We start from the raw sequence: 121,896 nt of genomic DNA on the forward strand, positions 1-121,896 counted from the left end.
GCTGCCATACTGTGTTGTCATGTGTTGCTGCCATGCTATGTTGTTGTCTTAGGTCTCTCTTTATGTACTGTTGTGTTGTATCTCTTGTCGTGATATGTGTTTTGTCCTATATTTTTTATATAATTTATTTTTATTTTTAATCCCAGCCCCCGTCCATGCAGGAGGCCTTTTGCCTTTTTGGTAGGCCGTCATTGTAAATAAGAATTTGTTCTTAACTGACTTGCCTAGTCAAATTCTGGAAGGCTGTGAGAGGAAAAAGATCATGGTGAAAGTAATAGGGTGTTAGCTAAACATAATCGGATAGGAGGTATAATGCAGCAACAGAGAAGTCATTGATGGTATAAAGTACAAAAAAGTAGTGTTTTTTCTTTACATTGTCATCACCAGCTACTCGAACACTGACTTTACTATACCCAACTGTAATCTCATCCCCTGACAGGAAAAGTGGAAGTTACACTATTACACACCAAGAACTTGTTTGGCGGAATCTGTTGCGATATGTAATGGTTGGGGTGAAAATCTACCAGAGAATATATCTCTAGGATGGTTGGTGACCACTGTCTCTACACACACTACTAATGTGTCTTCAAATAGTCATACAGTCAAACACAGATAGATGTAGGCCCTACCTATTGACAATTCCTACTAATTGGTTATAGGGCACGGTTTAACCACTACACTCTGAAAAAAAGTAATAGGACAGGGGTGATGTGCTGCCAGGACTTGGTGTGGGTGAGAAGTTGGGTTGCAGAGTTTTGGAACCATTTGGAGTTTCAATTATGCTATTTAGGCCTACATTGCATTTGCAAATTCATCAACAGCTATTATTTCAATTCAATCCTGGATTCAACAAAAAATAGACAGGACATATAGGCTTGGTTTCAAGCTCTGGTTGATTTGAAATGTAATGATATTTAATGAATCATTAGTTAATAATTTAGTTAATAATTGATATGTTGGTGTCACGTCTCATCTCAACCAAACATCAAAGTTAAAGAATATGACTAAATAAAATCTAACTTTTTTTCAAGTGCATTTGTTTTGGTTTGATTTAGTCCTATTCTTTAACTTTGATTTTTGATTGAGATGGAGAGGTGAATCGAACACATATATTGTTAATTTGTAGACAAACTGGAATTAAAGCCAGACTAAGTCAGTGGCACAGATGGAGCTATCCATGCAGAAAATTTTGATATTTAGTTGTGTTGACAACCAAAAACAATTCAATATCACTTTTAAAATACATTAAATAGCCCATTAAGTGGTCGACAAGTTAACAAATAATTTTCCTTTTTTTTTTTTAACCTTTATTTAACTAGGCAAGTCAGTTAAGAACAAATTCTTATTTACAATGACGGCCTAGGAACAGTGGGTTAACTGCCTTGTTCAGGGGCAGATTCATGTCTCCAAATCACCCAAAATGTAAAGAATGACCAAAGAAACTTTCTTACATTTCAGGCTTATGTTATGCAAAATGTAATATTGGTATGCAAACTCAAAACATTAGGTGTGGGGGTGGGGTGGGGTGGGGTGGGGGCATTGCAAATAATCTGGGTAGACATTTGATTAGTCGCATGGCTTGGGGGTAGAAGCTGTTTAGAAGACTTGGCGCTCCGGTACCGCTTGCCGTGCGATGGCAGAGAGAACAGTCTATGACTCAGGTGGCTGGAGTCTTTGACAATCTTTAGGGTCTTCCTCTAACACCTGGCTGACTGACCCCACCTGAGTGTCTCAAATCTCCAAGGAGACAGAGGACACCAACACTAACAAAGTAGAGCAGATCAACACAAATACCTGTGGGCAACAGAGCTGTCTTGGTCTCCAGAGTGGCGCAGTGGTCTAAGGCACTGCATCGCATGCAGTGCTAGAGGCGTTACTACAGACGTGGGTTCATTTCCCGGCCTGTGCCACAACTCTGGGTCTTCCTTTCCTGTTTGCAGTCCTCATGAGAGCCAGTTTCATCAATAACGCATGATGGTTTTTGCGACTGCACTTGAAGAAACTTTTAAAGTTCTTGAAATGTCCCAGATTGACTGACCTTCATGTCTTAAAGTACTGATGGACTGTCATTTCTCTTTGCTTATTTGAGCTGTTCTTGCCATAATATGTACTTGGTCTTTTACCAAATAGGGCTATCTTCTGTATACCACTACTACCTTGTCACAACACAACTGATTGGCTAAAGCACATTAAAAAGGAAAGAAATTCCACAAATTAACTTTTAACAAGGCACACCTGTTAAATGCATTCCAGGTGACTACCTCATGAATCTGGTTGAGAGTGTGCAAAGCTGTCATCAAGGCAAAGGGTGGCTACTTTGAAGAATCTAAAATATATTTAGATTTGTATAAAACGTTTGTTTTTGGTTACTACATGATTCCATATGTGTTATTTCATAGTTTTGATGTCTTCACTATTATCCTACAATGTAGAAAATAGTAAAAATAAAGAAAATCCCTGGAATGAGTAGGTGTGTACAAACTTTTGACTGGTACTGTACATGATATACATGGAGTACACAGTACAATGAAATGTTTACTTGCAGGTTCACCTCTCAACAATGCAACAATTATTATTTTTTTTAAGTATGTCGCTAAGTGAATAAAAATAATAATACAAATAAAAGCTTCATCAAATAATTTCAAATTTTTAGTAATGGGCAGTTTTTGTTCAAATAGTTACACAGCCTAGATGAAAATAACAGACATGAGCCAATTATGTTTACCTGTGGAATGGAATATATTATAAAACCTCTATGATTCATTTCATTTAGCCAGTTCTACCACCTCAACATTGCCCATTTTAAACAGGGTTAAATATCTAGTTGTAGTAAAGTTCAGGTTCAGTCCACAGGGGGACACTGTGTCACTGTTAGAAGATATGTGCTTCAGACAGAAAAACATTCCCTCATCTCTTCGGTCTCAGCTAGCTAGCCAACCAGTAGCTACCGAAGTGGCTGGCCAGCCGAGCAAGCTAAAGATACAAAACTCATCAGATACACTCGCTGGAATTAAACACTTTTAAAAACGTTTAAAATGTAAAATAAAATAAAAATGTATTAATAGCCCTTTCTTGCAGTGAAATTACCTAGTGGCCCCATGGTTGGAATGTTATTAATATTTTTCATAATTTTATAATGAATAAAAAAACTGCAGAAAATCCAGTGTTTCTATGTCAATATTGTTATATTTCAGTCTTCTGTGATATATAAAGTGTAATATTGAGAGACTACCAAGAAACACTCTGTGTGACCCTGATTTAGTCAACTGGAGTAAAAGGTTCAATAGCAATGACTGACACCCAATAGTTTAAGGATACTGAGCGCTAACACTAGCTCAGTAGCATTCTCCAACCCCTATCTTATTTATTTTACTAGGCAAGTCAGTTAAGAACAAATTCTTATTTGGAACAGTGGATTAACTGCATTGTTCAGGGGCAGAACAACAGATTTGTACCTTGTCAGCTCGGGGATTTGATTTTGCAACCTTGCGGTTACTAGTCCAACACTCTAACCACTAGGCTACGCGGCCACCCTAATGGTGAGGGACACTAGCTAGTTAGCTACTAGATAGCTACCACTAACCACGCACAAACCTGCAGCTCACTCTGCTGCTGCATTTTGACTTTTTGGCTGTTCAGCCCTCTCCAACTCATTCACGGCTGCCTGCTTGTGCTCAACCTGATAGCTTTTTTGACTGACTGAGTGACAGGTGTTTTGCTGAGTGATGAATTTTACATGTAACTGGTTCTGTAGGGGTGGCAGAGGAGTCAAGGGATGTAGGCGGTCCACTGCTTTGAAATCTTGATCAATCACAGCAGGCACTGCTTCACTCCAGGGGCTTCATGCAGTGCCTGATCCTGCCTATTGCAGTGTTCATTTCTGTCATTAAGTTTGAGTCAAACATTGCTTTTTTAAACACTGCATAGCGCAAGTGATGTCTGGTTTATGGAAACTATATATTTTTATTGGACCATCAAAAGGTTCAGGCCTGGACCAAAAACAGGCCTAATGACACCACTGTATGAAGATACTGTAGGCATAAAGTTGTTTGGTGTAAATAAAAACATGTCAGTTTGTCACTTTCACAAAGTTGGAGTAATAACATGTTCAACAAGATGGTAATTGTACATTAAGTACAATTGGTGGGACTTGCTTTGACTCTTTAAAAGTATTTGTATGATAGTTGAAGCAGTTATTTAGTCAAATAATTGGTCTGATTACTTTGATAGACCACACTATCAACCTTGTTACTTTGGATTGTGGGGCAGTGTAACGATCGTCTGTTGAATTAGGTGTGGACCAAAGTGCAGCGTGGTAAGTGTTCATGTTTTTTTTTTTTTTTTTAAACAGAACACTAAACAAAATAACAAAGAGAATGAACGAAAACGAAACAGTCCTGTCAGGTGCAGAAACACAAAACAGAAAACAACTACCCACAAAACACAGGTGGGAAAAGGCTACGTAAGTATGGTTCTCAATCAGAGACAACGATAGACAGCTGCCTCTGATTGAGAACCACACCCGGCCAAACACATAGAACACAAAACATAGAATGCCCACCCCAACTCACGCCCTGACCAAACCAAAATAGAGACATAAAAAGGATCTCTAAGGTCAGGGCGTGACAGGCAGTTAGATCACATATTTCACTACTAGAATACCTCAGTATATGCAAACTGTAATAATAGAGTACAGAAGACAAGGATGCATTACTGAAGTTTTAAATCAATTTAAAAAACGTTATTTTATCACAACATATTTGGAAGTCAGGAGGAAGTTCATGAAGTCCTCTCTGGGCAGGAGGTGGATCAGTGGGAAGAGAGACACACTGTCTGGAAAGGGGGAACCCCTTCCTTCGGAGCACCTCTGCCCCCAGGGGTGGGGGCATCAATCAACAGAGCATAGCATACATCTCAGTTTCATTATTTGAAATGCAATTGTTGTTTACTTTTTGTCTAAATAGTTGGGAAAGTGGTCAAAATGGCAGTTGTTTATAAAAGTTGATACAACAGAGCTGTACAAGATATTTATGTTTCAATTTCAGATTTGAATAGCAGAGAAGTAGACCAATATATCTTACACTAAGTTTTTGTCTAACTTGTTGAGAAAGTGGTCAAAGCAGCTAATTTGTTTCAAAAGCTACATTGTTTACAATGAATGTTGGAAGTCATGATGTCACAATGGGGAGCTTCAGAATGTAGACAAAAGTCCCATTAAAGTAAATGAAGATGGACAACTAGAAAGACAAAACAATTCATAGTTTAAAAAGTATAAAAGATATCAAAAAGTTAAATGTAAGCACACTATTCCAGACCGTTCTACACGTTTTAAAGTGTTTTTTTTTTTTACTTCGCAAGTCCCACTTAATAATAAGGAGTATAGCAAAGATTTAAAGTCAAATTTTTGCTTCCCAAGTCCCACCTAATAAGAAGAAGTATGAGGAAGATTTAAAGTCAGACTTTTACTTCAGAAGTCCCATCTAATAAAAAGTCAGAAAAGTATTACTAAAATTGAAAGTTGGGATGTTTACTTTGCAAGTCCCACCTAACAACTAAATAAGACATTGCTTCAAATCTAGGTTGTGCCTTCAGATTTCTAGAAAATTAAGAACTAACAAAGATTTGTTCCGTTTTCTCATTGACTTCTAAAACCCCAAACCCTGGTCTGCTTGGTCTACTTTGTAAGCGCTCCCGGAAGTCTCGCAATGCTGCACCTCTGGGTTTAGAAACTCTGGGACTACAAGCTGGTGCGCTCTAGAGACGGGTTAGTTGTTTAGCAACTAACCCGTCTATGCTAGCTATCTGGCCATCCAGAATCACCACAACACACAGCCTTCTGTCCCATTGACGCGCACGCATCGTTTTCGTGACGTTCTCAGCTAACCCATCTATTGAAAAACATTTATTTTCATTGTCAGTAAGGTGGAAACAGTGGTTATGTGATACAATGACCTCAGTGGAAAACTATCCAATACAGCTGTTCTACACTTAAGACCTTTCAAATATGTTTAAAAAAAATCCCTTTAAATATTGTGTTAATGAAACCTCTGATTGTCAATTCACACCAAGCCAGATTGAGTCCTTTTTTAAAGATCTAAGAACCCCTTTTTCTCTCAACTGAGGAAGCCAGCTTGCTGGGAGCCCAATTCTCTCTCAATGAACTCAAAAGGGCATTGGAATACATGAATAAAGGCAAATCACCTGGTTGGGACAGTATTATTCCAGAGATGTATTAAAAAAGGATTTAAATACAGCACTAATTTTGCTTCATAAAAAAAAAGGTAAGGACACCACCCAGTTTTCTCACTATCATCCCCTATCGTTGATATACACAGATATGAAATGAGACGTGATATACACGTCTCAAAATGTACTTACCCAAATTGGTACATGCAGACCAAAGTGTGTTTGTTAAAAAACAATTATCCTTAGACAACCTCCGTCATCTATTACATATCTTCCATTCTTCATCAAAAACCAAAGGTCATTGGGCAGTTCTATCTCTCGACGCAGAAAAAGCTTTTGATAGACTAAAATGGTCGTATCTGTGGTCGGTTTTGGAACATATGGGACTTACCTCCAATTTCATTCATATGATTAAAATACTATATGCCAATCCCTCAGCCATAGTAATAACAGGGAATACCAGCTCTGTTCCATTCAGAATAACTAGAAGTAGCAGGCAAGGTAATCTTATCTCACCTCTGCTATTTTTATTGTCTATGGAGCCCCTGGCCCAGGCAAATCGAAAATTGAAACAAATTACACCAATATCTCTCAATTCTACGTATCACATAATCTCATTTTACGCCGACTATATCTTACTTTATCTTGACAATGTATCTCAATCCCTCCCAAACACTTTGAAGATCATAGACAAATTCCACTCCATCTCAGGTTATAAAATAATTCTAACAAAAATCTGCCTCTTAAAACCCAGATGGTGGACTCCATCTCTACTTATGGAATCCCAATCGTTTCCCATTTCAAATATGGGAATATATATTTTCTGTCAAGGGATGACGCTGTAGAGGAGAAGCAAGTATGGGGAGTCAAACATTTAATAGGGAACGGACATTGAACGAGACAGGAACAGCGTCAGCACACGGGTAACACAGACAAATACAATCAATGCAGCAGCGGGGAACAGAGCTGGGAAACTGACAAATATAGGGGAGGAAATAAACAGGTGATTGAGTGAGTCCAGGTGAGTCCAATATCACTGATGAGCGTGACGAGGGAAGGCAGGTGTGCATAATGCAGGGCAGCCTGGCGCCCTCGAGCACCAGGGGGGAGGAGCGGGAACAGGCGTGACATTTTAAAACCATTGCCAGAAACTTTAACGAACGCTCAAATGAATTTAATCTGACCTCATTAGATAGACTAACATCCCAGTTGCTTTAACCGGCAGAATGTCTATTGTCAAAAGTAATATATTGCCCTGCTGAATTTCTGTACTTCAATGTTTCCCTTGTCTTCCCCTTCTGGCTATTGGAATAAAATCCATAGTGTGGTTTTGAAATGTATATGGCACTAGCATTTTGTCCCTTCCTAAATTGGTTTAGACATCATTCTTCTGCCCCCTGGCTGAGTATAGAGATACAAATGGTGTCTCATATTGCCCTGGAAGAGGTGGATGTCGTACAGTGCCTTCGGAAAGTATTTAGACCCCTTGACTTTTTCCACATTTTGTTACGTTACAGCCTTATTCTAAAAAAAATGTTTGAATTCCTCATCAATCTACAGAATACCCCATAATGACAAAGTGAAAACAGGTTTTTATAAATTTTGCAAATTTATTACAAATAAAATACAGAAATACCTTATTTACATAAGTGTTCAGACACTTTGCTATGAGACTTGAAATTGAGCTCAGGTGCATCCTGTTTCCATTAATCATCGTTGAGATATTTCTGCAACTTGATTGGACTCCACCTGTGGTAAATGCAAATTGATTGGACATGATTTGGAAAGGCACACCCCTGTCTATATAAGGTCCCACCGTTGACAGGGCATGTCAGAGCAAAAACCAAGCCATGAGGTCAAAGGAATTGTCCATAGAGCTCCGAGACAGGATTATGTCGATGCAGAGATCTGGGGAAGGGTACCAAAAAATTTCTGCAGCATTGGAGGTCCTCAAGAACACATTGGCCTCCAACATTCTTAAATGGAAGAAGTTTGGAACCACCAAGACTCTTCCAAGAGCTGGCTGCCCGGCCAAACTCAACAATCTGGGGAGAATTGCCTTGGTCAGGGAGGTGACCAAGAACCCGATGGTCACTCTGACAGAGCTCCAGAGTTCCTCTGTGGAGATGGGAGAACCTTCCAGAAGGACAACCATCTCTGCAGCACTCCAGCAATTAGGCCTTTTTGGTAGAGTGGCCACTCCTCAGTATAAGGCACATGACAGTCTGCCTGGAGTTTGCCAAAATACACATAAAGACTCTCAGACCATGAGAAACAAAATTCTCTGGTCTGATGAAACCAAGATTGAACTCTTTGGCCTGAATGCCAAGCGTCACGTCTGGAGGAAACCTGGCACCATCGCTGAAGAATGGTGGTGGCAGCATCATGTTTTTCAGCGGCAGAAACTAGGAGACTAGTAAGGATCGAGGGAAAGATGAACGGCGCAAAGTACAGAGAGATCCTTGATGAAAACCTGCTCCAGAGCACTCAGGACCTCAGACTGGGGCGAAGGTTCACCTTCCAACAGGACAATGACCCTAAGCACACAGCCAAGACAATAGAGGAGTGGCTTCAGGACAAGTCCCTGAATGTCCTTGAGTGGCCCAGCCAGAGACCGGACTTTAACCCGATCTAACATTTCTGGAGAGACCTGAAAATAGCTGTGCACCAATGCTCCCCATCCAACATAACATAGCTTGAGGGGATCTGCAGAGAAGAATGGGAGAAATCACAAAGCTCTTTACATTGAGAGCAATCATTAAAATAAAAAAGCTTTAATAAAGGCCTAAAAACAAATTAAAAGATAGCTAGCGGTCTAGTACTATACAATATACACAAAATAATAAGGGAGGTGACAAGGACAAAACAATAAAACTTGAAAATAATGTATAAGACCAACAACAGATACCACAACGTAGATCACATTTAGCGAAAGCCAGTTTGAAGAAGTGTTTATTGAGCTCAGACTTAAAGGCAGTGGTGGTCTGGGGCGCGCAGGGGTGGGGAGACAGCAGAATGCTCGGTCACCCATTGTTTTTAGGCGTGTCTTTAAGTGAACGTGAAGACTGTTTGGGGCTGAGGAGTTCACTGGGGTATTGGGGACCAGAAGCATTCAGGGTTTTGAAGACTAACAGGAGGATTTTGAAGTTGATTCTGAATTGGATGGGTAGTCAGTGGAGAGAGGCTAGAATGCGGGTGATATGGGCAGATCTCCAGGTTCCTGTGAGGACACTGGCAGCTCTATTCTGCACAAGCTGCAGCCTGTGGATGCTTTTTTAAGGGGAGACCACCATGGAAGTCATTGCAGTAATCGAGTCGGGAGAGTTTGTATGAACTCTAGCTAGCCAGTAACATTTGTAACATCTACAGCAAGTGATATCTGTATCAATTCTACTCTTGGGAACTTTTGAAGAAAATAGCTACCATTATGAATTTGCAGAAAAATTGCATTCACACTGTCAAATTTGAATATGAGTAAAATCCAAATACAGATTAAAGAAGGAAGTAACTCCAGAAATAGTTTGGTCTTCCTGCCAACAGGAATGAAATATCAATATGACCGGGCAGGGCCAGCAGTAGTGTAGGAGGATATATACAAATAACATAGTAACAGCAATTGTTCTATTATAATCAGATTGCCTTGTAACGTAATGTGATGGGCCAAACCCTCCATCCCACCTAAACAGGCTGAAATTACAGGCATTTTTCTTCTTCAAATATGTGTGTTATTTCAACCTCATAGTGTGGAAATATCATTTAACAATATATATGTTTTTAACTGCATTGCCCCTGTAATGATTTTTGGAAAGTGTTTGCGTTCAGTATAAACAATAAATAAAATTAACAACTTATTTCTTATGGCACCCTATTATGTAAAAAGTGCACTACTTTTGACTGGAGCCCTAGTCAAAAGAAAGGCACTAAATATGAGAATAGGGTGCCATTTGGGAAATGGCCATACAGTATGATCTTCATGAAAATGATCTTAAACCAGTTGGACCATTTACCAGATTCCCCCTCATGGAAAATGTGTCCTATCTTCACGAGGCACTTAGCACAGCATGCGACAATCAAAAGCAGTAAACATCTGGACTCATGTCATGATGCCATCCCGTTTAATAAATCTTTGGGAGATAAATCTGTTTCTCATTTTACCCCTCTCTCTCCATAGCTCCAGGCAGCATACACAACTTGATGACATCAAACGTATAATTATTAATCGGGAAATTGCTGAACCCATTGTCTGCACTAGCTTTCATCAAACATTTGATCAATATGTTGCGTTCTGACTATATATTCGTAGACCACATTGACGTGCCTGTTGAGATGCTGAAGTGTTACGAAGGCACGCAGACAGCGCTAGATCCGAATCGTCTGAATGAACGGTGGTGAATTGCTGGGAATGCTGATCAAAAGAGCTTTCTACTAACCTCCAATTCAAATTTAGGAAGTCAATCCAGCCACTTTTAAAGTATTGTTTTGGGCTAATGACTGCAGGAGAGCCCAGATGTTTCACCCAACAACAGAACTGGTTAAAGGGGTTTCTGAAGTTTAAACTGAGCTGTAATAACTGTATTCAGACTGTTAGCATATGACTGGGATGGGAACTATGACAATTTACCCACTTGATCACTGGACCAATGATTAGTCTCCCCCAATTATGTGAATTTGCAGAGAAAACAATTTCACGTTTATATGTTTTCAGAGAGTACGGATGTCGTGACACTACATTTTTACATGTTATTGGGCTTGAATCGACAATCACCGTCTGTCCTTTTGGGGCCTTCAGGACCAGGGGTAGAAACTTGGAACATGTCAAAGGAAGCATCTTAGGCACCACAGTTACACAAAAGGTCTTTATTACTGTGCCATACAAAATAGAGAGACGATGTTTAGAGGATTCTCTTCACGCTCGACCTCACAGCGACTGCACAGAAGTCAGTCAAAAAAACTCCTGTGAGATTCCACAGCCGATACAAAAAACTAAGTAAAAATCAAGGGGTCCAACCCATCTCTAACCCAGAGTCCAATGTGTGTTCCCTGTCCAGTGACGTCATTCGTGGAAACTACTTCTTGGCATAAGTGATCTTCATGGCGCATTGGGCCGTAATCCGGAAGCCCTGCAGTGCATCTTTGGCCACTCCCGCCTGGCCCTCGCTCTCAAACTCTACAAAGGAGATGTCGTGTTTGCCAGGGACGAGTCGCACCTCTTTGAAACCAGGGAATCTATGAGGAAAAAGAGAAATCATGGGTGTATTGAGAGAGGTGAACTGTTCAGAAATCAGAAATGGAATGAATAGAGCTGACATGATCTCCCTCTTCTACATGGTAGATAAGCAGGTTTGTTCTACACAATGCATTTCTATCTGAACGTTCTGTAGCTTTGCACCCTCTTGAACAGAGCCCCAGTTGCCATTCTGCAAAATATCATATATCAAAGACTTCAACACCTGGCAATGGTGAAGTCTGAATGATATAAAGCAGAGGTTCTTAAAACTTTTTCATCTCTAAGACCCAAATGAGAAATTGACCGTCCTCCTGCGACCCAAATCGTCCTCCAACAACCCAAATTAAGAAGAAAGTGTGTGATTATACGTCTATTCTCATAACTCACAACCCACCTCTATCACACGCCCAGGGCTCCTACCCACATTTTAAGAAACCCTGATATAAAGCTACTGCTGTATATTTCACAAGTTCATGAGCCAGACTCAATAACAATTGCTGCCGAAGAATGAACGCAAATCAGGCATCTAGACGAGTTCCCTCATTTGACAACGAGATCATCCAATACTCACTGATTGAACAGCATGGAGAGCATCATTTCATTCGTTTCCTCTGGCAGGTTATTAAGGAATAAAATGTAGTTGGGTGGATTGTCCGGAACCTAAAAAGACAAAGAAATCAGTCTGTAATTGTCACATAAAACCCTCCCATGGAACATTTTTGCAGCTTGGTCAATAAGCAGACCAGACTATCTGTAGCACTCCAACAGTTAATCCAAACAGGGCATATCAAAACAGTAAAAGACTCCTTAAGCAGTGGGAGCAGAGATTTTTTTGCAAGAATACAAGTCATTTCAACATTGCGCTTATTACGAGAGTCCATCATCACTAGTGATTTAGTCAGTCACTCAACTCACAAGGGACATTTGCCGAGTAAACGCAACCCCATACACATCTCAATGGAGTTGAGTTGCGTGTCGGCGGTGTACCCCCTATTACAGTCGGTGTCAGTCGATACTTGAAAAAAATTGCATTCTTTACTGTGTAGCTTGTGCCTATGTTTCTCCTGTGTAACTACGTTATTTTATTTGGGTGGCGCAAACCGGATAAAAAAAAAAAATGTAATCAGCGTTTTACGCGACCGCCGCCCAGGGAGCCGTTGTCTGTTAACGGAGAAGGCGTAGCCACGTCACTGCACGGCAGATTCTTTTTTGGGGGGGGCGGGGGATGCATAGAATGTGATTACTTATCAAAAACTAAGGATTCCAACTCTATAACAATCAGGACAAGCATTAGCATTACATCATTTATAGAAGTATCACGTGGTAGCACATGTTCGAAGTCACTAGCTTCACATTCTATTGGAAAACAGTGGATTACACAGAGCAACTTGACAGACGTCACATCAAATTGTATCTTTTATCAAACACTACAGATGGCAGCAACCAAAGAAAATAACAGATACACAGGACAAACGGTTTACTCAGCAAACAGAAAATGAACAAGTTCACTTAACATTCTAGGTTATAACTCTTGATAGGGCTAGAAAGGCTTACCTGCATGGTTGTTGGAGCATTGCTTGTGTTGGCTGATCCCTGTTAATAGAAAAGATAAACAAGTTATGAAAATAGCGTTGTAGTACAATTACGGACTACATTCAAAGGTGTACAGGATGACTAGGGTAGGCAACTAGATTCAGCCTCCGGACAAATTTTGTCAAGAGCGGATGGCCGGGGGCCAGAGCATAATTATAATAATCTAAGTTGTGCCTTCTATTTCATTTTGCACCGTCTCTACGCAGACTCACAGGACTCTACACACTCCTTTTTATTTTACCTTTATTTAACTAGGCAAGTCAGTTAAGAACAAATTCTTATTTACAACGGACGGCCTAGGAACAGGGGCAGAATGACAGATTTTTACTTTGTCCGCTCGGGGATTCGATCTAGCAACCTTTCGGTTACTGGCCCAACGCTCTAACCACTAAGCTACCTGCCGCCACTCATGCACCATGACACTCGAACACACACACTTCATTTGTTCACACATATAACATGTACACGCATCTATACTGACACACGTACTCGCATAATCATCATATACACTGCTGCTACTCTATTTATCATATATCCTGACGCCTAGTCACCTTACCCCTAAACACATCTACTACCCATCGCTCCAGTATCCCTGCACATTGTAAATATGGTATTGGAACTGACCCTGTAAATAGCTTACTTACTTTCTTGTGTTCTTCTTATTTCTGTTTTTGTTCTACCGTATGTTATTTTTAGTACTACATTGATATTGATTACTGCATTGTTGGGTTTAGAGCTGGCAAGAAAGGCATTTCACTGTACTTGTGCACGTGACATTAAAACATGAAAAATGTCATGCATTGAGACACGATCACATACAGTCGAAGTCAGAAGTTTACATACACCTTAGCCAAATGCATTTAAACTCAGTTACACAATTCCTGACATTTTATCCGAGTAAAAATCCCCTGTCTTAGGTCAGTTAGGATCGCCACTTTATTTTAAGAATGTGAAATATTTCTTTCAGCTTTTATTTCTTTCATCACATTCCCAGTAGGTCAAAAGTTTACATACAGCATTGCCTTTAAATGGTTTAACTTGGGTCAAACGTGTCGGGTAGCCTTCCACAAGCTTCCGACAATAAGTTGGGTGAATTTTGGCCCATTCCTCCTGACAGAGCTGGTGTAACTGAGTCAGGTTTGAAGGCCTCCTTGCTCGCACACGCTTTTTCAGTTCTGCCCACAATTTTTGTATAGGATTGAGGTCAGGGCTTTGTGATGGCCACTCCAATACCTTGAATTTGTTGTCCTTAAGCCATTTTGCCACAACTTTGGAAGTATGCTTGGGGTCTTTGTCCATGTGGAAGACCCATTTGCGACCAAGCTTTAACTTCCTGACTGATGTGTTGAGATGTTGCTTCAATATATCCACATATTTTTCCTCCTCATGATGCCATATATTTTGTGAACTGCACCAGTCCCTCCTGCAGCAAAGCACCCCCACAACATGCTGCTGCCACCCCGTGCTTCACGGTTGGGATGGTGTTCTTCAGCTTGCAAGCCTCCCCTTTTTCCTCCAAACATAACAATGGTCATTATGGCCAAACAGTTCTATTTTTGTTCCATCAGACCAGAGGACATTTCTCCAAAAAGTACAATCTTTGTCCCCATATGCAGTTGCAAACTGCAGTCTGGCTTTTTTTTTTAATGGTGGTTTTGGAGCAGTGGCTTCATCCTTGCCGAGCGGCCTTTCAGGTTGTGTCGTTATAGGACTCGTTTTACTGTGGATATAGATACTTTTGTACCTGTTCCCTCCAGCATCTTCACAAGGTCCTTTGCTGTTGTTCTGGGATTGATTTGCACTTTTCGCACCAAAGTACATTCATCTCTAGGAGACAGAACGCGTCTCCTTCCTGAGCAGAATGACAGCTGCGTGGTCCCATGATGTTAATACTTGCGTACTATTGTTTGTACAGATGAACGTGGTACCTTTAGGCGTTTGGAAATTGCTCCCTAAGGATGAACCAGACTTGTGGAGGTCTACAATTTAGTTTCTGAGGCTAATTTCTTTTGATTTTCCCATGATGTCAAGCAGAGGCACTGAGTTTGAAGGTAGGCCTTGAAATACATCCACAGGTACACCTCAAAATATGCCAATTAGCCTATCAGAAGCTTCTAAATCCCTGACAATTTTCTGGAATTTTCCAAGCTGTTTAAAGGCACAGTCAACTTAGTGCATTTAAACTTCTGACCCACTGGAATTGTGATACAGTGAATTATAAGTAGAGTAATCTGTCTGTAAACAATTGTTGGAAAAGTTACTTGTGTCATGCACAAAGTAGATATCCTAACCGACTTGCCAAAACTATTGTTCGTTAACAAGAAATTTGTGGAGCGGTTGAAAAACGAGTTTTAAATGACTCCAACCTAAGTGTATGTAAACTTCCGACTTCAACTGTAGGTCTCTTGGGAACATATTTCCTAAATGAAACAAATTTTTGCTGAATTCCTGGTGATTTTACAGTCTTTTTTTACCCAAACAAATGGGGCCAAAAAAAGCCTGCAGTTGAGCGGGTTGCCGACCTCTCCCCTATAGGCTCTGGTCAAAAAGATTCACTATAATATATGGTATAGGGAATAGGATGCCATTTGGGATGCAGTCATATAGCCTATGTGCCGATGCTGGCACTAAGACAGCGCTCAATGAGCTGTATACGGCCATAAGCAAACAGGAAAACGCTCATCCAGAGGCGGTGCTCCTAGTGGTTGGGGACTTTAATGCAGGGAAACTTAAATCCATTTTACCTCATTTCTACCAGCATGTTAAATGGGCAACCAGAAGAAAAAAAACACAGAAAAAAATAAAAATTTACATTTAGCAGACGCTCTTATCCAGAGCGACTTACAAATTGGTGCATTCACCTTATGATATCCAGTGGAACAACCACTTTACAATAGTGCATCTAACTCTTTTAAGGGGGGGGGGGGGGGGGGGTTAGAAGGATTACTTTATCCTATCCTAGGTATTCCTTAAAGAGGTGGGGTTTCAGGTGTCTCCGGAAGGTGGTGATTGACTCCGCTGACCTGGCGTCGTGAGGGAGTTTGTTCCACCATTGGGGTGCCAGAGCAGCGAACAGTTTTGACTGGGCTGAGCGGGAACTGTACTTCCTCAGAGGTAGGGAGGCGAGCAGGCCAGAGGTGGATGAACGCAGTGCCCTTGTTTGGGTGTAGGGCCTGATCAGAGCCTGAAGGTACGGAGGTGCCGTTCCCCTCACAGCTCCGTAGGCAAGCACCATGGTCTTGTAGCGGATGCGAGCTTCAACTGGAAGCCAGTGGAGAGAGCGGAGGAGCGGGGTGACGTGAGAGAACTTGGGAAGGTTGAACACCAGACGGGCTGCGGCGTTCTGGATGAGTTGTAGGGGTTTAATGGCACAGGCAGGGAGCCCAGCCAACAGCGAGTTGCAGTAATCCAGACGGGAGATGACAAGTGCCTGGATTAGGACCTGCGCCGCTTCCTGTGTGAGGCAGGGTCGTACTCTGCGAATGTTGTAGAGCATGAACCTACAGGAACGGGTCACCGCCTTAAACTCGAGACCACTTTTACTGCACACACAGAGGTGCATACAAAGCTCTCCCCTGCCCTCCATTTGGCAAATCTGACCATAATTCTATCCTCCTGATTCCTGCTTACAAGCGAAAACTAAAGCAGGAAGCACCAGTGACTCGGTCAATAAAAAAATGGTCAGATGAAGCAGATGCAAAGTTTTTGCTTGTGGACTACAGGAAAAGGAGGACCGAGCACGCCCCCATTCTCATCGACGGGGCTGTAGTGGAGCAGGTTGAGAGTTTCAAGATCCTTGGTGTCCACATCACCAACAAACTATCATGGTCCAAACACACCAAGACAGTTGTGAAGAGGGCACGACAAAACCGATTCCCCCTCAGGAGACTGAAAAGATTTGGCATGGGTCCTCAGATCTTCAAAAGGTTCTACAGCTGCACCATCGAGAGCATCCTGACTGGTGGCATCACTGCCTGGTATGGCAACTGCTCAGCCTCCGGCCGCAAAGCACTACAGAGGGTAGTGCGTACAGTCCAGTACATCACTGGGGCCAAGCTTTCTGCCATCCAGGACCTCTATACCAGGCAGTGTCAGAAGAAGGCCCTAAAAATTGTCTAAGACTCCAGCCACCCTAGTCAGACTGTTCTCTCTGCTACAGCACGGCAAGCTGTAGCGGAGCGCCAAGTCTAGGTCCTAAAGGCTTCTTAACAGCTTCTACCCCCAAGCCATAAGACTCCTGAACAGTTAATTAAATGGTTACACAGACTATTTGCATTGCCCCCCTCTTTTATGCTGCTGCTACTCTCTGTTCATTATCTATGCATAGTCACTTTAAAAACTCGACCTACATATTACCTCAATTACCTCGACTAACTGGTGCCCTCGCACATTACCCTGTACCGGTACCCCCTGTATATAGCCTCGCTACTGTTATTTTACTACTGCTCTTTAATTATTTGTAACTTTTATTTTTCACTTATCTATTTTTTTACTTAACATTTATTCGTCTTAAAACAGCATTGTTGGTTAAGTGCTTGAAAGTAAGCATTTCACTGTAAGGTCTACACCTATTCTATTCGGAGCATTGGACTAATAACATTTGAAAATGTGATTTGATATACTATACTAGTCTCACCAGTGCTGGTTTCTTGGCCACGTTGGCCACTTGATCTTGAGCCTTCTTCTTCCTGTCCTTCTTCTTGTCCTTGTCGCCAAATGTGCCTCTGATTTTGGAGATCACCTCAGAGTCTGTCTTAGCATACTGAATGCGCTGAAAATAAGAGGCAAGTACAATAAGATTTTTGCTTAGCACAGACCTGGGTCGTATTCACTAGAAACCAAATGGTAGAAAACAGACCGAAAAGCTGAGGAACTGCCTTAACTTGTCCACTAAGAAACTCCTCATTTTCACAGCAAAATGTTTAGCTGCTACGGTGCAAAAAGTTTTGCTCGTATATGGTAATGAATACCACCCTGTACTACTCCCATTTGTGAAACTAAGTAGTAACTTACCATGGGCTTATTGTAGAAAGGAAAACCTTGAAGTTGACGCAGTGCGTTCGTACTTGAGGCTAGCTCTTTGAACACCACAAACGCCTGCCCTCTCATCTTCATGGTTTTCATGGCAACAATGTCCATGACTTGCCCAAACTGAGAGAACAGGGCATAGAGTGACCGCTTCAGTTCTAGAAGGCAACAACAACAAATGTTACTTAACTGTTGTTACTTATAGACAATTGACACAGACAAAGAAATATATGTAAACTTACTACAGCTCCAGTACAAGAGGATAAATAGTTATCTAGCCCTGAAGGAACGCTGTAGCTAGATACATGATCTTGGAACAAAGTTGCACTGTGATTCTTACCATCCTTCTTGATCTTATCATTTACATTATTGATGTAAATGGTGTGGTTTGGTCGAATATCCATGATTAACAACTTTCCCCCTGTCGCTCTTTCACCTGGAAAAACAAAACAAAAACATAGCCACATTAGCTGGGTACAATTTCTTTTAAACAAAATTAACAAATAAAGAAATAAATGGGGGAAAAAAGCTGGGTACTTTAGCTTGCTAGCTAGCTTTAGCTACTACTGGCTAGCTAGTACAATGAATGAAGCGGTGAGGCACGCTAACTAGCATTAACTAGCTAGTTAACATTTCTAGTAAGCTTCCTCACCTCGAACTGATAGCTGGTGCCGCTGACCAGACAAATGTACAGCTTAAACAGATCAATATGTATATGTGTGCAAACAGAACATTTCCTGAGCCCTATTTGCAGATAAACTGACTTGAGACTGTGAGAACACTCACCTGTCTCTACACACTTTCAAGAAAACACAGGAAGTAAATGTGTGCGCGCTGATTCATGGTTCTTCGTCAGTTAATCAACAGTTCTCTACCGCCACCGTCTGTACAGGAGTGTAACTATTTTCCCCACGAATGTAATTTGTTCTCTCCGAGTACCCGTATCAGCTTTGTGATTTACGATCGTATGACACTTTGTGTGTTTGATTATTTTTTCTGTGACGGTAATGTTAGCAGGCTAATATAAAGTGCACGCTCAAGTCTCAGGGAGGCGCATAAAGTAGCTAGCCCTATTCTTTTGAAAGTAAACTTGGCTCTGTGTGTAACCGGTCGGGTGGTACAGAGGAAATTGGAAACAGACTCAAGATACCGAAACGCGCGTAGCCCACTGGTTTTGGGTGCTAGCCACATTTATTTGTACTTCACACGATTGGGTTGTTATTTTCAAGGATACCTGGATCTAGTAGCAGGTGACGCCGACACAACAGGGATGTGCAATGGCATCGGTGCGGGTAGCTGTCCGGCTCAGGCCTATGAACAGACGGTAAGTAAAGAAAAAAACATGCTAAACAAAAACGGCCAAATTATGCTATTGTTGTTGTTAATGGTTATATTGTTTCCTTTGAGGAGAGGCGCCCGTCTGGCTCACTGTGATACATTGTAACCATTTCGAACTTCTAACAGTTTAATATACTCTCATTTGATTGGCCATGTTGCAGTAACACTGCTTATTATATTTTTGTCATAACATGCACTGACGTTGCCACAACTGTCTCTTCCAAAATTTAGAGGGAGACAAAATTTTGGATTTAAATGTCAACCCCACTCATAGGAGCACGAGCCCACCACACACCCCATTGCTAATCTACCAGAAAGAACGCCTGGAGGTTGGCGCGCACACATTATTTTAGGTAGCAGACAGCTGGCAAGGTGACGGGTGAACAGTTAACCAACAAAACAAACATGAAGAATAGGAACTAGAACTACCATGGCTGTGCTGTGTCCGGTATTGGGAGTTAGTATTGGCAGCCACCCAGGGATTATGGGATACCTTAATAATTTTTTGACCTCTGTCAAGAATTGCATGGCATTCGTTTTTATTTTTTAAAATCAAACTATTTCCTACAGTAAATAGGATACATACATAGCTGCATGACAGAAGACAACCACCCTGCCACTTACTCTACACATTTATGCTGGGGCAGCAGGTAGCCTAGTGGTTTGAGTGTTGGTCCAGTAACCACAAGGTTGCCAGATCGACTCCCCAAGCTGATAAGGAAAAATCTGTCGTTCTGCCCCTGAACAAGGCATGTTAACCCACTGTTCCTAAGCCGTCATTGTAAATAAGAATTTGTTCTTGCCTAGTTAAATAAAATAAAAATGTTAAATGTAGGTGTGCGAAATATTATGTACAGATTCCAAGTAAGATCCACTATGAACCTGTAGGAAAAACAAGGAAGGATTCTGAAGGAAGTAACCTTTGACACATTTTTATACCAATTGGCCCAGAGTATAACCTGATCCAGTTGGCATTGTGTTAATGGTAATCTGTTAGGCACCAGAAAGTACGGTTTTATTTTATTACAGTATGTCATACTGGAAAGGCCACTAATAATAAAAGCTTGAACTGAATACTTCCACAGAGAGACTAGGAATAGTCATACCAAGAGACATTTCCTCCAGACTTTTAGTGATCAATTAAGCAAATATGAACTAAGAGGATTCAGTTGGCATTCTTCCTGACCCCAGACGGCATACACTAGCCCGATCTTAGCGAGAATGTAGTCTTCTGATTAATTAATCACAGTAAATGTATGTTTACTTTACTATGTTGTCTTTTGTTGCTAATGTAACGGGTACCTTTCTTGTTGGTCCAATTTGGGAATCACAAAGTACTGCAATTTGGTAATCATTTTTTTACTCTGATGCTCCTTCATTGGTTCACTGTCTCTGTTGCATCCTGGTTTGGCTCAAAGAAAGGGAAAGCTTAGTTATTTGGAAGTATTAACGTGTTTTATGTTTTGATTTTTACAGGGAGAAGGACTTGACTGCCAAAAACATAATTGAAATAAAAGGGGACAAGACCACCATTACAAACTTGAAGGTAATTTTAAGTTTTAAACAGCCTTTCTATCGCAATAATAATTAATTTACCCATAGCGAGGCCTGTATTTCTTTCAACTTGGCAGATGTTTAGCATAAAGTGTTATTGAATATTACTTTTTAATACTAGTTCATCAGTTCATTTAGAAGAATTGAATACATAGTTCGATTATTTGGTCATAACGTATGATCAGTGAACATGCCTCATGTCCGGGGTTCCCGAGTGGCGCAGTGGTCTAAGGCACTGCATCTCAGTGCTAGAGGTGTCACTACAGACCCTGGTTCGATTCCAGGCTGTATCACAACCGTCCGTGACTGGGAGTCCCATAGGGCAGCGCACAATTGGCCCAGCGTTGTCCGGGTGAGGGTTTGGCCGGGGTTGTCATTGTAAATAAGAATTTGTTCTTAACTGACTTGCATAGTGAAGTAAAATTTCACTCCACTTTGTCTTTACAGTGTATTTCATCCTATTTTGTTGTGTTTAATTAGATACCAGATGGCCTTACCGGGGATTCGATGAGGGAGAGTAAAAAGACCTTCACCTATGACTTCTCCTATGACTCCGCCGACAGTAAAAGCAACACCTTTGTCTCTCAGGAAAAGGTAAATGTCATATTTCAGTCGGAAAACGTGATCTGGACTAACACTTTCTTTCTTTTTTTCTTTTTTTTCTCAAATGTTGTTGTTGTCCAAATCAGATTATAGTCAAAGCAGCTTACATTTGCCTCTGTTCAGCAGTCATTTAAATTTTTTATATATTTGTAGGACATTTTGTTATGGATGGAAGTTCATTGAGTCAAAACTGTTGGCTTATGTTCTGATAGTCTAGTCCACATGTTGACTCCCAACCTTCAGACATAAGATATGACTTACTGTTGTGCAACCTTTAAAAAAAAATCATAATATTGCATCACACAGGGGTCAAAGTAGATTTCATTTCTTACTGGTACAGTACCTTATCACACATGCACATTTTTTGGGAGGCTGAAACAGAATTACTTATAGAGTCCCTGTTAAGATCTCTGTGGTCCTTAAAGTAAAGATTTGTTGTTCCATTTGAATGTATTGCCTTTTTTAATGTGCCATTAACATAAACAGTCATGACGTTTTCATCTGATTATCAAACAATTAGATGACAATGCTCCTGTAAGCCTGGCTACCTTGCGCACGTTCCTCCACTATAAAATAATTCCTGGAATGCATACAGTGCACTGTGCACCCGCCATTTGATGAATGGAAAGAGACCTCAGTAACAAAATACCAGGAGGTGTAATGAATGACATTCAGTGATTTGTTTTTGATTAGGCTTACACTTGTAACCTGAATTGACGCGTCCACTGTCCAAGTGCGTCTTGGTCACAGCCACTCATCTCTGCCTTTGCAAAAATGTGTTGTCGCCAAATCACATCGCATTTTGAAGCGTATTGCACACATTTGCCAACTTTTCATGTGGCTGACATGCGGTAATGATAAATAATATGTGGAGGTCTACAGTTTTCTTGGAATCTTTGTTTTAATTATTGTGATATGTTCAACCGGTACAGCGTACCCGCACTATTTATTTTGACGGTTCTCTGTCCTGGACCGTACCCGGCTTACTTTCACCCCTGGCATCATGTCAGTGCAGTATCAATAGTAACACAGCCGATGAGCTAACTGTTATAAATGTGTTTTAAAACTATGCATACATAAATTCCATATTTTCGACTTTGTACTATATTGGCTAGATTCTTTCTTTCACTGACTGCTTACAGTGAGATCTGTTTGAGGTAGTTAGATCTGGGACCTGTTCAGGAGGTACTGTTTGGAACAAATGAGTCGCTGTCATTGTGAATCATATCAGCTACATTACATTCCAATTTGCCAAAGCTCTGAACATTTCACCTTATTGAACAAGCCCATGTTTGCCATCTTCCTTTGCAGGTGTTCAAAGACTTGGGCTCAGATGTCCTCAAGTCTGCGTTCCAAGGCTACAACGCCTGCATCTTTGCCTATGGCCAGACCGGCTCGGGGAAGTCCTACACCATGATGGGAAATCCAGTGAGACAAACATTCCCTTTCTTGGCCTGTGGTCATAAAACATATCGGAGTAGGAGTGCTGATCTAGGATCAGGTCTCCCTTGTCTATATAATCTTATTCGTAGTTATCCTACTCTGAGACGCTTTATGAATACAGGCCCAAAGCAAAGACTGGGCTGTGTTCAGCAGGGCACAACGATGTGGAATGATTAAATATACAGTACCAGTCAAAAGTTTGGACACACCTACTCATTCCATGGTTTTTCTTTATTTTATTACTATTTTCTATGTTGTAGAATAATATTGAAGACATTACAACAATGAAATAACACATATGGAATCATGTAGTAACCAAAAAAAAAATTAAAAATCAAAATTTATTTTATATTTGAGATCGTTCAAAGTAGCCACTTTTGGCGTTCTCTCAACCAGCTTCATGAGGTAGTTACCTGGAAAGCATTTCGATGAATAGGTGTGCCTTGTTAAAAGTTAATGTGTGAAATTTCTTTCCTTAATGCGTTTGAGCCAATTAGTTGTGTTGTGACAAGGTATACAGAAGATAGCCCTATTTGGTAAATGACGAAGTCCATATTATGACAAGAACAGCTCAAATAAGCAAAGAGAAACGACAGTCCATCATTACTTTAAGACATGAAGGTCAGTCAATCTGGACAATTTCAAGAACTTTGAAAGTTTCTTCAAGGGCAGTCGCAAAAACCATCAAGCGCTATGACGAAACTGGCTCTCATGAGGACCGCCACAGGAAAGGAATTCCCAGAGTTACATCTGCTGCAGAGGATAAATTCATTAGAGTTAACTGCACCTCAGGTTGCAGCCCAAATAAATGCTTCAGAGTTCAGGTAACAGACACATCTCAACATCAACTGTTCAGCGGAGACTGTGTGAGTCAGGCCTTCATGGTCAAATTGCTGCAAAGAAACCACGACTAAAAGCACACCAATAAGAAGAATAGACTTGCTTGGGCCAAGAAACACGAGCAATAGACATTTAGATCGGTGGAAATCTGTCCTTTGGTCTGAGTCCAAATTTGAGATTTTTGGTTCCAACTGCCATGTCTTTGTGAGACACAGAGTAGGTGAACTGATCTCAGCATGTGTGGTTCCCACCGTGAAGCATGGAGGAGGTGGTGTGATGGTGTGGGGGTGCTTTGCTTGTAACACTGTTGGTGATTTATTTAGAATTCAAGGCACACTTAACCAGCATAGCTACCACAGCATTCTGCAGCGATACGCCATCCCATCTGGATTGGACTTAGTGGGACTATCATTTGTTTTTCAACAGGACACCAAAACACACCTCCAGGCTGTGTAAGGGCTATTTGACCAAGATGGAGAGTGATGGAGTGCTGCATCAGATGACCTGGCCTCCACAATCCCCCGACCTCAACCCAATTGAGATGGTTTGGGATGAGTTGGACTGCAGAGTGAAGGAAAAGCGGCCAACAAGTGCTCAGCATATGTGGGAACTCCTTCAAGACTGTTGGACAGCATTCCTCATGAAGCTGGTTGAGAGAATGCCAAGAGTGTGCAAAGCTGTCATCAAGGCAAAGGGTGACAGAATCTGAAATATAAAATATTTTGATTTGTTTAACACTTTTATTTGTTGGATACTACATGATTCCATATGTGTTATTTCATAGTTTTGATGTCTTCACTATTATTCTACAATGTCGAAAATAGTAAAAATAAAGAAAAACCCTTTAATGAGTAGGCGTGTCCAAACCTTTGACTGGAACTGTATAATGTACAACAATCATGCCTCTCTGACATGAAGATAAGGAATTGGGTCTACTCTGTTCATGACATTTCTGGAACTTTCTACAACATTTGCCTACTCAACAGGGCTGTTGTTTTTGTTATCAGACTATTGGGACTTCAATCAGTCGTGGAGACCCTAAGTAAATATCCCAGTAACGAAGGAGGGCTCTGACAGTCCTGTTTTGCTTTCATAAGTCTAGTGGAAAGTGATTAGGGGGAAGTACAAGTCAAAGTTCAGTGTCAGTTTTCTCTGTGGCCTCTTGTTTTGGAGAAAGACTAAAGCCAAACATGTGACATATTTAGAGTTTTCCCTGTAATGAGTAATGGATTATTTTATGATATATTCTGTAACATCAACAGGTTCCCTCAGTCCAGTCCTCCACTGAACAGGGTCAATTATTGTCAGCCTTAACGTCAAATTATCACCTGCGTTTGATTAAGTGTTTGATCTACGGATGTATTTTTCATCAGGGAGATGCTGGTCTCATTCCACGGATATGCGAGGGTCTGTTCAGCCGGATTGCTGGGATGACTCGTTGGGATGAGGCCTCCTTCCGCACCGAGGTCAGGTAAGAAAACTCTGTCATTCTCTGGAATTAAAAAAATAAATACGTTTTTATTTAACCAGGCAGGCCAGTTGAGAACAAGTTCTCATTTACAACTGCGACCTGGCCAAGATAAAGCAAAGCGGTGTGACACCACAAACAACAACACAGAGTTACACATAAACAAACGTACAGTCAATAACACAATATAAAAAAATCTATGTACATTGTGTGCAAATGTAGATGAGTAGGGAGGTAGGCAATAAATAGGCCATAGAGGCAGAATAGCAAGAAGATAAATAACAATATGGGGATGAGCTAGTTGGGTGTGCTATTTACAGATTGGCTGTGTACAGGTACAGTGATTGGTAAGCTGCTCTGACAGCTGATGCTTAAAGTTAGAGAGGGAGATATGTCTCCAGCTTCAATTAAGAAGCTTAATAAAGGAATAATCCACTCAAAAACAATACTTTTGGTATTTGTTGCATTAGTCCACTGTTGATACTGTGCCAAAATGTTGTGCATATCAGCAATGAAGTTTTCAAGATTATATAACTTTCCAAACACACATTTTCACAGCTAGTGTATGACGAGTTTTGCATCATAAGATGCAAAACTTGTCATATACTGGCTGTATTTCTACCTGTTTGAACGGCAATAGGTCCAATACACATAAATTACCCTGGGAATCGATAGAACATTGCTCAGAGATGCACAAAAATTATATAACATAAAAAATTGGAAAATCTTTCCTTTTTAATGGTGGCTCAATGATCCTTTTTAAAATGTAATAAAAAGTGATTGCACATGATCAGTAGACGATCCAGCAATTCGTACCTCATCCAAGAGACGACAAAAAGGGTCCCTTAATAATAATTGGTAGATCTCATCAGGCTAAACTTGACCTCTGAATGACCTCTTTATATCCTCTCAATATCATCAGCTACCTGGAGATCTACAATGAACGTGTCAGGGACCTGCTCAGGAGGAAGTCCACCCAAACCTACAACCTGAGGGTGAGGGAGCACCCAAAAGATGGACCCTACGTGGAAGGTAAGACAACATTATGCTTTTTAGATCATAATGAATGAGATTATATGCACATAAGGGATCTAATTTGGTATTTTCTCTATTCATTCTGAGACCGATCCCACACCTGTCTGTAAGGCAGAATGATGACTCCCAAGCTCATTATAACAGTGGAGATCTCTCTATTATGAACTCATGTGTTAATCCAATCTGACCCCAGACCTGTCCAAGCACCTGGTGCAGAACTACCACGACGTGGAGGAGCTGATGGAGGCGGGCAACATCAACCGCACCACGGCCGCCACGGGGATGAACGACACCAGCAGCCGCTCGCACGCCATCTTCACCATCAACTTTACCCAGGTGGGCTGCTAGGCAAGCTAATGCTACAGCTACCGCTAGGCTAGCTAGCTACTGCTACTCCAGAAATGCTCAACTCCAGTCCACAAAGGCCGCAGTGTAGTAGTCCTTGTTTATTAGTTAGGGACTGATTCAGTTACCAAGTGAGTGGACTCCTAGCCAATCAATGACATTGATTGAGAGAAATAAAAAGTAGCGGGACTGTGGCTTTGGAAGGCTGTATGCTGCATTATATGCTGCATGTTAACCCTTGAAGGGGTTGCCACTAATAGCTTCTGTGATGGCAGTTATCCATATTAGGAAAAATTAGATACATAGTGTTGATTGCACCCACAGTTTAAGTGCAACCTTTCGACTCAAAGTTCTTCATCAGACTTAACAATATTAGCCTTTCAGCCTCTTTGACATCCTTCAGGGTTTTTACGTGTTTTCTCCCTCCTCTCCAGGCTAAGTTTGACGCGGAGATGCCCTGCGAGACGATCAGTAAAATCCACCTGGTGGACTTGGCGGGCAGCGAGAGAGCGGACGCCACCGGTGCCACTGGAGTCCGGCTCAAGGAGGGCGGCAACATCAACAAGTCACTGGTCACCCTGGGCAATGTCATCTCCGCTTTAGGTGGGTGACTGTTACACCAACTGTTATATCATTGAGACAGCAGATATGAAGGCGTATTCATTAAAGTCGCATAAATTCATTCATAAGGGAATGAAACCCCTTATCTGGCAATGTCTTTTAGCTTGAATATGCAGGCCACAATAATACGTTTTCCCCTTACAATATTTGAACCACAGCAGTGTTCCAATGTCTGTTGATTTGCCCATTGATCAGACCTGGATTCAAATACTACTTGAAATCTTTCAAATACTTTGAGTGTTTGCTCTAGCCTGCCTGAAGTGGCAATTATTTGTCTAATTGATCGATTGATCTGAAATCTTTTCCTTGTCTTGGTCCAGCGGACCTGAGCCAGGACGGAGTGAACACCAACCTGAAGAAGAAGCAGGTGTTTGTGCCTTACAGAGACTCTGTGCTAACGTGGCTCCTCAAAGACAGCCTGGGAGGCAACTCCAAGACCATCATGATCGCTAGTAAGTCCTTAATAATGCAAAATGTCTTGCATTTAATCAAATGTTTCCAATCCTCCCCTTGAAAAGCCCCAAATACACCGGACTAGGAACCTTGGTTTTTACCTGTCTACTTCAGTATATAAGGGGAACCCTGGAGTCTCATTCATCTATAGATCAGATCCTGAGCCCAGCCACGCGTATTACTGGGATTAAACAACGGCTTTGCTGCGGATATGACTTTTCTGGACCCTTCTTCCCATCAGCTGAAGGTTCCAAATGCTTCTGCGCATGTGGGTGGGATCCTCTACTTTAAAGACAGTCTCTGCTCTATTCATAGACTCGAATGGTGCTCGTTTAATGAAGTTGGATCAAAGCTTAATCAATGTCTGCAAGATATAGTATAATGTTACTTTAAGACAAAAAAAACACTTTCTTATGAGATTTTATGATGATTGTGCAAAAGATCAACATTCTTTCTCTCATGTGGCCAAAACTCAACAGCAAGTCCCACTAGGCAAAATATGTGCTTTGATTTAAACTAAACACAGGTAGACTATCCTATAGGTTAACACCATTGGCTCATTGTAAATAATAAAAAAAATAACAGAATGATTCTGAGACCCTGGGTGACCAGTGACTTGTTGATGTTGCCGCCCTCCTTGAGCCGGACTCCCGTGGCACCGGTGGCGTCCGCTCTCCTGCTGCCCGCCAAGTACAACTCTATGCAGAAGGACTACTTTGAACAATTTCCACATACAATTTGACAAAAACACATTTACTTGAACAGTGCGAGTGCAAAGTTTTGTAACAGAATGACAGTCTGTGTCTCAGCATAATTTTGTTACTGTGGAATTGCCCATATCCCCATAAAACTGATTGAGATCAAATGGTTGAAGAATTAACATTCACAATAGACCGTAAGAAATGTGAAGGGAGGGTGACCACAAAAAATGTGTGCGTAAAGAAACACATGCGCTAGGGCTGTCAAACAATAGAAAAATGTCATCGAGTTATTAATCGCAAATTCAGAATTTGTTCAACGTGAGCTGTAATTTACGATTTTTCTCACATAAAACATTACAAGAATATAGTAGTCTTTTGTCTAAAGTAACACTTAGCAAAATTAGGTAGATTAAGAAAGCACACTTTTTGTTTAACCACGTTTCCATCCACAGTTTTTATGCACTTAAAGTCATATCATAGAAGGGAAAAAAATAAAGACATCTGTGATGGAAACAGGAAGTTTCTGTACAATTGTATACATGTCAACATAATTTGTTCGTTTGTAAAATTAATTATGTAAGAAATGGCGGTGGAAACGCCTTTGTGCGCAAATATTGATATAATAACCATCATATCGAAGTAAACTTGGGAGTCATGCGATGACATGGTGTGTGGTTCTCCCACTACAACTCAGGAAACCATGCAGTTTATTAGGATACAAATCAAATAAGTTCTGATGAACTCAAAGCGTGGTGAAAGTGATGCTCCTTCCAAATGAATGTCGAAGAGTCTGATTCTGGTGACATGATCGATGCTCGACTGCCGTTTGACAAATTAAAATATTCTCCCTCTTATCCATAATAATCACATGCTGCTGTTGGCTGGAGCGCACGTGCCAAGACCAGAGTAGGCACATTTGCTATTTAAGCCACAGTTTTTGTGACAAAACTATCCGTAGAGTTGAAAATGCGATGGAAACATATCTAACTTTTAGATCATTTTTTTTGGTGCATGAAAACTTAAGCGAAAAAGTGAATTTTGTGCGTACTACGTCATCACGCACTGATTTTTATCTGCAACAAGTCCGTTTGGTGGAAACACGCCACTGGTGTGAAAATATGCACATTTTCTTTGAAGATTTTAGAATATTCTCATTCAAATCTGTCGCCAGTTGGATGGAAACCTAGCTACAGTCAACATGTTTTTACATGGCATTGTACATTTTAGCTGTATAGATTATATATTTTGGATGTTGTCAGTGTGTTTTCAACGCACTAAAATGACACAACGTTAATTTAACTCTGACAGTCCAAGCATGCGCAGAATGTGTTTCGGCTCTTCAGCTCAGGGTAAAATGGATCCAGGGGGGGCGGGATGGGGGTGGTTACCTAGAGATCTTCAGCCCTAAAACAATAAGGACCCCAATTTTTTACAGTTGTACCACAGCAGGAATCATGAATGTGCTTTGCAGACATTCTTGCGTTCCTAGTCCAGTATACTTGGTGCTAGAATTTGAGAACATGGCTTTCTAAACCCTTGTTAAGGCTGACTTTATGTATATGAGGCTTAAGTGTGGTGAGTGGCCATAAACTAAATATCTGTGGCATGTTTGCAGTCAAAGATGTAGCATTAGAACACGGCAATTGTAAAAGTGTTTTGTAGTACGACAAAGGTTTCAAAGATGTTTTGCTCTCGTTTGCGGCAGCCGTCTCGCCTGCTGACGTCAACTACGGCGAGACGCTGAGCACTCTGCGCTACGCCAACCGTGCCAAGAACATCATCAACAAGCCCACGATCAACGAGGACTGCAACGTCAAGCTCATCCGAGAGCTCAGGGCTGAAATTGCCCGACTGAAGGCCCTTCTGGTCCGGGGAAACCAGGTGAGGATTTGTCACACTGACCTGAATTGTTTTGTGTGTGTGTCGATGGTTTAGGGCAGTGGTTCTCAATCCTGGTCCTGGGGACCCAAAGGGGTGCACATTTTTGTTTTTTCCCTAGCACTACACACCTGATTCAAATCAACAACTCCTCATCAGGCTTTGATGATTTGAGTCAGGTGTGTAGTGCTAGGGCAAAAACAAAAATGTGTACTCCCTTGGGTCCCCAGGACCAGGTTTGAGAACCACTGGTTTAGGGCATTGGAACTCAACTATCCTGTCCACTACAACATTTTCTCTGTATTTTATTTTATTTTAAATCTTTTATTTAATTAAAAAAACAAAACAGCTCTACAATACACTGCCTTACAAGTTACATAAAAAACTGTTATAGTACACATGGGTATAGCAAAAATGCGTTTTGTTAATTTATGGGCACATTTTTATAATGCATAGCTAGTACATTATGTTTTATTAATGTCCACCTTTCCAGCTACTGGCCTATGACCTTGTTGTGTTTTAAATGTCCCATCTTATCTAACTAGGTCGCATTGACTTAGGGAGTATTGATGTGTGATTCAATAATGTATTGATTGTTGGTTTGTTTTCATCCTTCTCAGATTGCACTTCTGGATTCACCCACCGCTCTGAGCATGGAGGAGAAACTACAACAGAACGAAGCTCGAGTAAGGCCATGTGGATGGTTCCTTTACGAGTAAAAATGAACACGATCACCCAAAATAAGCTATCGATACTTTGGAAGTGCAGTGTTCTATTCTTCGAATCCATAAACGAACAAGTCGAGCATTACAGCAAGATAATGATGTGACCTCATCTTTGATATTCAAGAAAAATATTTTTTGCATTTTCTGTCATAGGTGTTGGAGCTAACCAAGGAGTGGACTAACAAGTGGAATGAAACTCAGAACATTCTCAAGGTGAGTGGGTATATATTTGTATAAAATTTCAAGTTCAATTTAGTTCACAGAAGCATTCTGGTTATATGCCTTTTTATATTATAGTCAGCTTTGAAATTTCAATGACTTAAGTCAGAATCATCACTCAATTCCTAATGACTGACAATTGATCTCGTCTTTACAGGAAGAAACCCTTGCCTTGAGGAAAGAGGGAATTGGTGTCGTCCTCGATTCGGAGTTGCCTCATCTAATTGGTATCGACGACGACCTCCTAAGTACTGGCATCATCCTCTACCATCTAAAGGTTATTAATTTGACTCTTTAGTTATTTTTACACTTTGTTTTTTTTCTCTCCGATTGCTTTACATAAGTTAATTTGTCCTCCTATCAAACTTAAATAGAAGTTACATGGACTTGACATACTGGATCGCTTTCATTTGTTTTTCTAGGAGGGCAGGACGAATGTTGGTCGAGACGATGCGTCGACTGTTCAGGACATTGGTGAGTGGCCTCTGTTACATACTCTATCCGCTGTCGTACTTTGCTACAAATCAAGACAAAGAAACAATTGATCATGCTAATGCACGCACGCACGCACACTGTCTTTCCCTCTCTCTCTCTTCCCTAGTTCTCCATGGGCTGGACCTAGAGAGTGAACATTGCATGTTTGCGAACCAGACCGGCACTGTCACACTGGTTCCACTCAATGGGGCCCAGTGCTCCGTGAATGGAGTGCAAGTGACAGAAGCCTCTCCACTAAACCAAGGTATATACGCTTTTGGTGGCACGTTATTTTGATTGTCTGGATTTTCATAGGCTACTATCAACAAACTGTTGATAAGCAACTGCTTGCTACGGTTACGGTTAGAGTTAGGTTTAGAATAAGGGTGTGGCATATCAAGAAGATGATTAAATAGCATGATCATTACAAAGGTGCACCTTGTGCTGAGGACAATAAAAGGCCACTCTAAAATGTGCAGTGTTGTCACACAATACCACAGATGTTTTGAGGGAGCGTGTAATTGGCATGCTGACTGCAGGAATGTCCATCAGAGCAGTTGCCAGAGAATTTAATATTGATTTCTCTACCATGAGCCGCCTACAACGTTATTTTAGAGAATTTGGCAGGCCTCACAACCGCAGACCACATGTATGGTGTCGGACTGCTGATGTCAACGTTGTGATGGAGTGCCCCGTGGTGGGGTTATGGTATGGACAACAGACACAATTGCATTTTATCGATGGCAATTCTAATGCACAGAGATACTGTGACGAGGTCCTGAGGCCCATTGTCATGCCATTCATCCACCTCCATCACCTCATGTTTAACCTTGATAATGCCCGGCCCCATGTCGCAAGGATCTGTACACAATTCCTGGAAGCAGAAAATGACCCAGTTCTTCCATAAATTGCATACTCACCAGACATGTCACCCATTGAGCATATTTGGGATGCTCTGGATCGACGTGTACGACAGCGTGTTCCAGTTCCTGCCAGCCAACACAATGACTGTTCTGTGAATGCCCAATCAGTAGTAAAACCCACCCATGTGTATTTCCCTTCCTATGTATTTTTTTCCCCCTTATTATCTTTATTCAATGTTTATTGTTCTATTGTGTTTGATAGGTGCTGTTATCCTACTGGGGAGAACCAACATGTTCCGTTTCAACCACCCTAAAGAGGCAGCTAAACTAAGGGAAAAGAGGAAGGTAAACACCAAAGGCTCTATGTCTCTCAAAGGCCTTTTTATAGAAGCTTCGTAGTGGCGGTATTATTGATTTGTTATTATTACGTGTGGATGACCTACGTTCCCCAAGGGTTTAAATCAAGTAAGTCATGACTCGTATAGCTTATTACTCATGTAGCCAAGCATTTTATCGCTGCACCTGCGATAACATCTGTGTACGTGATCAATAAACGTTGATTTGAAATAACCATCTAGTGGAAGGGCACGTTTACCCTAAGCGTTGTAGGATGCAGGCGACTTGACCAACGAGTCAATATGAGGTCAATGATCGTGTTGAGCTTTAAGTGTTGGTCATTTTTTTTTCCCCCAGAGTGGACTGCTCTCTTCCTTTAGTCTGTCCATGACCGATCTCAACAAATCATGTGAGAACCTCTCCACAGTAATGCTCTACAACCCAGGGTGAGTGTATGTATCACCTAATCCCGAATCGGCCCCTAGCCTGCACTTGTGGCGATCTGAGAGGAATTGATAGGTGTAGGCAATATGGCGGAAACTCCACCTAGCCTATCAGAGGGCAAGGAGGAAGCTATTCCCATATTGCTTATACTAATCTATTCCTCTCAGATCTCCACAAGTGCATGGGGAGTAGGCAGTAGGGCTGGTTTGGGATTAGTTAAATGTATGCTCCAGGGCATGAATGATTCTCCCGAACTCCCTCTGCGCAGTTCCCCCTGCCTTCTCAGGAGTTCGTAAGCTCTCCTTTTCCTCCATTCGCTTCGGTCCGTTGCTGCTCACCCGCGTGACCACTGACTGAAGCAGTGGATTGGTTGTAAAATACAAAGAAAAATTGGGCTGAAATACAATGTTACAGTGCCCAGTCAAAGACATCAGTGTTCTGGTAGTTTATGTGTAGCTCAAAATGGAAATGGTGGGGAAAATATTTACTTTGGATTGGAGGAGGTCTGTAACATTGCAACTGCTGTGACTCGAGCCAAAATCATGTGAGCTGGTCATCCTGCACGTCACAAATGCCACATCACTCAAACCGTATGGCCTTCATTGATTCTATTACTAACTCTCCAAATCTGAGCCAGAGACTAATTTTGCTTGTACAGAACCGCTAAGGAATACGTTTGTTTTGTTGTTGTACAGCAACCCTTGTGGAGGATGCAACTAGTCTTCATTTAAGTTTTGTACAGTACAACAAGTGATGCCATAGCACTTTCTCCCATTTAGACATAAACCTGATTACAAAAAAAAACTAAACTATTATCACCAACTAGGTATCTACTAGGTAGATATGCACGCACAGACAAAAAAAAAACGATTTATTAATAGGTCCAGAGCAACCATGGATATTCTGAGGAATACACAGCCAGTATTTATTTAGTGAACGTTGGTAACGGTTATGGCTGTGTTTTTTTAACTCCTTTTGTGTGATTATTGCTCTTCATTGAGTCTAATTTTGTAAGTACAGTAACTAATGTATCTCTGACCCCTCCCTCGGCAGTCTCTTCACTGAAAAGGGGCCTATCTATCTCAGGTAGACCCAACCAGAGTGTTCAATGTTCACTGCTTTGTTTTAACAATGCTTGTGAAACATCATTTTCATTTTGTCCCGCCACCACCATGTTTGAACATAAGCCGTCATCGTCCCGTCTTGTTTTTATTATGATTTTGCACGTCGTCTCGCTTGCTTCAATCACTGTATTGGCACAAAATGATGACATCAAGCTTTGACATCCATTGCCTTGTATGGAGCTCTTCAGTCATTCCATGTGCCAATTGCAGCCTTCATTTCTGTTATCATGCTGTCTCGTTGAGTAATACTGGTGTGTGTGTGTGTGTGTGTCCAGTCTCACTGTCATTGTTATTAAGCCAGTTAAATGATAATGGTGTACTTGCCTAGGTTGGAATTTGAGAGACAGCAACGGGAAGAGCTGGAGAAGCTGGAACACAAAAGGTGCGAGGGGAGACACTCACAAACATGCTCATATTTTGACTATACAAGTCCAATAATGCTCATTAGTCACCTGTAATGCACCACATTGTAGGAACGGTGTGCTTTAAAAGCAAATATGCTGACATTACATGATTATTGGAGACTCTTATCGTTAATACCAATCGTTCAAAAAATGCCTTGTTTACTATGTATTTGTTTGGCGAATGACCATAGCGTATTGCGTAGTGTTTCATGATTTGTTTGTATTTGGTTGGGGGTGCAGGAGGCTTATTAAGGAGATGGAAGACAGGCAGAAGTGCGAGAAGGCGGAGCTGGAGCGCCTGCAACAGGAGGTGGAGTCCCAGCGCAAGGAGTCGGAGCAGGTGCAGCAGCGCATCCGCCGCCAGGAGGAGACCCTCCGCTGCCGCAGCCAGGACATCGAGAGCCGCCTGCGCGACCTCCTGGCTGAGAAGCAGCGCTTTGAGGAGGAGCGCCACCGCGAGACCAAGGAGCTGGAGCTACAGAGGCGCCAGCGGAGAAAGCAGCAGGAGGAGCGCGAGGATGAGAAGACGCAGGACGAGGAGGCGCGATGCCATAGCGAGGCGGCAGAGCGTGCCGAGCAGGCGGAGATCTTCCGCGAGCTGGAGCGGCTGAAGCGGGAGCACGAGGAGCAGGTGGTGCGGCTGGAGGCAGAGAGGCGGAGGCTGGAGGAGCGCGAGATGGAGCAGCTAGGCCTGGTGGGGCGCCTAGAAGAGCAGCTGAGGGAGCGCCACGAAGCGGCGGCTGCCCTGCTGACCCGCGAGGACACCCGGCGCCTGGACGAGGAGCGCCGTGCCTTGGCCGAGATACGCTCCGCACTGCTCCGCGCCAAGGAGGCCAGCGGGCGCTCTGACTGCGACAGAATGGGCGAGGAGGCCGGGTGCGCCGCCCAGGTCCGTTACACGGACTTCAAGGCAGCGCAGGTGGAGGAGCTGGGTCAGTTGGAGGAGGGGCTCCGGCAGCAGAAGGAGTGCCTGGAGAAGGAGGTGGCGTCAGAGCACGCTGCCCTGGCCGTCCTGGTCCACGCCCACAAGGAGCGGCAGCGACAGCTGCGAGAGACCCAGGAGAAGGGGGCACAGGACTCCTCAGAGCTCTCCCAGGAGGAGCAGCGGATGCAACAGGCCGAGCAGCGCCTCCTCTTCAAGGAGCGCCGGCTAACCAGCCTAACCGACAGCCTCCTGCCGGCGGTGGCCGAGGAAAGGCAGAGGGCGGAGGAGCTGCTGAAACTCGGAAGCTCCTCTGGCGCTGGCAGCATTTCCAACATCTCCCTGGGACTAGATAACACCCTGTACCAGGTGGAAAAGGAACTTGAGGAGAAGGAGGAGCGCCTTACCGCACACTGCGCCAGCGCCGAGCAGCTTCAGCAGCTGCAGGAGACGTACGAGTTCACGGCCAACGTGGCGCGCCAGGAGAAAAAAGTGCGGCGCAAGGAGAAGGAGATCCTGGAGTCGCGGGAGAAGCAGCAGCGTGAGTCCCTGGAGCAGGCGGTGGCGCGCCTGGAGAGAAGGCACTCGGCGCTGAGGCACAGTGTCTCGCTGGACCCAGAGAGTGTGGAATCCAGGCGCAAGGCCTCCGTTCTGGGGCCCGCGCGGGAATTCGACCAAGAGAGGTGCGCACGCTTGTTATTCACTGTCACTACAGATACATCTGTAGAATCAATGAATAGTACAACATTTGTCCTCTAGTGGGAAGGTGTGCAGTAGACCCATTGCTATCCACATAATTATAGAAAATGTAGATAAGCTGATGTCAGAAAGTTTCAAGAGATGATAGATGATGGTGGTAATGAGGATGGTAAATGAGTGTCGTCGATGAGTGATGATGGTATTACCACATTGGTAAATCCCTCCTGTCTAAAATGGTGTTCCTCAATTGGTAATATGATTATGCACATGATAAATAAGTAACTCTGCCATTTTACAATTATATTGTACCATCACAACCGGACGTAGTTGGGAATCCCATAGGGCGGCGCACAATTGGCCCAGCGTCGTCTGGTTTTGGCCAGTGTAGGCCGTCATTGTAAATAAGAATTGGTTCTTAACTGACTTGCCTAGTTAAATAAAAAAAGTAGTTTTGTGGAATGAGCGTATTTAGCATGACTCTGTGGGTCGATAGACACATGACAATTCTCCATCTTCTCTCCATATCCTCAGGGTGGACCGGGAGATCCAGAAGCTGAAGCAGAGGATCAATAAAACTGAGGGAAGTGGAAGGAGTCACACTGGGAGCGGCGATGAAAAGACCAGTCTCAGCACCCCCCCTGTCAGCCCAATCCAGACCCTACCCCCGGTGCTGCCTATCACAGATGACGGGTACAGTGCCTTCAGAACGTATTCAAACCCCTTGACTTTTTCCACATTTTGTTGTTTGCACAGCCTGAATTTCAAATGGATTAAATTGAGATTTTTTTGTCACTGGCCTACACACAATACCACATGGAATTTTGTTTTTAGAAATGTTTACAAAAAAAGTAAACAATGAAAAGCTGAAATGTCTTGAGTCAAGAAGTATTCAACCTCTTTGTTATGGCAAGCCTAAATGAGTTCAGGAGTAAGAATTTGCTTAACAAGTCACATAATAAGTTGCATGGACTCACTGTGTGCAATAATAGTGATTGACAGGATTTTTAAAGGACTACCTCATCTCTGTACCCATACAGTTATCTATGTGGTCCCTTAATCGAGCAGTGAATTTCAAACAGGTTCAACCACAAAGACCAGGGAAGTTTTCCAATGCCTTGCTAAGAAGGGCACCTATTGGTAGATATATATATATATATATATATATATATATTTTTTTTAAAGCACACTTTGAATATCCCTTTGAGCATGGTGAAGTTATTAATTACACTTTGGATGATGTATCAATACACCCAGTCACTACAAATATACAGGCGTCCTTCCTAACTCAGTTGTCAGGAAAGGAAGGAAACCACTCAGGGATTTCACCATGACGCCAGTGGTGACTTTAAAACAGGGTTTAATGGCTGTGATAGGAGAGAACTGAGAATGGATCAATAACTTGGTTACTCCACAGCTAACCTAATTGACAGAGTGAAAAGAAGAAAGCCTTTACAGAATAAAAAATATTCCAAAACAAGCATCCTGTTTGCAACAAGGCAGTAAAGAAATACTGCTAAAATTTGCGGCAAAGCAATTAACTTTTTGGTCCTGAATACAAAGTGTCATGTTTGGGGCAAGTCCAATACAACACATTACTGAGTATCACTCTCCCTATTTTCAAGCATAGTAGTGGCCGCATCATGTTATGGGTGTGCTTGTAATCGTTAAGGACTGGGGAGTTTTTCCAGGATAAAAAATAAATGAAATCGAGCTAAGCACAGGCAAAATCCTAGAGGAAACCTGGTTCAGTCTGCTTTCCACCAGACACTGGGAGATGAATTCAGCTTTCAGCAGGACAATAAAGGCCAGATCTACACTGGAGTTGCTTACAAAGAAGACAGTGAATGTCCCTGAGTGGCCGAGTTACAGCTTTGACTTAAATCTGCTTGAAAATCTAGCAAGACCTGGCAATCTGGCAAGACCTGAAAATAGTTGTCTAGCATTAATCAACAACCAATGTGACAGAGCTTGAAGAATTTTGAAAAGCATAATGGGAAAATGTGTGGAAAGCTCTTAGAGATTTACCCAGAAAGACTCACTGCTGTAATCATGATTCTAACATTTATTGGATTACTTATCTAATCAAAAGATTTTTTTGTATTTCTTTGTATTTTTTTAATTAAATTTTTTGGAACATTTCTTCCACTTTGACGTTTTGTGTAGATCGTTGACAAATCAATTTTAATCTCACTTTGTAACACAACAAAATGTGGAGAAAGTAAATGTGTGTGTGAATACTTTCGAAAGGCACTGTATGTGTCATCCTATGTAATATTCACAATGATAGCCAGAAACAGCACAGGCAAATTTGTTGTAGGTGGTGGAGAATGATGAAATGTAGATGATCATAATAAAGATGCTTTCTTTTTTGACAGTAAGGTTGACCTGGCCATTGCAGATTGAGTATCTAATACGTTTCCTTATCCGTTGACAGGATCAATGCATACATTGAGGAGGAGGTTAAGAGAAGGTTACAGAAGCTGAACCTCTTCAATGGTGACAAAAACATTGAGCTCTCGCTTTCATCTGAATCTCTGCAGGTAAGCATCACAGTGATACATTGTTTTGTTTGCCTGGCAATATTAAGATGGGGATATTTCTCAATCTCAAGAATAGATTCTTGATGTTCAAACTCATAAAGTCTTAGTTACTGTAGCCTCCCATACAATGGGAGCATAATAAAGAAACCCCAATTTGGAAATTGTGGCTTTGAAAAATAGCAATTATATGAAGTTCTTCAATCCTACAGGAGGACGAAGAAGTTAATGAATCTAGCTCTGTTAGATTAACAGATGAGGTAAGCCCAGGTCCTCGACACAGGGTATACAGAATGGACTAATCTGCATGCATTTCTGAAAATTCTCTAAAGAGGTTACATGGACCAATCAAGTGGGGTCTTTTCCCAACCTTTCTCAAATGTTTTTGTATGTGGATGATGTTTTGCCTGGTTTGCTCTTTTTTTCCCCCCCCAATATGAGAGGAACTCTTGCTTGCCTAATGGCAAAGTTGTCCATTTACCACAGCATATGCAGTTTTGGTTTGAAATGAATTTGACATTGCAATGTATCTTTTAGGAATTGATTGTCATTGCTTAGAAGTGTGGTCTTGTTCATTACAGGATGATAAGCTGCAAAACCGTGTCAACCCTAGGAAATTGAAATATGAGGTAAGGCTTGAGTTTTTTTATGTTGGTGATGAAGAAACTAATCAGACATTTTGAAACAATAATTTAACTTGACTGGCAATCATTCTGAATCTTCACTAACCACCACACCAACTATGAAAAAATGCACGCCGTTTGTAAAAGGCGCTTTAGGGAACATCCTGCTTCACAGGAATCCCAAATTTGTATCTGATAAACGTAGAAGATTCCTAAACCAAGAACTTAAGACCTTTTATAAAGAAATTGCAAAAACATAAGAATATAAAAGAAGCAGGAAATTGGATAAAATACTCAATTGGCTAAAGGAAACCAGTCACTGACAGAGGAGGCCGACTTAAGTGTAGAACATGATAAGGAGAAATGTCCAACCAAACAGGGTTGATATCTGGTTTTGTAAGCAAAAAGGAAAGGTCAAAATTGCATGGAAGCCTGGGATGTGTAATTTTGTATTCATGCTGCATAACAATCATCAGTCTCTTTTAATTGCCTTTTGAATTGTAATCTTGCTCATCTGGATTCTTTTCCAATCACAACTGGATTTTTACACTTGGTGGAGGAAGAACTTAATTTACTGGGGTGAGAAGGAATACATGAAAGACTATAATTCAGAGCTGTGATCTCTGGTTTGAAGTTGTAGTCATGGAATCCCCCCTTGTCCACACAGAAAGACTCCATGCCCTTGCTGTGGCGTAGCTTCCTGTGTGTCCCAGAACGTGAGACGAGCACTCACCTAGATGGGGCTACAACAAGTTCAGAAGAAGAAGGCGGCAAAGACCGCTCTGAGTTAGATCAAATTGGCAATCCAGAAAGGGAAACCAAAGTCTTGGCAGAAAATGATAGAATGCCTTATAAAGAGGGTGAACAAGCAAAATGGTGGCAGGTGGAAGTGAAGGGGAAGGTTGACCAAGCTGAGAGCGAGAAGAGTAGCTGTGATTTTAAAACCAAGGACTGGGGATTTAGGTCTACAAACACCATAGTCGGTGAGGATGGAAATAACAGCCAATGTAGGCCAGATGAGGAAGATGACAAGACGAAAAGTCTGTCATATTATCAGTCCAGAGAAACCAGAACAGAAAACCCACTGTTGCTCTCACAGTTTGACTCTTTGGAAGGAACCAAAGACCAAGTTCAGAACACAAGCAAGACAAGTAACGACACTGTAACCGTGATAAATTCTGAAGTCCCCATACTGAGACCAAGTTCAAAGAGACAAATCTCCATCGAGGGCTACTTTGGTCTCAACAAGATCCCTAAAGAGTCTGTAAATGGGCAGGTGCAGAGGAATCTGAGAACTTCAGAACCGGATCTATTAACCAACGAACTGGGAGCCAAACAGAGTTACGTCCTTGGATACTTGGCAGGCAAGCTGTCTGGAGTTTACAACGACGCTGGACGATATCTGCAGAGTACATGGGATATCATTCGGCAGGTTCAAGCAGGAGAGACTTCAGCATTGACTAGTACATTCTCTCAGTACATGACCATAGTTACAAAACATCTTCCACTTGCTCAGAAAAAGCAGCTTGAACCTTCAATGAAACCCGACTCGAGGCAGAATAAAGTTCATTTTGCCAATTTGACAGGCAATTGCCTTTTCAATGTACCCGAGAAAGGTAATGTGTCTGCAATTCCGGACATTTCATTATGGCCTAAAGGCTCTATGACTACATACAAAGACGGGGAGCCTGTAATTTATTGTCAGACGCTCGTGCAGTTTCCCATATGCCTTTTGGAATTACAGTCTCTTCCGCTTCAGAAGATGCTCTATTGTTTGTACTGTGTGATGCCCAAAATCGCTACCATTTCCCACCACCTTTTGGGTATCTACTGGCTAAGCGTTGCCAATTGCAAACAGCCTACACCACAACCAAGTTGCTTACTGTTATCTGAAACCGACATCTATGCAGTCTCCGCTGGTACTGGTTTAGGTAACAACCAACCTTTGGCAGTTTTTCAGCACTTCAGTCTCTTGCACATCAAAGAGATCCAAGTGAGCTTTGCTGGGCAGCATGTACGACTCCTGGGCTCCACTAAAGACACCATCTTGGTCATCTTCACCCACAGCAAAGAGCTTACCCAGGAGCTATGCTGTACCCTGCTGAAGATCCTTGCCCCGGCAGAGGTTCAGGAAGGCCCAGGAGCCCACCCCTTGCTTTGTGGAGACCTCTCGCGCCTCTCTCTGGACTGGAGGTCCCACGTTCCAGACCTCCTGCTGGATAGTGGCCTCTGTGTTACCTCACGCTTTAAGAGGATCATGGCTGACCTGCTCTATATCCTGCACGGCAACATGGAAGGACCCAACAAGCCCTCCTTGGCTAACATACACCTTCTTCTATACACTTCCATCAAGGTGGAAAACTATTCCACCTCGCGCCAAGTTGTCCTTTGCCAGTTCTTTCTCACCGACACTCACATAGGCCTGGTGCAAGAGGATGCTGTGTTCCACCCGGAACCTCGAGGCTCAACTCTGGTTCCCATCCAACCCCAGTTTCAGGGAGTGGAGCTGCGCAGACGCTCAGACATCCGATGTGTGCTTGTGAGACACATTGATAGATGTATGGTGCTTGACATCGTATTCTCCGTGACTCACAGAGGGCAGATTGAGACCAAAAGAAAGACGAGGAAAGGCTTAGGCATTGTCCCTCTACCTTCTGATTGCAGGCCCCCAGCTGATTCCTGGAAATTAACTTTCAGCTCTACCTCGGATGCAGCAATCCTAATCAATCATCTGTCAACCTGATTTAAGGCTGTGCTTACATGTCATAAAAGGATGTAATGCTAATAGGTAATAAATGGAAAGGAGTTTAACTGCCACTGCAGGCCTGAAGCGTAATGACTGGTGCCGTCCTGCTGAACTCCTCTTGTTTTCTTTCAGTATTGCACTTGAGCAAGAAAGCCATGGTGAGTTGGCTAGCTAGCGACATTCAGTATTGTCAGCCAACTGCATTTCTGAGTATAGTAATCAGATAGCTAGACTGATAACATTAGGGTTTGCATACTACAAGAGTTGAGCAACATTGTAGTAAAGATTTCACTTGTAAATCTTATTTTGTTTGAGCAGGATGGTACCCTCCTACCACTTCCAATGTGTATTTAAGTTTAAATTTGTTTGATTAGTTGAAAATCATATTCCCAAGAAACATTATTCTTGTAACATGGTAACCATGCCTTTTGTAATTGTCAATGTATGTCCATAATGTCAGTAACATTTTATTGAAACTTCTACAGGATCCTCATGAATATTGTGTTAAGAAAATATTCATATTATATTATATTATATACACTGCTCAAAAAAATAAAGGGAACACTAAAATAACACATCCTAGATCTGAATGAATTAAATATTCTTATTAAATACTTTTTTCTTTACATAGTTGAATGTGCTGACAACAAAATCACACAAAAATTATCAATGGAAATCAAATTTATCAACCCATGGAGGTCTGGATTTGGAGTCACACTCAAAATTAAAGTGGAAAACCACACTACAGGCTGATCCAACTTTGATGTAATGCCCTTAAAACAAGTCAAAATGAGGCTCAGTAGTGTGTGTGGCCTCCACGTGCCTGTATGACATCCCTACAACGCCTGGGCATGCTCCTGATGAGGTGGCGGATGGTCTCCTGAGGGATCTCCTCCCAGACCTGGACTAAAGCATCCGCCAACTCCTGGACAGTCTGTGGTGCAACGTGGCGTTGGTGGATGGAGCGAGACATGATGTCCCAGATGTGCTCAATTGGATTCAGGTCTGGGGAACGGGCGGGCCAGTCCATAGCATCAATGCCTTCCTCTTGCAGGAACTGCTGACACACTCCAGCCATATGAGGTCTTGCATTAGGAGGAACCCAGGGCCAACCGCACCAGCATATGGTCTCACACGGGGTCTGAGGATCTCATCTCGGTACCTAATGGCAGTCAGGCTACTTCTGGCGAGCACATGGAGGACTGTGCCAAAGAAATGCCACCCCACACCATGACTGACCCACCGCCAAACCGGTCATGCTGGAGGATGTTGCAGGCAGCAGAACGTTCTCCACGGCGTCTCCAGGCTCTGTCACGTCTGTCACATGTGCTCAGTGTGAACCTGCTTTCATCTGTGAAGAGCACAGGGCGCCAGTGGCGAATAACGCCAATCTTGGTGTTCTCTGGCAAATGCCAAACGTCCTGCACGGTGTTGGGCTGTAAGCACAACCCCCACCTGTGGACATCGGGCCCTCGTACCACCCTCATGGAGTCTGTTTCTGACCGTTTGAGCAGACACATGCACATTTGTGGCCTGCTGGAGGTCATTTTGCAGGGCTCTGGCAGTGCTCCTCCTTGCACAAAGGCGGAGGTAGCGGTCCTGCTGCTGGGTTGTTGCCCTCCTACGGCCTCCTTCACGTCTCCTGATGTACTGCCCTGTCTCCTAGTAGCGCCTCCATGCTCTGGACACTACGCTGACAGACACAGCAAACCTTCTTGCCACAGCTCGCAATGATGTGCCATCCTGGATGAGCTGCACTACCTGAGCCACTTGTGTGGGTTGTAGACTCCGTCTCATGCTACCACTAGAGTGAAAGCACCGTCAGCATTCAAAAGTGACCAAAACATCAGCCAGGAAGCATAGGAACTGAGAAGTGGTCTGTGGTCACCATCTGCAGAACCACTCCTTTATTGGGGGTGTCTTGCTAATTGCCTATAATTTCCACCTGTTGTCTATTCCATTTGCACAACAGCATGTGAAATTTATTGTCAATCAGCGTTGCTTCCTAAGTGGACAGTTTGATTTCACAGAAGTGTGATTGAGTTACATTGTGTTGTTTAAGTGTTCCCTTTATTTTTTTGAGCAGTGTATTATATTCATAAATATCCATATTATAAATATAGATCAAATACTAAAATGTAAAGGTCTAACTCCAATGGCTGCTATTGATTTTAAAGTATTTTATAGTATATTTTAATGCTTCTCTTCTTAACATACTGCCACTGTGGTGGTACACCTTAATCAAATCCTAGTCAATCGTTAATTGTCACTTAAGAACAATTTTACTCACAAACCTAATTTGTTTTGTATTGGTGTAGTTAATTAATTGGATATTTCGTAGATTTTCTATCCTACTACAGGGAATAGGGTGATCTTTTGTTTAGTCAGCTTAGCTCTCCCTCTCTGTTCTTACATGAACGCTCACATCAATCATTTATGGCCGGTAAAATTGTTTTCTTCAATCTGTTTGTGTACATGTTTATGCATATTCATCATATGGTAATGTGCAATATGATTTTGAGGAATATGTATGAGTAGTAACATGACGAATGTCTGAAGAATAATATGACTTGGGACTATGATCACTGCAATAATGTTAATAAAAGATGGTTAATTGTTTAAACAGAAAATAAAGATAGGCTTACACAGAACACTTTGTGTTGCGTGGTTGTATCTAGCTGTTCTGTTTCGTACCTAGTCACTGTTGTCATATAAATAAGACTACACCTTCCTGTCCATGTTTCTCTCTCTCTCTCCCATTTTTCTTTCATTCCACCCATGTCTTTCCCAGCAGCGATTTGTCTCTGTCCCTCTTGGGACCAACTCCGACTGCCTAAAGGACCCCGTTAAAATTAGCATCCCTCGCTACGTTCTCAGAGGGCAAGGGAAAGATGAGCACTTTGAGTTTGAAATTAAGGTAAGCTTCTCTTGTTAATTTGTTAAGTATCTTTGTTAAGTATCTCTCAAGATCCAGCATCATTGCTTTTGCTGTCTCTGGTCTTGTACACACGTCCGACAGGTCCATATCCATTCTCCATTTTGAGTTAGTTGTATCAGTCTTGTACTCAGTATTATTTTCCTCTCTCTTTAGATCACTGTAATGGACGAAACGTGGACGGTCTTCAGGAGATACAGCCGCTTTCGGGAAATGCACAAAACTCTCAAGATGAAATTCCCCGAGGTAAAAGACTTTGAACTAGGAATTACCACATACTACACATCCTCTCCTATTGTAGATAATAGTTATATAATTGGTACAATCTTAATGACCTCCTTCCATACCAGCTTGCAGCTTTAGAATTCCCTCCCAAGAAACTCTTTGGAAACCGAGATGAGAGAATGGTTGCTGAACGGCAGAGTCACTTGGAGGTGAGTGCTGGCATTGACACATACTATTGCGTTTCTTAAAAGTAGTATAGTTTAAGTTGTAATGATTGACGGGGTTATCGAAATCTGTCGGTGACGAAAGTCTGAAGGTTTGTCATTCTCATCCATCAGTTTACATTTACATTTAAGTCATTTAGCAGACGCTCTTATCCAGAGCGACTTACAAATTGAAAAGTTCATACATATTCATCCTGGTCCCCCTGTGGGGAATGAACCCACAACCCTGGCGTTGCACGCGCCATGCTCTACCAACTGAGCCACACAGGACTACAGTTCCCGTTCAGAGATCTATTTGTTCCTTGTCATACATTTAAAGCAGTAGTCGCCAAACTGTCGATCGCAAGGCATTCCTAGTCGATAACCAAACATTTCTGTAGAAAAGCCAATGATAAAGCCTTACGCTCCAATTTTTTTTTGTATTAGTCTTGCGCTGTTGGCGGTAGATGCACTTGCGCGCTGGGTGGGCAAAGTGTTCTCATTTTGAACCATTTAATTTGTCTACCCTGCGGACCAAGAGCTAAATCAAGTGTGCCTACTGCGCTGGCCAATCGGATAGCTCAAATCACTGTGCCTACAGCTTCAACGACCCCACAGCAAAGTTTGATACTTGCCTACGTGAGATTTCATAACTTTTAAAACCCTGACCAAAGCGAGACTGTCAAAGATACAGCTGCTGTGTTTGATTGAGTTCATGTTTAAGGCTATATTCAGCACTGTTTTTATTTAACACTTTTACAAAACAAAAAAAAGCGCTTCTCCATACTTCTACTCGCGCTACAACCAGCACTGCAACTGCAATGAATCAGTAGCCAAGTGTATCGATAGGCCTGCCTTTTGATTATTTGCAGCTCGTCGTTTTTTATTTTGTTTATATCGACCATTTCTATGGTCATAAGAACATGAATTTGTGCATGGCGACTTGAGTTTCGCCATTAGGTGGAAGGCTGTCCCCTCTCTCTGGTCAGTCTTACCGGAGGAAAGGAGAGCGCAGGGAACTTGAGGCAGACCCTCTGCTGCTCTCTCCCTCCGCTGAGACTGACCATCAGATGCAGGTACCATCAGTATAGTAAAATACAAAAGTTACTTAGTTGCAAGTTATTCAATTCGTACTCAGCTGTGCCTTGCAAGTGATACAACAACTGATCTATTTTGTTATCAAAGCTCAAGTTTTGAAATATAATATGGTCTGAGAAGGCCAAGCATAGCCAATATGTTGTGATCATGTATTAGTGCACAAACCTCATTCCTACAGAAATGTTTTTATTAGGTTAATGTTGCATATGCTTACATTTTTTTGCTCCTCCAGAAATATCTGAAAAACTTCTTCAGGGTTATGATGTCGCCATCCTCGGGCTCTCCACTCCGCACTGATTCAGACTCTGAGGGTGGTCTGCAGCTGTCCAAGCACGCCATCTGTGACTTCTCCCCGTTCTTTAAGAAGGGCGTCTTTGACTACAGCAGCCATGGAACTGGTTGAAAACATTTTGGATGAGGACGGGTTGGAGCTAGTCTGGCCCTAGATATTTTTGTGCTGTTTTGCCATTTCCTACAGTCATTGGAGTTGACAAGACAGCGCCAGCAGATCTGTGACCAGGCTACGATGGAGCAGCTTTAATCCCAAAATCAAAGTGTGCGGTGCCTTCCCAGGTCGCAGTCTAGATATTGACCTCAGTACAACCAAGTTCAGGGGCACTAAGGAACAGATATCTAACTTACTATTCACCTTACTACTTTTTCTTCTTCTAGCTCTCCTGCTTTCCTACTCACTCTCTTCCTTTCCTACTCACTCTCCTTCCTTTCCTACTCACTCTCCTTCCTTTCCTACTCACTCTCCTTCCTTTCCTACTCACTCTCCTTCCTTTCCTACTCACTCTCTTCCTTTCCTACTCACTCTCTTCCTTTCCTACTCACTTTCCTTCCTTTCAGGTTAGGCCAGTACATTTGGAAATTGACCTTTTTTATGAGGACCAAACGCATGAGGAATAGTCTTATCTTATAAGTCGAGTAAGTCATGTAATGACAACAGGTGTAGAATATGTGCTATTACAGTGACACAAAATGGTTCTTAAGCGGGCCTTGCAGAAAGGCAATGCAACCGCTGCCAATCTAGGAGACATTGCAAAGTCCTGGCATTAATGACTTGCTAAGTCATCTACTCTGCTCTCTTCCTGTTCACCATAGTTTACTCAGAAATAATGTTCTGAAGGGAGGCTTTACAACAAAATACTTTTTATGCAGCTATAATTTCGATGGCAACTCTAGTGTCTACCATTTCTGGTGATATACAATTGAGACTGACATGTGCTGTATCTATGGGAACTGACCATGAAGGCATTACTCTTCACTACCTGTAGTGTTGATAAGGGTGGGCTGTTTCTGTATTGTATGGGTCATGGCTTCTCAAACTTGCTTAAAGTGGGATGTTCAGTATTTTATGACTTAATGTTAGATGGTTACTCATCCTAAAAGTAGACTAACCCAACCATGGGTTACATTTCTTCTAGCCCATAGATTACTTTCTTGGTTAGAAACCAAAAAACGGAACTTCCCCTTTTAATGTTGATATCATGTCTCATTATTGTACAATGTATCAGTTGAAAATAGTCTGAGGAGAGGTACTTTTGAGTGCAATAACAAGGACTCATGATCACTCCCAATTTTCAGAGAAATGTTACATTTAGTCGTTATGGTGAGCTGTCGAAGTGATAAAAGGCTTTGACTTCACCTTTAATGGTAGCTACTACAGTTTAAAAAAAAAGTCAAGCTGATGTCACATATGGCATTTGTGCAGGTTGAATCATATTATTCAGGATTGAGAGAATAATTGTTGAACGAAACGTGGCACATCTCTCCAGACTTCACCTTTCAACACTTAATTGGGTATTTTTTGGGCCTAGGCAGTTGGTGTGCCTACTGGTCCTGAAAGCTGTTGCTAACAGTGTTGCTCTCCATGTTTCTAATTGGGTAATAGAATTACGCTTTTGTTGACCGCATGTCTTCCAAGTTTCACACGTAATACAATCACGGCTGCTGATTTCAACACTTGACAAAACACTTTCATAACTGGACATACTGTAGGTGCTAATACTTGTGGTGTGGATGTCAAACAGTTTACTTGGGGTTAGACTTACTATGTCTTTGTAAATCTGTAACAAAATATAATTATTTCTTAAATAAGTAATGAGATGGTACAAATATACTACAGTTTCACATTAAATGTAGCATAGTGCAAGATCTTTAATCACTCCCCTTGTAAAGCATATTGTATACATATAATGTATATTGGAATGTTTATGTGCATAGTTTTCTACATGAAGTGCTTGTACACATGCAATGTAAACTATTGACATTGAATGTCATAAAAGGGATTGTATATTATAACTGCTATAACTGATTTAGCTTTCAAAGGCTTTGATATCGTAATGATGTAAGAGGAGGACCAGTTTGCTTTACTGGTGTCCATTTTGAGACTCCAAGTTGAGGGATTGAAAGTCAGTCATATGTAAGTACTGTAGTAGAAACTTTTTTTTTTGTTTTTATATAATTTTTTAGAACTGGAATATAATTAGGATTATATTGATTTTCATAACTAACAGCTCATTTGTGTATTTATGTCCTGTAAAAACACTTGGCGATCTGCAAAATAATGTACAGCAAGAAACTGATTAGTTGTACCATTGTATTGAAGTTGTAACTGACACATTTACAAAATCGATACATTTGATAAAACTCCTGCAAAATATTTTGCTGCGGCATTGTGTGTTTATAACATGGATGCAACTCATAAAAAAATAGGGACAGTTTATGACCTCTTGAATATCTTACAGGAGTAATATACTTACTGGTGTAATACACAGCAAGCATATCAAACTATTTCTTTTTTATTAAAAAAAAAAAATTATTCCAACTTTATTTAACCAGGTAGGCCAGTTGAGAACAAGTTCTCATTTACAACTGCGACCTGGCCAAGATAAAGCAGTGCAACACAAACACAGAATTACACATGGAATAAACAAACATACAGTCAAAAACACAATATACAGTGTGTGCAAATGAGGTAAGATTAGGGAGGTAAAGGCAATAAATAGGCCGTAGTGGCGAAGTAATTACAATTTAGCAATAAACACTGGAGTGATAGATGTGCAGAAAATGAATGTGCAAGTAGAGATACTGGAGTGCAAAGGAGCAAAAATGGGCTATGTGCAGTGATCTGGGAGATATGAGTCTACCGCTTCAGTGATTTTTGCAATTTATTCCAGTCATTGGCAGCAGAGAACTGGAAGGAAAGGTGGCCAAAGTAGGAAAGGGCTTTGGGGTGACCAGTGAACTATACTTGCTGGAGCGTGTGCTACGGGTGGGTGCTGCTATGGTGACCAGTGAGCTGAGATAAGGTGGGGCTTTACCTAGCAAAGACTTATAGATGACCTGGAGCCAGTGGGTTTGGCGACGAATATGAAGCAAGGGCCAGTCAACGAGAGCATACAGGTCGCAGTGGTGGGTAGTATATGGGGCTTTGGTGATAAAACATATGGCACTGTGATAGACTGCATCCAATTTGCTGAGTAGAATGTGGGAGGCTATTTTATAAATGACATCGTCGAGGATCGGTAGGATAGTCAGTTTTACGAGGGTATGCTTGGCAGCGTGAGTGAAGGAGGCTTTGTTTGCGAAATAGGAAGCCGATTCTAGATTTGATTTTGGATTGGAGATGCTTAATGTGAGTCTGGAAGGAGAGTTTACGGTTCAACCAGACACCTAGGTATTTGTAGTTGTCCACATATTCTAAGTCAGAACCGTCCAGAGTGTAGTGATGCTGGATGGATGGGCAGGTGCAGGCAGCGATCGGTTGAAGAGCATGCAGTTAGTTTTACTAGCATTTAAGAGCAGTTGGAGGCCACGGAAGGAGAGTTGTATGTCATTGAAGCTCGTTTGGAGGTTAGTTAACACAGTGTCCAAAGAAAGGCCAGATGTATACAGAATGAATCACCAGCAGCAAGAGCGACAAGAGTCGGCCCGAGAATTGAACCCTGTGGTACCCCCATAGACTGCCAGAGGTCCGGACAACAGGCCCTCCGATTTGACACACTGAACTCTATCTGAGAAGTAGTTGGTGAACCAGGCGAGGCAGTCATTTGAGAAACCAAGGCTGTTGAGTCTGCCGATAAGAATGTGGTGATTGACAGAGTTGAAAGCCTTGGCCAGGTCGTTGAAGACAGCTGCACAATCCTGTCTTTTATCAATGGCGGTTATGATATCGTTTAGGACCTTGAGCGTGGCTGAGGTGCACCCATGACCAGCTCGGAAACCAGATTGCATAGCAGAGAAGGTACGGTGGGATTCGAAATGGTCGGTAATCTGTTAACTTGGCTTTCGAAGACCTTAGAAAGGCAGGGTAGGATAGATATAGGTCTGTAACAGTTTGGGTCTAGAGTGTCTCCCCCTTTTGAAGAGGGGATGACCGCAGCAGCTTTCCAATCTTTGAGGATGTCAGACGATACGAAAGAGGTTGAACAGGCTAGTAATAAGGGTTGCAACAATTGCGGCGGATAATTTTAGAAAGCGAGGGTCCAGATTGTCTAGCCCAGCTGATTTGTACGGGTCCAGATTTTGCAACTCTTTCAGAACATCAGCTATCTAGATTTGGGTGAAGGAGAAAAGGGGGAGGCTTGGGCAAGTTGCTGTGGGGGGTGCAGGGCTGTTGACCGGGGTTGGCGTAGTCAGGTGGAAAGCATGGCCAGCCTTAAGAGATGCTTATTGAAATTCTCAATTATCGTGGATTTATCGGTGGTGACAGTGTTTCCGCGCCTCAGTGCAGTTGGCAGCTGGGAGGAGGTGCTCTTATTCTCCATGGACTTTACAGTGTCCCAGAACTTTGAGTTTGTGCTACAGGATGCAAATTTCTGTTTGAAAAAGCTAGCCTTTGCTTTCCTAACTGCCTGTGTATATTGGTTCCTAACTTCTCTGAAAAGTTGCATATCGCGGACGCTATTCGATCCTAATGCAGTACGCCACAGGATGTTTTTGTGCTGGTCACTGGCAGTCAGGTCTGGAGTGAAGGGCGATATCTGTTCCTGGTTCAACATTTTTTGAATGGGGCATGTTTATTTAAGATGTTGAGGAAAACACTTTTTTAAAGAATAACCAGGTATCCTCTACTGACGGAATGAGGTCAATATCCTTCCAGGATACCTGGGCCAGGTCGATTAGAAAGGCCTGCTCGCTGAAGTGTTTTATGTAGCGTTTGACAGTGATGAGGGGTGGTCGTTTGACCGCAGACCCATTACGGACGCAGGCAATAAGGCAGTGATTGCTGAGATCCTGGTTGAAGACAGGAGAGGTGTATTTAGAGGGCAGGTTGGTCAGGATGATATCTATGAGGGTGCCCGTGTTTACAGATTTGGGGTTGTACCTGGTAGGTTCATTGATAATTTGTGTGAGATTGAGGGCATCTAGCTTAGATTGTAGGACGGTCGGGGTATTAAGCATGTCCCAGTTTAGGTCACCTAACAGTACGAGCTCTGAAGATAGATGGGGGGCAATCAATTCACATATGGTGTCCAGGGCACAGCTGGGGGCAGAAGGTGGTTATAACAAGCGGCAACGGTGAGAGACTTGTTTATGGAAAGGTGGATTTTTAGAAGTAGAAGCTCGATTTGTTTGGGCACAGACCTGGATGGTATGACAGAGCTCTGCAGGCTGTCTCTGAAGTAGATTGCAACTCTGCTCCCTTTGGCAGTTCTATCTTTTTGGAAGATGTTATAGTTAGGGTTGGAAATTTCAGGATTTTTGGTGGCCTTCCTAAACCATGATTCAGACACGGTTAGGACATCCGGGTTGGCAGTGAGTAAAACAAACTTAGGGAGGAGGCTTCTAATGTTAACATGCGTGAAACCAAGGCTTTTACAGTTACAGAAGTCAACAAATGAGAGCCTGGGGAATGGGAGTGGAGCGAGGCGCTGCAGGGCCTGGATTAACCTCTACATCACCAGAGGAGGAGGAGGAGTAGGATAAGGGTATGGCTAAAGGCTATAAGAACTGGTCTAGTGCGTTCGGAACAGGTTTCTGGGCGCAGAAGAATAGATTCAAGGCATAATGTACAGACAAGGATGTGAATACAGTGGAGGTAAACCTAGGCATTGAGTGATGATGAGAGAGGTTTTGTCTCTAGAGACCTCATTTAGACCAGGTGAGGTCACCGCATGTGTGGGAGGTGAAACAATTCTTGCATAACTCATGTTCAACTGGGTGTAATCTTAAATACTTAATGTGAATTACAGTGCATTCGGAAAGTATTCAGACCCCTTGACCTTTTTTCTACATTTTATGTTACAGCTGTATTCTAAAATGTATTAAATCGTTTTTTCCCCCTAATCAATCTACCCCATAATGACGAAGCAAAACTAGGTTTAGAAATGTATTCAAAATACAAAACTGAATTATCACATTTTACTTCCCAGAATAGGCAATGCAGAAATACCCAAGGACAAGAAAGTTTAGATTTTTTTTTAAACTAGATGATTACCTCTTGGATTACTTTGAGATTCACAAAGGATGTTGGCAAAAAAAAATATTGGCACCTTTTGTTTTCTCAATGCCATTCAATTCAGCGTTGAAAAAAGTTGCAAGTTTGTTCCACCTGAGCGAGTCTGGCCACAAGTCAGAGACGACCATGACACACCATATGCGTTTGATGGATCCTTTTTGTCTTTAATGCCTCAATCTAAAAAAATATATATTGGCACCCATTTTCAGTACTCCAGCACCCTACCATTGCGAGGATAACGACACTGATCCTTTCTCTAAAATGTTTAATGAGACTGGAGAACACATTGGGAGGGATCTTAGACCCTTCATGCATAAAGAATCTTTCCAGATCCTTGGTATCATTTGTCTGTGCCAATGGACTGCCCTCTTCAATTCAAACCAGTGGTTCCCAAACTTTTTATAGTCCCGTACCCCTTCAACCATCAACCTCCAGCTGCGTACCCCCCTCTAGCACCGGGGTCAGCGCACTCTCAAATGTTGTTTTTTGCCATCATTGTAAGCCTGCCACACACACACACTATACAATACATTTATTAAACATAAGAATGAGTGAGTGTTTTTGTCACAACCTCTTATAGGACCAGGGCACAAATGATAATATAATAATCAATCATTTTGTTCTTTTATTTAGCCATCTTACATGTAAAACCTTATTTGTTCATCAGAAATTGTGAATAACTCGCCACAGGTTGAGAAGGGTGTGCTTGAAAGGATGAACATACCTCTGCAATGTTGTGTTGGAGAGAGTCTCAGTCTTAAATCATTTCCCACACACAGTCTGTGCCTGTATTTAGTTTTCATGCAAGTGAGGGCCGAGAATCCACTCTCGCATAGGTACGTGGTTGCAAAGGGCATCAGTGTCTTAACAGCGCGATTTGCCAAGGCAAGAAACTGAACGCAGCCCTATCGCGAAATCTGGCAGTGGCTTCTGATTCAATTAAATTTTCACAGAACCGCTTGTTGCAATTTCGATGAAGCGCTCTTGTTCAGATATCGGGCAGTGAACTGTAGGCAGGCCATGAAAGGGATAACGAATCCAGTTGTTTGTGTCGTCCGTTTCGGGGAAAGTACCCAGCTCACTCCGGTGCACTATTTGACATTTTCCGTCCGCTTGAGTTCATTTGCACACAAAAAATCATACAATGATGGAAATACCTGTGTGTTGTCCTTGTTAATGCAGACAGAAAAGAGCTCCAACTTGTTAATCATAGCCTCAATTTTGTCCCGCACATTGAATATAGTTGCGGAGAGTCCCCGTAATCCTAGATTCAGATCATTCAGGCGAGGAAAGAACATCACCCAGATAGGCCAGTCATGTGAGAAACTTGTTATTGTGCAAGCGGTCAGACAAGTGAAAAATTATGGTCAGTAAAGAAAACTTTAAGCTCGTCTCTCAATTCAAAACGTGTCAATACTTTGCCCCTTGATAACCAGCTCACTTCTGTATGTTGTAAAAGCGTTACATGGTCACTGCCCATATCATAATGCAGAAAATACACGAGTTCAAGGGCCTTGCTTTAACAAACCATTTTCACTAGTGTCCAACACGTCTTTCAAGCTGTCAGGCATTCCCATGGCAGCAAGAGCCTCTCGGTGGATGCTGCAGTGTACCCAAGTGGCATTGGGAGCAACTGCTTGCATGCGCGTTACTACTCCACTATGTCTCCATGTCATAGCTTTTGCACCATCAGTACAGACACCAACACATCTTGGCCACCAAAGTCCATTTGATGTCACAAAGCTGTCCAGTACTTTAAAAAATATCCTCTCATGTTGTCCTGGTGCCTTAGACCGCTGCACCACTCGGGAGCCAAATTAATTAACATCCAATCACATTAATCGTTACTCTCTTGCGGGAAACCTTCACTCTTGCGCAGACATTTAGAAACAAAACATGACAATTTGAAAAATAAGCCACAGGAGTTTGAGCGATAATAAAGACAACTTTTGAGTAGTAAGACATGTATAAAAGCAACAGATACCATTAATAAGAAAGGGCTAGAAGCGTCTTATGTGGTGAGCTACCGAGTGGCTAGGACAGGCAAGCCCCATACTATTGTGGAGGACTTCATTCTTCCTACTGCCGCGGATATGGCTGGGACAATGCTGGGGGGGAAAAAAATGTCTTCATCAAACAACACTGTTTCACAACGCATCAGTGACATGGCAGGAGATGTTTTGAAACAATTACTGCTTCGCATACAAGCCAGTGAATTATATGGATGAGTCAGACGTGGCGGCGGGCCTGGCACAGCTCCTGGTATATGTACGTTACATTTATCGCTCTTATCCAGAGCGACGTACAAATAGCACAAAATAATGAGGCTATATACAGGGGGTACCAGTACCCGAGTCAGTGTGCTGGCGTACAGGTTAGTCGAGGTAATTTGTACATGTAGGTAGGGGTAAAGTGACTATGCATAGATAATAAACAGCGAGTAGCAGCAGTGTGAAAACAAAGTGGGGGGGTCGTCAATGTAAATAGTCTGGGTGGCCATTTTGATTAATTGTTCAGCAGTCTTATGGCTTGGGGGTAGAAGCTGTTAAGGAGCCTTTTGGACCTAGACTTGGCGCTCCAGTACCGCTTGCCCTGCGGTAGCAGAGAGAACAGTCTATGACTTGTAACTGGAGTCTTTGACAATTTTTTGTTCCTTAATCTGACACTGCCTAGTATATAGGTCCTGGATGGCAGGAAGCTTGGCCCCAGTGATGTACGAACTACCCTCTGTAGCGCCTTAAGGTTGGCTGCCCAGCAGTTGCCATAACAGGCTGTGATGCAACGGGTGAGGATGCTCTCGCTGGTCCAAATACCAATGCCGTTTATCAAACTCCAGGTGGTGCTATGGTCAGATGACATGAAAATAGAGCTCTTTGACCACGCACACCAGTGGTGGGTTTGGCATTTGAGTCCAATATGTTCATATTTTGAATTCCACTTCTGACAAACAGCATTACCTTCAGATGTAAACACAGTATAAACAGTATACATACAGTTAGTCATCAGACAAAGTGGAGATTTATATATCATTGCATTTATTTTAGGAACACGAAGCATGGTAAGACAGGAACACAAACACTAAATAATAAATGTATTGTAGAAATGTATGCATTTGCTCTTAACTGGTGAGAAACTAATTATCTGTCATACAGCATGTATATCAGTCACTGTTAAAACACACAGTGTTGTAGCCTTTCTCAATCACTGTCTGGCTTACACTGAATCTGTGTTGATAGTATCAGTGAAAAAGTGACATCTGACTGATGTCACTGAGTGGACATCTCTTGGGAACCAGTCACCGATCTACTTTAGTAGTTCGCCAATACTTTCATTGGGGAACTCACCCCATACTTATTTCTTTATACAATGGCTGCAGATATATTTTTTCCTACGACTTGTCTTTAGTTGATGGCTGGCCGATCTTCGAGAGGTCCCCGAACGACACGTTCGCAGAGCCTCTTTTCGCTGGTTTCGCCTGCCAAGAACAAAACAGCATTCAACATCTTCACCATTTGTCATTGACATTATATTTCTGCAAATGTGATTTGCGAAGATCACACACCTGGGAGTCATGAGGCTTCCAACCAATCATGTAGAGGATCTCAAATGTTGCAGGAACAGACCCATTCTCACTCCCATACATCTCTGAGGGAAATCAATCAAATACAGTATCGGCATCTGAAGCAGGGGTCAGGCTGGTTAACAACTGGTACTGGAGAGCTGCTGGTTGTGCATGATTTTGTTCCAAGCCTGCGCTTAACACACCCGATTCATCTGCTCATCGAGATGTGTTGAATCAGGTGTGTTTGCGCTGGGCTGGAGCAAAACCCTACACCCAGTAGCTTTCCAGGACCAGAGTTGGTGATCACTTCTCTAAAGCAGAAGTTTGATCAGTTACTTCTGCTTAGGGATGTATAAAAATGTACAGAATGGGTACCTAGAGGAAAATGGGGGAAGGTCATGCCTTTTCAAATTGTCAAGGGGAGGGTTTAGTATTTTTTTTTTTACTAGTCCAAGGGAGGGTAATGTAATTGATGAAATGTATATTTCTCAGTGGCTTATTAGGCTATATATCGATGTGTGCCCGATGCCACCCCTCATCTGATTCTCTACTGGGTGCGCAATATCAAGTGCGCCTACAGGCTATTTAGTACGGTCTCAATCAAATAATCCATAGCCTATAGGCTACGAAGAGCATGCTCGAAAAGCACAGAAACCGATAGCTGCCGGGATGGTGTTTATAAAAGGAGGACCGGAGGTCAACTTTGATAACTCTATAATTGACTTTATTAAAAATAAAATTCTTGCCCATAATGTAGGCCTATTTATCAGAGTTATCGACCTCACAATAATACAGGTACGAGTAACTTACATCGTGGTGCTGAAATTTGAAGCAGCAGCCGGGGCACTATTAATCGGAAATGGACAGCTCATGGTGATGAAAATAAGCAAATTCGAGTAGGCATAATTAATTTCAACGTCTTCATTTTATTTACACTTCACTACCAGGGCTTTGTGTTGGAGCCTATTTATTCCTATTTAAGAAATAAGAGGGCAGCCTACCTGTTTTGACGGACAAAATTAGGCTACTGGCTGCTATATCTATAGATGTGTTGGTCAATTCCTCCACCCATCCGTGCTCTCAAATAGCCTACCTCAGTGTCAGTGAAGGGCTGTTAAGTTAACTGGAGAGCCTTAGTTGTGGGCGGAGCAGTTGCCGTACCAGGCGGTGATACAGCCTGACAGGATGCTCTCGATTGTGCATCTGTAAAAGTTTGAGGGTTTTCGGTGACAAGCCAAATTTCTTCAGCCTCCAACTGTCCCGTCAATGTGGTAGGGGGGTGCTCCCTCCTTTTGTTTTGTTGAGTGTGAGGTTATTTTCCTGACACCACACCCCGAGGGCCCTCACCTACTCCTTGTAGGCCGTCTCGTTGTTGTTGATAATCAAGCCTACCACACTAATGTCATCTGCAAACTTGAGTTGGTTTGAGTTTGAGGCGTGCGCACGCAGTCATGGGTGAACAGGGAGTACAGGAGAGGGCTAAGAACGCACCCTTGTGGGGCCCCAGTGTTGTGGCTCAGCGGGGTGGAGATGTTGTTTCCTACCTTCACCACCTGGGGGTGGCCCGTCAAAGTCCAGTACCCAGTTGCACAGGGCGGGGTCGAGACCCAGGGTCTTGAGCTTAATGACGAGTTTGGAGGGTACTATGATGTCAAATGCTGAGCTGTAATCGATGAACAGCATTCTTACATAGGTATTCCTCTTGTCCAGATGGGTTAGGGCAGTGTGCAGTGTGATTGCATTGTCTGTGGACCTATTGGGGCGGTAAGCAAATTGGAGTGGGTCTAGGGTGGAGGTGATATGATCCTTGACTAGTCAAAGCACTTCATGATGACGGAAGTGAGTGCTACAGGGCGATAGTCGTTTAGCTCAATTACCTTAGGTTTCTTGGGAACAGGAACAATGGTGGCCCTCTTGAAGCATGTGGGAACAGCAGACTTGGATAGGGATTGATTGAATATGTCCATAAACACACCAGCCAGCTGGTCTGCGCATGCTCTGAGGATGCGGCTAGGGATGCCGTCTGGGCCTGCAACCTTGCGAGGGTTAACACGTTTAAACAATTCTCACGTTGGCCGCGGTGAAGGAGAGCCCGCAGGTTCTGGTAGCGGGCTGTGCCAGTGGCACTGTATTGTCCTCAAAGCCAGCAAAGAAGTTGTTTAATTTGTCCGGGAGCAAGACGTCCATGTCCGCGACGTGGCTAGTTTTGTTTTTGTAATCCGTGATTGACTGTGGACCCTGCCACATACGTCTCGTGTCTGAGCCGTTGAATTGCGACTCTACTTTGTCTCTATACTGACGCTTGTTTGATTGCCTTGCGGAGGGAATAGCTACACTGTTTGTATTCGGTCATGTTTCCGGTCGCCTTGCCATGATTTAAAGCAGTGGATTGCGCTTTCAGTTTTGCGTGAATGCTGCTATCAATCCACGGTTTCTGGTTGGGGAAGGTTTTAATAGTCACCGTGGGTACATCCCAGATGCACTTGCTCATAAACTCGCTCACTGAATCAGCGTATGCAGTCGTGGCCAAACGTTTTGAGAATGACAAATATAAATTTTCAAAGTCTGCTGCCTCAGTTTGTATGATGGCAATTTGCATATACTCCAGAATGTTATGAAGAGTGATCAGATGAATTGCAAAGTCCCTCTTTGCCATGCAAATGAACTAAATCCCTAAAAAACATTTCCACTGCATTTCAGCCCATGCCACAAAAGGACCAGCTGACATCATGTCAGTGATTCTCTCGTTAACACAGGTGTGAATGTTGAACGAGGACAAGGCTGGAGATCACTCTGTCATGCTGATTGAGTTTGAATAACAGACTGGAATCTTCAAAAGGAGGGTGGTGCTTGGAATCATTGTTCTTCCTCTGTCAACCATGGTTACCTGCAAGGAAACACGTGCAGTCATCATTGCTTTGCACAAAAAGAGCTTCACAGGCAAGGATATTGCTGCCAGTAAGATTGCACCTAAATCAACCATTTATCAGATCATCAAGAACTTCAAGGAGAGCGGTTCAATTGTTGTGAAGGCTTCAGGGCGCCCAAGAAAGTCCAGCAAGCGCCAGGACCGTCTCCTAAGGTTGCTTCAGCTGCGGGATCGGAGCACCACCAGTACAGAGCTTGCTCAGGAATGAAAGCAGTTAGGTGTGAATGCATCTGCACGCACAGTGAGGCGAATACTTTGAGGATGGCCTGGTGTCAAGAAGGGCAGCAAAGAAGCCACTTCTCTCCAGGAAAAACATCATGGACAGACTGATATTCTGTGAAAGGTACAGGGATGGGACTGGTGAGGACTGGGGTAAAATCATTTTCTCTGATGAATCCTCTTTCCGATTGTTTGGGGCATCCGGAAAAAAGCTTGTCCGGAGAAGACAAGGTGAGCGCTACCATCAGTTCTGTGTCATGCCAACAGTAAAGCATCCTGAGACCATTCATGTGTAGGGTTGCTTCTCAGCCAAGGGAGTGGGCTCACTCACAATTTTGCCTAAGAACACAGCCATGAATAAAGAATGGTACCAACACATCCTCCAAGAGCAACTTCTCCCAACCATTCAGGAACAGTTTTGTGATTAACAATGCCTTTTCCAGCATGATGGAGCACCTTGCCATAAGGCAAAAATGATAACTAAGTGGCTCGGGGAACAAAACATCAATATTTTGGGTCCATGGCCAGGAAACTCCCCAGACCTTAATCCCTTTGAGAACTTGTGGTCAATCCTGGAGGCGGGTCGACAAACAAAAACCCACAAATTCTGACCAACTCCAAGCATTGATTATGCAAGAATGGGCTGCCGACAGTCAGGATGTGGTCCAGAAGTTAATTGACAGCATGCCAGGGCGGATTGCAGAGGTCTTGAAAAAGAAGGGTCAACACTGCAAATTCTTTGCATCAACTTCATGTAATTGTCAATAAAAGCCTTTGACACTTATGAAATGCTTGTAATTATACTTCAGTAATCCATAGTAACATCTGACAAAAATATCTAAAGACACTGAAGCAGCAAACTTTGTGGAAATTAATATTTGTGTCATTCTTCAAACTTTTGGCCACGACTGTACATCAATGTTGTTGTCTGAGGCTATCCGGAACATATCCCAGTCCTCGTGATCGAAGCAATCTTGAAGCGTGGAATCCGATTGGTTGGACCAGCGTTGAACAGACCTAAGCACGGGCGTTTCCTGTTTTAGTTTCTGTCTATAGGCTGGGAGCAACAAAATGGAATCATGGTCAGATTTGCCGAAAGGAGGGCGAGGGAGGGCTTTGTATGCACTGCGGAAGTTAGAGTAGCAATGATCCAGAATGCTGCCAGCCTGGAACAGTATGTATGGATGATAATAATGGTATAAGATGGTTTCATTTCAAGTATGTATTTATCTACTATGTAGCTCACCTTGGTAGATTGCAGCTGCAGCTAAAATGGTGTCTCTGTGCAACATGGACTTCCTGTTCCAAGCGCAGTTGCTCTCCCCCATACCTGGAGAGTTGAGACAACGGTGAAAACTCAGCATTCAGGCGCTAAACATTATTTAACTGCCTGTCCTATGAGACAATTACCTATGAGAAGATGAATAGAAACAATTCAACTATAAAAACTCAGTATGAACAAAAAGCACAGATCTACAACAGTATAACTGCGGTATACAGTAGGCCTACCTTGCAGGTCACTCATGACCTCAAGTATCCCAGGATAGTGCACTTGAATTTCATCAATGTCCTACAGAAAACAAAATGTAATAAATCGCTTGCCTCAAACACAAATATTACGGCATCATTATAATGTCTAGCTAATCGCTAGATTCACAGCTAGGACCACAGATTTAAATAGAACACTCACATTAGCCTATATTGTATATCTATGGCTAGGGACACCCAAGGCCTCACCACTGTCAGCATACTGAAGCCTGCCTGGCCCAGCAAGTTGCCCAGGTCTGTGACGGCCGTGTAGGGGGACACGTGGGGGGAGAAACCCCCTTCCCGCTCGAGCTCAGCCAGCTGCAGGGCGCAGCGCAGCTCATACAGGGTCTCCCCGCCCACCATGGCCCCAATGAACGCCCCGTCTGGCTTCAGGACCTGGTTGATCTTTGGGAAGGGAGCGGGATTATAATGACAACACAGTGATACAGACTGAAGAACCAGGATTGTTGTAATCCTGAATCCTTTGCGTAAATATGTTTTAAGAAGGTAACGTGTTTGGAAAAACAGCCCGGCAAAAGGCAATAGACAAAGTACTGATGTAAAAAATCATCATATGAGGCTGTCAGTTACCTGTCTCAAGGCTCCAGGGAGATCATTGATCCAGTGTAGGCTAAACAGGAGAAACATACAGTACGAGATCATTTTGTGTTGCAAGCAAGCCATTCAAAACCCTGGGGAATATGACTTGGATGGCTCAAATCGAATATTATGTCAGAAACATCTACAGGGCCAAATCACCTCAAGCTGCTGACCACCAGATCAAATGTGTTTTCTTTAAAGGGTAGAAACTCTTCATCGGCCATGACACAGTGGGTAGGGATCTCACTTTCTCTTGTGTTTCTCTGAGGAGCGAGAAGAGTGTTAGATCATCCAGAGAAAACCCCTCCATAACATGCCTTTGATTTTACAGAATATTCCATCAATCTATTGATGTGGTCTCTGCTCATAAATACAATCATTCCACTTAGGCTATGGGTGTTCCAACAGAATTACATATTATAATTCCTATTAGTAATTTAATTGGATATAACTCACCAAAGACTTTTCTGAGATGTCAGTTAAAAAGAGCTGCTCAACTACTTCCTGAAAATGGAAGCACAATTCAATATTCAGAAAGCCATACATCTTGTGAGTTGATGTTTTCCCTACCTTAAAAAGGGGCAATCTACATCCATTTTGGATTTATAAATGTATGATATGTACCCATTGATTCTTGAAACGGGTGGGGAATGCTGTTATTGTTTAAAATGCTCCCCGCCTCTTTATGAACAACCATTGAAGGCTACCTTGTGCAAATGCTCAGCAATGTGACTTTTCCCACAGCCAATGTCCAAAGCCAAAGGAAATGTCCTGTGAAAATAAGTTCAAAATGTCAGCAAAATACACACCCTCACATGCACAAATATAAACTTTTAATTTCAACAACAGTGCCACGAATGTGACAATTTTCATACACTACGTCTATGCATCACAACTTCTGTTGCCTTACCTTGTAATGTCATAGACCCGGTCTGCAACTCTGCTTCCAACCTGCAAATGAATACGAACAGTACCAGAATACATACATTTCCTTGGATAAAAGAGAGCTAGGACGGGACAAACTATCTCATACAAATACAGCTACAGTATACCTCGTCTCTCAGATAGTCATATTTGTCACCGTCTTGTAGCGATGCAGCCCATTTCTTCTGTCTCCTCTTCATAGTCCTGTCAAATACATTCATTGTACCTCCAGCCCTGCCCGACAACTGCCTCTGAATTTCAGTCCATTGTGAACACCGAATTTTAGGAGACAACTCTCTCACCGGTGGAAACATTGAATGAGCTGTCATGACATTTCTTTGCGAATGAGCTGCATCATGTTGGTGAGGGACCAGCAATCTAACGCTGCCTATTTTCAAGACTCTCCGGCAGACACAACTACCATTGAGAAAACGACTACCTATTGCATTGTTCATTTTTACAAATTGTTTACCGACTAACGCGCTAATAAGTAGCAAACCATTGCATAACAAATTAATTTTTGGTGTGTTCTTCCAGTCATCCACATTGAATGACCTCGACACAGTGGACAAACATAAAACATGGAACTGTTTTGTCCTTCGTTGATAAAAAATGTGGAACTGGATTTCAGTCTGTCCGCGTCTTCTTGTTGTAAAGGCTAATGCATATAGTGCGGATTTCATTTTAAAGCTCAAATGATACATTTATATTGGTAAATGTATGTATTGAATTTGAATACATGATGTATTGAATATGGACTGAATTGTGGTTTTGTACTGCCTGGCATGCCTTATGTATTGAATATGGACTGAACTGTGGTTTTGTACTGCCTGGCATGCCTTATGTATTGAATATGGACTGAACTGTGGTTTTGTACTGCCTGGCTTGCCGTATGCAAAAAGGGGCGGGACAAGAAAAAGGTCACGAAAGTGGTGCATGTTGGGAGAACACGTGGGTAGCGGTACAATTTCTTCCGAAAAGTTATTTTTGTAAGTCTCTATTCACCAAAATACGTTTGCACGCGTTATCTCTGCCAATTATTTCTCAGTTTACACTTTGAATTGTGTTCTTTATGCTAACTGCAGCTCTTGGAATGGCCCTCCTCAAGTGTTGTTTACATGTTTGACTCATGTATCTAACGTGTTGGCTTGCTTGCTAACCCATGCAATAAAACACTCACTTGTTTGAGTAGTATGCGCCCAGGGCAATATTGCACATTGGTGCAGTGTACCTAATACTAATAGAGAGTAGGAATTAGCTTATGTCCCGAGTGGCGCAGCGGTTTTAGGCACTGCATCTCAGTGCAAGTGGCGTCACTACAGTCCCTGTAGTGCACATAAACAATGATAGATGCCTCTAGTGGCCAAAGGTCATTTTTAGCATGGGAAGCGCCGTTGAGGGCTTCCACCATTTTAATGTCGTCAACTGGGTGGGACTTCCAACTTCATTGGCTGATCCCTCCTGATGATCCGGTTCGAGGCATGTCCAACGGGGTCATCAGAAGGGATCAGCCAATTGTGAAGAAGAAAATTGACTATTTTAAAGTTGAGATGGCCTCAATGGGGTGGCAGGTAGCTTAGTGGTTAGAGCATTGGGACAATAACCGTAAAGGTTGCTGGACCAAATCACCGAGCTGACAAGGTAAAAATATTTTGTGCTTTTGAACAAGGCAGTTAACCCACTGTTCCCAGGAAGGCCATCATTGTAAATAAAAATGTGTTCTTAACTGACTAGTCTAGTTAAATAAAACATGTTACAATGGTGCTGTCACAGATGCTATAATGTAGGGCGTTCACTTGCTGCTGTACAATGTAGAGAAAAACGAGGCAATTCAAGAGGGTGCTACGAAATTATTGTCGAAATGTGGTTTTCTTTGCACTGTGTCATTATAAATTACATAGAATGTATCATGGCACCTGCTCGGCCTCCGACTGCAAGGCACTACAGAGGCTAGTGCGTATGGCCCAGTACATCACTGGGGCCAAGCTTCCTGCCATCCAGGACCTCTGTACCAGGTGGTGTCAGACGAAGGCCGTAAAAATTGCCAGACTCCAGCCATCCTAGTCATAGACAGTTCTCTCTGCTACCGTACGGGAAGCGGTACTAGAGCGCCAAGTTTAGGTTCAAAAGGCTTCTTAACAGCTTCTGCCCCCCAAGCCATAAGACTCCTGAACAGCTAATCAAATGGCTACCCGGACTATTTGCCTTGTCCCCCCACCCCCATTTATTATGCATGCATAGTCACTTTACCTCTACATGTACATATTCTTTCAATTACCTCGACTAACCAATGCCCCCGCACATTGACTCTGTACCGGTTGTCCCTGTATATAGACGTGCCACTTATTTTATTGTTGCTCTTTAATTCATTTTTATTTGTTATTACTTCAGTTTATTATAGTAAATACTTTTACACATTTTTCTTAACCGCATTGTTGATTAAGGGCTTGTAAGCATTTCACTGTAAGGTCTACCTACACCTGTTGTATTCGGCGCACGTGACAAAACATTTGATTTGATTGTTTGCTACAATATTATAACCTTAATATACTTGTGTGGATCAAATAAGAAAGTTAATTTGCTGTGACCATTGCCACACTTGGTTGTATCTCTTCCATATTTGGTGTTGTGGAGGTACTATTTGCAGGTATTTCCACTGGTTGGACAAATCAAAATCAACTTGATACATTTTCATCCTCCAGATCCTTGGCTTTCATTGTCTATAACCAAGATCAATCTATGTTGAGAGGGGCTGTTTCTATGGCGATTTAAAGGTAACGACTCAGAAATACACAATGAAAACAGGAACAGATTATTGTTGTGGAGGGGGGATTTTGAAATTCAGTCTTCTAGCTTTGTAAATAAATATATTTAGTCCCTACTTAGTTTTGTATTCAGCGGATTTCGTTTTTAAAAAGCCCATGTTTACACTCACCAACCTGCAGCCACTAGTTAGCTTGTCATCTGACGTTCGAAGTTAGCTCCGTTCTGCCACGGCGCAGCGCCACTGAGTTCTATTGAGCAGTGACCACTTTTTGATCATGCCTGTGACAACATTCCATTCACTCTAAACATGCTAAATTCTCTGAGAAAATCATCGGTAACTTTTTAACCATATACAGTGGGGCAAAAAAAGTATTTAGTCAGCCACTAATTGTGCAAGTTCTCCCACTTAAAAAGATGAGAGGCCTGTTATTTTCATCATAGGTACACTTCAACTATGACAGACAAAATGAGAAGAAAAAAAATCCAGAAAATCACATTGTAGGATTTTTTATGAATTTATTTACAAATTATGGTGGAAAATAAGTATTTGGTCAATAACAAAAGTTTCTCAATACTTTGTTATACTGTATACCCTTTGTTGGCAATGACAGAGGTCAAATGTTTTCTGTAAGTCTTCACAAGGTTTTCACACACTGTTGCTGGTATTTTGGCCCATTCCTCCATGCAGATCTCCTCTAGAGCAGTGATGTTTTGGGGCTGTTGCTGGGCAACACGGACTTTCAACTCCCTCCAAAGATTTTCTATGGGGTTGAGATCTGGAGACTGGCTAGGCCACTCCAGGACCTTGAAATGCTTCTTACGAAGCCACTCCTTCGTTGCCCGGGCGGTGTGTTTGGGATCATTGTCATGTTGAAAGACCCAGCCACGTTTCATCTTCAATGCCCTTGCTGATGGAAGGAGGTTTTCACTAAAAATCTCACGATACATGGTCCCTTTGCAGAAAAACAGCCCCAAAGCATGATGTTTCCACCCCCATGCTTCACAGTAGGTATGGTGTTCTTTGGATGCAACTCAGCATTCTTTGTCCTCCAAACACGACGAGTTGAGTTTTTACCAAAAAGTTCTATTTTGGTTTCATCTGACCATATGACATTCTCCCAATCTTCTTCTGGATCATACAAATGCTCTCTAGCAAACTTCAGACGGGCCTGGACATGTACTGGCTTAAGCAGGGGGACACGTCTGGCACTGCAGGATTTGAGTCCCTGGCGGCGTAGTGTGTTACTGATGGTAGGCTTTGTTATTTTGGTCCCAAGCCCTCTGCAGGTCATTCACTAGGTCCCCCCTGTTTGGTTCTGGGATTTTTGCTCACCGTTCTTGTGATCATTTTGACCCCACGGGGTGAGATCTTGCGTGGAGCCCCAGATCGAGGGAGATTATCAGTGGTCTTGTATGTCTTCCATTTCCTAATAATTGCTCCCACAGTTGATTTCTTCAAACCAAGCTGCTTACCTATTGCAGATTCAGTCTTCCCAGCCTGGTGCAGGTCTACAATTTTGTTTGTCCTTTGACAGCTCTTTGGTCTTGGCCATAGTGGAGTTTGGAGTGTGACTGTTTGAGGTTGTGGACAGGTGTCTTTTATACTGATAACAAGTTCAAACAGGTGCCATTAATACAGGTAACGAGTGGAGGACAGAGGAGCCTCTTAAAGAAGAAGTTACAGGTCTGTGAGAGCCAGAAATCTTGCTTGTTTGTAGGTAACCAAATACTTATTTTCCACCATAATTTGCAAATAAATTCATTAAAAATCCTACAATGTGATTTTCTGGATTTTTTTCCTCATTTTGTCTGTCATAGTTGAAGTGTACCTATGATGAAAATTACAGGCCTCTCTCATCTTTTTAAGTGGGAGAACTTGTACAATTGGTGGCTGACTAAATACTTTTTTGCCCCACTGTATGGTAGAAACATGGGGCTTGGACTTTTATATATACCTTGATTGAATAAATAATTTTATGGGTGAACACCCTATATAGCGGCACAGATACAAAGATGAATCCTCTATCTCTATGGGGGTGTCAAACTCATTCTATGGTGGGCCTATCATTGTTAAAGTTTTAAATATGTGTTTATTACTTTTATTATTATTTCATTCTCTTCTCTTTTTGACCTGCACTGTTGGAGCTCGGAGCTTAAGAATTTCACTGTACCCTGCAATAACATCTGTGACCCTATGCACGTGACTAATAAACTCGTCTAATCTAGGGTCTGATGGTTTTTGCTAATGTTCTTTACTAATCAATTACCTTAATTCATCAATCAAGTACAGGGAGGTGCGAAAACCAGCAGACGCTCAGCCCTCTGTGGCTTGAGTTTAACAGTGATCTAGGAGCAATTCCATGGTAATGGAATTACGTTGAGACTTTGGTATACATTTTTCACTTCAAAATGTATACCAAACAAAAACCATTTGATGTTAAAAGTTTAAGAAATCATATAACATATAATTTCCACTGAACATTTTACAAGAACAACTGTGTAGATTCAAAGTTTGGTAACAGAATAAAACTGAAGAAGATTTTACTGTAATGTTACCAAACTTTGCATCTACAAAATGTTTTCAGTAAATGTTTTTATTTTTTATTGTGTACATTTTTCAAAGTGGTCATTGTGCATAGTTTATGCTATGAAATCAATGCTTGTTTAGCATACACTTTAAAGTGAAAAATAGGAGACTCCGCATAATTCCGTTACCATGGAATTGTCCCTAGCTAGTTACTTTCATATATTTCTTTGGTGGATATCAATAGACTGGAGCAAATCTACCATCTCTTACTGTAGTTAGAGTAGCTCGCTAGAGATGTTACATTTATGCGCTTCAAAAGTAAATAGCGGAAGGCTGCAGTACTAGCTTCTGATCTGCAGTATTGAATACTTCAGTTCAGTTTGGACATCAATAGATCTGCATAATCAGAATTGAGTACTGAGCACAAGAATTGCTCTAATAAGCTTACATGTGAGGTAGGCTGTTCTTGGTTGTTACGACAAGTATGATAGTATTAGTAAGTAAGAGGGTAGTATGTATGTAGAAAGGATAATAACTCATATTGTTTTCTTTATTAATCTCTGATCTTGTGCGATATTACCTTCCATGTTATCTAATAACTTCCATTGACAAACTGTCTGTCCTCTCTACAGATACTCCTCTGACGACTTAGTCATCATGGCATCCGAAAAGGGCCAAAGCGGCGATGACCGCTTCCAAAAAGTGAAAAGGGACCCACGCTTCTGGGAAATGCCAGAGAAAGAGCACAAAATCAAGATTGACAAGCGCTTCCAGTCGATGTTCCACGACGATCGCTTCAAACTTTTTCCTTCTGTCGGATAGTCTGACTTTGACTCTTGTCAGTACAAATTGCATTTAGTTGGCACAACCAACCACTAAGCAGCCTCATTATTACACCATCTTCCTCACCTCAGGACTGAAGGAGACAACTGAACAGTTGGTGAAGGAGAAGCTAGAAGGAAAGGACAAGCTGACACCCTGGGAAGAGTTCATTGAGAAGAAGAAGGACAAGAAAAAGCAGAAGAAGACCAAAGGAAAGCAGGTGAGATCACTAGATTAAAGATTGTTGTTAAATGTCTCACACACACTGTACTGGAGAGCGACAGACATTTCTTTCCTTCAGGAATCAGATGATTCGGACCTCAGTGACGATGCTCTTCCTCCAGACGTTGACTTTGATGACCCATTCTTTGCTGAAGAGCTTGGTCCTACAGGTGAGTTGTGTCATGAATCATACTCAATCAGTTGCCACATTTACTCAAGTGCACCGGTAAAACGTATCACAATATGCTTTTATGACCATGCCTTGTTTTTTTCCTAATCTCCCAGATTTGAAAAAGAAAGCAAAGAGCAAGAAAAACAAAAAGGTGGAGGAGAGGACACCTGAAGAGAAGGAGGAGTTGGAGAAACAAAAGGTAGGTGTCAGTGACGTGTTGTTGAAAGCATTCTTATACACTAATGCAATGGACTTAATACTGTTACTGGTATTCAGAAGTCTGCACATTACATTTTGTGAACAGATGTCTTGACACGGTTTGTGAGTAAGCTGATCAAAAGTAAGCCATTTTATTTCTCCATTAACCCACAGGCTGAGATGGCCCTGCTCATGGACGACGACGACGAGCACAAACACTTCAACTACGACAAGATCGTAGACGAGCAGAACCTGAGCAAAAAGAAGAGGAAGAAGCTTCTGAAGAAGGACAACACGGGTCTGGAGGAGGACGACTTCCAGGTCGGAGCAACCTTTTGGTTTCTTTCCATGGCAAAAAAATAGCTTGTATTTTGACTTGTTTCCTACCATCGTTTCCCATTGACATCAATGAATGATTTCGTAAAAGTCTCAAATCAGAAGCTTCATGAATACACTCATTGATATGGGATTTAGGTTAAATTACCTGGAATAAGGTGGAATTGGTACACATACAACTTTGCCAAAGTTCATTAACTTTAAGGACCATTTTTCTGTGGCACAATTTGTTTCACGGTCAAGGCTTTTTTTGTAGAATTCAATGAAATCTCAACCCCCCCCTCCATCCCTTCTCTCTGACTGACAGGTGGTAGTGAAGGACCCTCGTTTCCAGGCCATGTTTACCTCCCACCTCTACAACTTAGACCCGTACGACCCGGGCTACAAGAAGACCAAGGCCACCCAGAGCATCCAGGTCGAGAAGCAGCGCCAGCGCGACCAGGAGCTCACAGGCCCCACCCACACAGGTAGTGGGAGCAAAGAAACAGGAAACAATTGCCAGTGGCCAGGCGGTGGCTGAACCCACCAAGAAAATGGACCCCGGACTGTCCATGCTTATCAAGTCTATTAAGAACAAAACAGAGCAGTTTCAAGCACGAAAGAAACAGAAGACAATGTAGGCCTTTCTAACTGGACTATTGGGGACTATGTTTCTGTGTGAAAAGCTATGGACTCTTAACCAGTAGCTATGTGCAGCAGCCTTACGCTACACTATCTCTTTGTGATGAAGAAATCAAATCAAATTTTATTTGTCACATACACATGGTTAGCAGATGTTAATGCGAGTGTAGCGAAATGCTTGTGCTTCTAGTTCCGACAATGCAGTAATAACCAACAAGTAATTTAACCTAACAATTCCACAACTACTACCTTATACACACAAGTGTAAAGGGATAAAGAATATGTACATAAAGATATATGAATGAGTGATGGTACAGAACGGCATAGGCAAGATGCAGTAGATGGTATAGAGTACAGTATATACATATGAGATGAGTAATGTAGGGTATGTAAACATAGTGGCATAGTTTAAAGTGGCTAGTGATACATGTATTACATAAAGATGGCAAGATGCAGTAGATGATATAGAGTACAGTATATACATATACATATGAGATGAGTAATGTAGGGTATGTAAACATTATATTAAGTGGCATTGTTTAAAGTGGCTAGTGGTACATTTTTACATAATTTCCATCAATTCCCATTATTAAAGTGGCTGGAGTTGAGTCAGTATGTTGGCAGCGGCCACTAAATGTTAATGGTGGCTGTTTAACAGTCTGATGGCCTTGAGATAGAAGCTGTTTTTCAGTCTCTCGGTCCCTGCTTTGATGCACCTGTACTGACCTCGCCTTCTGGATGATAGCGGGGTGAACAGGCAGTGGCTTGGGTGGTTGTTGTCCTTGATGATCTTTATGGCCTTCCTGTGACATCGGGTGGTGTAGGTGTCCTGGAGGGCAGGTAGTTTGCCCCCGGTGATGCGTTGTGCAGACCTCACTACCCTCTGGAGAGCCTTACGGTTGTGGGCGGAGCAGTTGCCGTACCAGGCGGTGATACAGCCCGACAGGATGCTCTCGATTGTGCATCTGTAGAAGTTTGTGAGTGCTTTTGGTGACAAGCCGAATTTCATCAGCCTCCTGAGGTTGAAGAGGCGCTGCAGCGCCTTCTTCACAACGCTGTCTGTGTGGGTGGACCAATTCAGTTTGTCCGTGATGTGTACACCGAGGAACTTAAAACTTTCCACCTTCTCCACTACTGTCCCGTCGATGTGGATAGGGGGGTGCTCCCTCTGCTGTTTCCTGAAGTCCACAATCATCTCCTTTGTTTTGTTGACGTTGAGTGTGAGGTTATTTTCCTGACACCATACTCCGAGGGCCCTCACCTCCTCCCTGTAGGCCGTCTCGTCGTTGTTGGTAATCAAGCCTACCACTGTAGTGTTTGCAAACTTGATGATTGAGTTGGAGGCGTGTATGGCCACGCAGTCGTGGGTGAACAGGGAGTACAGGAGAGGGCTCAGAATGCACCCTTGTGGGGCCCCGGTGTTGAGGATCAGCAGGGTGGAGATGTGGTTACCTACCCTCACCACCTGGGGGCGGCCCATCAGGAAGTCCAGGACCCAGTTGCACAGGGCGGGGTCGAGACCCAGGGTCTCGAGCTTGATGACGAGTTTGGAGGGTACTATGGTGTTAAAGAAGAGACTGTTGGTGTGTGTGTGTGTGTGAGGCCTGAGACAAGCCTTGCCCACTTTTTTATTTTGAACTATCACTCTACAAGAGGCCTAATCAGGAACACGAAGTTGAAGATAGTTTGAATGTGTAATATGCTAATTAACATTGAGACACTTGTATAAAACATGTTCTGGGGGACTGCCAACAGTAAATGCTGGTTTCATGGATCTCTGAATAGTATTTTTTTTGCTCTATAGCCCCAGTCTGAGCCCTTTAAAATACTTATATTAAAAGAAGACACTTCAACACAATTTTACAGAACTGGTTCATTTTATTTTTGCTATGCAACAACAGTACACATTCATAGGTCCATTGACACTGTCAAACTCACAGCACGGCGACACTTCATACTGATTTTCAGAGAAAACAAGGTCAAAAATAAAGTGTATACAAGGAAGCAAGATACAAAAAGGCTGTCCCATTTGAAAAGAGGACCAATAGTAGTGCAAACAATAGTTAGCTATATACATACAAGGGCCTAACACTGAGACAGCAACATACTCAAGTATCTTAAACCTCAGCACAGGTTTACATTTCCGTTTGATGTCTATTCTCAGTTTATTCATCTCACAGAAAACCCAAGGGGAAACTTAGAGGTAACAATATTAGCAATAGAAAATCTTAGAAATTGCACCATCAAAAATGTATAAACTATTTATCAAGTTACAAAAATATTTGATTATACCCTAAGTATCCTCTACATCAACGTCGATTTTTGCACAGGTTGAAATACCTTATATTGAAGTTGTAGTGTTTTCCTTAAAATTATAGGAATGATTGAAGTAAAAACAAAAAAGCTACCTACAACATACTAATAATCTTGTTAAATGAGAACTGTGCTTCATAAACATTAAAACAAATGAGTAAACAGTTAAATGTGAACAAATGCCTATCCTTCATTTAAAATATTTTTTTTTTTGGTCATTTCAACAAGAGTCCTACACTAGGTCCGGCATACTCATAAGGCAATTGAATATTGAACTAAATAACCTTCACAATAAATTGGATGTTTGTTTTTTCCAAACCAGGTACACTTTTAAAGCCATAGTTAAGAGATTATGCTTTCTGAACATCCGGAGGGGTGCATTTACTGTGACCGTGAAGAAGGAGTGTTACGTTTCCCTGACGTTTGACACCTCAAGCGTAAAAGATGAGCTCAGGGATTTGCCCCCCCTGCACACCTGTCCCGTTGGTGCTGTCTGAAGAGCACTGGAACTGGAAGGTGACCTTGCCACACTGCACCTCAGTCATGCCCTCCTGGCCAAAGTAGCTGAGCTCGTTGCCGTCCAGCACTACGCTGGCCGTGTAGAATGTGTCGGGCTCGATCTGCACAGGGTATTCAAACCACACTGGGAATGTGCTGCTGGAACCATCTGAAAAGTACTTGATGAGGCTCTGGCCCAGCAGCACGCCCTGCCTCTTGAGTTCAATCTTGGCGCTGTACTCTGCTGAGCCACAGCTGGAGCCGTACAGGCCGAAGCCGGCGATGAACACTCGCTTGTCCACGGCGAACTGGATGCTGTCGCAACGGCCCCGGTAGCGCCACTGGTTGCTCCGGTAGGCGCACGACTGGAAGCGGTGGCAACGCTGTGGCGCCAGGCCCTTGCGCGACTTGCTGGCGAACAGCAGCTCAGGCTTCTTGGCGGCCGTGTACCACAGGAAGATGTCATTGGTCTCGTTGAGCGTCAGCACACCCGACTGTGCCGCACCGTTGGCGAAGTCATCCAACGTCATGGTGGGGATGCGGATCAGGTAGATGGCCTTGCCCAGCGCCAGCCGTTTGTTCTCAATGGTGGGCGTCAGGTCCTGGCGCTGGCATTCGGCCTCGGCCCAGCTCAATGCCGCCTCGAACACCACCATCTCCTTGGCGTTGAGCGTCTCGCGGCGCAGGATACTCTCCAGGGTCACCGAGTCGATGTCTGTGAAGCCCTCGGAGCGCAGCGCCAGCTCGGCTTGGGCGTCGATCACCTCCCAGCAGCGCTGCATTAGGTCGGGCTCCTCAAACAGGCAGCTCTGGGATAGCAGCACACAAGCGTTCTTGGCGCTCAGGCTCGTCTCCAGGAAGTTGACGCAGGCCCGAGCCAGGTGGGGCACAATGTACTTCTTGGCGGCGTAGAGCGTAGCCAGGACCGTGTCGGCACACAGGTCGATCTCATCGCAGTAGATGTACCTGCCAGACCAGAGTGGGGAGAGTCAGATGAGGGCTTGACAAGTTCACTTCAACTTCTCATTTATGGGAAGGCTAACTTTATAAGTTCACATGCCCTTGCATTGTCTGCTGCCTATTCAAAGGAAGACATTCTAACCTGAATACGACATTCTGAAATGTACAATGAACACTGGGACTGCATCTAATGAGACGTCAGGAGGCGCCGGCCACTTACTTCAGCATGGCTAGGAACGAGGGAGGCTCCACATCAGGGATACGGATCTCTTCCTTGTCCTCTGCCAGTTCACCATAAAACATGGCGTGGAACACAGAACTCCCCACAGCCAGCACATACTGAGGGACAACATGGAAGATAGGGAGTCACATGAGAAAAAGAAGAGGAGCAAAGAAAAGGGAGCAAGTTATGGTGGGAGGATGGATAAGGGACAGAAGGTGGAGAGAATATACATGTACACATGAATTATGTAAGAAATGTAGAGATTTGCAAAAGGATTTAGCATAAAGAGGCTGGTGTGGAGAAATATCAGCCAATTGCATTTTATTTGACATTTTGGTCATTTAGCAGACGCAACAGATAAATCTGTCTGAACATGTTGTGTTTGGTCTTGCTCAGTTAGTTACTCACATACGTTGGACAGGTTTAAAGATGACTGATTACCTTGTGCCCAGGTACTTGCTGAGTTCCTCCTGGGGGGCCAACGACAAAGTGAACATCTGCCATCAACTCATTGTTGAACATGACTGAATTCCTGTGAAAGCATGAGTCATATGATTAGCAAACAGTGTCAATGGCATCACATTCAGACTTCAGTATCTGCATGTATGAGCTGGTAGACCCAGGAAATTGGTTTTCTTTGGCCATTTAAAATCTATTCAATGTACACATCGTCTCTCCTCAAAAGGCATTAGATTCCCAGTTTAACTACTGCTTACTAGGGTCACCTACCTCTCTCGGATGGTAGGATAGAGCCCTTGCCAGTTGCAGCTGTGAATGGTGTTGTTGTTATTCCGGTTCTGCTCCTGGTATTGCTGCACAGCTGTGTTGGTTGAGGATGCTGGGCCCAGCTTCTTGGTGGGAAAGAGCTCTGCAGCCATCTTCACCCCAATATTTATTGTTAGGGTGATCTCATGGCAGGATGAGGCTGCGATTGTTGGGGCAATCTTTTAAATTGCCTTTATGTGACGATCGTGGCCGAAACTGGAAAGGACAAAAAAAGCTAGCCACTGCAACAACGTTCTAACGTTAGCTAGCGTTAAATAGTTCGCAAGCTACGCAAGGTAGTCTTACAATACATGCAAAAATACACACGACAAACATCTAGCTATATTCTAGAATTGAAGTTGCTTAAATCTTCGCTTAATTTTAGACGTATTAGCTAGATAGCTACCTGTAGCTAGTTTGCTAACGCTGGCTAACTGTGCTGGACTGCGGTCAAAACCGGCCAGATGTGATACAGGAAGTGGCTAATGAACGCTTGTTTGTTGAATTTGGCAAAACCGGGAAAGGTAGCTAGCTATCCTCTTAACTGTCGCATTTGACGTCTAGTACCTATCACCAATCGTAACGTGGGCGCCCGACGATTGTATGAGACGTTTCCACATCCAAGTAGCTAGCTAGCTTGCTACAACAGGCTACACACAACTCGAGTGTACACAATACACATCTGCCAGGCACTACTGTTTAGGTGTAATACAAGTTTATACCACCACACTACGGGTGAAGGAGGGCTGTACTCCTGTTTTTTTTTTTGTAGAATGCTGAACATGAATCCTTTCAAAACTATTGTTAATTTTTGTGACATTGATAAAGAAGAACAATATTCAAGCTGATTGTCACTGAAATATATTGGTGTAGGTATTGAAGTTATTTCAAAAATAAAACTGCCTCTGCCCAGTGTTGTAGTACTCAGTCTTGAGACCACATATTGACTGGCTCGGTGTCGGATACATTTGGTGTCGGACAGTGAGGCTTCATAATTTCGCCAGGCCCAATATATATACTCCTTTCTTGAAACATGAATATCTTAAACGCCTTTATATCTATTATAGACATGTTTGCGCAGTGGCGAACCTATAGGCAGGCCTTCAGTGTGTGACAGGTTCGAGATTCTTAAAGCAACCGTAATACCAGCGCACCCATCTATTGGAGGGTATACGCAGGTATATATTTATTTGTTATTTAACTAGGCAAGTCAGTTAAGAACACGTTCTTATTTACAATGACGGCCTACTCCGGCCAAACCCTAAAACTGACGTCGCTGGGCCAATTGTGCGCCGCCCAATCACGGCCGGTTGTGATACAGCCTGGAATCGAACCAGGGTCTGCAGTGACGCCTCTAGCACAGATGCAGTGCCTTAGACCGCTGCGCCACTCGGGAGCCCTGAAGCCTTATACCCATATTTTTTTTCAGTGGTCATTGCTTATACTCACTTCTTAGTCCCTACTGATGCGTATCAAAGTAGCGTGGTGGAGGTATACGATTGATCAATTACGTAGTACAATTGTGAAATCATGCACAAAGTAGCCTACACAAAACGCAAAGCACGTGAAATATATTCACACAGTCTAGTCCAACGGAATATAATCTGAGCAGCTCTCGACTGGTTTTAACATCGGTAGGGTAAGAAAGACGTTTCAATACATGTTATCTACCAGTAAATGCTAACTAAGGCAACAATGGCTATGCAAACCAGGTATTGAAAAAGTTTAGTCCGAAATGTTGGTTAGTAGTCTATTTGTGATGCGCAATTGTCATCAGGGGCGGAGACATGGATGGGCCTGGGTGGAGAGGCCCACCCACAGGGAAACCAAGCCCTGACAGGCCCATCAAATCACATTGATGTGGTTTAAGCATATTTTTTTTTTCTATAAACATCTATTACTTCCCATTGCAAAAAAAAACATTTAACATTTAGCACACAAAGTAACCGGTGACCTAAAGTTTAAAGTGGCACTTCAGCGTTTTAACTACTTTGCAGATATGAAACAAACAGACAATCATAATATCAGTCAAAAATATCAAATTCCCAGTTTATGCTACAAAATCAACTTTATAAGAGGTTTTAAAAATGGAGTTAAATAAAACCTGTGTTCCATAACATACACTAAGCCAATACATTTCTTGGTATTCCAAAAAATATTGCTATCCGGTTGTAAATCACAGCTGGCCTGGTACATGGTTTGCTGCATCCTGGGATGCACTGTTTCAGTTTCAATGACTCAATATTCTGAACAAAAACAGACAAATGTAACTAAGGTTGGGAATGTCAATACAATCAAACTAGCAAGGGCAATGATCACAAGTCTGTCATAACGTGACTAATAGGCTGGAGTATCTAGCTAGCTAGCTGCTAGGAGGATGCCATGCCATTGGAGGAGTGACTGACTTTTTCCCCTCATATCGTTTTTCCGGTGGCTATTCACAGCTAGAGGTGCAGGTGTCATTTGGTTAGGTAGCAAGAACTTGAATGACAGCTATACAATTAGCGTATATCTTGCGTTTGAAAATTCACTCTGGCTATCTACTCCAATTTAGCACAGAACGACTGATGAATTTACAAATGCGCAACACCTGCTGAATATGACAGGGTCAGTAAACATAGGCAAAAAAAGCAATAGTTAGTCAAGCACGCTCTAGATAACATGAAAACAGCCTAACCAGCTCTGCTACGTTGAGTAAAAGGGTCAGAGTGAGGTGTTCTCTCATTTGTGTCTGGAAGTAGCTAGCTAGGAGGCTAGCCAGCTATAGCCAGTGAGCTTGGGTGCTTTGTTGGGACAAGCATGCATTGGCAGGCAAGCTGCAGAAGGATGAGGAGGCTACAGTTCTCCATCATTTATCAGTACAATTTTGATGGTCAACTAGCTCAAAAAGTTTAAGAGGGTTTATCTAATGTTCCTTTGTTAGATTTTAGCTCATCTTGCTCTGGCTTGCATTATTTGTTTATCTTGTGCATTACTGACGGAGAGAGAGCCTACCTTGTCTTGGTTGTTTGATCAATAGGACTGTAAAGTTCCCAAATGTAAGAGGACTCCCGTGGTATTTACATATTTGCAGAAATCCATTCAGGTGTAATTTGTGGCTTCTGGCTAATGCATTCTAATTATCTAAAGTCACACTGTTGCAACTGCCTATAAACACACAGTCCAGTTCAAAATGAATGATGGCAGGCCCATGTGGCAAATGGCTTGTTTGTAGAAAGCTCTGATTGGCAACAGTGCACCTTCTGTGTAGACTCCAGTCCTGGACAAAACAGATGTTTTTATTCGGTTTTATTTACTCAGTCAAAATGTGATTGGTTGATTCCACTGTCACTCCAAATGTTGCTCTAATACAGTTAAATGGCAGATGCCTTTATCTAGCTTCTGATGGCCTAGCCAATGGCTGATTTAGGTAGCTAGATTTATCTCCCCAGAGACCAGCAAAGAAAAATCGTGATTGGATCTTTTTCTTTTACTCTCTCTCTCAATTCAATTCAATTTGCTTTATTGGCATGACGTAACAATGTACATATTGCCAAAGCTTATTTTGGATATTTACAATATGAAAGAAAAAATTAGAATCAAAATTGTCAACGGGACAACAGTAACAACAGTAACCAAAGGTCAAAATAACCATACATTGAACAATAACAATAAGCATACAGTAGAAGACATGTGCAGGCAGGTTGATTGGTCTGTCAGACACTGTCCCTCAACTTATGGTAGGCAGCAATGTAGTGCGCTGCCAACCCACAGCTCTCTGCGTCCTCCCCCAACAGGACGGGTAGCCTACTCTCATCAGAGAGGTCTTTGAAACATTGAATAAGGGTTTCAAATTTGGGGAAATGACACTCTCTAATTGTTTTATATTTTTCACATTTTGTCAGGAAGTCTCTCTCTCTCGCGTCAGTGTTAACTCTTTCCTTTCCTACAAAAACTGAAGAGATTAAATCAGAGCATCATTGAAAATAATAATATAATTATCATTATTATAATCATTATTTTATAAATCCTTAGCCCTTCTCTGAAGGCATAGAAGGCCCATTGTTCCCCACTGTGTTTGAGTTAGTAATCATTTCTTGAGTGGCTCTATTCCCTCAGCATGCATTTTTTAACTTCTGAATGTATAAAGAATCCATATGTTGTTCTGAAATATGAACACAGAAATACTGGACATTTTTAACTCTTATTATGGTGGTGATTTGACAAAATGACAATCATGGTCTTGAATTGGACTTACATTTTTCTGGTCTTAACTCGGACTTGATTTGCTCCGGTCTTGGTCTTGAATCGGTCTCGAACACAACACTGCCTCTGCCCAGAGCTTCTGTGGCACAGTCCATTAGGTGCGTGCCTCTGCATCGTAGGAGCCACTGTCCGAGTCCCTGGGGCAGTCTCACTTTATCCCGCTACACTGGTGGCAGCAGTGATCACTCCAGTGGTCTCACATGGCATTGGGCAAGCATGATCTGTATGTGTTTTGGGCTTGGTGTGCGAGGACACTTGGGGGAGAAGCCTGGAGTCCGAGGGAAGAAGCAACAATGTGATCAACGGAGTTTCGAACCTGTGTTTCAAGAGTCTAAAATCTCCCCTTAATTAAAGGGAAACTTCAGAATTTTGGCAATGATGCCCTGTATCTCGTTTCCAAGAGTCAGATGAACTCGTGAATACCATTTGTATGTCTCTGTTTCCAGTATGAAGGAAGTTAGAGGTCTGTTTCCTGAGTCAATGCTAACTAACTATTGTTAGCGCAATGACTGGAAGTCTATGGGTATCTGAAGCTAGTTAGTAAATTACTATGGAATTTTATATTTATATTTTTCTCCTTGGTTTTTCTTTTATATGTTTTTTTGTGTTGGTTTTTCCTTTTTATGGTTTGTGTGTGATAAATACCTGCTGAACTCTATAACTTAACTACTGTATCTATGTCTTATCTTAACTAATGTCAAAGAAACATGAGGTAATTCCAATTAATATGCGCAAGGCAAAATAGAATGGTATTTTATTTGCTCTTGCAGAATAGTTTAAACAACTGCCAGTAAGGCATCCAGCAGCCAGTCCTGGTCCAGGTTCTCCACCTTGGGGGTCTGCTCTGAGGAAGATCTCATCTTCTTCCTCAGGTAGTTGTGGAACCTCTTCCAGGCAGAGAACTTTGGCTTTGCAGTGGAGAAAGCCTCACAGCCCGAGAGCTTTAGGTCAATCTCCTTTTCATCTGCATCACCATGGTCCTCCACTTCAGCCACAAGCAGAGTGTCCTCTGTGACGAGCTGGTTGGACAGGGGGAGGCTGACCTGGACTGGCTTCTGCTGGAGTCCTTCCTCCCCATAGTGCTGTAGGTCGCTCTACAGGAACTCCTTCTTCCTTCAGAGTGATGACCTCCTTACTCACACCTCGGAAAAATGGCAAAGGACCAGGAAGAGTCTCCACTCTCTGAGGAGGGATCAGCATCTTCCTCCTTTCACCAAACAGACTTGCAGCCAATCAGCTTTTCCCCAAGAGGGTCTGATGCAGAGATCTTGAGATTGTCTCTTTGGCCAATCTCCTCCAACTCAGTGCAAATTATCACTGACAATGTTTTAAAGCTTAGGTCCTAAGGAAAACCTAACTAGAGAAAAAAATATTTTAAAATGATGTAAAAATAAAAGCCTATGCAGACAATACACCAGCTAGGGCTGCAGAAATGACACTGCCACAAATTACAGTGTATTTTCATTAGGCTATTATAACAAGTCACATGAATGCTTTTCCCATTCACAGGATGTAAAAGACGCAGTAAAAACATTTTCACTGTACCTCTTTGCTTTCCGTAGCCGATTTTTTTCAATCGTCTTGGCTCGACAACTGTTTTTTTAAATGGCAAAACTTGTTATTTTCGGCTTTGTGAATGTTATTTATAACGACTACTGATGATACTAAAGACATTTTCACAAGTTACTTCTGAGGATACAGTCGTACAGATGTCAGCTTTGGTTGGAGTCTTTCATTTATCCAGCAGTTTCATTACGACAGCTTTTCTCCGCTGTTGTTGCTAGTGCGCACCACTAACTAGCTAGTAGCACATCATTATCTAGCCTGCCAACTAGACATCTACATTTCAAAAACTTTTCTTTGTTTTTGTCTTTCGTGGCGCGTTGCATTTGCATCAGTGATGATAAAAAACGCGATACAATCCGCAGGACTTCTGGTTTTGTTGTGGTTTTTATTTGGGGACTTTGTTCTGGTTTGGTTTCACAACAGAGTCAAAACCGAAACGTACAACGACCAATATTCCTCCAAAGAAGATGCTCCTGACAGTCAAGACCAGAGCTGTTTTTGTCACGTAAGTACTTACAATTTACAATATATTGCAATATCAATGTCCGTTTAGGAAGGCTAAATGACTGCGTTGGAGGAACATTATTCTAGCGTTTTCTACTGTCATGTTAATTTGACGTCATCATACCCACATAGCTTGCTTGCGCTCTTCCGTTGCCTTATCCAACTTTATGGACAGCAAGGCATAACATGTATAAATTAATCATGTGGTTGCCTTGCACATCGATAAACACTGACTTGTCAGAATAATTATTAAAATGGTTGGATAAAAGATACTCGTAGCCAGCTATTTCCTGAATTCAACACTGAGTGTTTATTGTTATTGCTGTACATTGTAATTTGACACTTGTGCGCATCTCAAAACGACTGTCATAATCGATCTTGCCCTTATCATGCGAATATCTGATCTTAATTCACCAAATCTGCAACTTCCAGTCTCACAAATGTGTTTGTAGGCCTATGTCGTGCAATGTTATATTGATGTGTGTTTTCTTGATTTGTCATTCATGCCAACTTTTGAATGAAGTTAGCTACTGACCTGACTCACATACTGCAATCTGAATCAATAAGTGTCTGTATTTTTTTATACTGTGGCACGTGCCTTTATTATTTCATTCTAACAAATTGCACTCGCATTAGTAATATGAGAAGACCGAGACGTGGTGTCGTCTGATTGGCCATATTAAAGTTTCCTTCCAATTCGTTTGTGGGAGATGTAGTCTTCTCTTCCGTGAGTAATACTTGCTTTAAATGTCCTTGAACCGAAGTGAAGACTACAAATGTCAAGTATAGAGGCGGGACTAAGTTTGACAGCTGCTGACATATCTTGTTTGGAGGCGAGGCCTGGGAAGGAGAATTATGCAAAATTATGGAAAAATAAGTGGTCTGAAATGACAGCTCATCCTCAGGTTAGGTCAGAGTCATGCCATCAACTCTGGCAAACTCTCACCTGTCTGTTGAAGTAGGCTTCAGCAGTCCCTTTAGGGACATAAAAGACAGAGATATTCTCATAAGGCTGGTCTTAGTTTTGTAATTTAAAACTGCTGTTAAAGATACCAGCTCCTCAGAGAAATAGGCAAATTAAACTATATTTTTAATAAACAACAAGGGAAACCACAAAGGTTTTGAATTCACCGGCATGCTCAGAGGACTTTGTTACTTATGGACGGCTTTCCTGCTTCCCATCACATTCTCTGGACAGCTACACTCAGAGGTCAGATATATATATATGGTTGTTTCCATCTGTGTGCTATATGATGCTTGTGTTGGCTACATTTCCGGAATATTGTCACAATGACACAGAATGAACTGAAAGAGAAATGTCTTTTTGCCGCGTGTAGCCAGTTTGTGAAACTAATTGTCAGTAACAGCTGGTTAGATAGGCTACTCAGTTTTCTCCACATCATGACACACAACCACTGATGTGAAAGTGACTGAATGGTCTACACAGTGCTAAGAACTTAATTTCATAGAATTCTTGCAACATGCAGTCTTGTGCAACTTGTTCTTATAAAATACCGTATGTCTCTGCTTTGTCGGTTGACAGTGACACACATACCTTTTCATATGGCTGTAATTACAATATACTCATGAAACGAGTTTATATACAAAAATATTTTCTATGACACCATTTGCATTGATTGGGTCTAAACCTGAATACTTCATGATGAGAGAGAGTGGAAAGGCTTGGGTGTCTGCTGGACCAGAGCAACGCAGTCTTTCTTTCACAAAGCAGCTGTCTATTTCATTATGCATGGGAGAATAAAGCCGTTTGTCCGCAGGTATCAGATGTATGAAAAGGGGAAGGTGGAGGGAAAATGGCAAACGTTTTGGTAACCAAATTTTGGTCAACAACCTCAACCGGCAGCTGGGACGAACGTTGTCATGTTGCTTAAGTGTTTTGTGTTGTTCGAGCGTCAGGAAGTGGTCTTTTATCTGGCTTCCAGCTCTCGTGTCTGATTTGAAAGAGTATGTGGCAGTTTTATATCAGGCTAAATATGTGTAAGAGGAAGTTAAGATTTGCAGGCCAGCTTTTGCACTCATTTCTGTCTCTCTCTCTGTCTCCCCCCTCTCTTTCTTTGGCTGTATTCCATATCTTCCCCTTGCCCCCGGTCCTCCATTTGCACCAGTGTTCCAAAGCTGAGGGAGGGAATATTATGGAGGGTGTAGGGCCTAATTAGACCTTCCGATAGCCACTTTGACAAGTCAGCGTTGCTTCCGAGCAGAGTGTTATCCCAACAAGGTGTAGCCTAAACACATGGTTAACGGTCCGGTCTGCAAGTAGCCTAGTTTTAAAATGGCCCGTGATATGCTTTATGAATGTAAAATATGGCCCGCCAATGCACGATAGAACGTAGCGCGGCTGTTATGGATCATATCTTTTGAATGGTAATGGCTAGAAACAAGCTAGACTTGTTTTACTGTTAAACTGAATGCTGCTATTGTTTTTCATTTTGTAAAGCAGCTTGTGTTTCTTAATGAGGCAAAGGGTATCTGGTGGTGACTGGTTAGCTACAGGGAAGCAAAATAGTCACCTGCGCGATGTGTATAATCGGCGGTGGCGATTGAGCGGAGCCCGTCTGCCTAACCTGCCCACACTCATCGCTTTTTCCCCCCACAGCTCACCAGCTGATGTAGGCTTGGTGTGGTGGGTCCTTCCCACTGTTGAACAGAGCCGTGCTGTGCATCTGTACTGTTAATATTAATTGTGTTTATCACTGAAATTCTCTCAATTTCTCCAAAAAATCGTGTCCAGTCCACTTAGTAGTCTGATTTTAGCCACAGAGATAATTTAGTCTTGTCTCGTTTTAGTCAACTGAAATGAACAATATTTTGTTGTTTAGTTATTGTTTTTCCTGGGTCTATTTAGTCAGTTATAGTGTAGTCAATTGCCACTGAAAAACCAAGTTTTTGACAAATATTTTAGTCACTAATTTTGTTGACAAAATTAACACTGGTGTACAACCATAATTCTTATGGCGTTTTCCGGTTGTTTCCCTCAGTTGACAGGCGTCTTGGATGACTGCTTCTGTGACATCGAGAGCATTGATGTCTTCAACAACTTCAAGATCTACCCCCTCATTCAGAAGCTGACCGAGAGAGACTACTTCAGGTACTACAGGGTAAGTACTAAATAGTAGGCCCCAACAGGGGAGGACGAGGAGCAGTAGAAATGTCCTTAAAATCATCAGACCGTAAGGTTTTGCGTTTGTCTTAGCACTATAGCTTAAAAAATGTGTCCTAAAGGTAATCCCTCAATAAATAATCCTACTACTGTGGATTTACGCTAATTGACTACCTGTATTTTCAAATGGGTTTGTATTTTTTTTAAACTATATCTTTGTTTGAGCTTCAATGGCCCTTAACCCGTAGTACTTAGTGCTTATAAAGGGAGCCTCCCCAATTCAGTTCCTTGCTAATCTAAAACAAATAGGCCAAGCAAATGTTTTCCAGCCTACCCCATAGAGTTTGTGGACGCTGCTCTGTTGTGTATTCACTGCATTGGATGTCTCCACCCGGGACTACTGTTCTAGTTGGAATAGGTCTACTTCACGGTTGACTGTAAATTGACAGCGATTAGACAACATTCTTGAATAAAAAGTTAATTGTGCTACTCCTATTTACGTTATAATGTCCATGGGTGTATTCACCAGGAACCAAACGGATGCAAACGGGCCGAAATAAGACGGGACTAACCTGAACTTGTCCAATAGGGTTGGTTGTTTAGCAACTAAACCGACGCGTGCGCCACTATGGCGCAAAACAGACCGGGTTAACTTAGATTGTTGACATGTTGAAAACGTTTATAAATGAGCACTTGTGGTCTCTCAAATGAATCGGTACAGTTGTTGGTTATCTAGCTGGCTAATTTAGCCATATTAGCGTAGGCATGACATGAGTCAAAACAACATCACAACAAGCTAAAACGAGCCGCCTACGATTCCCCACATGGCAGCTTCTTGTCATTGTTGCTAGCTATCAGAATCATAACCCCACGTGGCCTTCTGCCTCATTGTTGCTTGCGCATCATTTTTGTGACGTTGCCAGCCAACCCTTCTATAAGAAAGGCTTGTTTTCGTTGCGAAACATTTTCCGTTGCAAAATTTGCTTGGGCCCTAGTTACAGCAGAAATACACAGACCTTACGTTATAATTATTGTATGTGATACTTGTCAGGTACATTTAAGTGTGAAAATTAGATGCTCCTCATACTGGAACCTAGTTATTAGAAAGAGTGCACGAGGAGGACATCGCCGTGTGGATGTAACTGAATCTTATAGGGAAATACAGTAGGTCCAGTCCAGTGCTGACAAACCTTGAGTCTTCCGTCTTTCCCAATCATCCTCTTTTGCATCCCTAGACAGTCTTACGAGTTGCCCATTTGTAGAACCTGATGCTAATATGATATCATTCTCTATGATAACAGCACTGTTACTATTGTATAACTGCTCAAACGCTCTCCCGACACCTAGAATCCATAAGAAACATTTAGGCCCATTTGAGTCACTTAATCTTTTCACAAAGGCAGTTAAAAAAAAAAAGTCTCTCAATGTGAGTCCAGCTGTTGCGTTCATACGCCATTCATACACACCAAGCCATCTCATTCTAAAAGGCAATGTATTGCCCTTTTCCCACTGTGAACATCCCATCAGGAACTCTGAAAAGGAAGAATAGACTCATAGGAACATCATAAATATTTTCAGAATACTCATCTGGCCCCTAGTGTGATATTCCGATTAAGTTTCTGTCCCCCACTGATCAGTAAGCTGCTGCTCTACTAGTCACCATCCCATTGACTGAGCAACATTTTGACCCCACAAAATCAGTGTGTCACCTTTATGATTATCAGGTATTCTCCTCAATCTGTCGCCTTCGAATGAGGTTGACGTATCCAATGACGAGCACGACTAGGAAAGACGTCACCAGCAACAACAATGCCCCGTGGCGTTTACGGCGGAGCTCGTCCCTGAAATGCGTCAATGGAAAGAGAATCTGAATCGGTTGTTGACATCATTATTTGAGTGAATTTAGCCTAGCTGTTCTGTCTTGCCTGTCTCCAACACATCACATCTCTGTGTGACGCAGTCACTTTCATAGCATATACCATGCCATCTCAACTCTTCCCTTTTCTTCTCCACAGGTCAACCTGAATAGGCCCTGTCCCTTCTGGGCCGACGATAGCCACTGCTCCATCAAGGACTGCCAAGTGGAGCCCTGCCCAGAGGTCAGTTCAACCGACCCACAATTATCTACTTTGGTCTCCACATCGACTCCTAGTATTAATTACACACAGGCACCTCCTGTAGGTCTGAAATGGTTAAATAAGTATTGGAAATGTGGTAAAAATTGCACATGGGCTACAACAAGGTGGTGCTATTATTGCTATATTTTTAAAACATTTATTTCACCTTTATTTAACCAGGTAGGCCAGTTGAGAACAAGTTCTCATTTACAACTGCGACCTGGCCAAGATAAAGCAGTGCGACACATACAACAACACAGAGTTACACATGGAATAAACAAACATACAGTCAATAACACAATAGAAAAAGTCTATATACAGTGTGTGCAAATGGTGTGAGGAGGTAAGGCAATAAATAAGCCATAGTAGCGAAGTAATTACATTTTAGCAAATTAACAATGGAGTGATAGATTTGCAGATGATGATGTGCAAGTAGAAATACTGGTGTGCAAAAAAGTAAATAAAAACAATATGGGGATGAGGTAGGTAGATTGGATGGTCTATTTACAGATGGGCTGTGTACAGCTGCAGCGATCGGTAAGCTGCTCAGATAGCTGATGCTTAAAGTTAGGGAGATATTAGTCTCCAACTTCAGCGATTAAAAAAAAATATATATATATATATATATATACACTGCTCAAAAAAATAAAGGGAACACTTAAACAACACAATGTAACTCCAAGTCAATCACACTTCTGTGAAATCAAACTGTCCACTTAGGAAGCAACACTGATTGACAATAAAGTTCACATGCTGTTGTGCAAATGGAATAGACAAAAGGTGGAAATTATAGGCAATTAGCAAGACACCCCCAATAAAGGAGTGGCTCTGCAGGTGGTGACCACAGACCAATTCTCAGTTCCTATGCTTCCTGGCTGATGTTTTGGTCACTTTTGAATGCTGGCGGTGCTTTCACTCTAGTGGTAGCATGAGACAGAGTCTACAACCCATACAAGTGGCTCAGGTAGTGCAGCTCATCCAGGATGGCACATCAATGCGAGCTGTGGCAAGAAGGTTTGCTGTGTCTGTCAGCGTAGTGTCCAGAGCATGGAGGCGCTACCAGGAGACAGGCCAGTACATCAGGAGACGTGGAGGAGGCCGTAGGAGGGCAACAACCCAGCAGCAGGACCGCTACCTCCGCCTTTGTGCAAGGAGGAGCAGGTGGAGCACTGCCAGAGCCCTGCAAAATGACCTCCAGCAGGCCACAAATGTGCATGTGTCTGCTCAAACAGTCAGAAACAGACTCCATGAGGGTGGTATGAGGGCCCGACGTCCACAGGTGGGAGTTGTGCTTACAGCCCAACACCGTGCAGGACGTTTGGCATTTGCCAGAGAACACCAAGATTGGCAAATTCGCCACTGGCGCCCTGTGCTCTTCACAGATGAACGCAGGTTCACACTGAGCACATGTGACAGACGTGACAGAGTCTGGAGACGCCATGGAGAACGTTCTGCTGCCTGCAACATCCTCCAGCATGACCGATTTGGCGGTGGGTCAGTCATGGTGTGGGGTGGCATTTCTTTGGGGGGACCGCACAGTCCTCCATGTGCTCGCCAGAGGTAGCCTGACTGCCATTAGGTACCGAGATGAGATCCTCAGACCCCTTGTGAGACCATATGCTGGTGCGGTTGGCCCTGGGTTCCTCCTAATGCAAGACAATGCTAGATCTCATGTGGCTGGAGTGTGTCAGCAGTTCCTGCAAGAGGAAGGCATTGATGCTATGGACTGGCCCGCCCGTTCCCCAGACCTGAATCCAATTGAGCACATCTGGGACATCATGTCTCGCTCCATCCACCAACGCCACGTTGCACCACAGACTGTCCAGGAGTTGGCGGATGCTTTAGTCCAGGTCTGGGAGGAGATCCCTCAGGAGACCATCCGCCACCTCATCAGGAGCATGCCCAGGCGTTGTAGGGAGGTCATACAGGCACGTGGAGGCCACACACACTACTGAGCCTCATTTTGACTTGTTTTAAGGACATTACATCAAAGTTGGATCAGCCTGTAGTGTGGTTTTCCACTTTAATTTTGAGTGTGACTCCAAATCCAGACCTCCATGGGTTGATAAATTTGATTTCCATTGATAATTTATGTGTGATTTTGTTGTCAGCACATTCAACTATGTAAAGAAAAAAGTATTTCATAAGAATATTTCATTCAATCAGATCTAGGATGTGTTATTTTAGTGTTCCCTTTATTTTTTTGAGCAGTGTATATTTGAATGTTTTTGCAATTCGTTCCAGTCATTGGCAGCAGAGAACTGGAAGGAAATGAGATATACCTGCTGGAGCGCATGCTGCGGGTGGGTGTTGTTATGGTGACCAGTGAGCTGAGATAAGGAGGAGCTTTACCTAGCAAGGACTTATAGATGACCTTGAGCCAGTGGGTCTGGCGCCGAATATGTAGCGAGGGCCAGCCGACGAGAGCATACAGGTCACAGTGGTGGGTAGTATATGGGGCGTTGGTGACAAAACGGATGGCCCTGTGATAGACTACATCTAGTTTGCTTAGTAGAGTGTTAGAGGTTATTTTGTAAATGACATCGCCAAAGTCGAGGATCGGTAGGATAGTCAGTTTTACGAGGGTATGTTTGGCAGCGTGAGTGAAGGAGGCTTTGTTGCGAAATAGGAAGCTGATTCTAGATTTAGTTTTGGATTGGAGATGTTTAATATGAGTCTGGAAGGAGAGTTTACAGTCTAGCCAGACACCTAGGTATTTGTAGTTGTCCACATATTCTAAGTCAGAACCATCCAGAGTAGTGATGCTAGACGGGTGGGTGCGGGCAGCGATCGGTTGAAAAGCATGCATTTAGTTTTACTAGCGTTTTAAGAGCAGTTGGAGGCCACGGAAGGAGTGTTGTATGGCATTGAAGCACGTTTGGAGGTTTGTTAACACAGTGTCCAAAGAAGGGCCAGATGTATACAGAATGGTGTCGTCTGCATAGAGGTGGATCAGGGAATCACCCGCAGCAAGAGCGACATCAATGATATATACAGAGAAAAGAGTTGGCCCAAGAATTGAACCCTGTGGTACCCCCATAGAGACTGCCAGAGGTCCGGACAACAGGCCTTCTGATTTGACACACTGAACTCTGTCTGAGAAGTAGTTGGTGAACCAGGCGAGGCAGTCATTTGAGAATCCAAGGCTGTTGAGTCTGCCGATAAGAATACGGTGATTGACAGAGTCGAAAGCCTTGGCAGGTCGATGAAGACGGCTGCACAGTACAGTATTCGATGCTAGTTCAGTCTGCCACAGGGTGTTTTTGTGCTGATCGAGGGCAGTCAGGTCTGGAGTGAACCAAGGGCTATATCTGTTCTTAGTTCTACATTTTTTGAAAGGGGCATTATTTAAGATGGTGAGGAAATTACTTTAAAGAAAGACCAGGCATCCTCTACTGACGGGATGAGGTCAATATCTTTCCAGGATACCCGGGCCAGGTCGATTAGAAAGGCCTGCTCGCAGAAGTGTTTTAGGGAGCGTTTGACAGTGATGAGGGGTGGTCATTTGACCGGGGACACATAGCGGATGCAAGCAATGAGGCAGTGATCGCTGAGATCCTGATTTGAAAACAGCAGAGGTGTTTTTGGAGGTCAAGTTGGTCAGGATAATATCTATGAGGGTGCCCATGTTTATGGGTTTAGGGTTGTACCTGGTGGGTTCCTTGATAATTTGTTCGAACTGTTTGGGCATAGACCTGGAAAGTATGACAGAACTCTGCAGGCTATCTCTGCAGTAGATTGCAACTCCTCCCACTTTGACAGTTCTATCTTGACGGAAAATGTTGTAGTTGGGGATGGAAATCTCAGAATTCTTGGTGGCCTTCCTAAGCCAGGATTCAGACACGGCAAGGACATCAGGGTTGGCGGAGTGTGCTAAAGCAGTGAGTAAAACAAACTTAGGGAGGAGGCTTCTGATGTTAACATGCATGAGACCAAGGCTTTTACGGTTACAGAAGTCAACAAATGAGAGCGCCTGGTGACACGCAGGGCCTGGGTTAACCTCCACATCACCTGAGGAACAGAGGAGTAGGAGGATGAGGGTACGGCTAAAGGCTATCAAAACTGGTCGTCTAGTGCGTTGGGGACAGAGAATTAAAGGAGCAGATTTCTGGGCGTGGTAGGATAGATTCAGGGCATAATGTACAGACGGGTAGGGTGCGGGTGCAGTGGAGGTAAACCTAGGCATTGAGTGACGATAAGAGAGGTTGCATCTCTGGACGCACTAGTTATGCTGGGTGAGGTCACCGCTTGTGTGGGAGCTGGGACAAAAGAGGTATCTGAAGCATGTTGAGTGGGACTAGGGGCTCCGCAGTGAACTAAAACAATGATAACTATCCTAAACAACAGTATACAAGGCATATTGACATTAGAGAGAGACATAAAACAAGGCATAAAGCAATCACAGGTGTTGATTGGAAGAGCTAGCTAAGTCAACAACGCAAAACAACAGCTAATCAGCTAAGACAACAACAACAGGTAAAATGGCGATGAATGGGCAGAGAGGGTCAGTTAACTACACACAGGGCCTGAGTTCGAGGCTGGGGCCGACAGATAAACAAAATGGAGTACCGTGATTAATGAACAGTCCAGCAGGCATCAGCTATGTAGCCAAGTGATCATAGGGTCCAGTGAACAGCAATAGATGAAACAGGGAAGCCGCTAGGTAGTCGTTACTACACTAGCAAGCGGGAGACATGGCGTTCAAAAAAAAGTTAGCAGGTCGGGGCTAGTAGAAGCGTCTGCTCCGACGTCCGGCAAAGGCCGGTTGAGGGCACAACGGATGGAATTACGTCGGCAGACCAGTCATGATGGAACGGCATGTCGACAAAGGGTCCAGGCCATTTGGCAAAAGAGGTATTGTAGCTGGAGTAATTTTGTTTGCTAGCTGGGAGATGCGCCTGGCTCGCGGCTAACTGGTGCTAGCTTCAGGACAAGGGCGTTAGCCACTATAGACACTCGGTAGCAGATAGCTAGCAGCGATGATCTGATGCAAAGGTCCAGAGCTTACGGCAAGAATCCGGTGGTGTAGTGGATTCTAGTCGTGTTAGTGAAGAGTCCGGGAGACATCAGCTGTGTAGCCGAGTGATCATAGGGTCCACTGAGCAGGCCTGGAGATGGACCTGGCTCAAGGCTAGCTTCGGGGTTGGGCCACTCGGTGGTGGCAGCTAGCTAGCTGCGACGATCAGGAGTAATGGTCCAGGGCTTACAGCAGGAATCCTGTGTTTTAGTGGAGAAAAACAATCTGATATGCTCACGGTTGATAACGCGCTATGCAGGCTGGCAAGTATTATCCAGGCTAAAAGCGTCTGGTGTCTGTGCTAAAGGTAAAGGCCGCTAGCAGTGGCTAACAATGACTAAATAGCTAGTAGCTAATTAGCTGCTGATGGCTAGCTTCTGGTGGAGGTTTTAGCTATATGGTCTAAAAATAGCAGATCCGTATCACATTGGGTGAGGCGGGTTGCCGGAAGGTATATTTAATTTTAAAAAAGGAAAAAGAGATTTAAAATGTATACAAAAAAGACGAAAAATACAAAATTTACACGGGAGAACGACAAACAACGTCTGCACTGCTACGCCATCTTGGAATATTGCTAATCATTCTAATTATTTTAAATCTAGGCCACCAAGAAGAGACCAGGGCTAGGGGCAAATTAACCCTAGTGGGTTAATTTACAATTGTTAATATAGTGTTTCCCTAGTCTTCGTATTCTAATCTGTGTTTTCTGTTAATTATAGCTTAGCCTCTGTGACCTGCTTTCTGCATTGTTGACAGTGATGTCCCATCAGTTTTCTTTGTGTGTGTTTGTTTACAGAGCAAGATTCCAGTGGGAATAAAGTCTGGAAACTACAATAGGGTAAGGCGGTCTTCTCCCCAGATAGACAGACGGCGTTCACTCAACAGTCATTCAACTGTAATGAATACAAACACACTCTACAAACACATTAAAATGAAAGGAAAGAGAATGTTCCATATGCACTTTCGATTTTCATGCAATATGGCAAAGAAACAGGAGTGTACTTACTATGTTTTAAAAGAATTAGGGCAAAGGAGTAAGTTAAACAGATAATACTGTGTAAATGTATGGTTGGAAGAATGTATTATGGTTGGGGGGGGGGGTAAGCGAGGGACATGATTGTTGGCAAACGCTTGGGTCGTGTTCAGTAGGCATGAAAAGGAGTGAAACAGGTGGAGTGAAACGGGTGGGTACTATCTGATTTTTCTCCAATTACCAATGCTTGTTTTTGTTCTCTTCTACAGAATGTTTTGATACAGTGTGCGCTAATGAACATGACACTGGCATAATGCCTTCTGTTTGTCTTGTAATGACCCACTAGTGTTTGTTGGATATCTGGACTGATTGCCAGTCAAGGTCAAATCCTGCTGTATCTTTAGTTAGTGGGAAAAGGTTATGTTTGGACACATCGGTTGAGCTAGGGGTAGTTACATGGCTATAGGCTACATTATGTGCAGGGCAAGGTTTGTTTTTCAACTTTAATGAAATCAGCCACATCTCACAGATTTTCGACCAACAGCGTTTAGCCAGACAGCTCTTCAAAACTTTTCAGTAGTTTATTAGCCACATCTGGCTTGACCTCCCGAGGCCTCTGGTCCCTTATTGTGTTGTGTGTGATTTTTGCCACATCACCCCCAGTGTTAGGGGTTAGCGCTAAGTGTGCTACTGGAGACGTGTGAGGCAAAAGGCAGATTAATTTCGCAGTTAGCGCTGTGGTGATGCTCTCCCACAGCTGAAGGCACAGAGTGCTGGCTAGAGACGCTATGTGGCTGGCGACGTGGCCATGCCACAGGACAAAGCACAGCAGGTGCTTGTGTGTGAGGTCATGACGAAACATTAGCTGACTGCACATCAGAGTTGTTTATTTTGCTTTTTATGCTTCGTGGCATGTGGCGTTAGCTTAACCAATTTGTTTAGCCCCTCAGGTATTTTTTCTTGACTGACTTTCTATTTAAAAAGTTTAATCCTATTGTAGACAGTGTGTGAAGAGCTCGAGTTGAAGTATACAGAGTAGGGAGCCCTATATGATGGATTTAGCCTAGCCTAATTGATAACAAAGATGGGTCGTTCCATTTGATTTCAATCACCTTTTGACTGCATCCCTTTTGATTTTAACAAAATTGTTTATACATATTTGTCCATGGTAGAAGTGGTCAGAAAGTAGCTTTTTGGACTTGAATGCCAAAACATTTAGGAGATAGTGGTGCTCGAAGATGACCCATTTTACATACCCCACCATACCATGAGACATCCATGTCTTCATCACTGGAAAATATATAAGGTTGAGTTTGATATAATTTAAAAGCTTATAAACAGGGTTGTCAAACTATTGTATTATTTCTTGACAATGATATATATATACATTTATTTTAAGCTATATGTTGTATCTTAGACCCGATTTTACATAATCTGAGGTGTTTGTGTTGTGCCCGCCACAGCATGCTCTTGAATACAGGTTGGGTGTCATGTTTTGGGTGATCAATTATTTTAAATGGGAATACAATTGAAATGTCAACTTTCAAATAAATGGTAGCTCAAAGATGGTTGGAGGTCCACACATTAGAGACTTAAATAAGAATATCAGTTTTAAATTATACTGCCAAGTTTCTATAGGAAACCTATTGAAATCATAGAAATATAGATAATAGAGTAGACATTCCCATTTAAATTGACTTTTGATGGTGGGTGGACTGGTGGCCATCTTTGTGGTAGTAATTGGAAGTATACATTTCAATTCAGTTAACATTTAAATTATGTACCAGCTAAATTGCAAGGATATGTCCTAGGGTTGAGCAGTATCCAGATTTCCATACCTTCACACCATACTTGTGCCATCCCGGGATATACGGTATTACTGGTAGTGCACATAAGGGGCGCTATTTTTTTTCTCTTCCAAACGTATAAAAAAAAAAGGCAAAAAAACATCACTTACCAGAATGCTAACAAGTACTAAGGAATTCTTATAGTGGATGCTAGGTAAATGCTAATGAGCGCATACTACTAGGACAGACAACCCAGCTCATAAAGTTATGCAAGTATCTCAAAACGCAGTTTGCAGCACGCACAGAACAAAAATTAGACAGCAGGGTTCTTAATACAGGAGGGGATTGTCTCTGCTGCTCCTACCAAGAAGCTTGATCTTGCAAGCTAACGTTAGCAAAATGAACAAGTTTGCAAAACCCAGCTGGAGAGAATTTATTTGGCACATCTTAGATAGTTAACTTAATAGTTATAGGATATATAGCTGGCAAACATTAGTAGTAAATGTCATACAAGTGGAACTTGATCAGCTCACTTAAGTTCCGCTGCAGCAGTGACTCACCCATTTTGCTCATTGTGCTTCTTTGTAAACAAACACACGTGACTGGCTCAAACCGCTTTTTTGGGAAACTAGTACCTGTAAGCTTCATAATGATGAAAAATGATCTAACGGGCGAAATTATGAACGCGATCTGCTTTATCTATTACCTAGTAGACAAGTTGACTGCAGGTATTTATTTAAAAAGTATTACTATTCAAAGCACAAAAACCATCACTTACCAGTATGCTAACAAAATGCTAATAAGTTCTAGGGGATTCTCATGGAGAATGCTAACAAAATAATAACGAGCGCATTGCAAACATTGTATACAGTTTCTGACCTAAACTACACAAGTAACTCAAAAACGCTAGTCACAGTTTGTTGCATGCGGAGTTGCCACTTTAGTTTTAGAAGTGGGGGTATACAACCTAAAGCTCATTTCCTTTTACACAATTCAATATCCCGTCTCTATTTAGCACAAAAAGCAAGCAAAATTGCCCACAGTCATCAAGCTAGTAGGTAAGAGATCATTATTACATTTGTTTAAGTGATTAGTAAGACTGAACTAGATCAAAGGTAATTCAATAATAAATATTGTGTTGCACCTAATATATGGACAACTCTTGAAAAAAGACTTTTGATTTTGTCTTTATTAAGACATCCTATCAGACCGACCAGCCAGCCCTAACCGCTTGCACGCCCGACCCCCTCCAGTCTAGTCAATAACTCAACTCTCTCCCAACACAAATTCCTTCACAGTTCACACCTTTTTTTAATTTCCAAGGGAATGTTTTGGAAACAAAAAAACCCACATACACCTCAAATATACATTAACAAACAGCAAATCTTCCATATAATTAATCTCATAGGACTAATAGTAAATCATTAAATCAAATGTATTTATATAGCCCTTCTTACATCAGCTGATATATCAAAGTGCTGTACAGAAACCCAGCCTAAAACCCCAAGCAGCAAGCAATGCAGGTGTAGAAGCACAGTGGCTAGGAAAAACTCCTTAGAAAGGCCGAAACCTAGGAAGAAACCTAGAGAGGAACCAGGCTATGAGGGGTGGCCAGTCCTCTTCTGGCTGTGCCAGGTGGAGATTATAACAGAACATGGCCAAGATGTTCAAATGTTCATAAAGGACCAGCATGGTCAATTAATAGTAATCACAGTGAACAGGTCAGGGTTCCATAGCCGTAGGCAGAACAGTTGAAACTGGAGCAGCAGCACGGCCAGGTGGACTGTGGACAACAAGGAGTCATCATGCCAGGTAGTCCTGAGGCATGGTCCTAGGGCTCAGGTCCTCCGAGAGAGAAAGAAAGAGAGAATTAGAGAGAGCATACTTACATTCACACAGGACACCGGATAAGACAGGAGAAATACTCCAGATATAACAGACTGACCCTGTGGTCTCAATTAAAGAGTAGGCTATAACAATCAATCTTAACATAATCACTAGTTAACTACACATGGTTGATGATATTACTAGTTTATCTAGCTTGTCCTGCGTTGCATATAATCGATGCTGTGCCTGTTAATATATCATTGAATCACACCATCTACTTCGCCAAACGGGTGATTTAACAAGCGCATTCGCGGAAAAAGCACTGTCGTTGCACCAATGTGTACCTAACCATAAACATCAACGCCTTTCTTAAAATCAATACACAAGTATACAGTGGGGAGAACAAGTATTTGATACACTGCCGATTTTGCAGGTTTTCCTACTTACAAAGCATGTAGAGGTCTGTAATTTTTATCATAGGTACACTTCAACTGTGAGAGACGGAATCTAAAACAAAAATCCAGAAAATCACATTGTATGATTTTTAAATAATTAATTTGCATTTTATTGCATGACATAAGTATTTGATCACCTACCAACCAGTAAGAATTCCGGCTCTCACAGACCTGTTAGTTTTTCTTTAAGAAGCCCTCCTGTTCTCCACTCATTACCTGTATTAACTGCACCTGTTTGAACTCGTTACCTGTATAAAAGACACCTGTCCACACACTCAATCAAACAGATTCCAACCTCTCCACAATGGCCAAGACCAGAGAGCTGTGTAAGGACATCAGGGATAAAATTGTAGACCTGCACAAGGCTGGGATGGGCTACAGGACAATAGGCAAGCAGCTTGGTGAGAAGGAAACAACTGTTGGCGCAATTATTAGAAAATGGAAGAAGTTCAAGATGACGGTCAATCACCCTCGGTCTGGGGCTCCATGCAAGATTTCACCTCGTGGGGCATCAATGATCATGAGGAAGGTGAGGGATCAGCCCAGAACTACACGGCAGGACCTGGTCAATGACCTGAAGAGAGCTGGGACCACAGTCTCAAAGAAAACCATTAGTAACACACTACGCCGTCATGGATTAAAATCCTGCAGCGCACGCAAGGTCCCCCTGCTTAAGCCAGTGCATGTCCAGGCCTGTCTGAAGTTTGCCAATGACCATCTGGATGATCCAGAGGAGGAATGGGAGAAGGTCATGTGGTCTGATGAGACAAAAATAGAGCTTTTTGGTCTAACTCCACTCACCGTGTTTGGAGGAAGAAGAAGTATGAGTACAACCCCAAGAACACCATCCCAACCGTGAAGCATGGAGGTGGAAACATCATTCTTTGGGGATGCTTTTCTGCAAAGGGGACAGGACGACTCCACCGTATTGAGGGGAGGATGGATTTGGCCATGTATCGCGAGATCTTGGCCAACAACCTCCTTCCCTCAGTAAGAGCATTGAAGATGGGTCGTGGCTGGGTCTTCCAGCATGACAACGACACGAAGCACACAGCCATGGCAACTAAGGAGTGGCTCCGTAAGAAGCATCTCAAGGTCCTGGAGTGGCCTAGCCAGTCTCCAGACCTGAACCCAATAGAAAATCTTTGGAGGGAGCTGAACGTCCGTATTGCCCAGCGACAGCCCCGAAACCTGAAGGATCTGGAGAAGATCTGTAGGGAGGAGTGGGCCAAAATCCCTGCTGCAGTGTGTGCAAACCTAGTCAAGAACTACAGGAAACGTATGATCTCTGTAATTGCAAACAAAGGTTTCTGTACCAAATATTAAGTTCTGCTTTTCTGATGTATCAAATACTTATGTCATGCAATAAAATGCAAATTAATTACTTAAAAATCATACAATGTGATTTTCTGGATTTTTGTTTTAGATTCCGTCTCTCATAGTTGAAGTGTACCTATGATAAAAATTACAGACCTCTACATGCTTTGTAAGTAGGAAAACCTGCAAAATCGGCAGTGTATCAAATACTTGTTCTCCCCACTGTATATTTTTAAACCTGCATATTTAGTTAATATTGCCTGCTAACATGAATTTCTTTTAACTAGGGAAATTGTGTCACTTCTCTTGCAAGAGTCAGGGTATATGCAGCAGTTTGAGCCGCCTGGCTCGTTGCGAACTGTGTGAAGACTATTTCTTCCTAACAAAGACAGCCAACTTCACCAAGCAGGGGATGATTTAACCCAAGCGCATTTGCGAAAAAAGCACAATCGTTGCACGAATGTACCTAACCATAAACATCAATGCCTTTCTTAAAATCAATACACAGAAGTATATATTTTTAAACCTGCATATTTAGTTAAAAGAAAATTCAGGTTAGCAGGCAATATTAAACTAGGGAAATTGTGTCACTTCTCTTGTGTTCATTGCACGCAGAGTCAGGGTATATGTAACAGTTTGGGCCGCCTGGCTCGTTGCGAACTAATTTGCCAGAATTTTACGTAATTATGACATAACATTGAAGGTTGTGCAATGTAACAGCAATATTTAGACTTATGGATGCCACCCGTTAGATAAAATACGGAACGGTTCCGTATTTCACTGAAAGAATAAACGTTTTGTTTTCGAAATTATAGTTTCCGGATTTGACCATATTAATGACCTAAGGCTCGTATTTCTGTGTGTTATTATAATAATAATTTACACTTGTGTGTATAAGATAGTTGTGAAATTGTTAAGTTAGATTACTTGTTAGATATTACTGCATAGTTGGAACTAGAACTAGAAGCACAAGCATTTCGCTACACTCACATTAACATCTGCTAACCATGTGTATGTGACAAATAAAATGTGATTTATAATTACGTCTATGATTTGATAGGGCAGTCTGACTGAGCGGTGGTAGGCAGCAGCAGGCTCGTAAGCATTCATTTAAACAGCACATTACTGCGTTTGCCAGCAGCTCTTCGCAATGCTTCAAGCATTGCGCTGTTTATGACTTCAAGCCTATCAACTCCTGAGATTAGGCTGGCAATACTAAAGTACCTATTAGAACATCCAATAGTCAAAGTTATATGAAATACAAATGGTATAGAGAGAAATAGTCCTATAATAACTACAACCTAAAACGTCTTACCTGGGAATATTGAAGACTCATGTTAAAAGGAACCACCAGCTTTCATATGTTCTCATGTTCTGAGCAAGGAACTTAAACGTTAGCTTTTTTACATGGCACATATTGCACTTTTACTTTCTTCTCCAACACTTTTTGTTTTTGCATTATTTAAACCAAATTGAACATGTTTCATTATTTATTTGAGACTACATTGATTTTATTGATGTATTATATTTAGTTAAAATAAGTGTTCATTGTTCATTCAGTATTGTTGTAATTGTCATTATTACATATATATATATAAAAATCGGCCGATTAATCGGTATCAGCTTTTTTGGGTCCTCCAATAATCGGTATCGGCATTGGAAAATTATTATCGGTCGACCTCTACAGATGTTGTAGAGCATGAACCTGCAGGAGTGAGTCACTATTTTGATGTTTGCAGAGAACATTGTCCAGGGTAATGCCAAGGTTCTTTGCACTCTAGGAGGGGGACCGTGGAGTTGTCGACCGTGATTGAGTAGTCTTGGAGCGGTCAGGCCTTCCCCAGGAGGATGAGCAGCTCTGTCTTGTTGAGCTCTGTCTTGTTGAGCTCCTCCCTTCTGGCACCCACCTGGGTGTCAGAAGGGAGGAATGAGAAAAGTAGTTGTGTGTTATCTGCATAGCAATGATTGGAGAGACCATAAGAGGATATGATAGAGCCGAGTGACTTGGCGTATAGAGAGAAAAAAGGAGGGGGCCTAGAACCGAGCCCTTGGGGGACACCAGTAGTGAGAGCATGTGAAATGGTTCAACTTTGAGCACCTTTATCTGTTTTGGCATTCAAGTCCAAAAAGTAACCATGGGCAAATATGTATGGAAAGTTTTGTTCAAATCACAAGGGGTGCCATCAAAAAGTGATTGAAATCAAATTGAACGACCCAGATGGAGCATTTTTCTTAGGCTACCCATTTTTACTTTAAAGTTAGCTTATTTCATCTAGCTAATGCTCTTTTCTCTTTCTATCCTTGTGGCCAGTATTCCCAGGTGGCCAACGCCAACACAGACATAGTAGATTGTGAACAAGCCCAAGACCTGGGGGCCATTAACAGCACCCTGAGGTAAGAGCACACGCATGCTACTTCCCTAAAAGGCCTCATACATACCATGGGCATCAGTTTTGATAAGAAACCACTAAACCAACACTCCAAAATATGGTGGTTATTTCAGATGAATGAAAGCATTGTCCAAGAGTGGTTGCTGTATTACTTTTGCTCCTCCTCCTCTCCTATAGTAACTACAGTAAAGAGGCCTTTGAGGACTGGGCCCGGCACGATGACGCACAGGACCACTTCTGTGAGCTGGATGGTAAGGCCCACTCTTCTTCCACCGCAATGCTCTTTTTAGACGGTGCCTATTTTTTCCATTCATATGGGATTGAGGCTGGTGTATTTCTTCTAACATTGGTGCTAGAGTGGGGTGTTGCAAAAGCAGTAGGTTTTTTACCTGCTACACTGGAAGTGGAACTTAAGGCCAGTGTGCAAGATCCACTTTTATAAATTATACGCTCAGTAATCTGATGGGCAAACGCATGTAGCTGTCTGAGAGTATCTGTTTGGAGAGGTGGAGACTTTGCTAGTGTCGTTAGAATATTTTCTAACACGTCTCCCCCTGGAACATAATCGAGCATCTGACGCAATTGTCTGTGGAATTGCAAAATATTTTATTTCTGAGTGTCTGAGGTTATACGCTCACCAACGCGAGACTCTCGTGAAGCCACGCTTCTTACATAATAGGAGCTTCTCATGGTCTGCAAAGACTGTGCATGTAGTGTAGCAGGCCAGTAATGCATTTTGGTCTTTGACAGTCACTTTCGAGATGTGAAAACATCTGCCAAACTTTTTTATTTTATTTTTATTTCACCTTTATTTAACCAGGTAGGCCAATTGATAACAAGTTCTCATTTACATCTGCGACCTGGCCAAGATAACGCAAAGCAGTGCGACAAAAACAACACAGTTACACATGGGATAAACAAACGTGCAGTCAATAACACAATAGAAAAATATGCATACAGTGTGTGCAAATGTGTGAAATTTGGTGAAATTCCCCTTTAACGTTGACAAGATACATGTTATAAGGTGCATTTCAATAGTGAAAGGGATTCATCTATCCATTCATCCCAATGTTCTCTCATTCTTTCTCACACCTTCTGTCAGATGAGACGTCACCAGATGCAGACTATGTGGACCTGCTCCTAAACCCGGAGCGCTACACTGGCTACAAGGGCCCCTCAGCCTGGAGAGTGTGGAACAGCATCTACGAGGAGAACTGCTTCAAGTGAGACGCACACAAAAGAAACTTGTGCACATTTTTTTAATTTTACCTTTATTTAACTAGGCAAGTCAGTTAAGAACAAATTCTTATTTTTCAATGACGGCCTAGGAACAGTCGGTTAACTGCCTTGTTCAGGGGCAGAACAGTTTTGCACACAGATTAACTACATCTCTCCCATGCATACTCGCGCACAGTCCACTCACACACACACACCACATAAGCGACATGTTCCCTAATCTGTAGCTAGCTGAAATATTTCAGCTTCTTCCCTCTCTTCGATGGTCTGATATACAGTCAGGTCCATCATTTTTGGCATGTGTGCATCAAAGATCCACCACCATATTTTACTGCAGGCACAAGGTACTTTTCTGCATATGCTTCCGTTTTCCAAAACCACCACTGGTGTGTGTGGCCAAAGAGCTCTATTTTTATGTCATTTGACCATACCACCGGTTCCAATCCAAGTCACAATGCCGTTTAGGCGTAGCTCCGTTTACCATAGCTCCGTCTAGGCGGAGCTATGGTCAGATGACATGAATATAGAGCTCTTTGGCCACGCACCCGAGTGTGGGTGTTTGGCATCAAAAAAAGGGAAGCATATGCAATAAAGTACCTCATACCTATGGTAAAATTTAGTGGTGAATTGTTGATGTTATGGGGCTGTTTTGCTTCCACTGGTCCTGATGCCCTTTTTAAGGTCAACGGCATCATGAACTTTACCAAGTACCAGGACATTTGTGCCAAACACCTGGTTGCCTCAAATTGATTTTCCAGCAAGACTATAAACCCAAGCACTAACCAAAATCCACAAGGAAAAGGGCAGTCCATAAGAGCAGGAGAATGATCTGGAAAGATTCTGTATGGAGGAATGGTCTAAGATCCCTCCCAACGTGTTCTCCAATCTCAAAGCATTTTAGAGAAGGGTTCAGTGCCGTTATCCTCGCAAGGAAAGGGTGCTATACTATTAAAAACAGGCGTGCCAATCATCAATTGTGTTACTATAAAATAATATAATTTCCCTTTTTTTAGCATACAATATAGCTCAGTATTTGTATAATTTTATAGTATTTTTTGCTTGTCTTTATTTTATTACTTAACCTTTTATTTACTTAGGCAAGTCAGTTAAGAACATATTCTTATTTACAATGACTGCCTACACCGGCAAAACCCTAACCAGGACGACGCTGGGCCAATTGTGCGCCGCCCTATGGGACTTCCGATCACGGCCGGTTGTGATACAGCCCGGGATCGAACCGAGTTCGAAAATTCAAACAAAAAAAGCTATATATCCCAATGCCCCAGGGCAGTGATTGGGGACACTACCCTGTGTAGGGTGCCGTCTTTCGGATGGGACGTTAAACGGGTGTCCTGACTCTCTGAAGTCATTAAAGATCCCATGGCACTTATCTTAAGAGTAGGGGTGTTAACCCCGGTGTCCTGGCTAAATTCCCAATCTGGCCGTCAAACCATCACGGTTACCTAATAGTCCCCAGTTTACAATTGGCTCTTTCATCCCCCTCCTCTCCCCTGTAACTATTCCCCAGGTTGTTGCTGTAAATGGGAACATGTTCTCCGTCAACTTACCTGGTAAAATAACGAATAAATAATAAATAAATAAAATGTGCCAATAATTATGGACCCGACTGTATGTCATTTTGATAAATCCATAGAGTATAGTGTCTGATTGCCCATTGTTTGTGGTTTGCAGGCCCAGATCAGTGTACCGGCCCCTTAACCCATTGGTTCCGCCCAGAGGTAAGGGATGCTCTTCTAGCTTGCAGCCTGTATTTACCATCATGGGTTGACTTGTCTCCAATTTCCTTCTCAGGGTGGCCTGTATTTTACAGTCTGAAGCCAACAGCTAGTTTTGTTTTACGTTTGCCCTGTGTATTCACATACCTTCATTTCACTATTAGGTTATAATAATAGTTGTTATATTGTTAATAACCAATATATTAATTATAAACTATATAAATTGTTATTTAGTGCTAGTTTTCCAGAATCATTTCCAGAGATGGTGTGTGTACATATTCAGCTTCTGTGTAATAGGTCATGTCCTCTCTATCAGCTTACCTGCTGGTAATAGATCGTTGATGGTAATAATGATACCAGGGCTTTTGTTCATGTTTGCCTTGTAGTGTTACTTGAGTTATTTATAAGTAAATACTGTACAGTTTTCCCCTCCAGATGTCTGTGTGGGTTTGTGTGCGTGCGTGCGTGTGTGCGTGCGCGTCCTCGTGCATGTGTAATATTAATAGCCTACAGGTACGTGTGTAACATGCCTTTGTCTTCCTCTCCCTCCTTTTTGTATTTTTTTTTCATTCCCATAGGAGGAGATGATGATGGTAAGATGGAATCTATGCATGTTAATCTATGTATATTGAATTGTGCTATTTATAATATGCTTTAATGAATGCAAACTGACACAAGGCCTGTTGTCGTCTTGTATCCGTGCAGGCGAAGGCTTCTACAACTGGCTGGAAGGTAACTTTTTAAAAATAGTTTTTTATTTCATCAAATTATTTTAAAAATCTCTTCAAATTAGCATTATTTTCACTTCAAACACACAATATATTTTGGAATGAAGCAGTGGCACATCTTTGTTCAGCACGGTTACACTTTATAGTCATTTCCCTGTATGGGACGCCACAGGACAAGTAGAAACTTCTAAATGAATTCCACTAGAATGGGATTATTTTAGTTATTTCTTAATTAGTCCATTTCAGAATAACTTGAATGTTCCGTGTCATCGTCGAATATCCCTTAACCACACCACTCAGAACAGCCACTCGCATCCAAACCAATTCAGCCGAGACACTCTCTCTCTCCAACTTTTTCTCTTGTATAATGGGTTTTCAACATCTCTCAGGTTGCGTCTTGTGCGTCCCAAATGGCACCCTAAGTAGTGTACTATATAGGGAAATGGATGCCAAAAAAAAAGCACCCTCTTTGTATTACATTTTACATTTTAGTCATTTAGCAGACGCTCTTATCCAGAGCGACTTACAGTAGAGTGCATACATTTTATTAAATTTTACATACTGAGACAAGGATATCCCTACCGGCCAAACCCTCCCTAACCCGGACGACGCTATGCCAATTGTGCGTCGCCCCACGGACCTCCCGGTTGCGGCCGGCTGCGACAGAGCCTGGGCGTGAACCCAGAGACTCTGGTGGCGCAGCTAGCACTGCGATGCAGTGCCCTAGACCACTGCGCCACCCGGGAGATATGTATGCCTTCATTAAGGTGTTTTTGTTCAGGCAGACAATAGTGGTGGAAACCTCTTTGGGTGGGCTACAAAGAAACCATACACAGTTCCATTCCTTGGCTCTAGTATAGAGAAGACTATGAAATAAGCCTTTGTTGTGAATGTCCCGTGTTGTGCAGACACACTTACTGGACCAAGAGAGGGTACTCTAGTCACTCAAATGCGTTGTTGACGACACACATACACAGTAATGGCAGACTATTTCTGAACCAGGGGTGTGCGTATCTCAAGCTTTCTTGTTTTCTCCTCTCTTTCTCTCACCCTCTCCCTCCCCTCTCTCTCTCTCTCTTCCCATCACCCCTCTACATACTCTTTCTCTCTCTCTTTTTCAACCCTTCCTCCACTCTAGGTCTGTGTTTGGAGAAGAGGGTGTTCTACCGGCTCATCTCTGGTCTCCACAGCAGCATAAACATCCACCTGTGTGCAGAGTACCTATTGGCCGGTAGGAAGAACCAACCACTTCCTCTCTATAGATGTCAAAACAGTCACCAGCGTTATATGGTCGTAGAATTATGATTCTTAGAATAGAAGTAAGCCCCTCTAGTCATGACAATTTGGGTGGCGGGTGTAGTAATGTGTGTGGTGTATTGGTGTTTGTGTAAAACCAATGTATAATTTTCTATATATTTACTCTACTTTTGTAAGTGTTCTTGTATTGGAATACTTTCATATGGGTCTGTTTTATCATTCTATAACTGATTCCTGTGTTTACGTCTTCGTTACGTCAATGCATAAAGGTTTCTAAATCAGTGGTCCCCGTTTTTCACCCCGACGTCATCCAAGTCGTGCCAACGTCGATGTAACCCTCACTGTTCACTCTCTCTGCTCTCGTCAGAGGGCTGGGGCAAGTCCCTGTGGGGCCCCAACGTGCAGGAGTTCCGGCAGCGCTTCGACCCGGCCGAGACCAAGGGCGAGGGCACGCGGCGCCTCAAGAACCTCTACTTTCTCTACCTGATCGAGCTGCGCGCCCTCTCCAAGGTGGCGCCCTACTTCGATCGAGCCTTCGTCAACCTGTACACGGGCGACCGTCAAGAGGACCGAGCCACCAAAGAGTTACTGCTGCAGTTCTTCAACGAGACCAAGTTAGTACTTTTTCTGTTTTACATATATTTTTTTTAAGGGATTTTTTTTCTATTTATAGAAGAGATAGTGAGGGAGGAGGGTGACAGTGAAGAACGATAGAGGTTGTGTCAAAGGGCAGTAGGCTAGATTCAAACCTATGCCAACACTATAGACGTGTGCCAGAGGCTGCAGCATTACAGCTAGACCAAGCAGGCCACAATACCAATTGAGTCTTAAGGATAATTTCCGCTACTCAACTCTAGGGCTTCAATGAGACCATGAGTTTCAGTTCAAGTGGTCGGTTTTGATTGTGAACTAGAGGGGATATTGTCTTGGCTTCGAAATAACTGTCTGTTCTCGTCTGCCAGAGCTTTCCCAATGCACTTTGACGAGAAGTCCATGTTTGCTGGGCAGAAGATCGAAGCAAAAACGTTGAAGGTGAGTCCACACTTCTCACTTTCCTTTCACTGTTAGTACTAACATGCTTATATTTGCCATAAGCCCAGTCCTAGAATAGGTTTGACCCATATCTCAATGGTTTGGTCCCTAGCATAGCTTTGTACAGTGGGTCTTAATTTGGACTGTGGAGAGCAGATGTGTCTATGCAGATTTTTGTGCTAGCTCACTGCACGAGCGGCTTACCAAATGGGCCAGTATTCGGTCAACAGACAGTGGTTTAATGCACTGTATAATGATTTTGATGCGTCCATTGAACTTGACTTGACACATCCAAGATATGGCCTAGTAGGCCTACAATACTATACATATCAAATACATTTTGTATTTGTCACATGCGCCGAATATAACAGGGCTAACCAAATGGGCACCTTACAGTGAAATGCTTACTTACTTAACCAACAATGCAGTTTTAAGAAAAATACCTACAAAAATAAGAAATAAAACTAACAAATAATTAAAGAGCAGCAGTAAAATAACAATTGCGAGGCTATATACAGAGGGTACCGGTACAGAGTCAAAGTGCGGGGAAACCGGTTAGTAGAGGTAATTGGGATAATATGTACATGTAGGTAGAGTTATTAATGTGACTATGCATAGATAATAACAGAGAGTAGCAGCAGTGTAAAAGAGGGGGTGGGGGGAGCAATGCAAATAGTCTGGGTAGCCATTTGATTAGATGTTCAGGAGTCTTATGGCTTGGTGGTAGAAGCTGTTTAGAAGCCTCTTGGACCTAGACTTGGCGCTCCGGTACCATTTGCCGTGCGGTAGCAGAGAGAACAGTTTATGACTAGGGTGGCTGGAGTCTTTGCCAATTTTTAGGGCCTTCCTCTGACACCGCATGGTATAGAGGTCCTGGATGGCAGGAAGCTTGGCCCCAGTGATGTACTGGCCTATACGCACTACCCTCTGTAGTGCCTTGCCGTCAGAGGTCAAGCAGTTGCCATACCAGACAGTGATGCCACCAGTCAGGATGCTCTCGATGGTGCAGCAGTAGAACCTTTTGAGGATCTGAGAACCCATGCCAAATCTTTTCAGTCTCCTGAGGGGGAATAGGTTTTGTCATGCCCTCTTCATGACTGTCTTGGTGTGCTTGGACCATGTTAGTTTGTTGGTGATGTGGACACCAAGGAACTTGAAGCTCTCAACCTGCTCCTCTATAGCCCCGTCGATGAGAATGGGGGCGTGCTCGGTCCTCCTTTTCCAATCATCTCCTTTGTCTTGATCATGTTGAGGGAGAGGTTGTTGTCCTGGCACCACACGGCCAGGTCTCTGACCTCCTCTCTATAGGCTGTCTTGTCGTTGTTGTTGATCAGGCCTAACACTGTTGTGTCTTCGGCAAACTTAATTATGGTGTTTGAGTCGTGTCTGGCCGTGCAGTCATGAGTGAACAGGGAGTACAGGAGGGGACTGAGCACGCACCCCTGAGAGGCCCTCGTGTTGAGGATCAGCGTGGCGGATGTGGTGTTACCTACCCTTACCACCTGGGGGCAGCCCGTCAGGAAGTTCAGGATCCAGTTGCAGAGGGATGTGTTTAGTGCCAGGGTCCTTAACTTAGTGATGAGCTTTGAGGGCGGTATGGTGTTGAACGCTGAGCTGTAGTCGAAGAATAGCATTCTCACATAGGTGTTCCTTTTGTCCAGGTGTGAAAGGGCAGTGTGGAGTGCAATAGAGATTGTGTCATCTGTTGGAGCGGTATGCAAATTGGAGTGGTTTTAGGGTTTCTGCGATAATGATGAGCCATGACCAGTCTTTCAAAGCACTTCAGGGCTACAAATGTGAGTGCTACGGATCGGTAGTCATTTAGGCAGGTTACCTTAGTGTTCTTGGGGACAGGGACTATGGTGGTCTGCTTAAAACATGTTGGTATTAGACTTAGACAGGGAGAGGTTGAAAATGTCAGTGAAGACACTTGCCAGTTGGTCAGCGCATGCTCGGAGTACACGTCCTGGTAATACATCTGGCCCTGCAGCCTTGTGAATGTTGACCTGTTTAAGGTCTTACTTACATCGGCTGCGGAGAGCGTGATCACACAGTCGTCCGGAACAGCTGATGCTCTCATCCATGTAATTTTGCTCATCTGGTAGGCTCGTGTCACTGGGCAGCTCTTGGCTGTGCTTCCTTTTATAGTCTGTAATAGTTTGCAAGCCCTGCCACATCCGACGAGTGTTGGAGCCAGTGTTGTACAATTCGATCTTAGTCCTGTATTGATCCTTTGCCTGTTTAATGGCTCGTCGGAGGGCAACTGCTTAAATTTTTGCTTGTAAGCAGGAATCAGGATAGAATTAGTGCCAGCATCAGTTTGTGGTGGTAAATAGACAGCTACGAAGAATATATATGAAAACTCTCTTGGTAAATAGTGTGGTCTACAGCTTATCATGAGATACTCTACCTCAGCAATACCTTGAGACTTCCTTAGATATTGTGCACCATTTGTTGTTTACAAATATACTTAGACCGCCACCCCTTGTCTTACCAGAGGCTGCTGTTCTATCCTGCCGATACAGTGTATAACCCGTCAGCTGTATGTTATTCATGTCGTCGTTCAACAACAGCTCGGTGGAACATAAGATATTCGTTTTTATTGTCCCGTTGGTGGATATACGTGCTTTTAGTTTGTCCACTTTATTATCCAGTGATTGTACGTTGGCCAATGGTACCGATGGCAAAGGCAGATTAGCCACTCGTCGCCAGATCCTCACAAGGCACCCCGATCTCCTTCCGCGATACCTTAGTCTCTTTCTCCTGTGAATGACAGGGTTGAGGGCCTGTTCAGGTGTCTGGAGTAAATCCCTCTCGTCTGACTCATTCAAGAAAAATGATTTGTCCAGTTCAAGGTGAGTAATCGCTGTTCTGATGTCCAGAAGCTCTTTCCAGTCATAAGAGACGGTAGCAGCAACATTAGGTACAAAATAAGTTCCAAACAAAATAGCAGTGTTGTTTAAGAGCCCATAAAACGGCAGCCGTCCCCTCCAGCGCCATCTTCTAAGGCCGACGTGAAGTCATAATAGCTAAGCTAAAAGCTAATGACATCTGACTTGGTGCGAGTGTATGTGTGTTTGATTCCTCAGCCGCACTGATTGACTAAATCTGTTCAAATTATACTGAATGAATGCAGGTGTTTGCAGGCTATTTATCCACATTAAGCCTAGCTCGTACCCCCACAGGAAGCAAAGACTGAAACATCCCCGTCTCTCTCTCTCCCCCTGTTTTCCCAGGAGGAATTCCGGCTACATTTTAAAAACATCTCCCGGATCATGGACTGTGTGGGCTGCAGTAAATGTCGACTCTGGGGGAAGCTACAGGTACGCCATTTTGGGACTCTTGTCCTGCCTCCTGTGGACACGTGGTTATTTTTAGTGGTAGTTACCCGTTATGCTGTGCAGTAGTTAGCTGTTATGCAATAAGTGGAAAGGCAGTGCTATTTGTAGATGTGATTATAAGCAGTAACAATACCCTTAGGACAATAACCAAAACCAATGGATTTTGAGTACAGTCAAGAGGACAATATGGAATTGTACCCTATATCGTGGGACAGTGTTCGATCTGATGATGTATAGGAAAATATTACATACCAGTATCCACATCCAATGTTTCTGAGCATTTGCTGGATATCAAATATTTTCATAAGGTAAAAAAAAAGACTCCGCACATTGAAATCCACGCTCCCATGTGGTTTATGGGCGACAATGTTTTAGGCACAAGCCACAAGTCATAATAATGACCGGAATGGCGCAAATGGAATGGCATCAAACACCTGGAAACCATGTGCTTGATGTATTTGTTGCCTTTTCTCTGATTCCGTGTCCAGTCATTATCACGAGCCCATCCTCCCCAGTTAAGGTGCCACCAAACTCCTGCGGTTTCTGCCCTTGGGTCATTGTTTTCCAGTCCTGGTCCTGGGGACTCGGGGAACATTTTTGTTTTTGCCCTAACAATAACACACCTGATTCCGCTAATCAAAGGCTTGACGATGAGTTGATTAGTTGAATCAAAAGTGTGCAGGACCAGGATTTGAGAAACGTTTAAATAATTATACGCTCATGAAACCTTGTTGCCAATAAACCACATGGGATCATGGATTGGCGTGTGTGAGATCTCAGGCTTTCTCACATGATTAACCCATGGCTCCCCAACCCTCCCCATTGCAGACCCAAGGGCTGGGCACGGCGTTGAAGATCCTCTTCTCCGAGAAGGAGATCAAGAACCTGCCGGAACACAGCCCCTCCAAGGGTTTCCAGCTGACACGCCAGGAGATAGTGGCCTTGCTCAACGGCTTTGGGAGGTTGATACCACTTTTATACACGTTGTGTCTTTATGGTTGATACTACTGCCTTAGAATCTGGGTTGTGTTCATTAGGGCACACAATGGAAAATGTTTTAAAACGGAAAATGAAAATGACCATTTGCACAAATCCAGGTAGTCCTTCCGTTTCAGTCCGTTTTGTTCCCTTTGGTGCGTAATGAACACAGTTGGCCTCATGACGGGTGATTCAAGTAATGTTAGCATCTATCATGTTCTCACTCTCGCTCTTTATCTGTCTCGCAATTTCAAATTACTATTAGCATGACATACATTTAGTAAATATTGCATACATTGTCATAAATAGTTTCACAATCTCTTTCTCCCCATCTCCTCCCCCCTTCTGTTTCTCCCCCTAGGCTCTCCACAAGCATCCACCAGCTCCATAGTTTCCGGGCCTTGCTGAAGGAGAAGAGGTAACACTCCTCAACAGCACTACCACCTCCCGGCCACCAGGTGGAGCCTACCCAGAGGGAACTGCAATAGTCTTATTCCTCCCCAGAATAAGATCAAGTTCAGGGACTTCAGGATCGACACTGAACCCCCATCCCATCCCCTCCCCCTTCCTTCTTCCTCTATGTACAACTCTCCTCACTCTCCTCTTCCTTTCCAGAGAGCAACGGCACTCTGAGTCTGAGAAATCTGTACCTCTGTTTCCTTTTGTTGTTTTTACTTTTGTGGATGAAAGTGTTCACTGTGTCAGGCATATTAGTTGTGAGCTAAACCCATCCTTGAGTGAGTGGGGGTGTGTGTGTGTGTCTGTGCGAGTGTGTTATTGAAGGTGTGCGCGTGTGTGTGAGGGTACTTGTTTTGTCGTTGATCACCAGTTGCAGCTAAAGGATAACGAGAACTAGCGATAACGAGAACTAGGATTCATTCCGTACTTTTACAAGCGCAGCTGCTTTTTCCTATCCTAGAGGTGTAACCCTTTTCTCAGTGTGAGCGACTATGTCTGCTTTTACTTTTGTCTGTGCATTTAACTGCTGTTTAGGGGGTGTTTTAACATCTCCATTTGACAATCCAGTCTTTCTGCGCATCATATTATATAAAGCCTAATTTAAATGTGAAAAAAGAACAATTTACAGATTGGGTATCTGTTGACAACGATAAGCTTGCATTTCTTCTCTCATACCTATTCTATTTGGTGGCAGAACGCTTCCTGGTGTTTTATTCTTATCCTATTCTTATTTTATTGGTTTTATGAAAGTCGAGACTAGCCAGGGTGACGGCAATCCCAAATGTGTAAGAGGTGTTTTCATGGCAATGAAAAGCCACACCAGTATTTGTTTCATAGTTAAACTTAAATAAGCTGTCATGCCGTGAAACTGCCATGTTGGAGAAGACTACTGTTAAAGTATAATGGAGAATATAGCCAATGGTGTGAAAAGAAGCAACTCGAAACAAGCAATGGGGTTTGTTCCCCCATGATGGTCAAGTTCACTGGGGTGTCTTGGTGAGCTTGCCATGTAAATCAATTCAAAATGGATACACGTAATGGCATTTAACGTCACAACCTTTTTTATACTGTCATGCCCTTCAGGGCTGGGACGATACCAGTGTGGCGATACTCGTTAGTATCGTGGCAAGGAAAATCCGCTTCATGCTATGTTAACTTCTTTAGGAAAACAGCCCTAACATTCCACACACTATACATGTTTTATTTCTATTTCACGATGTGGACCAAAGATTTTATGTTGCCTTTTTTTAAATTTTCTATCATGTCAAAGCACATTTGAGTTTTTCCGCCATATAAGTTTTTAGTTTGTTCATCATCACCCCCTTCGGTAACATTGGTTAGAAAATGTTGCAAGTGAGGTTCGCCTTATGTGCAAAGATCAAACTATTGGTAGCCAGACAATACCTGGGTAATACTTTGTATCACATATTTGTAAAAGAAAATCTCGATCCAATCAAACAAAGGTAGACGTGGGGTCCAGTAAGTAGGATTTGAGTCAAGTGCTAGCTAGCTGATGCTTATGCTAACATAAAGAGCAACGCTAATGTCGCCGCGAATGTGAATGCTATGGAGATTGAACAAGCTGTTCCTTTGCTTAAAATGAAGGAAATAGACAAGATAAAATATTATCTTAGAGGAAAAGCGTGTGTGTCTGTCTGGGCCTCGCATGCTTTCTAAAACACCAGAACGTCCTGTGCAATCCACTTGTCTGCCTTAAAAAGTTCCAAAAAATTGTTTTGAAAAAAATAATTTCAAAAGCTTGAGCCTGCTTTCTTGGATGAAATTCACCATTTTGTCTCCAATGATCTCCACGCTCTTCTGCTTTCTCCTATCTCTGCCTTTGTAACATATTCAGAATACCCAGAAAGTTGTACTATTTGTAAAAGGAAAATGACAGAACTTTTTTTCAAAGCTGTATGAATATATAATTAGTTGCACTTGTATTGATGTGTATTCTTGTTTGATTATATTTATTTGAACAGAGGAATAAATATTTCTGGTTGTCATTCAAAACTTTTTATGCATCTTTTTCAGATTTGTACCACGATCCTTTATGTACAAACACTTTCAGAACAATACTATTTGACCTCACCGTAACAGAAAGGTATACTTTATACCCCTCAAACTCAACTCGGGACCTCAAAGCCAGTTCCACTGTGTGTTTTTTCATTGTTCCCCTTTAATCAGGGACTGATTTAGACCTGGGACACTAAGTGGGTGCAATTAATTCAGGTAGAATAGAAAACCAGCAGGCTCTGGACCTCGTAGGGTCAAATTTGAATACACCTGCTCCATACGCTGAATTTAATATTTGTAAGTCATTTTTAGCAATAAACCCTGAAAAGGGTTCTGTTATTGGGACTTGTTCGGACCTTTCCTATCATAAAGTGAATTGTAGACAATGTTGGGGTACAATTCCATTTCATCGAGTGACTAAATCAAGAACAGTAGGATATCCTCAAATTGAGTGTCACACCCCAAATGTCATTTTATTCATGGTTATGTGTCAATACCGATCACGATACATCCACAGACAGAAAAGCAGACCAAAAAAAATAGAGCATCTGATCAGTGAAACGTTCTCCATTACATAAAATAAAACTTCCTGTTAGAAATATAGAATCCATCCTTTTCACGTCGCCAAATAAATTAATGTATGTTCATAGTCATATTCACTGCGGATATAGATATGACATGATTTTGTTTATTTGTGTCATTGTTCTATACAGGCTTTAGGATATTGATATTGTCTAAGGTCAACTACTTTGATGTATATGTTTGTGCGTGACTTAGTGCTAGCTTATAGTATGGGTTTATTTCACAGGTTTTCTAGATGACTTTCTAAAATGTCTAGCTGGTTCCCAAACTGTGGGGTGGTCGATGCAGAGTTTTTTTTTTAAGGAACTCAGTCTGGCTTTCAACTTACTTTTGAAAGTTGTTATAGTAGAATGCACAAGGCACAATTTTGGGTAGTGTATCATCAGTTTTCCTCTTGTCATGTCAGTCATTGAATACCTTAGAGCTATTTTTATAACTTGTCAGAAATGTCCAGATCAACTAGCCCATGTCAGCTAACGGGATGTTCCCCAATGATGGAAGGGGGGCCCGAGTGAAATAGTTTTGGAACCACTGGTCTACATTATCACTAAGTGACTAATGCAATATGGTGGCTGATGATGGACAAAATACAGATGCTGTCAAGAAGTGTCAAAGTTTACAAAGTGCATTGCGGTGCTTTACAGTGCAGTGTGGACTGGTTCAGAGTTAGGGTCAATACCAATTTTTTGCTTTTCAATTAGGAAAATTCTGAATTTGAATTTTTGCTTCCTGATTTGAATTAATTGAAATGGAATTGACCTGGACCCTGGACTTGTTAAGACTCAGTATGGATGGAGCTCTCCCGTCACCGGTGCCAACCGCTGTTCGTCCGTCCCCGTTTGTACAGTGAAACTGCTGTTGCGGCTGCCCCAGTCGTAGCAGTCTGTAACTAGGCTATAGACACAAAAGATAAACAAATCTTTGAGTTACTATTATTATACTGAACAAAAATATAAACGCAACATGCAACAATTTCATACATTTTACTGAGTTACAGTTCATATGAGGAAATCGGTCAATTGAAATAAATTCATTAAGCCCCAATCTCTAAGGATTTCACATGACTGGGAATACAGATATGCATCTGTTGGTCACTGATAACTTTAAAAAACAATGGACCTCAGGATCTCAAAAGCTTTTTTGTGCATTCAAATTGCCATCGATAAAATGCAATTGTGTTTGTTTTCTGTAGCTTATGCCTGCCCATACCATAACCCCATCGCCATACACGCGGTCTGCATTTGTGAGGCCTGTTGGACATACTGCCAAATTCTCTAAAACAACATTAGAGGTGGCTTATGGTATAGAAATTAACATTAAATTCTACCAGCAAAAGCTGCACCTGACCATGCTGTTTAGTCAGCTTCTTGATATGGCACACCTGTCAAGTGGATGGATTATCTTGGCAAAGGAGAAATTCTCACTAGCAGGGATGTAAACAAATTTGTGCACAAAATCTGAGTTAAATAAGGTTTTTGTGTGTATGGAACATTTCTGGGATCTTTTATTTCAGTTCATGAAACATGAGACCAACCCCTTTACATGTTGTGTTTATATTTTGATTCAGTGTAGTTATCTTTCAGTGGCTCTTTTAAATCCTCAAACATACTCAAAAGTAACCTATCCCCGTCTTGACACTCTACTGTACCTTGCTGAGTTGTTCTGAGGAGGGATGCTCCACGCCAGGTCATCGTCGCTATCGTACCGACGGGGGTTGTCAAAGAAGTAACCTCTGGACGAGAGCACGTGGTTTGGGATCCCTGATCCACTCTGCAAAGAAAGAGCATACCGAATAAGATAAAGAAAGATAAAGAAATCTTAATCGCTATATTTAAGAGCCCAGTTTAAGCTGGTACTTACCTGGTGTTTTCACTAAGAAACTATGTGGTAGCAACAGACACTTTCTGGTACCTATCTCAGAATTGAACACAATTGGTAACTAACTGGCATCAAATGGTATTAGCTTAAATAGTGATGCTAGCGTCAATGAATCTCAATGAAACCGAAGAGTAAGTGCAATGCGATTATTAGGTATTTACTGTTTAAACAACTAACTAGCTAGTAAACGGCGGGCTGGTTAAATGAAAGCGTTTTACAAATCATTCAAACATTTCCAAGCTTCTCTTTCCTTGTCATCTGAACACACACTCACCCTGTCCTGTGGCAGCCTGCGGACCCTGAAGAAGAAGACCACCAGGGAGGTTGGCAGCAGTTCCCAGACAAAGAGGATCACCCCGAACACGATGTAACCAGCGTCCCCCAGAGTGGACCTCAAGTCAGCCTGCACAGAGAGAGAGTGTGCATTTGTGTGTTTATCCCTCCAGAGGATCCTCATTTGTGGATCGTTGGTGTTAGACTGTGTTTTTGAGTGTGTTTGTCTGGCGAAATGTATTTGGCTTTTGTCCCACATATACTGTGTTTGTGTCTGTCTGTCACTTTCTCTTTTCTCTCTCTCTGTCGCTCTCTTCTCTCCCTAATTCTGTGTCTGGGATAGCGTGTCATCCTTACCTGGTCGGACACGTTGTACCAGTCGTAGTCGAAAGAGTTGATGGTCTCGATGTCGGTCAGAGCCAGCACCACCAGGTTGTAGCAGGCCCGTGATGCGTACAGCAGAACCACTAGGACGCCAATCAATATCACCTGACACACCGACGTTCCCTGCAACCAATGGTGAGGGAGGTCATGGTCATGAACTATTATCTGTCACACCCTGATCTGTTTCACCTGTCTTTGTGCTTGTCTCCACCCACCTCCGGGTGTCCCCATTATCCCCAGTGTATTTATACCTTTGTTCTTTGTCTGTTGCCAGTTCGTTTTGTTTGTCAAGCCTACCAGCGTTTTCCCTTGCTCCTGTCTGTTTCTAGTTTTCGCCGGTTTTGACCATTCTGCCTGCCCTGACCCTGAGCCTGCCTGCAATTCTGTACCTTGTCACATCTCACTGGATTATTGACCTCTCCCTGCCCTTGACCTGTCCTTTTGCCTGCCCTCTGTTCTAGTAATAAACTTTTGTTACTTCGACACTGTCTGCATCTGGGTCTTCCCTGAAACGTGATACCAATCAGCATTAGTATTTACGAGGGGTCACCGTTTAGTGCTACCGAGTTCACACATTTTCCCACCTCCAAAATATATACAAAGACATTAAATAAAATAGAACTGTTTTTTAAGTTGGCCTGAACTGTTTTCTGTTCTGAGGTCCTACCTTGGACTCGAGGTATATGCTGGCCAGGGACATCTTAGCCACCTTGTAAAGGCAGACGGACAGCGAGATGGCACAGAGCACGAAGAGCGTATCGTTGATGGTGACTCTGACCAGGACAATGGTCTTGACCTCGGTGGCGGTCATCTTAACCAGCAGGGCACAGGCCAGGTTGACCACCAGGAAGAGAAAGCTGACCGCCAAGAAGACCAGATAGAGGGGGAGCCTGTGGAAGGAAAGATATGGAAATCTCTGGGCCCTAGTTACAGCCTTTGCAATATGTGAGGGTCCTGTATATGGACCTGAAGAGAGGGGTAAACTCAGTCTACTTACTTGTATTTAAGGAGCTCTGGGGTGTACTTGGACTTTGCCTTGAAGTAAACCTGTTTTGGGTGACATCAGAAAGCAAGTTACACTTTGGACATTTCCCCCCCAAGAAAACAACAACAAACAATCAACAATGTGGCCGCTCAGCTGAAGAACCAGTTAATGAATTAATTCTGTCTCCAGATCAGATACATTTGAAGGGATCCCGAAGAAATACAAACAAATTGGATGCCTTTTTCGCTATGTAGACTGACCTCTTATCAGTTAAACCCATGACGTGATGCCAACAGCAGACAAGTGAGGCCTTACTGTATTATCTTTTAATAGCAATGTTTGAAGGGAGACAAATGCTGCCAATAGATGTAGCATTGCAAGTGTGTGATTGCTGGCATCTGCAGACGACGGCTGTGCAAGTCTCTATTGTGGGCCACCCCTTTTGAGCCACGTTCCTCTTTAGGTTTCCTTCCTGCTTCTAGAGAGTTGTTCCTGCCCTGTGCTTTCGCTTCTGCTTTGCTTGCTCTTTGGGGTCTAAGCAGGGTAACTGTCAAGCACTTGTGACAACTGCTGATGTGAAATCTATATAAAATAATTTAGAAAACGCTAGGTCCTCTTAAGTATCTTACAATTTAATTACGTGCCTCTGATAATGATTCATCATCTACACTGAACAAAAATATAAATGCAACATCTAAAGTGTTGGTCCCATGTTTCATGAGCTGAAATAAAATATACCAGAAATCTTTAGCACAAAAAGCATTTATCTCTCAAATTTTGTGGACAAATTCGCTTACTTCCATGTTAGTAAGCATTTCTCCTTTGCCAAGATAATCCATGCACCTGACAGGTGTGGCATATCAAGAAGCTGATTGAACAGCATCATAATTACACAGGTGCACCTTGTGCGGGGGGACAATAAAAAGAGCACTCTAAAATATGCCGTTTTGTCAAACAACACAGCGTGCAGTTGGCATGCTGACTGTAGGAATGTCCACCAGAGCTGTTGCCAGAGAATTGAATAATAACCTATCTACCATAAGCCGCCTCCAATGTCGTTTTAGAGAATTTGGCCGTACATCCAATCGGCCTCACAACCGCAGACCACGTGTAACCACGGCAGCCCAGGACCTTCTTCAGTTGCGGGATGGTCTCAAAAGAGCAACCCGGACAGCTGATGAAACTGTGGGTTTGCATAACTGAAGAATTTCTGCACAAACTGTCAGATACCATCTCAGGGAAGCTCATCTGCGTGCTCGTCGTCATCACCACCCCAGTGATGACGACGAGCACGCAGATGAGCTTCCCTGAGACGGTTTCTGACAGTTTGTGCAGAAATTCTTCGGTTATGCAAACCCACAGTTTTGGTCTTGACCTGACTTCAGTTCGGCATCGTAACCGACTCCAGTGGGCAAATTCTCACCTTCAATGGCCACTGGCACGCTGGATAAGTGTGCTCTTCATGATGAATCCTGGTTTCAACTGTACCGGGCAGATGGCAGACGTCTTGTGGGAGAATGGTTTGCTGATGTCAAAGTTGTGAACAGAGTGCCCCATGGTGGCAGTGGGGTTATGGTATGGGCAGGCATACGCTACGAACAACGAACACAATTGCATTTTATCAATGGCAATTTGAATGCACAGAGATACCGTGACGAGATCATGAGGCCCATTGTCGTGCCATTCATCCGCCACAATCCCCTCCTGTTTCAGCATGATAATCCATGGACGGCCCCATGTCGCAAGGATCTGTACACAATTCCTGGAAGCTGAAAATGTCCCTGGATTATGGCCTGCATACTCACCAGACATGTCACCCATTGAGCATGTTTGGGATGCTCTGGATTGACGTGTACGACAGCGTTTCCAGTTCCCGCCAATATCCAGCAACTTTGCACAGCCATCGAAGAGGAGTGGGACAATATCCACAGGCCACAATCAATAGCCTGATCAACTCTATGCAAAGGAGATGTGTCGCACTGCATGAGGTAAATGGTGGACACACCAGATACTGACTGGTTCTCTCATTAACGTCCCTACCTTTTTTTTAAAGGAATTTGTGACCAACAGATGGATATATATATGGGAGTATATATATATATATATACTCCCAGTCATGTGAAATCCATAGATTTGGGCCCAATTCATTTATTTAATTTGACTGATTTCCTTAAATGAACTGTAACTCAGTAAAAATATTTGAAATTGTTGCATGTTGCGTTTTATATTTTTGTTCAGTGTATCTAAAAGCAGCATGACCTCTTGTCTGATCCGCATTGCCCACACCTCACCACGACGCCCGCTATGATATATTGTAAATAACTAGTTGTATGAATATATCACTGCTAAATGCTGTGTGCACATTGCACAATAAGGTGGCTGTGCTAAGCTATTAAATAAGGAAAACGTTACTAATCTTCCTTTGCCGGGCCTTCATACCTTTACCCTCCTTTTTCTTGAGCTGCCCCCTCCTCCCCACTGCCTTCACGCCCCTCTCACCACTTACCTCTTCTAGGGGAGCTTTCCCTATAGGATTGTATATCCCCCCCTATTGGGGATGCCACCATTTCAGCAAAATCAGAAATACCAGTCCACAGCTATTCTGTACACACAACACTCACACATCAATGTATAATCATATTAATACTCTGAACTACTACCTAGACACTGAGACTGAAAGAAAGGGCAGATTGGGTATAAAAAACCCACAACATATAGCATCCAACTGTAATCCACATTTTGGAACCCAATGAACCCTCAAAATGGCCTCAATATGGCCCTTGTGGCCCCCTGAGACCCCCCATTCCCTCAATGTGGCCCCTGGGAGCCCATCCTCACCTGGGCACAGTAGAGGTTCATGAGGCTCAGCGTGAAGAACTGCAGGCAGACGGGGAAGCAGTAGAGCAGCCAGAAGGCGAAGGGACCCAGCGCGTTGGCCGTGACGCAGTCGCGGAAGTAGAAGGAGAAGAGGAGGGCGCGCAACGCGGCCCACAGCAGACACAGGAAGAGGAATGCCGTCTGGTAGCTGAAGCGCTTGTGGCGGTATCGGAGCACCAGCCATAGCTGGGCATAGATGAAGGCAAAGAGGAGAGAGTAGAAGACAGTATAGGCCACGGTGAGGCCAAGCTTGACGTAGGGCGGGATGGCCGGGGCCATGGTGGGCGGAGGAGGCAGGGAGCCGTTACCGGCTGCTGTGGATGCCGGTTCTGGTGCCACTGACACCCCCCCGACGGTGCCTTGCTCCACCACCGGGGATGATGACTCCAGGGGCATGTCCATCGCTTCTCCATTCATCCTCTGTTCCTCAACGAGGGAGAGAAAGAAGGGAATCCTTTTTTCTTCTGTCTCTCTCAGGCAATGTATCGCTGGTAGAGACGATATCTCCCCTCCATGGAGCCTTTGCTTCAGACACACAACCCTGCTGTCTGACTCAGTGAGAGGGAGGGAGACAAAGGAGGGAGGAGAGGGGGAAAAGAGGCACTCCCCTCTTTTTGCCGGTGCTCCTTGGAGAGTGGTTGGAGGCTGATGTCACATGACCGTGGCTCGGAGCGTTTCAGTGGCCGAGGGCCAGGCAGGAGGCTGTGATGCATTTGAAGAGGATGGAGGGAGGGTACAGATGGATCGAGAAAAAGAGAGCGTGAGAGAGAGGTGGGAGGGAGTGAGGGAGAGGTGCACTGACTGTACCTTAGACCACGTGCTGGAGGGACCTGTCATCTGCTCCCATCCCCCTCTTTCGTCATAGACAGCATCATCATGCAGTCTGTGCCAATTGTCTTTGTCACCCCTCCCCCATTTCTTCCCTCCTAATTTCTTATTTCCTCCATCCACACTGAAGGTTGTGTAATGGATGTATCAGTGATGGTGGGTGCTTTAAAATATGTCAGTTAACCACTTGGTTGAGTAAGAATTTTGTCCACAAATATACCCACAATTCTATTATACACCGAGTGTACAAAACATGACATAGACTGACCAGGTGAATCCAGGTGAAAGCTATGATCCCTTATTGATATCACCTGTTAAGTCAAACAGTATCGTTGAAGTGGAGGAGACTGGTTAAAGAAGGATGTTTAAGCCTTGAGACAAATCAAAGTTTATTTGTCACGTGCGCCGAATACAACAGGTGTATACCTTACAGTGAAATGC

At 42.8% G+C, this 121,896-nt stretch overlaps 7 protein-coding genes and 1 long non-coding RNA gene across 26 annotated transcripts; 3 read left to right on the forward strand and 5 right to left on the reverse strand.

The window, feature by feature from the left end:
- Positions 1-11,028: 11,028 nt before the first annotated feature.
- Positions 11,029-18,930, reverse strand: LOC139568764 (U2 small nuclear ribonucleoprotein B''-like). Of its 2 annotated transcripts, none has more exons than XM_071390833.1 (7): positions 18,821-18,930; positions 18,375-18,470; positions 18,020-18,192; positions 17,643-17,777; positions 12,968-13,006; positions 11,985-12,073; positions 11,029-11,412 (listed from the first exon to the last, which is right to left on the reverse strand). In XM_071390833.1, exons 2-7 carry the CDS (start codon positions 18,436-18,438, stop codon positions 11,253-11,255), a joined length of 660 nt encoding a protein of 219 aa, XP_071246934.1. In that variant the 5' UTR covers positions 18,439-18,470; positions 18,821-18,930; the 3' UTR covers positions 11,029-11,252. The 2 variants fall into 2 exon arrangements, with proteins under 2 accessions (XP_071246934.1, XP_071246932.1); XM_071390831.1 differs by having other exon boundaries at positions 18,687-18,862.
- Positions 18,931-19,223: 293 nt separating this feature from the next.
- LOC139568763 (kinesin-like protein KIF16B) lies at positions 19,224-49,558 on the forward strand. Of its 8 annotated transcripts, none has more exons than XM_071390826.1 (28): positions 19,224-19,358; positions 20,849-20,918; positions 21,407-21,520; positions 22,841-22,957; positions 25,186-25,283; positions 26,203-26,312; positions 26,509-26,651; positions 27,095-27,263; positions 27,602-27,733; positions 30,141-30,316; positions 30,934-30,999; positions 31,192-31,251; positions 31,415-31,534; positions 31,680-31,731; positions 31,859-31,996; positions 32,857-32,939; positions 33,288-33,376; positions 34,428-34,460; positions 34,827-34,880; positions 35,143-36,507; positions 37,055-37,213; positions 38,958-39,063; positions 39,273-39,320; positions 39,642-39,689; positions 45,221-45,346; positions 45,521-45,610; positions 45,715-45,798; positions 47,123-49,558. In XM_071390826.1, exons 1-28 carry the CDS (start codon positions 19,312-19,314, stop codon positions 47,291-47,293), a joined length of 4,068 nt encoding a protein of 1,355 aa, XP_071246927.1. In that variant the 5' UTR covers positions 19,224-19,311; the 3' UTR covers positions 47,294-49,558. The 8 variants fall into 8 exon arrangements, with proteins under 8 accessions (XP_071246927.1, XP_071246928.1, XP_071246929.1 ...); XM_071390827.1 differs by having other exon boundaries at positions 45,224-45,346; XM_071390828.1 differs by lacking the exon at positions 39,273-39,320.
- Positions 49,559-56,371: 6,813 nt separating this feature from the next.
- ndufaf5 (NADH:ubiquinone oxidoreductase complex assembly factor 5) lies at positions 56,372-63,705 on the reverse strand. Of its 2 annotated transcripts, XM_071390842.1 has the most exons (11): positions 63,252-63,704; positions 63,110-63,150; positions 62,907-62,970; positions 62,656-62,703; positions 62,359-62,462; positions 62,191-62,230; positions 61,807-62,004; positions 61,579-61,639; positions 61,316-61,399; positions 56,922-57,004; positions 56,372-56,834 (listed from the first exon to the last, which is right to left on the reverse strand). In XM_071390842.1, the coding sequence occupies exons 1-11, from the start codon at positions 63,576-63,578 to the stop codon at positions 56,748-56,750; spliced, it is 1,137 nt and encodes a 378-aa protein (XP_071246943.1). In that variant the 5' UTR covers positions 63,579-63,704; the 3' UTR covers positions 56,372-56,747. The 2 variants fall into 2 exon arrangements, with proteins under 2 accessions (XP_071246943.1, XP_071246944.1); XM_071390843.1 differs by lacking the exons at positions 56,372-56,834; positions 56,922-57,004 and adding an exon at positions 59,691-59,808 and having other exon boundaries at positions 63,252-63,705.
- A 330-nt stretch (positions 63,706-64,035) lies between these two features.
- On the forward strand, positions 64,036-71,079 carry LOC139568770 (ESF1 homolog). Of its 4 annotated transcripts, none has more exons than XM_071390847.1 (7): positions 64,038-64,112; positions 65,826-65,897; positions 69,049-69,458; positions 69,540-69,630; positions 69,746-69,831; positions 70,005-70,151; positions 70,474-71,079. In XM_071390847.1, exons 6-7 carry the CDS (start codon positions 70,011-70,013, stop codon positions 70,684-70,686), a joined length of 354 nt encoding a protein of 117 aa, XP_071246948.1. In that variant the 5' UTR covers positions 64,038-64,112; positions 65,826-65,897; positions 69,049-69,458; positions 69,540-69,630; positions 69,746-69,831; positions 70,005-70,010; the 3' UTR covers positions 70,687-71,079. The 4 variants fall into 4 exon arrangements, with proteins under 4 accessions (XP_071246949.1, XP_071246948.1, XP_071246947.1 ...); XM_071390846.1 differs by lacking the exon at positions 64,038-64,112 and adding an exon at positions 64,626-64,764; XM_071390848.1 differs by lacking the exon at positions 65,826-65,897 and having other exon boundaries at positions 64,036-64,112.
- Positions 71,080-72,645: 1,566 nt separating this feature from the next.
- btbd3a (BTB (POZ) domain containing 3a) lies at positions 72,646-79,896 on the reverse strand. Of its 6 annotated transcripts, none has more exons than XM_071390841.1 (5): positions 79,784-79,896; positions 75,511-75,762; positions 75,223-75,313; positions 74,779-74,897; positions 72,646-74,564 (listed from the first exon to the last, which is right to left on the reverse strand). In XM_071390841.1, the coding sequence occupies exons 2-5, from the start codon at positions 75,657-75,659 to the stop codon at positions 73,532-73,534; spliced, it is 1,392 nt and encodes a 463-aa protein (XP_071246942.1). In that variant the 5' UTR covers positions 75,660-75,762; positions 79,784-79,896; the 3' UTR covers positions 72,646-73,531. The 6 variants fall into 6 exon arrangements, with proteins under 6 accessions (XP_071246942.1, XP_071246938.1, XP_071246939.1 ...); XM_071390837.1 differs by lacking the exon at positions 79,784-79,896 and adding an exon at positions 78,541-78,809; XM_071390838.1 differs by lacking the exon at positions 79,784-79,896 and adding an exon at positions 76,996-77,304.
- Positions 79,897-80,512: 616 nt separating this feature from the next.
- LOC139568771 (uncharacterized) lies at positions 80,513-81,475 on the reverse strand. The gene is made up of 2 exons (XR_011673656.1): positions 81,337-81,475; positions 80,513-81,148 (listed from the first exon to the last, which is right to left on the reverse strand). It is a non-coding gene; the product is annotated as an uncharacterized lncRNA (long non-coding RNA).
- On the forward strand, positions 81,350-113,645 carry LOC139568765 (ERO1-like protein beta). 2 transcript variants are annotated; one of them, XM_071390834.1, is made up of 16 exons: positions 81,350-81,862; positions 84,861-84,980; positions 86,998-87,081; positions 92,913-92,954; positions 100,787-100,869; positions 101,043-101,116; positions 101,968-102,088; positions 103,794-103,840; positions 104,416-104,430; positions 104,543-104,569; positions 105,704-105,796; positions 106,190-106,436; positions 106,785-106,854; positions 110,091-110,177; positions 111,024-111,157; positions 111,535-113,645. In XM_071390834.1, the coding sequence occupies exons 1-16, from the start codon at positions 81,692-81,694 to the stop codon at positions 111,593-111,595; spliced, it is 1,476 nt and encodes a 491-aa protein (XP_071246935.1). In that variant the 5' UTR covers positions 81,350-81,691; the 3' UTR covers positions 111,596-113,645. The 2 variants fall into 2 exon arrangements, with proteins under 2 accessions (XP_071246935.1, XP_071246936.1); XM_071390835.1 differs by lacking the exon at positions 81,350-81,862 and adding an exon at positions 82,885-83,071.
- A 450-nt stretch (positions 113,646-114,095) lies between these two features.
- Positions 114,096-121,628, reverse strand: LOC139568769 (G protein-coupled receptor 137Ba-like). The gene is made up of 7 exons (XM_071390844.1): positions 120,589-121,628; positions 117,763-117,812; positions 117,433-117,655; positions 116,739-116,888; positions 116,383-116,511; positions 115,879-116,000; positions 114,096-115,124 (listed from the first exon to the last, which is right to left on the reverse strand). Exons 1-7 carry the CDS (start codon positions 121,042-121,044, stop codon positions 115,013-115,015), a joined length of 1,242 nt encoding a protein of 413 aa, XP_071246945.1. The 5' UTR covers positions 121,045-121,628; the 3' UTR covers positions 114,096-115,012.
- Positions 121,629-121,896: the final 268 nt, after the last annotated feature.

Source organism: Salvelinus alpinus, chromosome 2 (genome assembly GCF_045679555.1).
Source record: "Salvelinus alpinus chromosome 2, SLU_Salpinus.1, whole genome shotgun sequence".
NCBI classification, from domain to species: Eukaryota; Metazoa; Chordata; class Actinopteri; order Salmoniformes; family Salmonidae; genus Salvelinus; species Salvelinus alpinus.

Excerpts from the sequence above, each read along its gene's own strand:
- LOC139568765 (XM_071390834.1), top strand. The coding sequence starts at position 81,692 with ATGATAAAAAACGCGATACAATCCGCAGGACTTCTGGTTTTGTTGTGG. Across the intron at positions 92,955-100,786 it reads AGTCTGGAAACTACAATAGG|TATTCCCAGGTGGCCAACGC; the intron begins GTAAGGCGGTCT and ends CCTTGTGGCCAG. Across the intron at positions 102,089-103,793 it reads TACGAGGAGAACTGCTTCAA|GCCCAGATCAGTGTACCGGC; the intron begins GTGAGACGCACA and ends TGTGGTTTGCAG.
- LOC139568763 (XM_071390823.1), top strand. The coding sequence starts at position 19,312 with ATGGCATCGGTGCGGGTAGCTGTCCGGCTCAGGCCTATGAACAGACG. Across the intron at positions 31,535-31,679 it reads TCATCCTCTACCATCTAAAG|GAGGGCAGGACGAATGTTGG; the intron begins GTTATTAATTTG and ends TTGTTTTTCTAG. Across the intron at positions 31,997-32,856 it reads AGCCTCTCCACTAAACCAAG|GTGCTGTTATCCTACTGGGG; the intron begins GTATATACGCTT and ends TGTGTTTGATAG.
- btbd3a (XM_071390841.1), bottom strand. The coding sequence starts at position 75,659 with ATGGCTGCAGAGCTCTTTCCCACCAAGAAGCTGGGCCCAGCATCCTCA. Across the intron at positions 75,314-75,510 it reads TATCCTACCATCCGAGAGAG|GAATTCAGTCATGTTCAACA; the intron begins GTAGGTGACCCT and ends ATGCTTTCACAG. Across the intron at positions 74,898-75,222 it reads AGCAAGTACCTGGGCACAAG|TATGTGCTGGCTGTGGGGAG; the intron begins GTAATCAGTCAT and ends GTTGTCCCTCAG.
- LOC139568770 (XM_071390848.1), top strand. The coding sequence starts at position 70,011 with ATGGCCCTGCTCATGGACGACGACGACGAGCACAAACACTTCAACTAC. Across the intron at positions 70,152-70,473 it reads TGGAGGAGGACGACTTCCAG|GTGGTAGTGAAGGACCCTCG; the intron begins GTCGGAGCAACC and ends TCTGACTGACAG.
- ndufaf5 (XM_071390842.1), bottom strand. The coding sequence starts at position 63,578 with ATGAACAATGCAATAGGTAGTCGTTTTCTCAATGGTAGTTGTGTCTGC. Across the intron at positions 62,704-62,906 it reads TTGCTGAGCATTTGCACAAG|GAAGTAGTTGAGCAGCTCTT; the intron begins GTAGCCTTCAAT and ends TTCCATTTTCAG. Across the intron at positions 61,400-61,578 it reads GGTCATGAGTGACCTGCAAG|GTATGGGGGAGAGCAACTGC; the intron begins GTAGGCCTACTG and ends TCAACTCTCCAG.
- LOC139568769 (XM_071390844.1), bottom strand. The coding sequence starts at position 121,044 with ATGAATGGAGAAGCGATGGACATGCCCCTGGAGTCATCATCCCCGGTG. Across the intron at positions 117,656-117,762 it reads CCAGAGCTCCTTAAATACAA|GCTCCCCCTCTATCTGGTCT; the intron begins GTAAGTAGACTG and ends TTCCTTCCACAG. Across the intron at positions 116,512-116,738 it reads GGTACAACGTGTCCGACCAG|GCTGACTTGAGGTCCACTCT; the intron begins GTAAGGATGACA and ends CTCTCTGTGCAG.
- LOC139568764 (XM_071390833.1), bottom strand. The coding sequence starts at position 18,438 with ATGGATATTCGACCAAACCACACCATTTACATCAATAATGTAAATGAT. Across the intron at positions 13,007-17,642 it reads TGGCCAAGAAACCAGCACTG|GGATCAGCCAACACAAGCAA; the intron begins GTGAGACTAGTA and ends TTCTATTAACAG. Across the intron at positions 12,074-12,967 it reads ATGCTCCAACAACCATGCAG|GTTCCGGACAATCCACCCAA; the intron begins GTAAGCCTTTCT and ends TTGTCTTTTTAG.